The 137,651-nt window shown below is 48.0% G+C and overlaps 13 protein-coding genes and 2 pseudogenes across 24 annotated transcripts; 7 read left to right on the plus strand and 8 right to left on the minus strand.

Annotated features, from left to right (window-relative positions):
* The first annotated feature begins 1,388 nt into the window (after positions 1-1,388).
* Positions 1,389-7,334, plus strand: LOC120642465 (calmodulin-binding receptor-like cytoplasmic kinase 3). Of its 6 annotated transcripts, XM_039919004.1 has the most exons (8): positions 1,389-1,530; positions 3,628-3,888; positions 4,335-4,588; positions 4,935-4,972; positions 5,138-5,235; positions 5,316-5,405; positions 5,973-6,271; positions 6,815-7,334. In XM_039919004.1, exons 2-8 carry the CDS (start codon positions 3,768-3,770, stop codon positions 7,034-7,036), a joined length of 1,122 nt encoding a protein of 373 aa, XP_039774938.1. In that variant the 5' UTR covers positions 1,389-1,530; positions 3,628-3,767; the 3' UTR covers positions 7,037-7,334. The 6 variants fall into 6 exon arrangements, with proteins under 6 accessions (XP_039774938.1, XP_039774934.1, XP_039774937.1 ...); XM_039919000.1 differs by lacking the exon at positions 4,935-4,972 and having other exon boundaries at positions 5,070-5,235; XM_039919003.1 differs by lacking the exon at positions 4,935-4,972 and having other exon boundaries at positions 1,393-1,530; positions 3,631-3,888; positions 5,070-5,235.
* Positions 7,335-7,429: 95 nt separating this feature from the next.
* Positions 7,430-11,513, minus strand: LOC120642432 (dol-P-Glc:Glc(2)Man(9)GlcNAc(2)-PP-Dol alpha-1,2-glucosyltransferase-like). Of its 3 annotated transcripts, none has more exons than XM_039918946.1 (8): positions 11,132-11,513; positions 10,460-10,548; positions 10,053-10,386; positions 9,437-9,698; positions 9,176-9,304; positions 8,859-9,063; positions 8,376-8,518; positions 7,430-8,289 (listed from the first exon to the last, which is right to left on the minus strand). In XM_039918946.1, exons 1-8 carry the CDS (start codon positions 11,219-11,221, stop codon positions 8,030-8,032), a joined length of 1,512 nt encoding a protein of 503 aa, XP_039774880.1. In that variant the 5' UTR covers positions 11,222-11,513; the 3' UTR covers positions 7,430-8,029. The 3 variants fall into 3 exon arrangements, with proteins under 3 accessions (XP_039774880.1, XP_039774879.1, XP_039774881.1); XM_039918945.1 differs by having other exon boundaries at positions 9,176-9,313; positions 11,132-11,509; XM_039918947.1 differs by having other exon boundaries at positions 9,176-9,313; positions 10,053-10,369; positions 11,132-11,507.
* Positions 11,514-11,641: 128 nt separating this feature from the next.
* On the plus strand, positions 11,642-14,907 carry LOC120642579 (trafficking protein particle complex subunit 2-like). Of its 2 annotated transcripts, none has more exons than XM_039919168.1 (6): positions 11,642-11,841; positions 13,077-13,193; positions 13,590-13,675; positions 13,804-13,865; positions 13,994-14,079; positions 14,498-14,907. In XM_039919168.1, exons 2-6 carry the CDS (start codon positions 13,113-13,115, stop codon positions 14,588-14,590), a joined length of 408 nt encoding a protein of 135 aa, XP_039775102.1. In that variant the 5' UTR covers positions 11,642-11,841; positions 13,077-13,112; the 3' UTR covers positions 14,591-14,907. The 2 variants fall into 2 exon arrangements, with proteins under 2 accessions (XP_039775102.1, XP_039775103.1); XM_039919169.1 differs by having other exon boundaries at positions 11,650-11,798.
* Positions 14,908-24,440: 9,533 nt separating this feature from the next.
* LOC120642549 (adenine phosphoribosyltransferase 2-like) lies at positions 24,441-31,562 on the plus strand. 2 transcript variants are annotated; one of them, XM_039919127.1, is made up of 7 exons: positions 24,441-24,746; positions 24,917-25,027; positions 26,471-26,563; positions 27,258-27,407; positions 30,148-30,206; positions 30,855-30,929; positions 31,185-31,562. In XM_039919127.1, the coding sequence occupies exons 1-6, from the start codon at positions 24,578-24,580 to the stop codon at positions 30,909-30,911; spliced, it is 639 nt and encodes a 212-aa protein (XP_039775061.1). In that variant the 5' UTR covers positions 24,441-24,577; the 3' UTR covers positions 30,912-30,929; positions 31,185-31,562. The 2 variants fall into 2 exon arrangements, with proteins under 2 accessions (XP_039775061.1, XP_039775060.1); XM_039919126.1 differs by having other exon boundaries at positions 24,442-24,746; positions 30,855-30,933.
* Positions 31,563-33,190: 1,628 nt separating this feature from the next.
* LOC120642559 lies at positions 33,191-34,344 on the minus strand (annotated as a pseudogene).
* A 1,699-nt stretch (positions 34,345-36,043) lies between these two features.
* LOC120640224 lies at positions 36,044-41,650 on the minus strand. The gene is made up of 2 exons (XM_039916079.1): positions 41,532-41,650; positions 36,044-36,913 (listed from the first exon to the last, which is right to left on the minus strand). The coding sequence occupies exons 1-2, from the start codon at positions 41,648-41,650 to the stop codon at positions 36,286-36,288; spliced, it is 747 nt and encodes a 248-aa protein (XP_039772013.1). The 3' UTR covers positions 36,044-36,285.
* Positions 41,651-44,618: 2,968 nt separating this feature from the next.
* LOC120642604 lies at positions 44,619-46,310 on the minus strand. Its single transcript, XM_039919196.1, has 2 exons — positions 45,666-46,310; positions 44,619-45,530 (listed from the first exon to the last, which is right to left on the minus strand). Exons 1-2 carry the CDS (start codon positions 46,155-46,157, stop codon positions 44,673-44,675), a joined length of 1,350 nt encoding a protein of 449 aa, XP_039775130.1. The 5' UTR covers positions 46,158-46,310; the 3' UTR covers positions 44,619-44,672.
* An 11,287-nt stretch (positions 46,311-57,597) lies between these two features.
* Positions 57,598-58,801, plus strand: LOC120642516 (glutathione S-transferase T3-like). Its single transcript, XM_039919078.1, has 2 exons — positions 57,598-58,124; positions 58,207-58,801. The coding sequence occupies exons 1-2, from the start codon at positions 57,765-57,767 to the stop codon at positions 58,735-58,737; spliced, it is 891 nt and encodes a 296-aa protein (XP_039775012.1). The 5' UTR covers positions 57,598-57,764; the 3' UTR covers positions 58,738-58,801.
* A 746-nt stretch (positions 58,802-59,547) lies between these two features.
* Positions 59,548-61,761, minus strand: LOC120642554. Its single transcript, XM_039919134.1, has 2 exons — positions 61,541-61,761; positions 59,548-61,015 (listed from the first exon to the last, which is right to left on the minus strand). Exon 2 carries the CDS (start codon positions 61,013-61,015, stop codon positions 60,413-60,415), a length of 603 nt encoding a protein of 200 aa, XP_039775068.1. The 5' UTR covers positions 61,541-61,761; the 3' UTR covers positions 59,548-60,412.
* A 4,618-nt stretch (positions 61,762-66,379) lies between these two features.
* Positions 66,380-67,264, minus strand: LOC120640225 (formin-like protein 20). Its single transcript, XM_039916080.1, has 2 exons — positions 67,195-67,264; positions 66,380-66,864 (listed from the first exon to the last, which is right to left on the minus strand). Exons 1-2 carry the CDS (start codon positions 67,262-67,264, stop codon positions 66,380-66,382), a joined length of 555 nt encoding a protein of 184 aa, XP_039772014.1.
* Positions 67,265-70,543: 3,279 nt separating this feature from the next.
* On the plus strand, positions 70,544-74,102 carry LOC120642491 (2,3-dimethylmalate lyase-like). 2 transcript variants are annotated; one of them, XM_039919046.1, is made up of 8 exons: positions 70,544-70,900; positions 71,149-71,360; positions 72,018-72,299; positions 72,384-72,506; positions 72,762-72,912; positions 72,985-73,196; positions 73,454-73,490; positions 73,618-74,081. In XM_039919046.1, exons 2-8 carry the CDS (start codon positions 71,211-71,213, stop codon positions 73,746-73,748), a joined length of 1,086 nt encoding a protein of 361 aa, XP_039774980.1. In that variant the 5' UTR covers positions 70,544-70,900; positions 71,149-71,210; the 3' UTR covers positions 73,749-74,081. The 2 variants fall into 2 exon arrangements, with proteins under 2 accessions (XP_039774980.1, XP_039774981.1); XM_039919047.1 differs by having other exon boundaries at positions 70,568-70,900; positions 72,008-72,299; positions 73,618-74,102.
* Positions 74,103-74,691: 589 nt separating this feature from the next.
* LOC120642395 (polyadenylate-binding protein 2-like) lies at positions 74,692-80,077 on the minus strand. Its single transcript, XM_039918903.1, has 9 exons — positions 79,556-80,077; positions 78,485-78,603; positions 77,740-78,396; positions 77,569-77,646; positions 77,373-77,462; positions 76,495-76,626; positions 75,956-76,126; positions 75,501-75,704; positions 74,692-75,245 (listed from the first exon to the last, which is right to left on the minus strand). Exons 1-9 carry the CDS (start codon positions 79,824-79,826, stop codon positions 75,000-75,002), a joined length of 1,968 nt encoding a protein of 655 aa, XP_039774837.1. The 5' UTR covers positions 79,827-80,077; the 3' UTR covers positions 74,692-74,999.
* Positions 80,078-83,301: 3,224 nt separating this feature from the next.
* Positions 83,302-87,076, minus strand: LOC120642495 (UDP-rhamnose/UDP-galactose transporter 5-like). 2 transcript variants are annotated; one of them, XM_039919053.1, is made up of 6 exons: positions 86,865-87,076; positions 86,268-86,454; positions 85,478-85,662; positions 85,191-85,391; positions 84,507-84,668; positions 83,302-84,147 (listed from the first exon to the last, which is right to left on the minus strand). In XM_039919053.1, the coding sequence occupies exons 2-6, from the start codon at positions 86,404-86,406 to the stop codon at positions 83,899-83,901; spliced, it is 936 nt and encodes a 311-aa protein (XP_039774987.1). In that variant the 5' UTR covers positions 86,407-86,454; positions 86,865-87,076; the 3' UTR covers positions 83,302-83,898. The 2 variants fall into 2 exon arrangements, with proteins under 2 accessions (XP_039774987.1, XP_039774986.1); XM_039919052.1 differs by having other exon boundaries at positions 83,305-84,215; positions 86,865-87,072.
* Positions 87,077-88,457: 1,381 nt separating this feature from the next.
* On the plus strand, positions 88,458-91,132 carry LOC120642602 (annotated as a pseudogene).
* A 5,633-nt stretch (positions 91,133-96,765) lies between these two features.
* Positions 96,766-98,910, plus strand: LOC120642442 (uncharacterized protein At4g06744-like). Its single transcript, XM_039918963.1, has one exon. It carries the CDS (start codon positions 97,339-97,341, stop codon positions 98,695-98,697), a length of 1,359 nt encoding a protein of 452 aa, XP_039774897.1. The 5' UTR covers positions 96,766-97,338; the 3' UTR covers positions 98,698-98,910.
* The last annotated feature ends 38,741 nt before the right edge of the window (positions 98,911-137,651 follow it).

The raw sequence follows: 137,651 nt of genomic DNA on the forward strand, positions 1-137,651 counted from the left end.
GACGCTAAGTCTTTATGTTTGAGCTAGAAAGTCATTTGCAGAAAAGGTTATATAAGCTACAAAGTTATGTTCCTGTAGAGCATACAAATTGAAAAAAAAATATAAAACACTATTTTTATTCTAATACTCAATGACTCACATGGATCAAAATATTTTCTTAGCGACCGTAGCTGAGCACATTTTTCATTAAGAGGAGATACGTGGATCAAATTATAGAAGCCATATTGGGATAAACACATTGTATTTTTTATGCTCATGTCATATCCCTTATGTATTGTTATTACACATGGGTCATAACAATTTCCCTACGGCTAAAAGAGTTATTTATCGTGTTCCTTGGCACCAAGCTGCTTGTGTAAAACTAAATCAACACCATGTCTTTTATGTCCCCTTATCTGAACAACACGAGAACTTAGCAAAAAAAAAAACGAACAGCTTTTACCGCCGCGGCGATGGATGTAACGAAGCCGTTGGCAGAACATTTGTTGTGAATTGTGATGGAGCCGCCGTTGAGCTGCTGATCTGACCGAGAAATGTCTCCAGCGTTGACTCAATCGAACCCACAGCGTCCGAGCCCCGCCAGCCTTCCTCGTCACTCCTGAAATACCGCGACTGGGGGCCCCACCCGCCAGCGCCACACCAAACCGCCGCCCCGCCACCCTCGCGCGGGCCCGGGGTCCCACCTGGCAGCAAGCCGCCCACCAATACAATATCCCGCGCGTCGGCGTCGTTTTCCAGTCTCCCTTCCCGGTCGTCGGTCTCGAGCGACCCCGCCGCCTCACTTTCTCCTCCGCCTCCCGCCGCCCGGTCCTGTCACACGGTTTCCACTGCCAGCAAGGTTGTGTTTAGACCCGAAAAAATGGTAAAAAGGGTTACATAGATATTGTAGTATATTGTACCACTTTTTATTTATTTATAGTAAATATTATTTTATCATAGGCTAACTAGTCTTAAAAAATTCGTCTCGCAACGTACATCAAAACTATGCAATTAGTTTTTTTATTTACTTATATTTAATACTCCATGCATGAGACAAAAAATTTGATGTGATAGGTGAATAGTGAAATTTGGAGAAAAATATTTTGCAACTAAACACAGCCGGGTGCCCACCGTGAAGATCACATCAGAATAAGGGGTGTGTTTAGTTCGCGAAAAAGTTGTTGTAGTACGTTTCGGTTTTATTTGACAACTATTGTTCAACCATTGAGTAATTAGTCTTAAAAGATTCGTCTCGTCATTTACAACCAAAATACAATTAGTTATATTTTTTAACTATATTTAATATTCTATGCATGTATTGTAAAATTCGATGTGATGTGCGTCAGTGAAAAATTTTGGGAATTTTTCGCGGAACTAAACACAGCCCAAAAGGGAATTCCAGAGAGAGAGAGAGATTGGAACCCTTCTTCGCCATTTCCGTCCGAGCGTTCCTCCCCCCGTGGAGTCGTGCCTTCCGGTTTATTAGGTGGGGCGGCGGGACGGGAGCATCGGCCGGCCGGCTGCGGCGGGGCTCGAGTTCTCTTCTCTCCGGTGAGTGCTCGCGTAACATTCCTGCCGGACCTTCCGGAGTTCCAGGACTCGGCTTACAACTGCGTGTTCTCTTCCCGCGATTGGTTGCTGTCTGGTCTGTTTTTGGATGGATTGCAGACTAGCAGCAAAAGGTTCGTTTCTGGTCGTGTTTTGGCAGACCTTTCGTGGTATAGGAAATAGGATTGGCGGCATACTATTCTTGTTGTGGAAACGAGGATTCGAGGAAGCACAATCCGGCAGCTTGGCTCTCGCTTGATCGGATTGCGGGCTTGACCTCTTGATTATATTCCTGAAGCTACAGTCTTGCTCTAATTAGCAATGGATACCATGTTTGGTAATTTGTAGTATATGCCATTTCAGCCCTTCTGTGTTTCCTCCCTCCTTTCCTGTACCTTGTTGTTCTGGTGCATGATCAAATATTCAACTATCAATCATCTGACAGATATGGACATATTTTTTTCTCTTCTTTGGCACTTTGGTGTCCTCGGCCTATTTGACTGTCTATGCTGTCTGAGTAACTATTTGGACTGCCAATTATAGACGTTCCTGTACCAATTATAGACCTTGCACAGTATCGGCAGAAACGAGATCTTTTTCCCACTTTCCTTTTTTTTTGCGAAACCACTTTCCTTTATTAGTTGCTTTGAATATGTAGAGCACCTCTAGTGGTATTGTACTTGTACAATAAATGCATAGTTGATGTTCTGCCAAGAATATTGATAATATAGGCGGCTTTGTTAGAGGCAATGACAACTTATTCATAGTGCCCAGCAAATTAGAAGGGCAAAGGAATTCATAGGTCAGAATATTATGTGCATTTACAATCAAACTATTCCATTTCTAGACGGTAAATATTTCTTCTGCTCACTTCATTTTGCCCTCTGGTTTTACTCAGAGGAAATTAGCCTAACCAAATGCATGTTTTGTTCATACTTTGATGATATAAGCACACCAAGTGCCAGCTCATATTGTACCACAGTCCATGTTTTCCTAAACGGTAAACGCTAAACGAACGGCGACGCTCTGTTTAGCGTTTAGGCTGTTTAAACGCCGTTTAAACGGGTTTAAACGGGCTAAACGGTATGGTACTGTAGCATGATTTCCAGCAAAATAAATAACCATTTGTGGCATAAATTTAAAGTGGATAGAGATGTTTTTGCTTACCTTTTCTGAAGTAATATTGATGGCATAAATTTCAGCAAGACTAAGTACCTTTTTAGTTTTTACTAACCTTTTGTGAAGTAAACATTAACCTTTTGATGTCCTCGCATCTTGAGATATGTACCTCAAAAGTCAAGAGTTTCGATCCTGAGCCTGAAGAATCAAACGAACCTAGCGAAAATATGAATGGGCGGAGGAATTTGGACTAACAGGGCACAACGAAGTATAGAAATCCACAACACACTGAATGAATATAGAGAGAGAGACTTGGATCTGGTCGAGAACTAAGACCGTTCCAACGCTTAGCACAACGGAGGCTATCCTAGGATTACCTGAGGAGACCAATTGGTGCCCAGATGAATGAATGGGCGGATGGATCTCGGGTCCGCACGACGGAGATCACGGCGGCGGTAGCGCACTCCGGAGCGGCGGGTGGAGGGAACGCCCCGTCGTCCCCGACGGGCTCGTCCTGGAGCTTCGACCTGGAGCCGTCGGTCTTCGTGGAGGACAGGAGGAGGGCTGCACCGCTGCCTAGCGCTGCGGAGGAGGGCTGGCGGCTGGAGAGTGCTGAGTGCTGGTTGGTAAGTGGTAACCCTATCTTGCTATCGGGCCAGCCCGCGAAACCAATTTTGGCCCTTGAGCTAAACGGCCCACTAAACAGCCTGAACGGGGCAAGAAACGGTTTAGACGCCGTTCTGTTTCACCCGTTTCGTCAGTTTAAACGGGGCTTTGACCGTCTAAACGGGTCAACCGTTTATTCCACCGCCCAGGTCCTAAACAGAACGGGATGGCGTCGTCTACCGTTTAGACGGGTTTAAACGGCCGTTTAATCCCGTTTAGGAAAACACTGACCACAGTAGCTAATTTTGTATCTCATTCATAAGTTGCTAAACTGAATGCTTTAGTTTTTTTTTCTGTTTTGATTGAACCTACTAGAAGGGAAAGGAGGACAGCATTTACCGTGAGTCAATAGTCATATAAGACAGCTTCCTTCCATGATGTGCTCATGTAAAGAAGTCAAATACAAATGAAGCAAACTGCTGTCCTTTGTTGGAGGATTGAAGACAGGTAGCGCTATGGTAGTTGCCACAACTGCGGGAATGTTTCTTGTGTGTTTCGAGTCCCTCTGCACCTGTTTTGGCTCAAAAAGGAAGGATGGAAGCGAAGATCATGTTCTTGCAGGACATTCCAATTCCTGTAAGTTAAAAATGACATCTGGGGGATCATTATAAAACCTCTTGACACAGCAAAGGATGTCTAACCTGCTTGTTGGATGAAGTTAATGCTGCTCCCTTCGTTCCAAATTATAGTTCACTTCAGTTTTTTCCTAACTCAAACTTATCTAACTTTGACTAAGTTTATAGAAAAAAGAATCAACATCTGCAATATCAAATTGGTTTCATCCACAATGAAATATGACTTGATAGTGCATTTATTTTATATTGTAGATATTATATTTCTCTATAAACTTGGTCAAAGTTAAACAATTTCGACTGTTTTTTGACACCCCAAGTTTGAATTCGGACAAAGCCAAAGTGAACTATAATTTGGAACGGAGGGAGTAGCACAAGAGACTCATTTGTACTTTCTTGTGGTACAAAACACTTGCCATCGGTTGTGACATATTGCTTTTGTTTTTTCAGTGAGTTCTTCTGAAATGAGGTCAATTTCCGATAGAATTCCTGCAAGCCCGCTTCGAGTACCTGCAAGTCCATCTAGATTTTCATTGTCTTCGCCTCCAAGTAGAAACGAGCCTTTAAACCTGAGTCTTGAACACGTTGTTAAACTGACGCATAATTTCTCGCCATCCTTGATGATTGGCGAAGGTTATTTTGGAAAGGTCTACAGAGCGGAGCTGCGAGATGGACGTGTCTTAGCTATTAAAAGGGCGAAGAAGGTAACTTATTTTGTCCAGGCAACTATACTAGCAAATTTCCTTTCTACAATGATTTAACTTTAGCCCGCTTGTTTCCTAGTTATGAAGGCTCTATTTGTGTGGAGCCTTATTTAGACTGTTGAAGCTTATGTTCTACTCTTTCTTCTCTATACACACAGTTGCTCACTTGCACTCGTGTACATTCATATGCCATATATTGGGGTGGAATCAGGATTGAGCTATAGAGTGGCTAATCCAGGTTTAGATAGATGGATGGCCACTAAATGATAAATATTCATAGACCAAAAGAACAGTATATAGGTGATGATTGATGAACTATGCACTCATATTCCATTCTTTATTCCAGCAATGGAGGAAATGTTATGCGCTGGTCTTTATTTATCTGTATGCTTATTTGTAAGTTTCTTTTTGTTCTGGCAATTTTACTCAAAGCCATTGTTTGCAGCATGAACTGTGGTTTTGATATGTTTTCATTTTGCAGGAACATTTTGTTTCTTTACGTGCTGAGTTCAGCAACGAAGTAACATTGCTAAAAAATATTGAACACAGGAACTTGGTCCAGTTGCTTGGCTATATTGACAAAGCCAATGAACGGCTTATCATAACTGAATACGTATCAAATGGCACTCTTAGGGAGCATTTGGATGGTAAGCTGCAAACCAGATAGTTAGTTTCTTGTATTTATTCAAAAAATGTATGATATGATATCTTTGAAACCATCTTTCAGGTCAACATGGTCTATTTTTGGGATTTAACCAGCGACTTGAAATAGCTATAGATGTTGCCCATGGATTGACTTATTTACATCTATACGCAGGTACACTTAGCCTACAGTTTCCTTTTATTAAGCATCAAGCAATTTAGTTAAATACCACTTATTTGTTCTTCTGCCTTTCTTTGATCCGACTCTGCACTTGTACTACTTCACAGCTGCACTTGTACTACGCAGCTGCACTTGTACTACTCCACATAATGACCATCATTCCTAGGGCAATTTTTTGAAGAGAATATTTTCCTTTTGCTAATAATGCCTGTTTGGATAGGGTGATTAGGATCTGATTCCTTAGAGTTTAGTTCAAATTTGAACTAAATCTGAAATTTGTAGAGGACAACATCCAATTCAAATAGGCCATAAGATTATGTGACCAGATTTTTGTTTGATCAAACTCTTTTGGTCTTCGACATAATACAACATATTAACTAACGTCCTAAATATGTAAAATTATAACTCTATTAGATAAAAAAAAACTTTTGTACCAGATTTATTTTTGTGTTGATGTGGTATGCATCCAAATAACAGGAAGATTCTGTTTTGTTCACTCTTATTGACAACCTGCATAAGTTTATTAACTCATAGTTTCCTGCCGTTCTCTTTTGCCTTTAGAGAAGCCCATAATACACAGAGATGTGAAGTCATCAAACATTCTACTCACAGAAGGCTTCAGGGCCAAAGTGGCCGACTTTGGATTTGCGAGAACAGGTCCAACTGAGCCAGGACAGTCACAGATTGAGACTGACGTGAGAGGAACTGCTGGCTATGTAGATCCAGAGTATCTGAGGACAAACCATCTTACAATCAAGAGCGATGTGTTCTCTTATGGTATTTTGCTCCTAGAAATTCTTTCAGGCCGTCGTCCTATTGAGGTCAGGAGGGGTGCAACAGAAAGGATTACAGTGAGATGGGTATGTATTCACTACCCTACTCTTGCACTCATACCAATTTTACCTTTGATGTTTCTGCTGAGGTCTTTATCTCAGATTCCCTTGTTATCGATGAATTGGGTATGTAGGACAAGGTCATTTCAGTTCCTCTAAAGTGATATCTCCAAGAGACGTAGGTCTGAGGGCCAGTTAGAACGCAAAAGAAAATTGTACCAGTAGAATGAACATGGAATAGCAAATGTTGAAACAAGTATGTTATAGAGTTAAAGAGATAAATTCGATCTCATTCTTCTGTGGGTTAATCTTTCATGCACCTCTGCTTCATGTGTGCCTTTTTGTTGACGTGTTCAGGCGGTGTGCATGCATTGCAGCATTAGTTCATTTCTTCACTGGCAATTTGATAATTTATCACAATTTAAACCAACCACGAAGACAATGTACTCAAAAGGGATAAAAACACCAAGACAATGGCTTTGCGAGCAGTAGTTGTTAAGTGGGCCTTTTCTGTTGTCATTTGTATCTTAGTGTTTTAGATATCTGAGTCTCAGTCTATTGCTGATACAGGCTTTCAGTAAATACAACAGAGGCAATGTTAGGGACATACTGGATCCAATGCTAACTGAAGCAATAAACAAGGATATACTGAACAGAATCTTCGATTTGGCGTTCCAGTGTGTAGCTCCTACCCGTGAAGACAGACCACACATGAAAGAAGTCGTGGAGAGGCTGTGGAAGATAAGAAGGGATTATACGAAAATGCAAAGGATAGCAGAATTGACTCTCTGAATTCTTGAACCATCTGATCCTGGTTGCCCTTTTTGCTTGGGTGAACATAGATCAGGTCCTGGTGGCTGGTGAAGACTGGAGATTCCCACACAAAATAAAGCAAATTTTGTGATTGTGAACTACTGGAATTTTGTACAGGGTTGCAAAATTGTTGTATATCGGCTCTATGTAGGAGATCAATGTGCCATACAGTGAGTGGCCTATGATTGATGATTTCCCTGAGTAGTCATGAGCCCACTGATCAACTTAATTTGTTCAGCAATCTGTATCCTCAAGGAAAGCTCCTGTTTGTGGCTCTTGAACTTTTGGAACTATTAAGACATGACAAATCAGAGTAGGTAGGAAGGAACGCTAACTTCTGGATATAGCTAGATATAGGTTATAATTCCTCGCTTTGTCATTTATGCCATCTTGTTGGCAAATGGATTCTATAATGAAAATTTGGCCTAGGAGAAACCAGTCCAACATATACAACCAACGTGGTAAATAGGTCACATGTGGAAACCAAAACCCAAACCGAAACTCAAAACAAATGTTGAAACCATCACAAGCACAAATGTCCCAGATGGTATCGGTTAACAGTACAAGCATTCAATCAATTACAGCCGCTCGTTAGGACAAAATCCTCTCAACCAGCCAGCCAGTAGCTAAAACCATCTGTCCATGTGCAAAGCTTCTTCCTTCAGCCAGCTGAGATGGACCGTCAAAATTGCCAGTAACACTTCTACATGCACATGTGGTGTGACCCTGCATTTCTTGCATTGCTGTTTCCCTCTAGAGCCATGCAATTAACAATATATCTGGTCCCAATTTTGACTTGTGTAATGGCTAATTGAAACACCTAGCAGACGTGAAAAACAACTAACACTGTTGTTTCATTTTCTCCCGATAGATCCGTGCAAATAGGCCAGACAGACTTAACTGCCCTGTTAGAAGTTCACGTCAAGACTATGGTAAAATAAAGCCTGCTCTGTTCACGTGCTTCATCCGAATCTACCACATAAACCTTTGCGTCCCAGGCTCGTGTTCCCGATGGAATGGTCGGAACAGAAACATCACCAGGATAAACAAGTCAGCAGCCACATAGAGTAACCCCAGAGCAAGCAATTTGCCATTGTCAATTACTGGAAAATGAAGAACCAGTATGACAAATGGAATCGTATAGTATCTGAATTCAATCAAAGGAGCAGGTACAAGAACTAGCGCAACTGACAGAACAAATGATAGCACCCAAACCCTCGTCTGCGATTTCCCTGTAAGACAAGAAAATTAGAACATACAATTCATTATAATATGTGAAAGTAGTTAGCTTCCCTACTTATAAGTAAAACAGACTTACCTAAGATGTTTATGATTGAGAACCATGAGTACAAATATAGTGGAATCAACATGTACTTCATCATCCAGTTAACTTGGATAACCTTCCTCCAAATATAGAAGGTATAGTGTCTATTGTCAGCAAGAAGGTACGGATGAGCAATGCTGCATCAAAAGATGGGTTTGTTAAAAGTTAGAAAAACAAACAAAACATACAGAATATGAAGGACGTCATTGTCTGACTAAATGAGAAAGGTGAGATGATCAAGATTCTTGTGGCATACATTTCACCACAACTCTTGTTCCGCACTTAAAATAAAGCTTTATGACAGTGAAACTATTTGGCTACATTCCTTTTGGCTTCATTATCGTTTGCTTCATTATGGTTTTAACAAAATAATGAGCCATCACTGATAAGCATCTAAAGGTTCAGCAGGAAGAACTTGTGGCAGTTCTCATACTTGGATTAAAAAAACAACATGAAGGAAGTGCCTAGGTAACAAACCTGAAGAAATGTACAGCAATGAAGCTTAAACCAAGACCCATCAATATTGCCAGAAAACTACAGGTCTTATTCTTTCCAGACAAGTGGAACAAGTCCAATATTTGACTGGGAGTGAAATGCCATGGTAGGAGGGCAGCAGCTGAAACTAGACCGAAGTACAGAAACTGTGCAAAGTGGGGTGAAACAACATGAGCTTCCTTAGCACCTGCATCACCCAAACAAGGGAGTGGTTTTAGCAATTTTTAACCTATTACAGAACAAATAAGTAAAGTTTTTTGAATCACTTAAAAGTAGGACCAAGGAGAGATAAAATCTACCTAGTACTATGCTGCCATTCCAAATTATGAATGCGACAAATGCCACCATGACAAATGCAAATGGTGCAAAGGCAATCAAAACTTCACACTTCGAATTCCATAACTTCAAGCAGATGTCCCAAACTTCGTCTGTAAGATCTGAACATTACTCATTAGCCATAAATCATAGATATGGCATCAAACTATTGCATGTAAAATATCAAAAACAGAATCAGTAGCTCAAAATGTGAATTTCTTAATTAAAGGAGAAGGAGCACTTACTGTTGTACAGTTTACTAGATTCAGAAACAACCACATTCTTACTTATGGGACTATTAATTCGCCGCCTTCTCAAACCTTGAGCAACAGTTTTGGTATCTCTTCCAGACACTACTTTGTTTGACTGATGTGTTGCTTCAATGTTCTCATGAGAAACATTGTCCTTGGGGTACAAATCTTGAATGTATGAGATAGATTCATTGGCAGCAAAAAATATAATCCATATTACATTTGTCTGACGAAAAAGTATTGAAAAAGAACCAAACTGCAGCACAAAAAAAAATCATTTAAGTTGATGACCATCAGCAAATTTATGGCAAACGTCATAACCCATGTTCCTACTCTGCAGGTAAAATCAATAATCTAATAATCTAGGAGTACAAGCTCCCTTGAGTGAGGCAAAATACACAGGGAAAAAAGACTTCCAGATTACAAGGCATCTATAGTCTACAACAAATAGCTATGATTAAAATGGCTAGTCTATATAGGATGGTGTGAAGTCTCAAACAAAATTATGGATCCTAATAAGCTTATGCTGTGAATGCAATGATAGCGTATATTTTTAGCAGAAGGTGTCAACTTTCTCACTCAATCTATGAAACATTGTTCAAGCACTCACCATTGCACTGATCCAGAACTTTTTCTTCAAGCAGAACAGGTACATTGCAAGAACTGCAGCTAATGATGCGACATCAGTGTAATAAAGAAAGCTGAAGAACCAGTGAACAGGATACAATGCTACAAGAATAGCATAGGTAGTTGCCTTCCTCTCTCCAATTCCTGGCCGGATGCACAAAAGCAGATCATGAAAAAGAACAGCACAGACCATTGCCATTATAACATTAGTTGATCTGAGAGCTGCTGTGGAGCAAAGTACATCAAATGTATCTGCTACCCGAAACATCCAAGCAACAGGAAAGAAAGAAGCAATATATGCTAGTGAAACATAATACCTGCAAAATTGCAACAAAAATCCATCATGAGGTAAATTTGAGCTTGAGTCAGTAAGGAATTGTCAAAACTCACAGGCCAGGAGGGGTGGTGATCATGGGATCCCACGTCAAGAAATCTCCATGACAATACTGCTGTGCCTGGGGAACATGGAAGATCTCATCCTAAACAGAAGACATGGATTAACAACTTAGCATGTGACTGAATGTTTTTTCATGTTTACCTCAAAAGTTTTTGTTTCTTCTAGGCTATTGAAACCAAGGTAGAACCAGATAAGGCAAATGTACCACTACCAATCCACAAAATAGTTCCTAACAAATGTAGGTATCACAAAGCACCACCTCCTTGCTCGACTTACAAAATCTTGAGAATTCCATTTTCTAGAAAGCCATGATTTATGATGTATGGAATATTTACTTGTGTTTCTGCATGGAAACATATTTCAAACATTTGTACACATGCTCAACCTTGTATTTACATGTATAAAAAACAAGCATCAAGCACCAGTGTGTTTGCATTCTTCACGAAATGAAATCGGTTTGACCACTTCTATGAAATAGGCGTATCATCCGAGCACTCAGTGAGGTTATTTCCCATAAGCACACAATTAATAGCCAGTCATTTAGCTACTGGTTTAACTCAATTTTTTTTGCTTCCATCCTCAATAGGCCACCGAGACCAGATGAAATAGCATTCCATAAAAGCACACTCAGCACGCGTAGAATCCTTGGAAGAGAAGGAACTCACCATGTATGGTTCTGGCACGACCGAGTTCACCAAAGCCGCGATCGGAATCGCCCATCCGGCCACCGCCGCCGCGACAACCAGCCTTCCCATCCGCAGAGACGGCTGGCTCGGCCCTCCGATTTGTCAGCCACTCCTCTTCAGATCCAGCCCTGCGCCCGTGGATGCTTTCCCTCAGTCCTCACGACTCACCAGACCGTCGGAGGCTGCGGGCTGCGGCATAGGAGACCCCGGCGTCGGGAATGACTCGGGAGCAATATCCCGCGCAATACGACCCGGCGGGCGGCTTCTACGTCGCGGTGGTGCTGTGGTCTCGCCGCCGCCGGAGCCCGCAGCGATCGTCGTGTGCTCGGCTCCGGCTCGGAGATTCGGGCTTTCGGCTCGGACTTGACTAGCGATTTTGGGCCACAAAGGTAGGCCCAGCCCAACTACCTGGAGGCCTGGCCCATAACCATTCTTCCTTTTTGTTTAGGGAGAGAGCCCACAACCATTTTTTTTTTTGAAAGATCAGCCCACGCCCCACAGCCATTCCGTTAGGCTGTTTCGCGTCGCGAACAGGGAAGAGAAGAGGCGAAACAGCGGAGCTCCGGCGCGCTCTCAGCTCAGATCTACTTTCTGATCCCCGACCCCGAGTGCGAAGACGACGGCAGCGCTCCGGCGTATTGAGGCGGTGAGGCTGCGCCCCTGCGGTCTTCATCGACACTGGCTTCCATGTGTGCTATTACTGCTCCTTTTTATGCCCAGTCCCTTGTCTTGCTGGTTTTTAATGGTTAGTTTGTGGGTGGAATTTTGCCGCTTCGTTATTCCTGCGTCAGTGGAGAATTTGCGTAATTACTCAGCGTTAGTAGGAGGCCAAGGAACCTTAATTAGAAATGGCGATTTCTTTGCTAGATTTTGTTATGCTAAACGTGGGCTGGAAAGGCACTCGTAAGATCCACCGAAGCTAAATGAGTGGAGGTATTGTATTAACAGAGCATCATTGCGGAGCTTGAACTGGCTTTGTTAAGACCTTGATCCGGCGAAGCCGCCGGAGCTAGGAGACATGGCTATAGAAGTGGGGATCAATGGAAGTAGAATAATATTCAGATATCTTATCTGATGGGTTTCGGGTTCTCATAGAGAAACTCAGGACTGATGATTAGTTTCTAGGTCAGTTTCAATCCAATTGTTGAAGCAGTTTTCTTTGATATAATGATTATCAATTATCCAATTACATTTTGCACAGTCCCTGACACCTGAATCTTTCATAGATCACTTATACCTTCAGTCCAACATAAACTGGCAACCATCGTATTGCCACCAATTGATGAACGGCTTAGAAACCAAGAATTTCCTGTACTAGGCTCCAATTGCAAACTCACCCAGACTTGATGAGCGTTTGTTGGGGCTGCTAAGGTTTTATTCTATCCGATCGCTTGATTAGCAGAAATGCAAAACTATATGAGCCTTGTGAGTCTGCCTTACAATCTCTACCATCTCTGCAGAAAAATGATATTTTTTCACTAAACCATTTCTAGAAATAAAACATAAGTGTTCTGAGGTCTTGATACAAAAGTTTCTCGAGTAAGGACAGCAGAGGGTTCACTAAAAACTAAACTCCATGACCTAGCAGAACGGATAGAACATAAAGTTGCTACTAAAGTGCCTAGCTCGTGTGGTACTCAACTTTCAAGAACTTGTATTCTAAGATATGCAGCTCTTATGCGTGTTCTTGAGAAAGTAACGATTCAATCCTCTTAGATACAAAAACAGAAGACATGCGCATAGTTCCAGATGAGACTACCATGGATGTAGAACTGTAGATTCATGTTTTTTGACCATCTATAATCATTTGTTCATTCTTTGTTTGAAATGGATAATTCCATCCTTGTGGAGGTAGGGTAGCTGCATTAAAATTTTCTGATGGATCTGTTTATATATCTAATGTCCTTGTTTGCGACCTCTGAAGATTGTTGCTGGAGTGAAATTATTCTTGCTGGTGGGAATGGCAAGTACAGCATGCTTTGTGATTGTCAGTAAGAATGACATACCAATCTACGAGGCAGAAGTTGGATCTGCACCAAAAGTACATACCTTGGACTTCAGTTCCTTCCTATACATTGGGTTCACATTACGCTTAGCTATATGGCTATATCTATAACATTTCATTTTTCTTCATGACATGAACTATTTTGTTTTGTTGATATGATATATTGGTATGTAATGAAATTGAACACAATTCATGTTGGCTCAGGTTCTTCATACCATCCTGCAGAGCAAGCACTAACTGTTTTGTGGAGTAGTTTACTTTTCTAACATTTCTTTCGTGTAAACCAAAGTTGTAGTGTGTATTACTGTATATATATACAATTGTAGTTTCACTTAGATCCTTTTGGCAGGTTTTTCTTACCCTTTCTGAAGCGACATATCCATATGAATTAATAAGATCTATGTGTAATTTGCCATCTGCTTTTTGTGGCAGAAAGAAGATCTGTCTTATCACCATCAGTTTATCCTTCATGCCGCATTAGATGTTGTTCAGGACCTAGCATGGACCACAAATGCAATGTGAGTATTTTATTGGCTGTGTATTTTGATGTAGGATGTGGACGACACCCAAAGTTATCCATCTAAAATTTTATATATTGCTTACCTCACCTAGGAACTTATAGTCTTTTTACATTTTTTTTTGTCAGGTTCCTGAAGTCAGTTGATAGATTCAATGACCTTGTGGTGTCTGTTTATGTAACTGCAGGTCATATCCTTCGAAAAGTGACAGTGACAGTGCTTTGTTGTTCTACATGACATTGACTATATATCATTATCTTCATTTTTCAAAGTTTGATCATAATGGTGTTATTGTTTCTTTAACTGCTAGTATGGCACATACCAGATTCATGTTGCTTCATGACTCACGCAGTGAAGATGGAATAAAAAGCTTCTTTCAGGAGGTCCATGAACTTTACATCAAGGTAAGACAATTATTGGTCATCTATAGTAAGGAGAATTCCCCCACTGCATTCTAGATTGCGAAGTGCTGGACCAAGTATGCATTCATGTCTATCTATGGACATGGTATTCAATTCTGATGCCTCTATTTATCTTGTTCTTTGTGGCGGATATCATTTTCAACAGTTGCTGATCATCTTTCATGATTCTCTTTATCTGAATTTTCTCATGATAGTGATGCCACTGGTCTCGAAAATTGCATGGGTTCTTTTTTTTAGTTCTGTACCTTGCAAAGTTAATGGGCCGATGCATAGTTGTGTGCAGTCTCCGTGATGAATTCTGACATGTACATTGAATTTGTTCTAGTTTCCAAAATTTCCCTACTTCAACCTACCGTTCTGTTCTTGGTAGCATACTTTAAGTTTGTTTACTGGTGTGCAGATATTCCTCAACCCACTTTACCTGCCTGGCTCTCGCATCACATCCTCCCATTTTGATACCAAGGTCAGGGCCCTCGCAAGGAAGTACCTGTAGTACGCAGGCATGGAGGGTTTTATAAGCTAATAATGTAGAGGCAGGCAGCACAAGAGGCAAACTCCATTGTTCTGGCGCCATCTTCTCATGTCCTCGTTGCTCGGCTTTTTGAGAAATGCTGAAATGGAATGTTATTGGCTTATTGCGCATCACACAAGTCCGAGCTTCCTGTATTTTTTTTCGTGGCTTTGGCTTGTGTTATGAGCTATATATGGACCGTTGCTGTTCCGAACCAAATGGCTTATGAACTGTGACTTTCGAGAATTTGCTACTTGATTCGGCAATTCAAACCTGAATGGATTGTGTTGCGCATGGCAGATCTCTAAAAAGGTGCCATCTACGTGTAACATGAAATAATTCTTTGTCCTTGTACGGGGCCAGATACGGCTGTGAGCACTTCACTTCTCCTCTTTACCCTTTTTCCTTTGTTTGATCTCATGGCGTAATCGTACTTTACCTTTCGCTCGAGCTGTATCCGTTGCCTGCTCGCACCACGCAGAAAGATCGCTGGAGTGAGGCTTGATGAGCGCCAGTCCACCAGAGAGCTCAAGTTGTGTCCGTGCTACGGCCTAATTTTCAGTTTTTCTCCCTCCCGCTTTCTGCCAGCCGGGTCGGTCTCCAGTCTTCGCCACTCGAGTCTGTCAAGAACAATCTTTTCAGAAAGTCTGTCAAGAACAGGACGCGCGTCTTCGTGTGAAGTCCGCTGTACTCCTAGCTGTCGCCAAGAACGGCCGCTGTCTTGCTGCGCAGGCGAAACAGTAGCCGGTTAGCGTCAAACAGCGCGGCGCGTGGCGTGACGATCCGTGACACCGGTGGCAGTCGACACAGCAGCAGCAGCCAGCGGCAGCGGATGATCTTGGGGAAGATCCTTGCCAACAGAACCCGGACAAATTGAACGCCCCTCTCTCTGTCTCTCCGATCCTGAGCCAATCGCCTGTTCCCCTCCTGCGACAGTAGCCTGCGCCTAGCTAGGCACCCTAGCTTAGCTAGCCAATCATGTGATGTGGCGCCCCATCCCAGAACCCAGGCCCCGGGGCCTTCACGCCACCAGTCGGGATTAGGCGCCTCCTGATTCGGCTAAACTCCAGAGCCGGGCGGGAGATTAGAGGTTGCCGTCAAGCGCTTGACTGGGCAAAGCCTGGTAGCGGTGGCGAGTGGCGTCACGGCGGCGCCCGTTGCTGCCGCAGGCAGTCGGCGGGGGAGGCGAGGAGAAGACGTCGTGCTGCCCGCTGCCCGCTGCCCGCTGCCCGCTGCCCGCCTTTCGCTTTCCCTGGATGATCCGGCTACCGGGCTCCGCAGCTTTGCTTGCTTGCTTGCTTCCCAGGGGTCCCGGGATTAATTAGCACGCCGCATTTAAAAATAACCGGGAGATTTGGCCCAGTTGCTCCGTGTTCCTGGGAGCGCGTACGGCTGCCGTGACAGGAGAGAGGAGGTCCTCAGAGTCCAGTTGCTCCGGCACATGGCCGGCTGCCCTCCTGCTCCGGCACCAGCGGCTGCTCGTCGGTCGCCGTCTCCAGGCTCAGCGCTCAGCTGGTGTCCGGCCGGCGGACCCCGGTCTCTCGCTCGCGCAACACGCCACGCCGGGCGCACGGCGACGAGCGCGCGTCCTGATACCGTGCAGGAGTCGCGCGCTCCGGATTTCTCTGGGTTAAAGCCGGAGAGCGACGGCACGCGGCCTTTTGGACGGATGCGCGCGCGGCCGGGCGTGGCGCGGCGGATCTAACCGTCCCGTACCAGATCCTTGGGGAAAACGAAAGGGGCTCCCCGTTTCGCCGGGGCTGGTCGTCGGCGTCGCCCGGCGCGGCTCGTGGTGGTGGACGGTGGTGGCGGTGGGTAGGGAGTCCGGGGGACCGGCCTGCCTGCGCGTGCGAGCGAGCGCACTACGGGTGCGCGTAGGGCGGTAGAAAGGCGTGCGCGTTTTTTCAAAACCGTTGGCATGCCTCGTTGTCGTTGGTGGTGCCTGCGGACAAGAAAGTCTCCGGCTCTTTGGTCTGGGTTTGGGCATTGAACTTACGGTCTTCGGGTCTTGAGCGTTCTTTATCCTTCTCCAGACGAAATGGGGGCACTTCTTCGCACTACTGCACAAAGGTGCGCCTAGAAAGGCAGCGACTTTCCCACTGGCTGACGCCAACGTTTTCCGCTCGGTGCCTCAGCGAATCGGCAACTACGGTTCCACCGCATGCCACAACTTCACCGCTCACCAAAACAGAAAAGGTCAGCATCCACTCTCTAGTTCGAGCTCGGAACACCGTCGAGTCTCGAAGCCGGCCGAAGCCACACGAGGCGTGCCGCTCACCCGCTCACTCCGCCGACGCGTCACGGTACGCCGATACGACAAGAGAGCGGGCACAAACAAATAAAACGCCACAGAAAGACCTGTTCCTTTCCTCCCCGATCCGGATGTCGCCGCGCCTCGTGCATGTCCGATCTGGCGCGGCGCCGCCGCCGCCGCCGGCACGCGGGCCGGTCGGCGACCCGCTGCTAGCTGAACTTGACCCTCCCCTCTCTTTTGGACGCGACGTGCCGGGCCGTCCCGTCTCACGCGACGCGGAGGTGAGGTGAGATGAGCGCCAGGTCCCTTTCGGCTGCGGCGTGGGGGCGGGCGGACGGAGCCGAGCGAGCGCGACCGGTGAGTGCGCCCCAGATATACCCGGATCGCCGGCGGCGAAACTTTGCGTGCATCTCCGTCCTCTTCCGGGCCGAACCATCACACTTCACGTACACTGCAGCTGGCCCGGTTGATCACACGAACGATTTTCTTCGTGGCATCGTCCGTACCCGTACCAGTAGTAGCTATCTCGGTGGGAAAAGGGCACAAAGAGGCGTACTAGCTGTTGCCGGGTCTACGCATGCTTGAGCCTTGGGGTGCTTTTGGCCTTTTGGGAGGAGGAAAGCTGACGACGGATGCTACGGTTACGTTCCTGTTGGGCAGTTCGGGAAAGATTCCACCCGTCGTGGTGAGCCCTGCCAAGTCAATGCGTGGGCAATGCGCATGTGTCTATTCCTTCTGAATCCGAAACAGATTGCTTCCCTTCCATCCCGCTTTTCTCCACTTTCCGCCGTGCGGCGTCAGGAACTCAGGATCGTCAGTTCTCTTCTTGCCACGGAGAGAAAAGGGAAGAAGATCTTTCGTACCTGAGGGCATCACCTTCACATGAATGGACTGTAGATGTGTCGGATCACGAGAGCGCGCAGAGACTTTTCAAAATACACTAACCTATGGCCATTTTTTTTATCCCTCATGACTAGTTAAACAACCCTTTGCAAAAGAAAAAAGATTAGTTAAACATTAAGAGTCCGCTGAGGAGGACTCCCGCAGCCGCTCTGCCGTCACCTGCGGGAGCCGCGTCAAACGCCCGCATCGATGGGGCGTTTCTGCCTAGGTAATTGACAGAGTCGAAACTGTTTTGTACGGTGAACTAGCAACAACAAGGTGTCCCGCGCAAATAACGTGAGTAGCTAGATTTTTCCGGCTAACATTTTGGCTTCGTTTTATTTGAAAATAAATTATTTAAATATTTTTAATTAAATTGTTCATGACAATGGTTTTCTCCATAATTATCATTTGTCATCTCTTCCATTGTCTAATGGGGGAGTTTCATTTCAAAATTATAAAGGTATGAGTATAATAGTTTTATTTTAAATTTAGCAATTAAGATATTCTACATGGTCTATTTATTTAATTATTATGCTAGAAACTGAAATATGTTTTAAATTGTTTTCGAATTTATTTATTGATTAATTGATTTTGACATGGACTATTTATTTTGCTATTTTGGTTCTAATTTAATATCAGGTACTACTATTAATCTTCCTACTATGTTAATTGTGAATTTAGCTATTCGTCATGTATTCTTTAGGTAGACCATTAGATTATCATAAAAATCAATGGTGTAAATTATTTTTTATTATCACAGTAATTAAGTCTTAATTTGAAATTTAACTATTAACAAATTATATTATACATCGGCTCTCTATGAAATTAATTAGCTTCCCAATGACTCAATCTAATAGAAATTGAAAAACAATTTCCTTTGTCAGACCCTGTCAGAAATAGATTTCCGGGTACTCGCCCTTTATTTAGCTATTTTGCTCCTCAATTCATATATAAATGAACTACTATTTTTTATTTCAAATTTATATATTTATTAATCGTAGTCACAGTGGACTCTTTGTTCAACTAATATTTTTCTTTTTCTAATTCCAAATTTATTTATTTGATATTCAGATTCAACATTGATTCTTTGGATTTTTGTAGATCACTGAATCATCATAAAGCTCAATGTTTCCTATTTAATCATATATTTTATTGAAATTATCATGAAATATTTCTAGTCTTTGCATGTGAAATTAGTATTCTTTATCTACTATAAAATTAGAAAAAAATGCACCATTCCACATTAAGGATCGGTATTCTTCAACGTTGCCACAATGTTATCTAGCTTGTCCATGTATGACTGATTTATTTCTATGCCGGAACTTGGCCAATTAGGTATAGTAGTTTTGATCCCCATTGATTTAGCGAGAACTGTTGCTCTCCATGTGCACAACAAAAAGCTTCCTTTGAATGTTTTCACATTGAGACAATGTTGCTTACTAAAGCAAACCCTTTCATCTAGTCTCCTGTCGCTCCTCGCTGCTCAATCTACGTGACCTGCCACTCCACTTCAGCGCGCTCGCCAATCTGGAAGGGCTCATGTTCGGGTATCGCAAGCCCACCAAGTACAACCATCATATATAGTGCATGGCTTGGAGAGGACAAGACATATGAGAGCTGCAGAGGGCGCGAGCCCTAGACAATGATAGACCCACCATCAAGGACCAGGTCAGCAGAGAGGAATAATGTGGAGCACATAGTAACAATTCGTGAATTTCTGATGAATAACCAGCTGACGCGGTCTTTCGAATTCTTGGCATCTAAACAACTGCTTGCTATTGTTTTGTATATCTTTCGATCGTATTCGATTATTCGTACGGATTCTTTGAATTAGCCTACACCATTCAATCTTCATAAAATTCATCAGTATACTTCTCTTTTTCTGATTAACGTGAAATTTCTAGACTCTCTCGGCGAACGTGGTGATTTTTTTAACACTCTACATAATATCCACAAAATTAGCTGCAAAATTAATCTATTTCCACATTCTTATTATTTTCTCTTTAATGTTCCATGCTTTTCCATTTGTTTCCAGCTGCCTAAGTTTTTTTTTATGCCATGATGATGTTTTCGTCAAAATGGTGTTTTCGTCAAAATGGTATTTGTTGGTCATGTCTAAAGATTTGCGGTTGTATATATTTGTATGGACACTTACTATATGCAAAACCTGACCTAAATCGAAAACTTTTTGTAGCAGCATGTGCGATCCAGGTAATAAATATGATGTGCTAGTCAATTAGCTCACGCTTGATGTGCTGGTTGATTGATGTTGTCCAAATAATTGTGATCCTGTGGATGAATCTGTGGTCAGGTTGACGGTAAAAGATGGAGAATTTATTTCGGTTAGAAAAATTCCAGCAACACTAAGATTGTACCAATTCCATTAACATTCTATTTATATATTGATTAAACACATTTGTGTCAGAGTCGGTCATGGACCCGACGGACCTAACGTGGATTTGCTCAAAAAATAGTTATGTTTTTTTATATTTCCTCTTTACCTTTTTCTTTACCTAACCGATTATGGAAATATGGAGTACAAATTCTTTTTACGTTAGGGAATGCTAAATTAATATAGATTTTCTAGAATAATATAGACCGTTAGATCTTCATAAAATCCAACGGTGCAAATTTTCTTTTTTTTTGGATTAATGTGGGAATTTGTATTCCCTCTCGGCGAATGTGGTGACTTCTTTTAACACTATTGTATTAAGATAATAGATAGGCAGAGTTAAAAACAAAACAGCACCGCTAGCTCCAGTTCCAATTCCGCCCTCACACGGAGCCCTCACAAACAGGCTCCAACTTATGCGCTTCTCTGTATTACTGCCAAGGCAAGGGATTGCACAAACCAAGAACAATCCGAAAGATATGCTCTCATCTTTTCCTCTTTTTCCTTTTAGCAATGTCAACACTTTTCATCTAGTTGAGGAATCAAGTGTTTGGTTCATTCATCTTGGCACTAGCTTAGAAGGGTTGTCATAGGCTGTCTCTAGGTTCTTGCTTGATACGACCTGACGTGCAATCGGTGGATAGCACTCTCCCTTCCTAGACTGGACTGGTATAAACAACATCGTCCTCTGGCATCGTACCATCAATTTTCTAAGACTAGTCTTAGTATACAATTTCATGATACATTTAACAAGACTGAAAACTAAATAACTATACTGATTGAATTTTATAGGGATGAAACTCCTCTTTCGTCTCATAAAACTCTGCCCTTCTCTCTTCTTATCGTGTCAGCAAAACCGATTATGTGTCGTAGAATTTGATACCATGAAATTCCTCGTGAAACTCGCATTGAGACTGGCCTAACTTCCATAGCCAATTATAAATGAGTCGCGCCAATACTACCATGCTGCCTGCAGTTACCATATGTAGGGCGCCTTTTGAACCGCTCTGCCCGGAGGGGCTTCGGCTCCGTGCTACAGTAACCAGTACTGAGTTGCATTATAGCGCGGAGCTAAATCAAACCTCTAGATGACTCTACAGTCACGTAGCTGGAGCGGCAAGAAGCCGTCCCAAACGAGCTTGTATTGGCTTTTCAGTCCCAAGTTAGACCCTATTTAGAGGAGCTAAAGTTGAGTACTAAATTTTAAATATATATTAGCACTTCCTAAAGTTTTTGAGTTTTGGTTAAAGTTTAGTCCATCTCATTAGCACTCTGTTTGGAGGAGCTAATACTAAATTTTAGTCCACCCATCAGCACTCCGTTTGAAGGAGCTAATGCTAAATTTTAGTATTTTCACCTATATGATTTGAATCCAAACCGGTCTTACTGTAGTCGTATGTCCTTCACTGATCCCCATACTTTTTTTTATCCCACACCACTCTCTTGCTTCGATTTGTTCATGTTCGTGTTCCACACTTCCACTGCTGCCATCCAAGCATGTTTTCCTCCAATCACGCAGGAGTTCCATACTCATAGTCTCGTTTAGATGCACGGTATAATTTTTTTGAAGAGAAAATTTTCACATTTGAATTATTAAATATAGACTAATCACAAAACTAATTGCAGAACTCGTTTGTAAACTACGAGACGAACTTACTAAGATTAATAAATCTAATATTAGGACATATTTACTGTAGCAATTTAATGTCTAATCATGATCTAATTAGGCTCATTAGATTCGTATCATAATTTATAAATAAATTATGCAATTAGTTTTTTATTTCATCTATATTTAATACTCTATGCATGTAAGATTAGCTTTGGAATTTTAAATTTTGCATTTAAACAACGGGTTGAAATATTTGCACGGCCATGGACAGGCTAGTTTGACTGGACCATATCACTGCTCGGTAGCATCATACATGATGATTGATGACCCGAGCTTGGGTCCAAACCTACGGCGCAGGCGGCAGGCTCGCCGTCTCGCCAGCAGCGGGACACGGCGCAGGGGATTCTGATGCGGGAGCCGGCAGGGCGGGCCCACGGCAATATCCCGCGGATCTCAGTGATCTCACTGCCAGCGGATACGCTCGCCCGGGGCTCGCTGACCCCCCAGAAATCCTCTGTAGGTCGAAAGCTCCGGCCGCCCCTCCATCCTCTGGCCGCCTCCCCCTTGTGGCCTCCCCTGTTGCCCGCTCGCTTGCGGTTCGCCTCGCGCCGTGGCCGATGCCAATCCCACCCAGGTCGTGCTCGCGCGCAATCCATCGCCCTCCGTCATCCACCCCGCCTCGCGCAGTCGCGCTGCGGCAGGCCGGCAGCCAGGTGAGGCGGCCGCTGCTGAGGCCATAGGCAACCCGGCCGGCCGCGCATGCAGCGCGCGTACGAGCGCAGGTGCGCCCCGCGCGCACAGGGCGCGGCGCGGGGGATCACATGGCGATGATTCGGTGCGGGTGGCGAGGAAATCAGGAAAAGACGCGATGCCGGAGCTGCCAACCCGCCAGCGGTCAGTGCGGGGAACTGTTCGACGGGATCGTGCGGGGAGATTTGCCCTGTGCTAGCCTGGTGGATGGAGCAGCGCGCCAGACCACAGGTTAGCAACGAGCCACGCCTACAGCAGCAGCTAACGCAGTAGTGGGACTTGGGAGGACCGGTTTGATTCCCATTGGTTTGGCACCGTCCAAAATACCAATGCCCTGCCTGGGAGGCATGGAGCTCATAATCAAAGTCCCTGCCTTGGAGGCTTGGAGGTTGGAGCTACTAATAATCAAACTCCTAAAAAATGGGTACAATGTTCACTCATTGGTCGAGAATGTAAGGCCCAGTTTGATTTTTTTTTTCAGTTTAAGTCAAGTCTCGTTACATCACATGTTTACACATCAATTAAGAGTACTAAACATAGACTTATTATAAAATTAATTTCATAAATCGTGACTTAATCGCGAGATGAATCTATTGAGCCTAATTAGTTCATGGTTTGACCACTAATTACTACAGTAATCATCCACTAATCATGCATTAGTTATACATAATAAATTCGCCTAGAGCCCTAATGACAACTTATACAATTAGTTTTATATTAAACTAACATCTAAATATTTAAATTGACATCCAAATATCGATGTGACAACACCTTAAAAAACCAAATGAAGCGGTAACTTTGTGCTAGGCTTTTGTTTAGATGTGTAAATTTTTTAGTGTAAAATACTATAGCACTTTCGTTTGTATTTGGTAGTTATTGTCCCACTATAAGTTAACTAGACTCAAAAGATTCGTCTCGCAAATTATAAATAAACTGTGTAATTAGTTATTTTGTTTAGCTACATTTAATACTTAATGTATGCGTTAAAAAATTCGATGTGATGGATAATTTTGTAAAATTTTGAAATTTTAGAGGGAACTAAACAAGGCCCTAGCAGTTGAATTTTCCTCAAAGTTGGGTACGAACTACCCCGGGGAGTATCGGACTGTGTAAGATTTTTTTATAAGATTTTTTTTATAAGATTCTTTATAAGATTCTTTTTATAAGTTGGGTACGAACTACCCCGGGGAGTATCGGGGAGTATCCGATGTGATGGATTATTTAGTTCTCTTTAAAATTTCAAAATTTTATAAAAAAAAATTTCGCGACTGTGTAATTTTACAAGACATCATCTCAAATTTTTTGACACATGCATAAAATAATAAATGTAACTAAATAAAATAACTAATTATACAGTTTGTCTATAATTTGTGAGACGAATCTTTTAAATCTAATTAATCCATAACGAAATAATAATTATCAAATACAAATGAAAATGCTACAGTATTTTACATCTAAAATTTTATGCATCTAAACAAGCCCGAGTAGTTCTGGGAAAAGGCGCTCCGGGCGGATTGTGCAGTACAGTGTAGCTGCTGCCGCCGCCGCTGCTGCGGCACTGTTCGTATTTGGTAGCTAGCTTCAAGCAAAATCTGGCATAAGATTTCGAAGCAGCGGCAGCCACGGCCCACGGCAGGCTAGCCGAGGTAGCGACTGCTGACGCCCTGCCTCACTCGTGAACGGGGACGAGAGAAACGGAGAAAGGGGTTTGGCAACCGGGCACTGACCAACTAGAGGGAGCGGGGGTGAGTGAGGCCGCTGAACTGGGCTCGCCCGCCGTCTCGAGCGACGGTGGACCCGGCGGCCGGTTCACAAAGGATAACGAAAGATATAAAAAAAACAACTCCCCTCTCACTGTCCACTGAGCTACTGCCATCCGCGGCTGTACCTACCTGGTTCTGGCCTCCCCGCGTTTATTTATAGGCGCCCCCAGCTGCCGCTCAAAGCGACAGCTGGAGAGGGAGGAGCTGAGGATCGAGGGAGCAAGCAAGCAGCCAGGCGAAGGTGAGGCCGGGAAGGGCTGCTAGTACTAGCCGGTGGCGATCTTCTTGCACCGGGGTGTCCTGCCGTGCGAGGGGGATGGGGGAGCAGGAGAACAACAAGACCGGCGGCGGCAACAACGCCATGGCGGTGGTGGACGAGGCTCCGGCGGCGGCGGCGGCCAAGGAGAAGGGCCGCGCCGCCGCGGACCCGCGCCTCCAGGGCATTTCCGACGCCATCCGCGTCGTCCCCCACTTCCCCAAGCCAGGTCCGCCCATCCCGTCCCGAACACAATCATTTCGGTTGACTCGACAAGAGAACCGCACGCGCGCGGCGCGAGGCCGGGCCTCGATCGGCCGGTGCCACGGCGCGCGCCCGCCCGGGGACACGTCTGCTCATCGTCTCTTTCCCGGCCGGTGCCGGCGCGCATGCATGCAGGGATCATGTTCAACGACATCACGCAGCTGCTGCTCCGGCCGGCCGTGTTCAAGGACGCCGTGGACATGTTCGTCGAGCGCTACCGCGGCATGGGCATCGCGGCCGTCGCAGGTACAAAACCCAACCGGAAAATCACCCACCAAAGCCGAATCATCGTTGGTTCATGACGAGCCGCCGCCGCCGCTTGGCCGCCTGCTCGCGCTCTGTAACTATAATGCCCCTGGCGCCGCCGGCCGCTCGGTGCTGGCGTCAATCCCTGCCACTGGCCGGGGCACTGCCACTGGGAGCGGCGCGGCGGGCGCGGCGGTGTTCTGAGATTCCGTAATATCTTTGGGGCAGATCTTCCGTGCTGCTTTTGTCCCCCACGCTTTGTCGCTCGTTCGTTGTGATCAGCCGATCAGGTCATGTCATCAGCACCACCACCTAGTACGCCATTTCTTTTTCTCTCATCACTCTCGCCTCCAATCTGCTCCTACTGTTCGCAGTAAATTAAAATAAAACCCCCGGCAACTGCAGCAGCAGTTTGGGTACTAGGTGAGTTCAACGTTGATACATAATCCTTTTTTTAAAAAAAAAATGCTGGTACGCCCATCTGGCGTCCTGGCCAAGTGCAATAAAATCCAGGGGTCCAATGCCGCGCGCTGGAGGCTGGAGCGGAGCGAGGTCAGGTCGAGGACTACCTGGGCGTCTGCTCGCTACGCGCGCGGGCGTGTGCGCTGGTTTTACGGCCGCATGCCGTGGCCCATGCTGGCATGATGACCCAACCAATGAGCCAAAGCCGGCGTCCGGTCTCGCGTCAGGGTCTGGTCGTGTCCGGCCGCGCCGCGGCGCCACCGGGGGCCGGCGGGGCTTTGCAGGGCCTCGGCTCGGTGGTCCACCGGAATCCCCGCGCATTCAAAGCCGGGATCGGAGGGCATGTAGACGGCTGCTGGTTGGGGGGATCGGTCGATGGAGCTCAGCTCGGCGCGATCTCATGAGCAGAGACAGTGCGAGTGAGACGCGCACCTCGTGTGCCGGGGGGCGGGGACCGGCGCCGTGTGTGGGGGTGGTCCGGTGGTGGGGCGCCGCCGGGGATCCTGATCGGACGGCTGCGGGCGCGCACATGCGGTGCCGGCCGGCTCGGCCTTGTTCTCGGACGCGCGGGCGGCGAGTCCTGGTCCTGCGTACGGCCTGGTCCCGCGCGGGGCTGCATGCATGTTCGCATCGCAGTGATCTCCTGCTGCCCTGGCAGCAGCCAAGTAGAGCACCACTTCCCGCTGGACTGTTGCTGTTCGCCAGGAGGATTGGGTTCATGTTCATCGATCAACCGCTTGTCCGGTGCGCGTGTTCCCTGTGTCATCTTCTTCAACGGCATTTATCTAGCTAGGCCCTGTATTTAATTTTTGCATCCTATACATCACTGCTTTCATTGTGGTGTCGAGTTACTCCTTTCATCACATGGTGAATGTCAAAACTGTTTTTTTACCGTGGCTGTAATCATGCTCAAATCTAACTTCATACGTATACCCGTCGCAAACTAATAAATTGTGTGGTGGATTCTTCATGTTTTACTAGGTATCGAAGCCAGAGGCTTCATCTTTGGACCAGCCATTGCTTTAGCCATTGGAGCAAAGTTCATACCGCTGCGTAAACCTAAGAAACTTCCAGGTGATGTGATTGAGGAAGTAAATGCGAACCAAAAATTATATATTAGGTCACTGCAACAGAAGAATGTAACAATTTGGCATTTTTACTTTCGTGCAATTTTGTCTGCATTATTGTTAAGGGAAGCAAAGAGCTACGACTAATGAATGTATTTGTGTATTTGCCCACAAACATCTTAACGATCTAACTTCGAAAAAGAATGAAACACCATATACTACATACTTCGAACCATGTCATATACCATGCATATCTACCATATCAGTGAAAACAACAATTATACATGGAGTCATCACTTTTGTTTCACTGTGAAATCCAACCGATATGCCATGCAGTAAAAACCAGTGTTGCGAAATTCGGTGATTTCGCCCCCTCCGAAATTTGAAAATTTCGGAAATAATAATTTAAATATATTTAAAAGTATTTTTAAAATAGTCTAAAAATGAATTTCGGCCGAAATTTCGCGAAATTCGGTGATTTCGGCCATGCCCGAATTTTTTTGACAAACGAAATTCAAAACCCTGGTAAAAACCATATCATAAGATTGTGTCACTATGCGGAAGCATCATTATATAAAAAAATTTGTACTATCGTTCTATCATTTGTCCAAAAGGAAAGCACAACTGGCTAGATTCATTGTAGAATGCAGTTTTGTTTTGTTTCAGGATGTACTATAACTGTTGCTTTTACACCATTATAGGTGATGTATTTTCCGAAAGTTATGTACTTGAGTATGGGACGGATTGTTTGGAGATGCATGTTGGAGCTATTGAACCGGGGGAGCGCGCAGTGGTTGTTGATGATCTGGTTGCCACTGGTGGAACCCTTTCTGCTGCAATCAGACTTCTTGGTTAGTACCTTTTAATTACATGCTATTTTCATATGATATATGTATGCATGTAAGCCATCAACATTGCACGGTTGTTCATTAGTATTAGTGCTCTAAATATGTAATTGGGATCAACATAAAAAATTCGGATAGGTGTTGCACTTATCTTCCCAGTTGATGTTCGTTGTCTGGATGTGCTCAAAATACTATCGTTGAACGTTTATTTGTTGTGACATCATGCAGGAACTCTCCCCCGTTTGTTCATAAGTGTAATGTAAAGATGCTATTCTGCCATGTTGTTTATGGTTTCTTGCGTGATGTATATTAGCTGAGTATTAGAACAAACCACCAGTGATTAGAAATCAATCACTCTATTTGCTTTTTGATCAAGTGAGCTGCAAATTCAATCATGTTATAATATAGGGAAAAGTCATATTTTCAACCCTAAACTTTCCCGAGAGTCCAATTTTCAACCTCGAACTCCAAAACCAGACATAATGCATCCTTGAACTAACGAAACCGGACAAATTTCCCCCCTGAGCCGAATCCACCCCGGTTTTTGCCTCGTCACCCGTCCGACGTGGACTTCGTCGCCCAGTCAGCCACTTGAATGAGCTTTCGACCCCGCGCGGCCCACTCATAATTTCCCCACCCGCTCCAGAGCCTTAACCCTAGAGGCGGCGGCGGCGCCCCCGGCGGCGAGCACGGCGACGGCGGCCTTGATGGAGACATCCAGGAGCTCGAGGAACTCAAGCACCAACTTGAGTCTTGGGTCCATCAACAAACACATCATCTAACTGTGCATCTCTACCTGATCTAACCTTCTTCTTGAACACCTTAAAATTCATGAGAATCTCTTTGGCCTCATCATCCTCACCTGATGTGCAGCTATCTCCAGGCAAGTACTCACTGTCAGAGCTAGACTTGTCACCATTCTTAGGTCCACTATCACAAACTTTTGCCTTACCCTTGCTAGGGCTATAAAACTCCTTGACAAACTGAATCTGCTTATCAATTTTCTCTCTGCTTTCAGTAATTAATCGCTTCACAGCTGCTGAACCAGCTCCCATGTCAACATCTTCAGGCACTGCCTCTTCCTCCGTGCTGCCTTCTTCTTCTGAGCCTGTATCACAGCCTAACTCAGCTTCATAATCACTATCTTCTTCTGAGCCTGATTCAGATTTATCCTGTGTAGCTGGGGCCTCAACAAATACATCTGCAACGCAACATTCTTCTGTGCTATTTGCCATCTCAATGCAAGTATTGTCATCCACAATAGCTCGCAGACCAGACTTAAGCTCCTTCCCAGGTACAAGCCAGTGCAAAAGGGTTCCATCGAGTACTACACAATGATCTTTCAAATGACCTACAAGCTCTGGAAGTGAAACTTTATCTCGATCTATGTATGCCATTGCAACATTTCCACCACAATACCGCAGATCAGACCCAGACTTTATGAACTCCCCGTTGAAATGAAACCTAACTGGGAGAGTTCCCAACACATCCATGTCGCTGCTGTGCACAGGAGAAGCAAAAACCCATAAAAACCGGCAATCCCGACCTTGTATAACTCTAATCCCTAAGATCTAGCCCATCTCCTACACTGGAATCGGTTTGCAGCACTCACCGGTTTGGTGCAGCCCTCAGATCTCGAGCAGCATCACCAGCCAATCGCGGATTCGATGAAGATCAGGGCCGCCGTCGCCGTGCTCGCCGCCGGGGGCGCCGCCTCCGTGGTGGTCGCCGCCGCTTCTAGGGTTAAGGTTCTGGAGCGGATGGGGAAATTCTGAGTGGGGAGGGACCACAGTGGCCGCGCGGAGTCAAAAGCCCATTCAAGTGGCTGACTGGGCGACGAAGTCCACGTCGGACGGGTGACGAGGCAAAAACCGGGGTGGATTCGGCTCAGGGGGGAAATTTGTCCGGTTTCGTTAGTTCAAGGATGCATTATGTCTGGTTTTGGAGTTCGAGGTTGAAAATCGGACTCTCGGGAAAGTTTAGGGTTGAAAATAGGACTTTTCCCTATAATATATGTTCTCTAAAGATGGAAAGCAAATTTTTCCCAACATTCGAACTTAAACCTGTTATTCTAGATTTCTTGCTACAAGGAAGAAAATCTTTTCACCAATGGTTTCTGGATCTTATCTAGAATTAGAAACTTAAACAAAAAAAATAAGAAGACAAAGATGATAAATACTACACAAATTATACGGAAGATGATGGACCGAGGTAGTAATTTGTCCTAATTCAGAGATTGTTGCGTAAAAAAGTGCATTGAGTATCATGCGGTGTTGACAAGCATCCCAACAATTTAGTGATGACATGTAGAGTGGAGGGCATCATGTTCTTTTGACTATAATCGAAGTTTGTCCTTAAGCGGGACAAGCTGTTTATTCATAGGACAAATTCTTGTCTGAATGATATGTCCTATGGGGTAGCTAATTACCTATAGGCATGATTTCGATGAGACTGGATGCACAATCTCGATTTTTTATGTTACAAGCGAAAAGTTTGCAGATAAGAATTGAGCACTCATGTCTCATAAAATAAAATAAAAACAAGGGCTGCTACTGTTTCACCTATGTTTCTTTCCTCTTCTTATTCGAATTAATAAATCTTGTTTGCATAGACCATTGACCTTTACAATATTTGAACAGCGTATGTTCTGATTTTTACTTACTGTGTTCTCTGTTAGACTGTTACATACTCACGAGAGAACTCTAAAGAATCTTTTCATGCCTGCTGAAATTTTTTGCTTTTCCAGAATGCGCCGGAGCTGACGTGGTTGAGTGTGCATGCCTCATTGGGCTTCCCAAGTTTAAGGTATCTATATATATATTCTTTTTTGTCAAGGTCCACCAATATACTTTTTACAGGCACACAGTTTGTGAAAGGAAACTGAGGAAATATTCCACCCGTAACTGAGTCTGGAGGGAGGAAAATGACACTTGAAGAACATGAACACTGTAAAAAAAAATAACTAGTTTACTTGTTACTGTACCTATGAGACTGCAGGTATATTAAAAAAAGTGAAATAAGATCATCATGCTGATAATGTTTCCTCTTACCAGTAAACTCAGAACTCTAAGGTCAAATGACCCATAGCTATCGGTAGGCTGTAACTTTGAGTGATAGATAAGTAAGTGCGGTCAGGGCTTAATTTTTCTTACATGGATAGGATAGCTATTGACCATAACTAAAGTAATATGTAAGAGCTTCACTCTTTGGAACCTAGCATATCTGTATTTCTGGATGAGATGAAAGAGGGGTGTGGAACTGTGGATATACGCTTAGTCCACCCATGTTCGAATTCGCCTCCTCATTGAGGTGAAATTTGGATGACTGTTTTTTCTTAAGCAACTTAGGTTGCCTCAGTTTTTCGCTTCTTTTGTCAATTTTATGAAAGAGAAGAATAGCAAGGTATACTAGTCCCTAACATCTGATAACTGGGGTTGCATCTTTTACGTGCAGGATTTCTACAAGCTCAACGGAAAACCAGTTTACATTCTGGTGGAGTCCCGCAAATAGGACGTGGTAAAAGATCAGGCAGGTACTGCTCTCTTAAGCTCTTCGGGAACTTCTCCTGATATCCAGCCGTTCTAAGTTTTAGTGATTTTCCAAGCATATCGTGCAAGTATAAAGCTAGGCAGGTTTGCAAAATTCGCTGCCTAACTTTGGTAAAAAGATCGCCCTTTAAATCAAATTCGATTTGTTGGTGAAGAGAAGCAGCAGAAATAGCAGTAGCATGCAGCCTTATAAACTACGAATACTAACACCGGTTCTCTCTTGCGACTTTTCCAGAAAAGCTTTCCTCAGAAAAACAAGCTCAAAGCTTCATTGTTTGCAAGCGCGAGGTGGAAGAATGGACGCCGAGTACTCTCCGGTAAACTGTGTTGAGGCCAGGGGCCAGAGCCAGCTGCTATGTATCTTCATGGAGAGGGTGAGATGGATCGGGTGAAACGTTAGTCTCTGTACCACGTCCCGTCTAGTGTTCTTTTAGTAGCCGTGACTGAGGAGAGTTTGTAGCTATTCCCGCCGGGAACTTCAGTGTTGGCCAGAGAATCGAAGGGGAACGGTTTTTCTTCGAGAATTGTACGTTTTCTGTGTCTTGTTCAGCTCATTTTCGCAAAAGGCTGTTCAACAACCACCATACGTGTAATGCCAGCATAAAGCCTGAGGCCCTGAGGACATCTCTTCTGGAAAACTGGACGCCAGTGCTAGATTGAAATTGCCAAAGCGTTTGTTTAATCAGCTCCCAAAGAATATGCTTGGATCCAGTTGCGGCACTCCACCTCCACCTGGCTAGATGCCCAGGAGTTCAGAGTTTATGTTTCCTCCCGGACACTAAAAAAATACTGGGCGAAACATGCGTGCGTGCAACTGCTGAGCTGTGCAGGTGTTGTTCTTTGGATTCCCAGACAAGGGGCACACAGGGCGTTGCAAAACCTGGGAGAGGTCGGCTAGGTCCGAGGAGGGCGACACCCGGAGGAGCCGTTGCCACTTGCCAGCCTGCTCCGATCGCTGGCGCAGATCCGCGAGTTTCTTGCCGTCTGTTCCGAAGTCCGAACCCTCCAGAATACTATCATTAGCGATCGCTTCGGATCTCTCCGTTTGTCCTCTTCTGCACAGCAACGGCTCCCGTAACGAATCGGAGGCTGTCCAGATCAACTCATTACTCGTAGTACTGCATTCATATTAGTAGTATCAAACGCACGGATAGCTCGGACGCCACACGTTGCAAGACCCGATTCGTAGCTTCTTTAGCTTTTGTACCAACAAAAAGGCAAAGATCATTCAAAACGCGTTCTCCCAAGTTGCACTAAGAGGATGAACTTTGCAACAAACAATCAGATTGTCATCCTCCGTGTTAGTACTACAATGGAAGTTTCAGTAACTTAATTCAAGCCAAAAGAGCAGCCTTTTCGAATTTCGATCGAAGGCATCGCCAAAAGAGCAGCCCTCCGATTCCGGTCACCCCTTTGGAGAGAGGTCTTCCCACGACGCCGATCTTGGAACGCCCAAAGGGCGGAACACCTGCTCAGAAGACGATCTCGGCATGCCGCCGCCGACTGGGGTTGACTGCACGGCGAGCTGCTGCTGGGACGCGACCCTCCGCTTGTGGCAGGGGCAGAGCGATCTGGGGGCCGGCGCACCGGCGCCGCCGAACTGCTGGCACGAGGCCGACCTCGGCATGCCAACGCCGCGGTGGAGCCGGCACCGGAAGGAGCCCGGGTGCGTCGTGGGCGCGCATATGCATTGCCTCACGTCGGCCGATGCGTCGCCGCCGTTGGAAGCCATGCCCTGCCCTCTCGATGGATGGCAGGTTGACCCGACTCCCCCGAGCTTGAATTGCCGGAACGACACCGTTTGCTTTGGTCACGGTAGGCACGGGATATTTATGAAACGTACGCTGCTTCAGTTCCGAGGCGAATCCTGGATCGGTAAGATTTGTACAGAATCCGTAACGGATCGTTTGCCGATGGAAAAAGGAAGAACTAACAGCAAGGGCAGGGTTCCCCAGCATCGCCAATGGCCATCGAGGAGAAGGCAGCGACGTCGATGGCGACGAGCCGACGACGGTTGGGGTACCTGGCTCGGCGAGCGGCGGCGGAGGGAACTTTCCAAGTCGACCGACACGTGGGGGGCCTGGATGCCCATTAACATGCTCATCGATGGCGCGGAAGCTTAGCTCAGAAATTCGCATCCCTCCCTGAATTGTTCCATAGGCGCCAACCAAGACCCCTCCACTTGAAGGGATCGAGGTCACATTTGGCAAAAGAAGACTAACATTAAATGATCAACAAGAGTGAACTGACTTGAGACTTCAGGTGATAATTGCCGTCGTGGGGGGAAAGGAAGACTCGGAAACTGAACCAGAAAAGGTACGTACTAAATCATACTCTCCAGTATGATTGCAACAAATTTGAACTCAGTTACACGATTGCAACAAATTTGAACTCAGTTACACTTCAACGCAGGGCGTGCCCGCGCGGAACAGCATCCAAATTCAATCTAAAGAATTAGACCCAAACAAAATATAAGCAAATCGTGGGAGCGCGCGAGATCGATCGATCACAGCATGGGGAGCATCGTCATTCGTCTGGAGCAGGGGAGCCTGCCGGGACCGCCGCTGCCGAGTCTTGAACTTCCTGATGGCCGCCTTGAGCACCCGCCTCCAGCCCTCCTGAACCCGCCCGCCCAACAAGTGGAAATCCCGTGATGCTCGTGAAGATTTCAGCAAAGCTTAATGGAGGCTGGATCAAAGGCAGGTGGTTACTACCTTCGCAGGGGAAGGCGCCGGCGGCGAGAAGTCCAGACCGGCCCTGCCCGTCTCGTGGAGGTCGAGGAAGGACCCGGCGCGCCGCAGCCGCCGGCGCCGCCTCCTGGACTTCCCGCCGGCGGCGGAGTCCCTGAGCCAGCAGCCGCCAGCCCTCGCCCTGCGCTTCGGATTGGCGACGAGGAAGTCGGTCGAGGAGGTGGCGGCCTCGGCCGCGGCGGCGCGGGAGGCTGGAGCCGGCGAGCCGCGCGGGACCTTGCTGAGCGGGGACCAGATGCCGCTCTGGGAGTAGTCGAAGTCGAAGGCGGAGGAGTCCGGGAACTTGCCCAGCAGCTCCCGCGACATGGACTGCTCCAGGTACTCCACCGTCACCACGCGCTCCACCACCACCAAGGGCGCCGCGGCGCTGCCGCCGCCTCCGGCGTTCTCCTCGGCCACGCTACTCATGCTAATTGCTCGATTCTTGGTGAGGTGTCTCGCTCCCGCTCTAGAATTTTGGGAGGTGGCGTGGGAACAGTCGAACAGAGCAGTGGGCGGAGGGCGGCGTTGGACCTAGTAGAAAGCATTTCGCGGCGAAAGTAACCGTTGGCGTCGCTTGGAGGTTCGCGGGCACTTGACCGTTGGCGTCTGTGGTGTCGCTGCCCTCTGACGAGTGGGGTCCTTTGTTAAGCAGAAAAGAATCCTAGGTCCCTGTCCCTCCCACTGAGCTTGGCAAGTGGGCCATGTGATGGTGTAGATACAATGGCCTTGTGCTAATGAACAGTGATTCGTGCTAATTTTTATGTATGGCACTGAATGAAGTCTATTTGCAAAACTTCTTTATGGATAAGTGTAACTTTTTGCGACGAATCTAATGACGGTAATTAATCAATGATTTGCTACAGTAATGCTACAGTACCATCCTCTAATCACGCGTCAAATATTTCATTAGATTCTTTAGGATTCCTAGCGCAGGGATTGTGAAGTTAGTTTTGCAGACTGCTTTTATTTAATACTTTTTATTAATAATTAAAGTTGCTACAGTTTCAGCATAGCACAAACCAAACAGGGCCGATTGCAACTCAATTATTTTGCGCGGAAGTACCAAGTGTTAAAATACTGTCGTACGGAACCTGCTGCCATTTGAACAGAAAAAAAAAACCATCTGCATGTCAGTCCAACAATTAAAAATGTGCTTTTGGGTACATTATGTGGCTAAACAATTGCTTACCGTAATAAAACCAAAAAGAATACCCCCCGCCCCCAACAACTTGTGTAAAACCCAATATAATTACCTTAAATATCCTAGAGTAATCAGAATATTACGATGGACCTTTTAAGATAAATACACAAGCCATTTCTCATACAAATATTAATTGCATATTACTCTGGAGACTAGAGAGTTATTCTATATTGCCTCAAAAAATAGAGCGTTATTCTATAAGAATTGCATAAGCAACCATGGTAATTTATAAAGTGATCCTATTGCTCTTATGAGTATTTTTCTGAAAAAAATCAGTTTACACCCTTTAACTATTATAAAAGTCTAATTTTTAATTTTCAACTATAAATCGAATAACAGAGGCCATCCAACTGTCAAAACCATATAAATTTTACCCTTTGGGTGGTTTGTCATTTTACAAAAATTAAAAATATTCGAGTTTAAATTGAAAAATCAGAAATAATGTATTTTAAATTAAAAATGAATCAGATGTCATTATTTTTCTAAAAATGTTACCCATCTATTGGCATTCTACTTTTTAGTTATTCGAATCCAATAACTTCATGTCCCTAGTATTTATTTGCTTGTAGTTATGTATATTATTTGCAAATAAATAAGATTTAAATATAATAATAATTGTTACATTCCTAAAAATGTTTGGTACTATTTTATATTTTTTTTATTTAAAATAAATTAGTTTAGATTTTTTAGATATAATCAGTATTTTTTATTTTTTTAAAAAATACAAAACCACATTTATAACCCCTCAAAAGGCTAATTTTATCCAGTTTTGATAGTTGAATGGTCTCCGTTATCCAATTATATAGTCGAATGTTGAAAATCGAATTTTTATGATAGCTTAAGGGTGTAAATTAAACATTTTTCTATGGACAAGGGACGTTTTCTATGTGGGGATAGATTCGAGAATTCAAGCTTGGTCCAATCAATGATGGAGAATGTTATCCGACTGCGTTTTCTTTCTCTCTTAGTTTTTTTTTTCATTAGACGTATTTGGTCCAACAATCTCTGCCTTTTTTTCATGGGAGTTGATACCGCAGGTACTACTGCCGCTCCTCTGTTTTTCCCCTGTATTTTTCAAACGAGTCACTGTTTTTTTTTCTTGTCTTGGGTGTGAGGTATTTATACAAGTTTATAGTGATAAAAATCAGCAGATGTCCAATATACGCCCAAATTAACCATGAGGCAGTTCATTGGACTTTATTATCAAACACCGGGCATATCATGCCCTGCCACGGGCCTTTGGCTTCACGCTCGCTTCTCCCCGCTCACATCATCAGCATTCGGCAAAGGAAATCCAAAGAGCTAGTACTGAGCATCCCTCCCTCCAGTAAAACAACCCACACAAAATTGTGGGCGCAAAAAAACTGTGCAGGCGCAGGCAGGGGCGGGAGGTGACCCAGGTGTTACCCGTCGCGGCCGGAGCCATACTTGAGCCCGAACTCGCGGAAGCCGATCTCCAGGTCCGCGGCGGCGATGAGCAGCTCCGCCGCCTGCGCGGGCCGCAGGATCTCCACCGCCTGCCTCATCGTGCGCAGCCGCAGCGCGTCCGCTCCGCGCAGCACCGCACCGACCCGCGCCACCAGCGCGCCCGCGTCCAGCGCCATCCCGGCGGTGACCACGCCGCCGTGGCCCTCCTGCACCCGCGCCATCTCCCCCGACAGCGCGTCCTCCTCGGCCACCGCGCGCCGGTGCAGGGCGTCGACCCACGCCAGCAGCGCGGGGCCGAGGTCGCCGAGGTTGTTCCCCGGCCGCACGCCCAGCAGCAGGTCCGGGAGCTGCGCCTCGAGACGGCGCCCGGACTCGGTGTAGAGCAGGTGGACCAGCGTGGTGGGGCGCCACCCGGCGAGCCAGGAGGCGGCGGCGCGCTCCGCGGCGCTGGCCCACGGCGCGGACAGCGCCAGGACGGGGTCCAGCTCGGCGCGCGCGGCGCAGTAGGCCTCCATGTGGGCCCCGAAGCGGCCCACCAGGGTGACCAGCTGGGCCGGGTCGTCGGACCAGCGGGCGGACCTGAGGTCGCCGCGCAGGCGGTTTTTTTTATTTTTATATTTTTTATTTTCATTTTTTTATATAAATATATTTTTGATTTGGAAATTTACAGAAATATACCCCGGCCGCTCCGCTGCCGGGCGGCCGGGACCTGGCCGCCCAGCAGCGGGGCGGCAAAGGCATTTCTAAAAAAAATTTCGCGAAAAAAATTACGCATAGGTTCTTGGGAGCCGGCCATCCGGCAGCGGGCGGCCGGCCGCCTGGCTGCAGGACGACCTGGCGTCCGTCCGTTGGCCGGGGTCAGCGACAAGCGGCGGCGCCCGCTCCCTTTTCCGGCGGGACGAGCCGATGTGGATGGATATAGACGGCGAAAAGTCAGCCAGCCGCATGCAGCCGCGCGCGCACCGGCCCGCCCCAGTGCGATAGGCACGCAGCGAGCCACGACGGCACATCTCAACAAGCTAAGCTAAGCGTACATACATACGTGGCCTCTTGCTTCGGTTCTTCTTCCTCCGATGGCTGGACCTGGATGGGATGGTGGGCCAAGCCTGAGTAATTAATTATGAAGGGAGAGCAGCAACGAATGCATGCATGCATGAGATCGTCGTTGGTCTGTGTGTCAGATAGAGACCAACTGCGAGAAGCCAGTGTATATATATGCTATACGAGGACACACACGTGGTACCGGTACCCCTTTGGCCTACCATACGCATGCAGTTTATTTTTACGTTGCAGCCGGCCGGCTGGGGGCCGGCCGCCCCGCTGCCGGACGACCGGCCCCAGGAATTTGCGCGTAATTTTTTTCACGAATTTTTTTTAAAAAATACTCCAGGTCCAAGCCGCCCGGCAGCAAGGCGGCAGGGTATATTTTTGTAAATTTTCAAATGGAAAATATATTTTTGTAAAAAATGAAAATATAAAATATAAAAATAAAAAAACCGCGCCGCGCAGCGACCGCAGCCCGCGCAGCCAGAGGCGGAAGCGTCGGGTCGCGGCGTCCGGCTCCATTCCCGTCCCGATCCGACGGGGCGGGGCGGCGGCAAGGCAAAGGCTCGCTGGGCGCGGTCGTGGCGTGGCGGCCGGATTTATAGCGGGTGGCAGCGCCATGACCGAGCCAAGGAGAGGGGGCCGATGCCGACGGGGTGGCTGCAGCCAGGAAGCTAGCGCGCCGGCCGGGCGTATCGAGGTGGCGGACATGCAGGGCGCCCACGTGCGCCCCGAGAGTGCTGGGCTCTGGACGACGACGACGCCGTCACGCCAGGGAAGCGGAGCGGAGGCCAGCGGAGCGTGTGGCCCGGCTCGCCAGTGGGTGAACCGGTGAAGTGACGTTTGGTTGGCTTGGTGGCCTCCGTCCACCTCCGCCGCCACCACTAGTTGACTTGTAACGCTGGCGTGAGAAGCCCACGTTGAGTTTTTCTAGGGGAGCACGGAGAGGTGAGGTGAGCTCGGAGCTGCCCGATCGTTCGACGTTTTGCAATCGCAGAGAAAATATCAGGCCCCCCTCGTTTCCGGATGCGTGGTGAGCTGGTGCATTGAAGTTTGGGCCGCTTGGAGCACATTGGTTTTGCGTTGGGTCTATTCACCACTTCATCTGGCTGGCTCTGCCGACCGCAGATATTTTGGATGGAGGCATGGAGCGGCACAACGTTATCGAGCGATCCTCCTATGATCTTATCCATGCGTCGTTCCGGCCAACAGCTTTGCTGGAAACATTGAGGAGATGTTTTGATGTTCGTGAAGTGTAGATTGGTTTTGTCAAGGTTTAGGAGGTCTTTCATGAAATTACCTTCAACAGAATGCATGTCGATTTCGTTGAAGTTTAGAGGGTGTTTTGCAAAAATTGATATTCACAAAGTTCGGGGCATTTTTGCAAAATTGTTGTCCATAGACTGCGGGTTGACTTTACCAAAGTTCAAGGTTTTTTTTGCAAAATTTATATTTTTTCACATTTTTACGTCCCGCCTGTTCACGTTTTTTTCAACAACGCGATTATTTAAAAAGATTTATCCCACAAAAATTATTACCTTTGACCTAACTACCACAAAAGATAAAGTAATTTCTGGAAGATTCTCATAAAAGACAATTAACACCCCATCCAATCATCGAGAAGACAAGAGGTAGTTTTGTAATTTTACATCTAGCATTGATTTGCATGTTTAGTCTTAGGATTGTATTTATTTTGGGACGGAGGGAGTATTCAAAGTCAGATTTCTAATTTCTAGCTTGTAGCAATAATATAATATAATATAATGGTGTTTTTACCTGCCTCTTATATATGGCGCCCGACGTGGCCTTTTCGAAGCTTTTGGTTTGATCTGGCATTTTTGGTTAGTGGCAACAATATTTAATCCTCTAAAGTAAAATTCTTCCTCACTTTGCAACACTATACTATCTTTAGTCCAGTTAAAAAACAACTCTTTTTCTCATAGATACTTTTGATATTATCGCGATCACTCTTTTAAAACTCTGATAATTAACAAATTTGAAACTAGTTTGTAAAGCATAAAATTAAAGTCACACATAGGTTTTAGTTAAGACACTAATCAGATTTGACTATAGAAATAGCGCAAAATCAATGCTATCAAACACTGTCTCTGTCACAAATTGGTGATGCTTTGATATACATATTGTTTAAAACCAACTATTCTAACCACTGAGTACTTTTTGATGTGTTGAGTTTGGGCATTTTATAGGAGTATAGGTTTCTCTCGAAATCTAGTTATGATACACCCTGTCAGTATCAGAACAAGGAATTGACAATTGGAATTGGAATTGGAACCAATGAATTCTGCTGTTTGGATGTTCATAGAATTGAAAATTGGTATCAGGAACCAATACGGTGGAATCCAACCGCGATTAAAATAACGCTTCGTCACCCCTCTTGTGTTGGGATGAATTGACCAGCTCTTCCTCATCAAGGTTGCAACACTACTATCCTCCCCGAAGTGGCCAAATTGAAATAGCCTGGAGGTGGAGCTCGCTTGCATTCTCCTGACCTCTCTCCCTCTACCTTGTCCCTTGCCTCTACTCCCCTTGCTCCATCGCCGTCGCGCTGCCCCCATGCCACTCCTGCTCCACCACGCTCCCCTCTGCTGCCGCCACGCCACTTCCCTGCACCCTTCCTCTTCGCACACGCCCTCCTGCTCTGTCGCAGCGTTGCTCTAACGTGGACCACATCTGCTTCCACTGCGCAGCATTGCTCAACTACATGAGGTCAAGAGTGAGGAGTGGTGGAAAGGAGGAGATGAAGAAAAATAGATATCCAATTTTTCATCTACCAATTGAATTCCACTACACAACATTACTCCTAATTGAATTCTACCAACGTCTGCATCCAAACAAATCCAAACAACTGCTTCGGTATTGAGTCCATTTCAATGCATAGGCTGATTTGGTATTGGACGCAATTCAATGCTAATAAGATCTCCAATATCAACATAATATCGACATCCAAACGTAGCCTAAAAGTATATTTGTCAAAGTTGTATTTTGAAGTCCAAATTAAAACTTCACTCATAGAGAATTTCATGCGAGTATTTTTTTTAATCAAGTACAGATGCTAGGTTCTATATAGCAGGCCGCCCTAGAAGAACTGTCTAAACGCTCCAAAGCTTAGCAAGAAAACGAAAATATATAAAACTCAAAACAATAGGAGTATATTACTTAAGCTACACGCCGAAGTTGTAAACACACCCCTTGGCAACTAATAACGCCGGCAAATACCGGTAGTCAAGAACAATATAATGGAAAAAAATTCTGTGGAGGCGGGCTGCAAACTCCGCACGGTGCAGCCCCGTCTGGATCTTTGCCGCGTGGATAGGAGAGAGCATCGAACGGCAACTTTTCTTGGCTTGACCCCGCGTTGGAAAAAAGCAATACGGCTCGGCTCGATTTCTTCTGTAGGCGGCTCAGCTTCTGGCTCGTTGCCACAACTGGCTTCTCCATCAGATCGTGACACCCCGGACATCGCGCCTCTCTGTGGGTACGGGCACAGCGAGTCCACGGACGCCGCCAACGCCATGGTAGGAGGTGAAGGATCCAAGAAGGACGATGACCCTGTTGCCTCCTCGACCGGCCGCCTCCCCGTCGCCTGCCGGCACAGCCCCGCGGCACCGCGGTCGACTCCGCTTCGCCACGCCTCCTCCCCACCCGGCCGCCCGGCCTCACGTCGCCCCACGACCGTCTACCGCCTCCTTCCCGGCCTGCTCCACGACGCCAGTGGCCGCCTCCCCTCCCTCTGTCGCGCTCGGCCTCGCCGCCCAATGTTGAGGGGCGATGTCCACGGCCGCGATCTGACGAGGAATGCAAGCAAGCAACAAACTGGAAGCCGATGGGAAAGCCAATCGTGGCAACGAGCTGAAAGCTGAGCCGCCTACCGAAGGAACCGAGCCGTATTGCTTTTTTCCAACGCGGGGCCAAGCCAAGGGAAGTTGCCGTTCGATGCCCTCTCCCATCCACGCGGCAAAGATCCAGACGGGGTTGCACCGTGCGGGGTTTGCAGCCCGTCTCCATTCAATTTTTTGGCAATATAATATAATGGAAAGTTTCCTAAAAAAACGGTACCTTAATCTAGGAGAGAACAGCCGCACAAAACCTAAGACACCAAGCACGCTACGAGTACCACATGCAGAAGCAATCCAGCACGTATAGTTCCGATCTTCACCTTCCCAGAGTCGGGAGGCGTGTCGCGTTATCGAAGCTCGGCGGCGACGCAGGTAGCTCCACGGCAGCCTGCTCTTCCACCGGGGCGTCCACCGCCGGGCCCTGGTGCTTCTCCCTCATCGGCGCGAAGTAGCTGTAGCCTCTCTGCTGCTCCCTCTCGTCGGCGTTCCGTGGCCCCCGTTGATGTCGCCTCTCTGCTGGTTCGTCGCGCCGCCGTAGGCGCCGTTCTTGGCGACCTTCCCCGCGCCGTTCTGCTTCCCGGCGGGGCCTTTCCCGTTAGCTTGGCTGGCAGCCGCAGCGGCCGGATTCTTCTTCTTGTTCTTCTTCTTGGCCGGCGTCGACGCCTCCATGGCTTTGGACGAGGGCGCCCAGGGTCCTACCGCCGCCGGTTTCTTGGCGACCGCCGCGTCCTCCTTGGATTTGGCCTTGCCGACGACGTCGCCGGGGTCGTTAGTGTCGAGCACCGTCCAGGGGTTGAAGCTAGCGACAATTGCCGCCATGTCGCTTGACGATCGCTCGATACGATGATTCGCGGGGACTCGACGAGATATAGATGGTTTGCTTGGGGCCAGGCGATTGCTGACGCATATATATGGAGGACAAGGAGCCGGGAGCGCGAAGAACTCGTTTACGACTTGGGAATTTGGAGATCGGGAATTGCGGAATTTACGCTACAAATGCTGCGCTAAAGAGAAGTTGATTGGTTTGCGTTTTCGGTAAGAGATCCGATTTCCCATATGGGAACCCTGTGTGTTTACCGACCTAGAATTAGCACCGGTCCCGGCCCGTTTATCGAAGTCACGCTAGAATAAAAATTCTGAGCGTCGGCGTACATACTACCATCGTGCGCATACGTGTAAATTCTTGCATTGCCCTCATCTTATAAGCCTTCCTCTCAATTTGTTATAGCAACTTAACTCTTGTTTAATTACTCTATTCTTTTTTTCTACACTCATCAAGTATTTGAAACATAATGAGTGGATTTGTCTAACATGATAACATTATTATACTCCTTGACTGGAAAAAAAATACGACACTTTAACTTTGCTATATTTTATACAGGTTACGTAGAAGATGAACTAATGGTCTAATTAATAATAAATATTCTCCACGATTTACACGTGTAAGCATATTATTTAGTAATTTATGTATACAACTTACTGTAGCTGGCTAGATTACTTTTGTGTTAGAACCTACCTATCCGATCGAGTTCAAGCCCCCGAATTAGAGCTCATGCTCACATTGATGGTTAGTTATTCTTCGAATAGTAAGCAGCGTGTTTGACAACAACATGACACTTTTGATGACTTCATCAGTCTAAAAAAAAGTAAAAGACATGCGGTCATTAATATAGTCATATATTTTTCACGAAGATTGTAGTTTTCACCAGATATGTTCCTCATATATTTCATAAAAAAACTAATATACTCATATATATATATATATATCCATGTTTGGTTTCTACAGTGAACTCTTCGCGAAAAGGGAATCTTATATGCATGGAGTACTAAATGTAGTCTATTTGTAAAAATCTTTTTAGGAATGGATGCAACTTTGCGAGCCGAATCTAATGAACCTAATTAATACATGATTAGATTCAGTAATGCTACAATGACCATGCTCTAATTATCCTCTAATTATGCGGTCAAAGACTTCATTGCCTACAGTATTGCTACAGTACCCATGATTGTGGAGTGCTTTTATAATTAGACTTAATTTAATAGCTCTAATTATTAGTCAAAGTTGCAAAAAGTTTTCATCAAAACTTTTTCACCTCCAACCAAACAAGGCCTCTCTCTCTCTATATATATATATGGTGCTCATGTTAGTGATGTGTGTATCTATCATCTATGTGTTACGGTAAAACACACCACTGGAAAAATATTTATTCATTTCCTCACGGACACGGTAAAACATAGAGCGAGCAGTGCTAACAAAGATTCGCCCCACTCCCTACACCCTACTTGAGGGACGGGAACTGGGCCAGGTCGTACAGCCTCGGCGCGGGGGGCTCGTCGTCCACCGCCGCCGCTCCGTTGGCGTGACGACCTCCCTGTCGTCCCTGCTGCTTAACCGCTCCGCCCTGCTGGGCATCCTTCGCCCGAGCGTTCGCCGGGCCGGCGCCGCTCTGCTGCCTCTCCCTGCTCCGTATGACCCTCCGGGCAGAAGGGTAGGCCCTGCCGAAGAGCTCCTGGGCAAGGTTGGCAGCGGGCTGCTGCGGATTCTTGTTGTCGAGGCGCGTGTCGCCGGGGTCGTCGCTCTCCAGGAGCGCGAAGTGGTTACTGGCGCCGGCCATCTGCCCCCGCTACGTCCGCCGCGAGCGAGCCCTTTGCCGGTTTCTCTCTGAATTCTGATGACGGAAAGGAAGCCGCGCGTCAGGTAGGTCGGTGGACGAAATCAGAAGATGCTCGCTTGAAGCTGCCTCTGGCTAGCTCTGGTTTGGCGGGCTGCGGCGGCTTACGTTACGTGCGCGTGGATATATTTGTAGGCTGCTGGAGGGCGCGTCGCCGCCTACACGGCCCTTGTTCCGATTTGACTCGGACTCTGTCACATCGCAAGGCGGCACGACGACGTGTCCGACACTCGAGTTCGGTTTCCGTAGCATCTCTTGCCCTCGAGTGTCAAACTGGTTTCATGGGTTGGGCTTTGAACCCAGCCGGTGGACTGGTGGACCAATCGTATATGGGCCTGGACTGGAATTTAAGCTTTTTTTTATTTGACCATCCAGAAGCGAGCAATGCTCAAAAGAAAAAAGAAGTGACCAAAGCAAAATAATCAAGATTCAGTTATTCAGAACGTCCTCCAATTATAGTACAGCAAAATACTGCGGAGTAGAACGTCAACTCTGCTGACGATTTTAACAGGTCCACGTTTCGACTGTTAGAAGACGACGTAATGACTGTTTGAATTTTGTTTCTCTGCGCACGGTACCACTGCTCGCATAAGTGCAGAGAGCCAGAGATCGATGCGTAGACTGAACTACTGAAAGTCTGAAACTAGTAGCACGTAGCTTGACCACAAGAAAGACAAAAGCACACCGATGTGGCGATGTGATGCCCATCTGTTGATTTATATGTACGTACGAATGCAGGTTCCTGCAAAAGAAGATCGCAAGTATGGTATGACTGTCCGTCTGTCCCGATCAAGCCTGAGTAGTAACCGTCGCAACGGTGGAGCTGTCCGCACGCGACGACGAGCCGGACGGACCCGCCCCCTCCGCCGATCCCGCTCCGAGCCCGACTCGGCACATCTCCGCGGGGCTGGGCGCGTCCCACCGCCCCGCCCGCGCCCTGAGAGCCTCCATCTCCGCCGCGCATTCCACCGGCCCCATCCGCGCCACCCTCCGCCGGTACTCCGCGGCCTCCGCGCCGGCGGCCTCGTCGAACAGCGGCTCCCAGCCGTCCTCCCACGGCCCGCTCGCGTCGCAGAGCTCCAGCGTCCCGTTCCGCCACTCGGTCCAGCCCCACCGGCGGTCCAGCCGCGACGCGTGCCACGCCGCGCACCAGCCGCGGCACGCCGGGCGGCAGTGCAGGCACTTGGCGCCGCTGAGCGGGCCGGGGCTCGCGAGCGACGCCACCGGCACGCCGTACCCGGGGTCCGGCCGGGACGAGTAGGCCCGCTTGCTGAGCACGCAGAACGGGAAGCGGCGCTCGAGGGCTGGCACGCCGGCCTCCTCGAGCTGCGCCTGGAAGGCGGCCTCCGAGTTGAGCTCGCTGTAGCCCGCGGCGGCGAGGCGCGGGAGCAAGGAGAGGCGGGAGAGCGCGGCGACGGAGGCAGCGCGCCCGCCGGCGCCGAGGCGGTCGTTGAGGCCGCCGAAGCTGGAGCCCTCCGGGACGACGTAGGCGGCGGGGTGGAAGGCGTCGCCGGGGACGAGTGGGGCATTCCAGAAGCCGTCCACGCGCGTGCGGAGGATCCAAGCGTAGGTGAAGTTGCCCTGGGATTCACGATCGCGGATCAAGTCCAGGCAGCCCTCCACCAGGCGGAAGTACTGCAGGAGACCCTGCATCATCGATCGACAGGACGCCAACGAAGATTACATTCATGGCGTTGTGAATGGCAGGCAGCAAGCCAGCAGCTGATGACGAACGTCGCCGGCCGGCCGGATGGCAATTCAAGAATGAGCTAAATTGATCACCTGGATGCCATTGGGGGAGTTGGCCGCGGTGAGCACGGCCGCGCGCTCCGGCGTCTCATCGATGGCCTCCGGCCGGAACACGCGGACGGCGGCCAGCGCCACCCCGGACGGCGCGGCGCGCGCGAGGAGGGACAACTTGTAGGCGTCGGCGTCGAGCGGGCTGTGCAGGAACACGTCGGTGGCGCCGGCGGGGAGCGCGGCCAGCACGTGGCGCGCGATGGACGGGCCCGTGAGCTCGAACCGCCGGGCGCCGCCCACCAGGCACACCGCCACCCGTGGAGGAGGAGTCGGCGGAAGGGGTGACCGCGGCGGGGTAGGGGGCCGGGGGAGGTGGCGGTGCGCCGCGAGTTGGAAGAGCTGCGGGAGGCGGAGCGCGGATGGGAAGGAGAGCGCGGCGGCGAGGAAGAGGAGCAGCGGCGCGAGCACGGCGACCAGGCGGCGGCGCGAGGCAGCGTGAGGGCGGTATGACGAGTCGAGCGACGACGACACCATCGCGGTGGGCTTCACGGACGTACGTGCTCCTCACGTCGACACATTCCTTCCTGCTCGCAGCAGGGGGAGCTAAGCAGAGCTGATCCGAGGATCGAGCAGTCGCGGGTGGACGCCGTGTCGCGGTGTCAATGTGGACTCTGGAGTGGTGGTAGAAGCAATTGGGGACGCCATGAACACGAAGCGAGGCGGCGTAGAGGGGCGGGGGTGGTGACTGGTGACTCGGTGAGCCCCGGAAGGTCGTCGTGCGCGCGGGGCGTGGGAGGAGTTGACCGGCGTGAACTTTGAGGTGCGGGAAGTATACCGTGTCCATGTGGCATGTGCAGATGTGCTGCTCCCTGCAGAGGTTGTTTCTCTAGCCTTTGCGCTAGATACCCTATTCCCATCATGGAAATAATGTGACGTTCTAACCATCGGCAATCGACGATGGTCACCGAGTCACTGTCTTTGAACTGAACTCTGTCAGAACGGATAAGTACAGTAGTACACTATTTAGCAACAACTCCTAGAGTAGAACTCTAGCAGTAGTACTATGAGGACAGCCAGTGGAGTGGAGGGCTCCAAAAACTCTTACGGGCTAGAACTTAGAGCAGCACCAGCCCACTTTCTATTTCGGCCCCTACTCCATTTTTTTTTAGAGTTTAGGAGAAATTTTAACTCCAGCAAAACCCTCTAATGAACTCTCATTTGAGATGGGCTCTCAATCTATAGTATCAAGCCCCTAGGAAAAGGAGGGCCCGATCCGCCCCCCCTCCCCGTGCCGCAACCCCGACGCCCCCCTGCGCCGGCCGCCACCCCGACGGCTCCCCGGCCTGGCACGCCTCCACCCGGCCGCCGCCTCTCCCCACGACCGCCGCAGCCGCATTGCCCGGCGCCGGCGACTTGGCGGACCCGGCCGACGAGGACGACAGCGTGGCCGCGGACGGGCGCAGGCGCAGCGGCGAGACCGGCGAGCCCAGATCCGCGAAGTTCCGCCTTTCGGTCTGGCGAGCCCAGATCCGCGGCGAGACCGGCTTGTCCCTGACGCCCTCGTCGTCATCGAGCGCGAGCGCCGCGGCGCGCAGGCACATCCGATCAGCCTCGGCCATCCTCGGAGCTCGGTCATAGTGCAGCGGCCGACACGAGCAGCAGCTTGGAGCAGCCGCCGCCTCGTCCACGTAAGGTACGGCCAGCGCCGCCTCCACCACCCCACCATCTTGCCGACATGGAGCAGAGGCCTTCCGGATCTCATGGAGGCACCTCCGGCGGCGTGCGCCCTCCACTGCCAACGGCGGGTACCCTCGCGAAGACCCGTCGTTGAACCTTCTTCGCGCCGGTCCCTACTGCCAATCCTTCCAACTCCGGCCTTCCTCGTCGCCAAGAAGTGCCCAACTCCGGCTTTCCTCATCGCCAAGAAATGCCCAACTCCGTCCTGCCTCGCCGCCAAGAACTGTTCTATCCTGGTGGTGCTCCTCGATACAACCCTCTCACGGCGACCTTCACAAAACCTGCTTCACCACCACCTGGTGCCACCACCTGCTGGGACACCCGCAGCACGTCATCATCCCCAGCAGTGATGGAATACGATGCCACCGGCACCTCGGAGCCGATCTTTGATTCGACACTAGACTGCATAGCAGATGTATGTATTTTCCCCAATTTTCTTGCTCAGTTATGTCATGCTACTTCATTAACCTTGGATTTGAGTTTAGTATTAGTGGACAGTTAGGACAGACAAGCAGCACTTGCTAGGGATCAGTACTAAACTTGTATTTAGTATTGCATTTAGCTTTGGATGTAGCTGTATGGTGCCATCTCCAGGAGAATATAAGATTTGCAGTTCAATTGCTTCTCCCAAAGTGCCTGCTTGCTCTTAACCTCTTGTTTGCTATTGTTCAAATGGGCACTGAATGTTCAAATCAAAACTTTAATCTAATGGGCACTGAATGTTCAAATCAAAACTTTAATCTTTCAAAACTTTAATCTAATGGGCACTGAATGTTCAAATCAAAACTTTAATCTTTCTTTTCTTGATCTTATCACGGTTCAGTTCCCCTTCCTCCTTTTTAGTGGCCTTGTATGTAGTAGCAGTGGGAATTTTGGGCACTGAGGACCCTTTCATACCCTATCATTTCACAGGTTGCCTCTGTTACAAGATCTGAGATTATAATTCACTACTCTTCTCATTCATAATTTTTAGCCTGTTCAAGTTTTGCATATTAGAAGAAAGAGACCAGGTTGTATTAATGTTTGAACTGCTTTTCTCCATGTGTTTTCAAAATGGAGTCAGAACTGTAGTACTGGGAGAAAGAAAAGCAGGTGTTTTACTTGACAATGGTAGATTGTTATTAGACGGATATTCTGCCTAGTTTCAGCTAGGTAATATTAGTCGACATAATTATACAAGACAGCTCTTTTCATCATCAAATATGCAGTGAAAATTCTGCCAGCTGCCAGCTTGAGAATTCATGTACACTGAGAACCTTGGAACATCTTCCTGATTTGATCTTTTCTTTAGGATATAATTTTGTTGATGAGTGAGAATGGCACAGTACCATATTGTAAGACTCATATAATGCAAGTTTGGACCCAGTGTTATTTGCACATAATTTGTCGACTTTATTATGTAGCTGCAAGATCAATTTGAAACTTTGCCCTTAAATATTAATTAGCATTGTAAGTATTGACACTGTTTTTTGACACGTGTCAAGGAAGGTGATTTCGGTGAAAGAAAGGTGGCCGATTCAAAATAAACCAAAAGAATGCACAGATTTGGAATCGGCCGATGGGAGTCCGTCCGATGGACCAGGAGAATATTCTACGAAGATGCTGATTAGTCCGCTCTGGTGCTCGGCCGATGAAGAGTTGCCGATGAAGTCAATGAAGGAGAAGAGGATCCGGACTCCACGAAAATCTTGATGATTCGGTTGTAATATTTTAAGTAGTTTATCTTTTAGATAATCTTTTCTTTAGGGTCAAGTAATGTTTGCCGTAATCGGCTAGGACTTGATAGCGCTAGACTATATATACCAGTTGTAAGGGACCGAAAAAACTTGATACACATCCAATACAACAAACTTTACAATTCCTTTGCATTTTTTCGGCGACTTCGCCTTTTCTCTTCTTTTTTGGACGAGTTCTTTCGAGTTGATTAAGGACGCCTCACATTCGAGCGCATCGCTGTGACAGAGGCTCAACGTGAAAGCAAGATGATAGACATAGTTGGCCAGGCTGTGGCACAAGCCTTCATCAAGTGTGCAACAGTCATGGGCAACACGGTGCACAATGTAGTGGTCAAGACTTTTGCTGAAGGCACGTTACCAGGGTGCATGGGTCCTTGCTATATACAATCAGATCAGATGCAATATACTCCCTTGGAAGTGTCTATGACAGCAGTCCTGTCGGCTCAAAATAGCCAGGCAGGAACAAGCAACAGTCAAACTCCACCCCAGATGACTACTGCAGCATCGGCGGGTACAACAGATCCTATCTACTCAACCACGCCGCCGATTGCTACAACTGCGCAAGGTGGATCTGCGTCCGTATTTCCTAAAGGATGGGATCCTGCTGCTGGGTATGGTATGCATCCGGATTTCTTTTCTACGCCGCCCAAGATGCAGTTTTATGCATCGGCTTCTCAACCGATAGCCTCTCAGTCTGATCCATCGGCCGTTCAGCCGATGAGTGCACAGCAGGATGCATTGGCAACACAGCTGAATGCACAAGGCGCATGGAGTCCACAACAGATGGCACAAGCTAATGCATCGGCGCCACCGCCGATGACCCCACAGCAGCGCCTTGCTATCCTGCTCCAACCCCAGTCTCCTTCAGAAGTGTTATTGTCGCAATCTCCGCATCAGAAGGGAATCAACTGGGTATTCCACAATCAAGCAACTGGACAGATACGGTATGCCAATGTGCCGTACATGGATATTGCTGGTCAACGATCGGCTAAACCATCGGCTATACAGCCGACGATGACTCAACAGACACCTAATCGAATAACTCAGCAAACACAACAGATGCATTCGGCTGGACAGCTGATGAACCATGTAGCTCAGCAACTTGCGATGATGACCAATACAGCGAACACAGTTTCCCCTCAGCAAAGGTCAATGGTCGAGCCGCAAGTTGATTGGAGCACAAAGATAGCTGAAGTGATGAGAGAGCAGTTTGGTTTGAGGCCAAACCAACAATCCGTCATGTACAAAACTCCCTATCCTTCGGCTTATAATCAGATTCCTCTCCCACACAAGTACAAGATGGCTGACTTCACGAAGTTCTCAGGGCAGGGAGAAGTTTCTACGATGGAACATGTTAATAGGTTTCTTCTACAGTTGGGAGAAGCGGGCAACAATGATGCACTCAGAGTCCATTTGTTCTCCTTGTCTTTGTCTGGATCGGCCTTTGCTTGGTTCACCACTTTGCCGGCAAACTCCATATTATATTGGGCCGATCTAGAGAGACAATTTCATCAGTTCTTCTTCTCTGGGATTACTGAGTTAAAGTTGACCGATTTGACCGGCTTGAGACAAAGAAACGATGAATCAGTTGCTGCTTTTATTCAAAGATTCAGAGATGTCAAGAACCGATGTTAAAGTTTGGTTCTGTCCGATCAGCAGTTGGCCGATGCAGCATTTAATGGACTCTTGCCGCACATTAAAGATAAATATGCATCGCAAGAGTTTGAAAGTATTAGCCATATCGCAAGTCGGATGATAGGAGAGACTCGATCCTACGAGTCCAAGAAGTCTTTTCAGAAGAAGATCAACTATGTGGAGTATTCTGCTAATGATGAGTCTGAAGAGGAGCAAGAAACGGTCGCATCGGCTGAGTGGATATAGAACAGTAAAAAGCCGGTGACTTGTCCGTTTGGAAAGAAAGAGCCTGAGTCGTATGGGTTCGACATCACCAAAGCCGACAAGATCTTTGACTTGTTATTGTCGGAAGGTTTGATCAAGTTGAAGCCATATCACAAGATTCCATCGGAGGACGAGCTAAAAAATATAAAGTACTGCAAGTGGCACAACGCTACATCGCATGATACAAAGTAGTGCAAGGTCTTCCGACAGCAGATTCAGATGGCTTTCGAACAAGGGAGATTGAAATTTGAGGCTCCCAAGAAGACGATGAAGATCGACAGACATCCTTTCACGACGAACATGGTTGATGTGGCCAGAGATGAAGGTTCTCCTCAAGCTAAGATTCTAGCGTCATCATCGGCCAAGAAATCTGGAGCTGTTGATCCTAAAGCGCAGATAGCAGCCGATGAGGTCAAAGAAAAGGGTCTGATGAAGGATGTTGAGCGTTCATCGGCACCACGTAGACGTGTAATGTCTCAAATGTTGTTGAACAAGTTTCAGCGTGATCGTGAAAGGCGGCAGCGTAGAGAAGAAGAGGAATGACGCGAGCAAGATCATTGGAGGTGTCCTTTCTTTGTCTACTGCTGGGAAGAAGGGTTGACATTGCCATCGGCATATGATTGTCCCGAATACAATGGTCAAGGCAGCCGATCATATGAAAGGTCACGTCATGAGCCCTATTGGCGTGAGCGCACTCCTGTGCATGATCGGCTAGGAAAAAATGTATCGGTGCATGATCGACTGGGGGGCAGGACAATGCTGCGTGATCCTGCTGGGAGAAGAGTGCCTATACACGATCAGCTAGAACAAGTGGCCGATGACAGAGTACAAGATGATCAGCCGATGAGGAGAGATCCAGAACGTGAGCCTGATCGCACGGATCAATCTCAATAGTGCCCAAGAGGTTTGACTAGGTCTCAGAAGCGATGTGTTCAGAGGTTACGCCAGCTGGAGATCATTGAGGAAGAACAAGAACAGATTCCTAGCAAGAAAGGGATCAGGTCACAAGTTTTGCGTGCTAAGCCTAGGGCCGATAGTGATCAAGATTCTGGATCATCGGCTGTGCCAATTAATATGGTTTTCATAATGCCGAAAGAGTTTATGGCGCCAGGTGATGAAAATCATGAACCAGAATTAGAGGAAGTCATGGCACAGTTAAATTTGGAACCATTGCCAGTAACATTTGAGAAGCCAGAAGATGATAAAAGGCAGCATCTTAAGGCACTGTTCCTAAAGGGATTCGTTGATGGCAAGCCTGTTACAAAGATGTTGGTTGATGGAGGTGCAGCTGTGAATATAAGGCCCTATGTTATGCTACGCAAGCTTGGGAAGAATCAAGATGATATGACAAAGACTGATATGATGCTCAGGGATTTCGAAGGAGTCGTGTCTCCTGCTTTGGGGGCATTATGCGTCGATCTCACAATTGGCAGTAAGACTCTTCCCACTACTTTCTTCGTTATTAATGGCAAAGGTTCATACAGTTTGTTGTTGGGTCGGGATTGGATACATGCCAATTGTTGCATTCCATCTACTATGCATCAATATTTGATTCAATGGGTTGACGATACTGTTGAAATAGTATCGACCGATTCGTCATTCAGTGTGGCATCGGCTGAAGCCCATATAGTGAGTTATGATCGGATGAATTGTCTTTCTGGGCAAGCATGGGAGAAGGATTTCTTTCGGATGGCTGATTACGAAGTTACATCAGAAAAGTCAGGAGGTTCTTCGGAAGAGTCTTGATCAATGAGGGATATGGCCGATTGTAGTATCAGCCGGATTTTGTAAGTTATAGCCAATACTAGGAAGTATTGCCTTTAGTGCAAAAAATATGTAAAAGCTGATTCGCAAGTTGGATGCATCGGTTGTAATATGGCCGACACGATATGAGTCACCCTTAGAGCAATAAATCACAAAGACAGAGTTTCTGGAATTGGATCATGTGTTTGCAATTCCTAGAGATTACAATACATGGGGTGTCTTTACAGTAATCCTAGAGCTTCTCGGATTACTTTTATCGCACGCAGGTGAATTTGATCAATGTTTGCGATCACTTGATTATTATCCGCCGATGAGCTAGAAATCGGCTGCAGACTCTTATGAAGTTGATATGCTTGACGAGTGTATTTCTGCTTGTCTTGTTGGAGTTTGGTGATGGCCGGTGGAATTTGAGAAAGATCGTGATCTGCGATGTCTATTGCTTGGTTTACTCGATTAAATTCTTGCAGAAGACAATCACGTTCAGCTTCCAATTTAGCTTTGTTCCTCAAGATGCTAGCCTGGGTGTCATTCAGGGACTTGATTTCACCAACGGCCGATTCTGCTAAAACTTTGAAGTCGTCCCTTTGTTTGATGACTTTTTCCTACTGAAGACGATCGGCAAGTTGTTTCTGGGCCTTGTAGAATTGTGCACAATGACTCTCGATGAAGGCTGCAGGAGTTAATGCTTCTTCAATTGATTCTGGAAGCTTGCCCTCCAGTTCTTCTAAAATGGTACGGATCGGATGTGCATCCTTGATCAATTGGCCGATGTCTTGACTTAGGAATCGGAGGGATTCTTGGAGTTTGGCCTTGGTTTCATTCGACAGAACAATGGGATCGGCCGATATTTCTTCTTCTCCTTCTTCCTGAGAAGTAGTTCCGATTTGAAAAGAGAACAGATGTTGTCCGGAGATTCCTGTGCCTGAAAGGAAGATAAAGCTAAGATGGCCGACGGAAATAAGAGAGTGGTGGGATTGGTCAACAGAGAGAAGGGTTGTTTACCTGCTTCAGACGTATTTCTCCTAGGTTGGAGCCAGCAGAAACGAGGGGTTGCGATGAAGAGCTCAGGATTGTGGTGTTTGGCTGGCCAAGTAATTCAGATAGTGCATGGTCGGCAAGCTGAAGGATGATTGTCAGAAATATACAAAATATGTTCATGAGCAAGTTCTAAAATCGTACCTGTATCAATGGAGAGTCTGCCCTGGATTTCCTGGGAGTTGGAAGTGAATGTTGTGCCTGATGAAACCAAAAGGAAATAATACCAGATTCAAGATCATGGAAAGGTTTAAAATACTTACTGAGTAAGAAGGATCATACCTGAATGATGGGTAATGGAGGAGGAGGTGTGCGTTGAGAATCTTCTTCTTCTCCTCCAAATTGGTGTTCAGGGGCATCTTAATTATAAAGCAAGGGTGTGATAAGCATTCAAATAAAGTGAAGACATGGGGTTCAGGCTTTTACCTTCTGAAGAAGAGGAGGGAAGGTTGATCAGAGTGTCTGTTTGGAGTACTGCTGCTGCTGAAGATTGGCCTGGAGATTTCTTTTTCGTACGAGTTGTCACCTTGGTATAAGATACCTTGCGTTTTCTCCCAGTGGCCACATCTGTCAGAGTTGAAGCTCCATAGCTGATATTTGGCTTATCGGCTGGCAAGGCATAGTCGATCGGCTGACCGCTTCTGCTGGTCGTTGGAGGATCATTACCGTTATCCTGTTCAGATAGACGTTAGATACAAGTAAAGAATATTATGGTACAACATGGAGAACAAGATTGATCTTGTACCTCATTATCGGCTGTCCGGTAATTTCCATTCAAGGACATGCAATACAGATTAGCCGATTTGCAGAAGATATGCTCTTGCCATTCAGACCACCATTGGATGAAAGGGGTAGCAGCAAAAGGTGCAATCTGCCAATCGACTAAGAGTGTCATGTCTACATCAGGCTCCAAATCTTTCAGCAGACTATAAGAGAGAGCGCCATTGAGAGCTTCTCTGAATTGGACTTTGCTGATAAAGAAAAGAGAGGGTGGCACTTGGCCGAATCCCAATTGTCTGGCTGCCACTGATGGATTATAGAATTCGTAACTGTGGATATCTTTACCAGTTGTGAAATTAACTGGCAGTACCCTTGGAGAGATTATTTCCTTCATGATTTTGGTAGCTTCTTCATCAGTTTTCCATGAGTCAAGCTGGAACTTGAAGGGATTTTCATACATAACTTTTTCATCATGATATGCAAACCAGATAGTGGAGATTCCTGGGAACCCATTATAGAAGGATTTGAAAAAGTCAGTAATGCCAAAGGTCTTAGGATCATTGGCAATCATGATAGCTGCTTCACCAAATAATGTGCATCGGCAAGTGACGGTTTCTTCTTCTTCAGAGAAATTTTCTGACGGGAATTCTATCTTTGAAAATTCAACTGTCATGATTTTGTGCATGTACATATGCAGCCACAACTGAATGAACCACCAGGGGCCTCCCTAGTTGGTGATCGGTTGGCTCTTTCTAAGCCTGGATGATACTTGATGAAGCAGGTGGTAAACTAACCCCAGAAGATGTTTGCCGAGAGGGACAGGATTGCCAGTGGCCAGAGTTTCTGCCAGCTTAAGATTAGTATTTGTTGGGCCAACTGTTTTGCCACAGAAGATGAATTTCTCGAGCCACATGTTGAGAAAGGCGGTGTGCTCTCTGTCAGATACTGATCCGGTCTTCATATTCTTGACTATATATCCTTTCCATCCGCCGATGCTTTTTGTTTCAATTTTGAAAGATGCTTTTTCTAGCAAACAGAAAGGTCTATCGGGAGCATCGATATTCAGGCCAGTGAGCATCACAACATCCATCAGGGTAGGTGTCATTGGCCCATGGTTAAACATAAACGCGTTGATGGCGTCAGACCAAAAGTAAGAGGCCGATATGAGCATCGGCTCGTTTCTAATCATCTCCAATGAAGATAAGTTCAAACATTGGCTGATATCATACTGTTCCCAATTGGTTCTCTGAGAGTTGGCTATCCTACGGAACCAATTTCTCCACCCAGGAGTAGTGCTCGGCCAAGATCTGAAGGCCTGGGTCCAATCCACATTCATATTGGAGGACTTAAAGGGGATCCTGTTGGTTTCCAAGTTGATTATACTAGTTGGGTCTGGATCTCCCATGGGACCTAAGCAGACCATGCTAGGTTGATTTTCTAGCGGAATAATCATGTTACCCCTCAGATTCTGAAAATGAAGGCGAAAATGAGGAACACGACTGAAGGGATTGGAAGGGGGTGAAAAACAAATGCTAACGATGAAGAAGGGAGACGTACCTCTGGAATCTCGGAGATGGACGCCATTGCTGGAGGGGATGGTCCTTGGACTTGAATCTTCGAAACCCTAGAGAGCTGCGATGGCGGCGGCAGAACAGATGTGTTCTCGAGCAAGAGAGAAGGTGGAGGTGCTACAGGGAATGTACCAGCGGAGAGGAAGATAGAGATATTTATAACTCGTGCCCAAGGGCAGAATGGGAATTTGATACTCTGTTTGTTTGGAAGATGGAGATTCATTTAAACATTGGCAATCATGACTGGAGTTAATTTCAGAGCAAAACAAATTACTCCGAAACTGGGGGGGCATGTGTTGACACCGTTTTTTGACACGTGTCAAGGAAGGTGATTTCGGTGAAAGAAAGGTGGCCGATTCAAAATAAACCAAAAGAATGCACAGATTTGGAATCGGCCGATGGGAGTCCGTCCGATGGACCAGGAGAATATTCTATGAAGATGCTGATTAGTCCGCTCTGGTGCTCGGCCGATGAAGAGTTGCCGATGAAGTCAAGGAAGGAGAAGAGGATCCGGACTCTACAAAAATCTTGATGATTCGGTTGTAATATTTTAAGTAGTTTATCTTTTAGATAGTCTTTTCTTTAGGGTCAAGTAATGTTTGCTGTAATCAGCTAGGACTTGATAGCGCTAGGCTATATATAGTAGTTGTAAGGGAGCGGAAAAACTTGATACACATTCAATACAACAAACTTTACAATTCCTTTGCACTTTTTCGACGACTTTGCCTTTTCTCTTCTTTTTTCAATGAGTTCTTTCGAGTTTATCAAGGACGCCTCACATTCGAGCGACTTGATTTGCTGGTGAGTTTTCGTTTTACCGAGTATATTTGAGCTTTAGCTACCGGGCACATCGCTGTGGCTTCGTTCAAATCTATTCAAATGTTATCGAGTTTATCTAGGCTTTGACTTCCGAGCGCATCGTTGTCGTCTCGTCTAGATTTATTCACCAATTATCCATATCGGCTTGATTTGTAGGTTTTCCTATGTTTTTTAGCCATTATCACATCTAAAAACATACTAGATCGGCTTTAGGTTTTGGAGTGACACTTTTGTTATCTCAAGAGCCGGTTTAGATCTGTTTTTAGCTTCACATCATCTAAGTTACACATTTGTAGCTTAGATCTTGTCATACATACACGATCGGCTATTCAAAGCCGGTTTTGTCGTTTAGTGCATCGGCTGATCCTGCCGATGCGCTTCTTTACTACGCGCTTGCATTTAATATCTTTTTGTCGTCTATAGTATCGGCAAAGCTTGCCGATACGCCCATCTGAGAGATATTCGAAATCACAGCCGATACGCTCTCGAATTTGACTTTGTTTTCTCTCTTGTCAATTTCAGGTCAAATTGACTGGCACGCTTGGTTGACTTTCCGTGACTCGGCGAACACTTGCCCTCGGATTCCAGTGTGTTGATTTTTGCGTCAACAGTAAGACTCTTTATTATGTACCCTGCACACTCTCAAGTAGTGGTAGCATTGTCTCTTGTGTTTCAATGTTGCAAATAAATCTTTCCTCTTGTGTTTTGTCTCTTCTATTTTTTACTGTAAACTATATACCCATCTGACCATCTCTTAAGAAGTTATCTTTATTCAGATATATGAAGTAATATCTGAATAACATGTCTCTTGTGGTTTGCAGGATCCAAGGGGCTCAAATTCACATTTCTACACAGATCTGATGGCCCAGGATGTGGATGGCGATTTGGAACTTTCGATGCAGCCAGATGCCACTCCAAGTAGTGGTGGGAAAGGAGCATCCAAGCGGGGCAGCAACTACAGTCAAGAAGAAGATATCCATCTTTGTAAGTCTTGGATCAATATCAGCAATGACACTATCGTTGGGACTGACCAGTCAGGCAAAATGTGCTGGGAGAGGATAACCGCATATTTCCACAACTTCAGGGGCTTCCACTCCGATCGGACTGCTAATTCTCTCGAGCATCGCTGCGGGGTCATAATAAAGGAGTGCATGAGATTCCAAGCGTACTATGAGGAAGTTGAGCGGCGTCACCCAAGTGGCGTGCCTTATCAAGAACATGTAGTTACTCGTACATTTGTTCTTTCATTTAGTTCTTTGTTATTGGTACATATAACTAACCATCCCTTGATCTTTGTTGCAGATCTTGGAAGCACAAGCAAGATATGCCAAAGCTTCGCAGGGAAGAAGCTTCGCATGCTTCCATTGCTGGCTCGAGGTGAGACATACAGAAAAGTTCGCAAAAGCTGACAAGAGGCCAAGTAAGTCAAAAGAGATCAACCTCTCGGTACGAACTCAACAAGGTGACGGAACCCAATCTCCTGCGAAGAAAGCCCGACCTCCGGGGCAAAAGCAGTCCAAGGAGAAGCTGAAAAGAAATGAAGGAGGTGATGAGTACAAGGATATGATGGGGAACCTGATGGCAATCAAGGCCGAGGAAGTGAAGTTGAAGAAGGAAAGGTGGGAAAAGGATCTAATGATTGAACAACGCAAGCTAGACATCGAGGAGCGACGTCTACAATGGGAGCAAGAGCAGAAGATCATGTTCCGTGACACGAGCAACATGGACGAGCATCAAAAAGCTTACATGTTGGCCAAGAGAGCTCAGTTCGTCAAGGCAGCGAGTGCTAGTGTAGGTGACACAGCTAGTGTAGGTGATGCTACTAGTGCTTGAGTCAAGGTGCAGGTGTCATACTAGTGCTTGAGCATCAAAAAATGCTATCAGCATGCTATCTGAATTATTTGTGTTGTAATGTACTAGCCAACTCTACTATTCAAATACACTATAGTTATCTATCACACTGGAGTTATATGTATTCAGCTCGATGATGTATTCAGCTTCCCAGACTATTTAGCTGATTTTAAACAATTACTGGAAAATGAAGGTTTGCAGGTATTTCTTTTTCCCTGCTATGGTGTCGTTTCTGAATTTTCAATGGATCATTGTACCTTAGAGGTGGGCATGAGGTATATTAGGAGCCTTCTTAGGAGCACATTTTGCAGGTGTTCAAGTGATCTCTATTGATGCATACTGAAGCCATTGATGCATAACTGTAACTGTATCTGAACTGCATGCTTGGGGGTTCAGTGTGTGTGAGTTTCAGAAAAGTTTCAGAAAATGTATCTGAAACTGCATCCCAGTTCTACCAGTTGTCCATAGTTTCTGAAAATGAAGGTGCTTTTCTATTTAAGCTGACATTGATGTAATTTCAGAACTAAGACCATCTTTTTTTTGTTTGCAACAGTATGTAAGAACAAGCAGGAAACCATCTTTTTTTTTTTGCTCCCACATTTGCCAACCTACCGGCCACTCAAAAACTGAATTTGATATTATCAGCATTTTTCAGTCCAACTGAAATGATATGATATCTCTGAAACTTATAAACTTATAAACTTGACAATGTGCTAATATCTCTGAAATGATATGATAACTGTCTCTTGTCTTTTTAATTCAGGGAAACAGGAGATGTTGCAGATCAAATGATAGTATCCAAACAAGAGATGTTGCTAATATCAACTAAAATGATATAAATTACATGGGAACAACTGTATTCAAATGATGAATCAGTGTAGCTGACAACTCACACACCCAGCACCCAACACATTAAGTTATAAATTACATGGGAACTACAAGCACTATAACTTACCCATAGAAACTACCTAGCACTATATCTTGCCCATAGATGCTCTACTAGATCATCACGAAGTCGCTCATGTGATGACCTGTCCTCAATTTCTTCGTGTATCTTGAGGAAGTCATTTAGAAGAAGAGGATCATGATGCTCAAAGTCCTTGGGGTTCAACACACAGATACCGTTCGGCTCTTGATGGTAGTTAAAATCGTCGGGCTCCTCACGCTCATCTTCAACTATCATGTTGTGCAGGAGTACACAACATTGCATGATATACCAAAGATCTTCCTTACTCCATAACCTCGTAGGGCCCTGCACCATTGTGAATCGAGACTGGAGTACCCCAAAAGCCCTCTCGACATCTTTTCTCGCTGCTTGTTGTGCACTTGTGAAATAGGTTTTCTTGTTCCCCTGGGGACTATGGAAAGCTTTCACAAAAGTTGCCAAGGCTGGATATATCCCATCGGCAAGATAGTAACCAATGTTGTACTTGTTTCCATTGACAATGTATTCCAATTCTGGTGCTTTTCCGGAAGTCAAACTCTGGAAAAGTGGAGAACGGCGAAGCACATTGACATCGTTGAGAGAACCAGAAAGTCCAAAAAAGGCGTGCCAAATCCATAAATCTTGAGATGCAACAGCCTCAAGAATCATGGTCGGCCTATCCTTATGCCCTGTGTATGCGCCTCTCAAAGCAGTCGGGCACTTGTCCCTCTTTCAGTGCATACAGTCAATGGAGCCAAGCATGCCTGGCCACCCTCTTGCATGATTAATGGACGTCAATCTAGCTGTGTCCTCGACATTGGGGGCCCTCAGGTATTGTTCACTGAAAACTTCAACGACAGCTTTCACAAAATGTTTTAGGCACTCGATGATGGTGCTCTCTCCCAGCCTCACGTAGTCATCCAGGAAATCAGCCGAAACACCATAGGCAAGCATCCGAACGGCATCAATAGACTTCTGGGTTGGAGAACCCCCAAGAGCTCCAACGGCTTTGGGCTTCTGACGAAAGTAGTCATCGTGAGACTCCACTGCAGCAACGATCCGCAGGAAGAGAGACTTGGACATCCGGAACCTCCTTCTCAAATGCTTGTTATTGTATATGCACGGGTCCGCGAAGTAGTCCAGAAATATACCATCATGACCCCCCAAGATGCCCCTCTGCACGCTGTGAAGACCAGGCAAAGATCCACAAAAGTTCTTCTTCCGCTTGTTCCTCTTTGAGCCCTCAATAAGACCAGCAAGAATTAGGAGGTCATCGTCATCAGATTCATCGTCTTCATCCCACCGCTGATGAAGACTTTTTCCAAACCTTGACATCTGCCATAGAAACAAAACACATAAGTTATACACATAGCTTGTGAAGAATATGGTAATCAATTTAGTTTCTTTATAACAGATTGAGATTGACATGATTTAAATAGTACAGATCACCTGTTACAACCAGCTCACATACCCTGCTGACAGTCTCAAACAAGCATTCAGATTCGGAATTGAGCATGAAGCAGATATATGCAAAGCGTTTGCTAGTATAACTACGTTATCAGGAAAACAGCATGATGATGCAGCTAAGTTCCAGCAGAATTTCGTCCCCAACCCAATGCAAGTAATCCTCATCGATCACTGGCAACAGCTGGCTGCAGCAAACGTATTACTTGCAGGATTTTGTCCCTTGCATGAACAGACGAACTGAATTGAATTCCGAGGAGCCAACCCATCAGTCCAGCGCGTGCGAACGAATTCATCGGTGGGATGAATAAAAGGGTTCTCTCGCATCCACGACGCATGATAAGAAAATGAAAACAATTGTACCCGGAGCTCGCGAGCGGATGGCCCAGGCCGTACCTTGTTCCCCGTGGGCGCGCTCTTCTTGGGCCTGAAGGTCCTCTGGTTCCTGCGCCGTCGTCAGTCACGCAGGCAGGCGCAAGCGCAATCAGGCATCAGCCAGCAAGGGAAACCCAGAGGTGGAAAGCAGGGAGCGACCGTGGCGCGCAGCACGAAGGCCCGGGGCGGTATGTGGCGCGGCGGGCGAGGGCGCTTCGGCGCGCGCACGGCCGACGATGCGGCAGGCGCGGCGACGGCGGCGGGCACGCGGCGCGGCGGGCGAGGGCGCTACGGCACGCGCACGGCCGGCGAGAATGCGGCGGACACGACGACGACGGCGGGCACGCGGGGCGGCGGGCGCGGCGACGGCGGCGGCTCCACAGACGGACTCGACAGCGGAGGATTCGGTTGAGAAGGATTGGGTCTGTCGCTGACAGTGGGTCCTGCTGATTTGCAAGCCGGGATTTGAGAGCCCGGCTAGAGTTGAGTTCGAATTTGAGTCTCTAAATCTTGCAGGCCGAATTCTAAATTGGAAAAACAGGCTTGATTTTGAGAGCCTGGGTGGAGATGCTCTTAGAGGAATAAAAAGGCGCCGATACCCATTGATATCTGGAGTCTAAATGTGATCGTCCAACTTATTAATCTGCTGCATTGTTAATTCAACACGATTAGTTGATCCGCATACACGTGGAAAACAGCAACGTATGCGTTGGCAAGACCACCCCTGCCGTTTTACCTTGGGCTTGGAGCGTGGCTGGCTAAGTTATATTGGTCCATGTGCACAGCGAACTGCACCCTAATTAACTTCTTTTTCGGGATGTACCTAGTTAACTAATCGCCGGTAAGCTCAATTCAGTTGCCGCGTAAGCCCAATTCAGTGCATAGATAGTTTTACTCTACTGTCGAGACTATGAACTTGATAACTGAGCCGGATAAATATCACTAGGATGAAATTGCTTTCTCATAATACAAAATTCTCCCTCCTCTCTCCTCGTAACGATTTTACCATATCAGCAAATTTGCTAATGTGATATAAAATTTAATATATCTGATGTTTGAAACTCTTTATGAAATTCCACCTAGATTGAAAAGCCTATACAATCCAATGTCGAAAGCAGGATCGATCTCATAGAACAGTCGCCCCAAGGACTCAGGGTACGCAATACCAGGGGCAGATCCAGCGGGGGGGGGGGGGGGGGGCTCAAGCCCCCCTACTCCCATGGACTCCATGGAAATTAGAGGAGAGGAGGAGGGAGAAGAAGAGGAAAGAAGGGAGAAAAGAAGAAAGGGGGGCGGGAGGAAGAAGAGGAAGCAGCCCCCCTGCCGATGATTCCAGCCTCAATACACCAATAATCCATTCGAAGTTTGAGACGGGCATGGCACACGGGGATTCACTGTATTCGATAGCACATGAGGAATTTACCAATCAGCCGGGGTGGCAACGGTTGAGACTGTGATATGATAACAGTCTCAACCGTCATAATACGAGGCAACATCCTTACAAAACAAAACACGGATATTAGAGGTAAGTGCACCAGCGGATGACACACCAAGACCCTCTAGATCCGTCATTAACTTTAACTGTACCACTGCACGGCGGAGTGTGCAGTCTTTCAAGCGATGAGGTGCCGGATGGAGGCGAGAGTGGCTTCCCGCGAGCCGGCTTCCACCCTTGTCATCTGTCGGTGCATTGCCGGCGCCGCTCTTCGCGTTAGCAGCCGGGCCGTTCTGCCTTCCAATTTTATATATGAGCGCGCGGACAGAATTTGCGTAGGCGAAGAGCTAGTCGAAAAGATTGGCATGCGCGGCCGGCCGCTGCTCCTTGCCGTCGGCGTCCGCCGCGGCGGTGCTGACATGCGCCTCTGCCTTGGATGCGGCCGGCCGCTTTGGCTTCAGCATGTTGACGCTGCCGGCATTGGCTGCGGCGCCGACCTGCGCCGCCCTGGTGGATGGTACGGCCGCCGCCGGGGGCTTCATGTCCTTGCCGGCGCTGGCCGGGGCCATGACCGGGGCCCTGTGTGGTACGCCGGCCACGGCCGGCCGCTGCGGCCTCCTGTCCATGTCGGCGGTGCTGGTATTGGTGTGCGCGGCCAGAAGCTGCTGGTGCTTGATCCTGGCGGCGGCCGCCGCTTCGGCCCTGAGCTTGTTTTTCTTCCACGCGGACATTTGCGGCTCATGCTTCCTGTAAAACTTCCGGCCGGGTCGCCTCCTCGCCGCGGTGTCGGGCTTGGCCATGGCGCCGGCGACGTCGGCCAGGCACGTGTCGCCGGGGTCGTCGCTCTCGAGGACCGCGAAGACGTTGACGCTGGCCTTCAGCACCTCCATATGTCGGGTGACGGGACGAGCAGATTCCTGGCTAGCAGAACTGACGGCTGAAAAGTTCACGGGACGGCAGGTGACGGTGACGATGACGCGATGGCCGGCCGGTCGACGGGATCAGAAGACGCCTCGATCGCTTGTTGCTGCTCTGGGATGGAGGGCGGCGTGACGCCTCGATCGCTTGTTGCAGTGCTCTAGGATGGAGGGCGCCAGGGCGGCGTGGCGGGCTTGGATATATAGCTAGGCGGCGGGCGGGAGTCGCCAGCACGCACTACCGCACTAGCACTACTGCACTAGGCAGTCCGAGTCCGGTCGATCGATCGTACGAGCTGACTCCGTCCCGAGGCAAAGTCGTTTCGGATTTGCACAGTATTACCACAGGAGTGCGTGGATTAAATTTCCAGATTAAATAATGGTCCATAGACTTCTTTTAATAGTTTCGAGGGTTTTTTTTGTCTCATGGACACCGTGAAACAGCGCTTTCAGGCTTGCGGACATTGCCAAAATAAAATTTTGTACGTAGCACACCTCCTCAATTAAATTAATCTTTCCAGCTTACGGTGTGAGAGGAATCTCCATAAAAAGACAGAAATGCCCCTCATGAAATCCATCATCGGTCCTCGACTGCACACCGCACGCACATCCTGCATCCGGCGAATCGAAGCTGCTCGGCGCAGGTAATCTCCTCCGATAGCGTCGTGCCGCCGTTGTTAGCCTGCTGTTTTTCCGTTTCCTGCCGCATGCACCGCCTCATCACACGCAATTCACCAGCCGTTGTAGAAAAAATATGACTTACTCCGGAGTCATCTCAGCAGGAGCACACACGCATGGCGGCGCAGCCTCGAGGCTTGATGAAGACTGGCCTTACAGGCTTCGGTCCGGCTGAATCCACGGTGGGCGCTGTTCCTCTTGGTATGACGCCGGTGGATGCCCACCCAAATCCACGGTGGGCGTTGTTCCTCTCGGTATGACGCCGGTGGATGTCCACCAGACTGTGGACAACGATGCCTCCGCCAACCGCCGTCTCGAGCTCTTCATCAACACAGTGAGGAGTAAGATTGTCTCCTCGTTGATCCGTGAATCGCCCAAGCAAACACCTGCAAAGGTCGTGCTATCGCGGCGAAGCAAGCGCCAGGCGGCTCAAAACCTCTCCCGGGTGCCTGTGTTCTAAGCGAGGTGAGATCCTAGTCATGTATTGTCTGGGTTTGGTATCACCATTGAGGTTACGAGGACCTCTACAAGTCTGACGCTTCCAACGTCAAGGCGCTAGCAGCACTCTCTTTTAGCGTAGGTGTCTTTTCTAAGTTAACCTTAAATCGAGACGGCCCCTTTTTAATATGGCGCTTGCCACTTGGGGCCACAACTAAAAATCGATTGCACTCCCAATCACAGCGCGATTTGGAGCGTGGCGAAGGAGTCGGGATAAAAATTGCTCTTCCCGTTTTGTAATCCTTGTCTTTCCACCACTCCCATTTTTTTTTTCAACAGCCGTAGGTCACCATCCTCCTTGGCGCAGGAATGATGTTCCCTGGCATCGGATTTGAAGCACCGAAGGCTATGCTGACATTGGATCCCGGGCAGCATACACCACTGCTGATCTATTCCGAATTGGAAGGTTGCCTTGTGTTACATGGCCTTGGACACTTTAGTCTTTTACCTGTGTCATCTCTCCCTCTGGACTGGAAAAGAGTAGATTAATGGACGCAGTGTGGGTACTGGAAAAGAGTAGATTAATGGACGCAGTGTGCTACCCACAAAACAGCATTCTTGAGGTGTCCTCGGGCCTAAATGAATGAGTAGGATGTGTTGCGCACAAAACCACTCTTTGGTAGTGTCCTACGGACAAAAAAACCCTAGTTTCGATTTCAAAAAAGAATTGATAGTTTCTACCTCTATTATCATTTTAACGATCAACTTCCCCCATAATGATATCTATACTACCTAATATCGTCATGATACCAGCCAATTTTATTCTTTTAACTAGCTAAGGAATAATTTGCAAATTAATAAAACTAGGTGGACGAATTTTCCATCTCTAGAGGAAAAGACTATCATCTCCCTACCAGATAAATTTCTAATTCATCTTTTGGAGCTTCTACTCTTGCATAAAGCTCTTGCTTTCATAATTCAAAATTGGGCGAATGCATTTTACCAAGAAATTGATATTCAAAACCATTCCATTCGGAGTTATCACACCCCAAAAAAGTATGGGAATGAGAGAGCGCTCAGCTCCGTTGCCACGACAAGCATGGAGCTTCACTCTCTAGGCCTCCCCTACTACTTCCCCGGGGAAAACTTAAAGCCTGTTTGAGAGCACTCCACTTCCAAAAAACCTGCTCCACTACACAAATTCCACTTCACTTTCTAGCTCCACTCCACTAAACGTGTTTGGCTATTGCATGGCTCCACTCCACCAGCTATAGCAAGCCAATCCAGTGTATAAGCCAACGGCCCAGCTCCTCCACCCCGCAGGCCCAGCATGCAATACTAGCCCAGCTCGGCCCACCATTCATCAGGTCACTTCCATGCGGGCCCCACTTGTCAGGGGACTCTTCTACCTGTGACCGTCCCCTGCGACCGCAGCGGAGGGGGCCACGGCGGCGGCCTGCGACCTCCCCTGCGGCGGGACGGGGGATCTCCACGGCGGCGCAGATCCACGGCGGCGGGGCGGGGGATCTCCATGGCGGGCAGCGATCCTCCATGGCGGTGCTGCGGACCTCCACGCTGGCGGCGCGGGGACTCCACAGCGGCGAGGATCCACGGCGGCGCGGGGCTCCCCGGCGCAGGGCTCCACGATATCGGGGCGGGGGATCTCCATGGCGGGGCGGCGGACCTCCACGCCGGCAGCGCGGGGACTCCACAGCGGTGGGGTCCTCCACAGCGGCGGGGCTCCACGACGTCCGGGATCCACAGCGGCGATGCACCTCCATGGCTGCGGCGGCGCTTGGTCCCAGCGGCGGGGAAGCAAGGGGTGCCGCCGTGGGAATCGAGCGAGCAGGAGGAAGGAGGCGCATGAAAAAAAGAAGCTACGAACCATTATTTTCCACTAATCAGTGGCATGGTGGGTAATTTTCATCAACTCCATATTTTGGTGGAGCTGGTGGAGCACCTCCTGAGGAGCTCCATGAAAAAAAGTGGAGTGGAGCTTGTTTTTTAGGAGTGGAGTGGAGTTGGTGGATGTGTTTGGACAAAAACAAAAGATGGAGTGGAGCAAAAAAAAAAAGTGGAGTGGAGCTCTCCCAAATAGTCCCTTACTTTGGGTCAGCCTGAATGAGTTGTTCAAGCTCCATCTAGTTCCCAGAGCTTTCACCATCAGTCTTGACCGGCAGTGATGTTTTATGGTTACTGAACGTTACCTGAGCAGCACGAGTTGCGAGTTTCCCAAATTCCAATTTCGTTCCAGTCCTGTAGAGGTTCATTGGCCATTTGGCCTGTTAAAAACTAGATTCCCGCGAGGTTTGCTCATGTTGATTCATTTTAGGGCTACTCACTGGATCAGATTCTGGACCTTATGACAGAAGCAGGAAGCGCAGGACACACGAGCCTGTCGAACTGGACCGACCTTATGACAGAAGCAGGAGTAGCAGGACACACCAGGAGCTTGTCGAGCTTTGGAGACTACAACAATCGATATCTTTATGAAGGATAGATGGCGGAGTAACATACTTTGCTTATAAGCTCGTTACATTTAATTCCACTTTATTGGTCACAAGTAGTCATTTTTGTAACGAGAGAATTTTTATAATGGTTGAAACAAATAAGGATCATCTATTAAACTAAAAATTAACAGCCGACACATAAGAGGTGCCTAGGAAAAGAAAAAAATTTGGGTGCACCCCGAGTGCACAGGAGCTTCCGTGCGCCCCTGGCCCCCGATATCGTCCTGTACAATCAGACGGCGAAGGCCCATGCGCGGGAGCCGGGCTCTGAAGTCGAGCCAAACCGATCTCTGCAGGATGGGAAAACGAGCCGGAAGCGCCATCATCAGATGGTCGCGCACCGGGGCCGGGGGTGCACGGAAGCTCCTGTGCGACTAGGGTGCACCCCATTTTTTTTCCACAAAAAAGGTATACCAAAATAAATAAAATCTTTACCAAAATAAAAAAGGTACCGCAACACACGTATTGAAATAAGAGCTTTTTTATAATGATTGTAAAGTATTGAAAGGTATTTTCATGTACTTATTCCCTATTTTTCTGGCCGTTGATCTATGGAAATTAAATTAAATCAGTACTTGATCCCACTATTTTTGGTACTTGGTTCCACATTTTGAAAGTACCAGGTACTTTACCCTAAATACTTCTGGATACTTTTTATTTTTTTCAATCATTGTAAAATTTCTCATTGAGATAAAGGCTGGTTATATTGCACTGTGATGTAGAAGCCAGGATATTCAATTATTCCTTTATCGAAAAAAAAACAAATGGATTGGGAAAGGTAGGAAGGATGCAAAGTAGGAAAATTGGGGGCACAAATGCACAATTCAATATACACTTTCTTATTTTTAACCAACGAATAAACATGGTTACTCACTCAATTTCTGGACACATTGACGTCAGATAACACTAGTACCTATAAACAGATATACTCCAGGAACGGAACTAGCTCTACGCTAACTAAGAAATACTACCTTTTTCTTAAAAAATCTAAGAAATGCGAAGCAGCGGGCATCGGCTCACTACTTCAGGGACGGGAACTGGGCCGAGTCGTTCAATGTCCGCGGCGGCGACGGTGGCAGAACAGCCTTCACGTTCACGGGAGCTGGCGGTTCCTCTTGTACAGTCGCAGGCGAAGGCGCGTTGGGGATGGGGTGGCCACCCTTGCGACGCCGTCCTTGGCGTTACCCAGAGCGTTCGGCTTTCGGTTTTTGTATATGAGCGCGCGGGCGGAAGGGTAGGTGTCGCTGAAGAGGATCTGGGTGAGGTTGGCAGGCGCGGGGGGCTGCTGCGTGCTGAAACTGAAACTGAAACGGCTTGGCAACGGCGGCGCTCGCCGCGGCGTTGACCTGCGCCTTGGCTCCGGCGGGCGGCTGCGGCCTCTTCATGTTCTTGCCGGCGTTCGCGGCGGCGCCGCTGACCTGGATTGTCCTGGATGCGGCGGGCTGCGGCGGCCTCCTGTTCCTGCCGGCGTCCACTCCGGCGTTGGTCTTGGGTGCGGTCGGCTGCCGCTGCTTGTTCTTGGCGCCGGCGTTCGCCTCGGCCTTGACCTTGTCCGCCTTCCACACGGACATCTGCGGCTGCTGCTTCCTGTTAATGTTCACGGGGAGGCTCGCTGCGGCGTCGACCTTGGTGGGGGCGCCGAGGTCGGCCAGGCGCGTGTCGCCGGGATCATTGCTCTCCAGGAGCGCGAAGGCATTGGCGCGGGGCTTGAGCACCGCCGCCATGACGGGCGACGGGGCGAGCCAATCCTGGCGACCAACAACGCTGACGCCCGTTGAAAATCTCACAAAGGGATGGCTGATGATGCGAGCGACGGCCGGTCGACGAGATCAGAAGACCCGGAGGGTGATTGCTGGTGCTGGGGTTGGCAGCAGAGGCCCGGGGGGGCGCGGATATAAAGGACGACACGGTGACACCGGGTCTCGCTCGGCACGGCGCGAGTCCGAGGCGGAGTCGACAGATGCAAGCTGCCAGCTCGACTGCCCACGCCCACGCCCCTTTGACGCCGTCACGCACGCACTGCCTCGAGAGCGTCACGCGAGTCACGTGACCCGTGGTCGTCGTACTCGTACCCCTGCGTGCGCCGAGGCACACCGTCGAGTCGTCGACAGCGGACACCGAGACGGCAAAACCAACGGACCCGACTACCCGAGTGAGAAGCCAGTGTGATTACCACCGGCACCGAGCGGGGAGCAAGGAAAAAAATTTCGGACGGTAAATCCGGTTTACCAGAAAATTTACCGTTACCGGTTGTGTCCGAGAAACGAATTTCGGCGAAATTTCGAATTTTTCGGTTTCAAAATTCAAAAATTCAAAAAAATTCATAAAAAACGAAAACCGGATTTTCCGACCGGATTTCGTTGCTTTCCGGTCGGATTTCGGTGCTTTCCGGTCGGGAAACATTGTTTTAGCAATGTAAAAAATATTTTGGTATATATGGTATTGCAAAGGAACTATTACACATGTATATCCATTCAAATTCCGTAAAAACAATATATCCCTCACATGACAAACACATATAGATCCGTATATGAAATAGAAATGTAAACTCTTAATAAGTATCCCTCACATGACTAAACACACATAGATTCCGTAAAAATAATATATTCCTCACATGACTATTACACATGTTGGGTTTATTTAGCAAAACGTGTCCTATATATGATCAGCTTGTATAACTTGGACAATAGACTTGGTATTGTATTATTGCAATGAACCTATGGCTTGTATGACTAGGACAATGGACTTGGTATTGCATTATATTAGATTTAAATTGTGTGTCTTGTATGGACAATTGGACATACATATTTTAGGTGAATCCTATTAATATTTGGTGTGTGAAATATTTATTATGCTTTGTGAACTGTTATATATGCAAAATTAGACGAAGTGCTGTAAAATTTTTAATTTTTCCTCACTGATTTTACAATTTCCGATCACCAACAACATTTTCCGGTCGGAAAACACCGAAATCCGGTCGGAAAATGTCGAAAACCGAAATTTGAATTTCAAATCGTTTTCCGATCGGAAAATCCGGAAAAAAACAGAAAACCGGTAATTTTCCGTTTCCGGGAATGTCCGGAAAATCATTTTCCGTCGCCGCTCGCTTCCTCGCTCTCCCCGTGCCCGTCGTCCCCGCGGCGCGCCGGCGCCACGCGAGCCCCGCCGAGCCTCCAGCGCGCAGCAGCCCCCTCGTCGCGGGCCTCCGCCCGAGCTCTCGCCCGCGTCAGGAATAGGATCTCCCCCCGCTGCGCCGCCTCCGCCGGCGCCCCAGGAGAGACGCCCGCGGCAGCGCTCCGGCGGGTGCTGGAGACGCCGGGCGCGCACCAGGCTCCCGCCTGCTACGACGCGCTCAGCGCACGCCTCGTCGAGCGCGCCGGGTTCAGGGTCTGCTTCACGAGCGGTACGTGCTCGGTCTTTTGCCTCTGCGGCAGCAGGGGGGCTACTCTACTTCTCGGTTTAGCAACCCACGAAAAAACAGCTTGTCTCACGCTTGACTCCTCCAGTTGGGGAACGACCGACGGGCATTTCACTAAGACGGTAGCTGCCTCGTGTTGCTTGTGATCTGTTGCTAGTGCTAGCCTGCAAGCGCTGTAAAAACGAACGGTCGTTCTATGATCCCACTCATTGATCCACATTGTCCACTTGCAGGTTTCTCAATATCCGCTGCACGGCTTGGATTGCCAGATGTTGGTCTTATCTCCTACGGGGAAATGATTGATCAAGGACGTCTTATCACTGAAGCGGTATCAATCCCTGTGATTGGTGATGCTGATAATGGTTACGGAAACTCTATGAATGTCAAGAGAACAGTAAAAGGGTTTATTAATGCTGGTTTTGCTGGAATGATTCTTGAAGATCAGGTATGCTTTTGAATGACAACTGCAGATTTCTCCCCATAGATTGTGCTTGTTCTGCTTATCTAGAAATTTGTTTCCTTTGCGTTCACTTAATTTTTTGATCATGTATTCAGACTTCAGTCAACCTTGACTTTTCTTTTTGATTGGTCATCGTGGCCATGACTGAAAAATGTTACTAAATTCCATCAGCGATTGTAATATCTGCCGTGCCAGTTAGGAAATATTTTTCTATTCTTTTGTGAAAATAGTATTTCCAGGGAAACTCTAGGTTACGCTTCTAAAACATGATCGGAAAAGGCGCCATTCGTCTTGCTAGTCTTGTACAAGTTTGAGATATGTTGAAATCGAGCATTGATCTGAATATTGTGCTAGTTGAATTTTACGGCTGTTTTGCTTATGTACTCTATATGTTGAAGTTACCATTTATAATCTTCAAATGGAACATGCATTGTGAAACAGTAGTAGTCTAGGAATTGTTATAGTTTGGAATCTGGAGCATGGTTGACATCTCACACTTGCAGTACAGAACCAATATATGTTTTATCTATGTTAGCAAACTGTGCTCCCAAGCAATGTAACCTTTACTGATTATCCATGAAATTGTGATAGATATTCCTTTGAAGTTTGTCTTATAGTGATATGATATATAGTATTCTGAAGGTGTCGCCAAAAGCATGTGGCCATACAAAAGGAAGGAAGGTTGTCTCAAGGGAGGAAGCAATTATGCAGATAAAAGCTGCTGTAGGTGCCAGGAATGAGAGTGGCTCTGATATTGTTATTGTGGCAAGGACAGATTCTCGCCAAGCTTTGTCTTTTGATGAAGCATTATGGAGAGTACGAGCCTTTGCTGATGCTGGAGCAGATGTTCTATTCATTGATGCCCTTGCCTCAAGAGAAGAGATGAAGGCATTTTGTGCAATTGCACCTGGAGTTCCAAAAATGGTTAGACATGCTCTATGCACCAGTTCTTTTCAGGTTTCCCATATACTTGCAATGCCCCCATCATACTCTGTAATCCAACTGCAGGCCAACATGTTAGAAGGCGGTGGTAAAACTCCTATACTGAGCCCTGTTGAACTTGAAGAGATAGGTTATAAAATCATAGCCTACCCCTTATCTCTAATCGGTGTATCGATGCGTGCAATGGAGGTTTGCTGTTTGTTTATTTATGTTAATTGCATGTTACTGACTCTCATTTATATATGTCATTATTTCATTACACAACTAAGTACATCCAAAGGGACCCTGCAGTCCTGCACATTGATTCTCATTAGCAGTTTTAGGCAAAAGGAAGGATCAGCATTTGCGTATGAATGTCATATAATCCTGTGGTGTGAGCATGACTTGCAGATATATGCTAAACGTCCACTATGAACTGAATCGTGTAAGATGCATGTGCTGCAGGATGCTCTTATTGCTATAAAAGGTGGTCGCATACCTCCTCCGAGCAGCTTGCCATCATTTGAGGAGATCAAGGATACCCTTGGGTTTAATCACTATTATGAAGAAGAAAAAAAATATGTTGTGACACCAGCCCAATCATCGTACAGGACTGGTATAGACCTTAAGACTTTGTTCTACATTCATTATGAATGAATTTTTTTAACCTGAAGTTTCTTAATTATAGCCTATGGTGACTATACAAGTGAACGAAGCAGTTCAAGAGATTTCAGTTCCACGACTGAAAAAACACAAGAACCTGTTATTGACATATTGCCTCAGCTCTATGATATTGGTTCCAGTAGCAGCAGAGGACCTTCAACTGGAATGTGGTCTCGTACTCTTCGACTAAAGATTACAGGAAGAGATGGAGTCCAGAAAATTGATGCCAGGATACCTGTAAGTAATCACTGCTTGATTCCAGTGTTCAATATCTGGTAGTCAGAGTAAAATTCGGTACCACATTAAACTCACTTAGTTAACTGCTTGACGTTGGGAGATATATATATATATATATATATATATATATATATATATAAAATCAGCTCAGTTGCTTTATTAGTTTCCTACTCCTATTTTCTGCGAATGTCCTGCAATCTAGTTGTTCTGGCACTGATTAAATGCTTGTTCCCTTTAATTCTCCTTTTCTACTACAGGCCGGGTTCTTAGAAGGGATGACGAGAATTATTCCAGGTTTGTACTTATATTCTTAAGGGGAAGTATATTGTGTAAATCTGCATATATTTTCAGAAGGAAAAAAAAGGAAATCCTTGCATGCGTGTATCTATGTTTCATGCGAGTTCATTTCCCCTCTTTGCAGGCTTGGCTGGAGCTAATATAATGGAAAGGCTTCAGAATGCGCCTATTGATGCAGACAATCCCCAGAATGGTCAGATACTGCTTGATTTTGAGGATGCCATGGGGGATAGGATTCAGGTTTTCATTGCTTGAACGTGCGTATGCTATCTATGCTAGCACACTGCCAAACTCCGAAAGTATGGACGTTTCAAGTAGCATTGGGGTCCTGGCATCTTGTTCATTGTGTTAGACAGTGAGCTACAGCAATCCATCTAGGAGTTTAAGCAGGTGATTTAGACATTGGTTATGTTGCGATGAACTATTTATACCTGACTAGGCCTTTCCTGCCTGCATCTAATTGGTCAAGCAAAGATGTTAGCCAGCTGCATACAGCAGGATGAGTTTCTCTGCATCCTTGTTTCTGTGATAGAAAACCCTTAAGTTGATTTCGAATAAATGAGTAACTCTTGCTGAGTTATGGATTAACATGTGCTACTATTTGCACAATTTGCCTAGTAGCAAAAGCAGTGACTGTCATCGACCTATATTTGAATCTTGCAGGGCCCCATTATTCTGCACACATCTTTTTGTTACACGCTATACATCGTTCTATTGGCACAGCACACGCACAACCGCATATTCACCAATCACCGGTAACGACTGCCGACTCTAACGCCCTCAATCTATCTAGGCCAGCTTGAGCTGCCATGCTTATCTAACAGATTCAAGAGTTGGTCTCGTTCTCCTTGCCGCTGCCCTGTCCCGTCTCACTAGCACTTCTGGTTCTCGATGCCTCATCATCTACCGCTGCACCAAGAGCGCTACGGTACCGTCGCCGTGTGGAGTCAAAGTGCGGAACACATCCTGAGCCATGCTCCCGAGAGGATTTTCCAAGACATCACAAAGGGATGGTGCCACGCAACTAGAACACCCACCGGCCCCAGAGCAGAAGCAACCCCTGCTCTCATCTCCTCCGTTCTCGGTTGGTAATAATGTCGAGCAACAAACCACCAGAGACTAAATCTCGAAGTGTTGCTAAATTACTTGGGCCCCAAACATGAATCATGACATCAGATCACAAGATATTCCGCAAAAGTTACTAAAATCCCAAAGTTTCTTCTCACTCAATAATTGGAGTAGCAAAACTTTTAATAAGGCAAAAGACAGGTAATGTAACCACGGCCCCCAAATAGCACTCAAACTTGGAAACAAGTACTTTGCCTTAACGGTCAGGACACCAGACAGCACAAAATAATACCTAACATCCAGTATGGAAAAGACTCACTGCTCACACAAGTCCACCCATAGGAAGAAAAAAAAGGAGCAATACTGTCATGTGCCGGATAACCTCTGGAAAAACCACACGCAATTGCAAACTGAAGATCGTTTGTTATGACTTTCAAGTTAGGAGATAATGCCTTCGGTCAGTGATAACGCAGCAAGCTGACTGGTCGGGGTGTTTGGATTCTGCTGATGGGCTACATTGCGGAGAACGTCCATCGCCTCAGCAACCTTGGACTTGAGAGCCTCAGGGGACTCGAGCAGGTGGAGAACCTCTGTCTGATCCATCTCCAAAAGCATTCCGGTGACCTTGGCCGCTTGGTTTGGTTCCAGTTGCTCAACCAGTGGGTATAGGTTTTCACCAAGTATCTACATGAAAGCCAAAGTTGTAAATTAAATAGATAAGAAAAAAGAAGATTGCTGTAGAACAAAAGCAACAATGTAGTGGCTGTAAACACCCCACAAAACAATTAGCAGAAGCAAATACCATCATACAGATCCAAGTGAACTTATATTTGTTGCAAAAAGGTCAAAATGCATAATGAACATATCAACTGAACACAATATAGGAGGGAAAGATACAGTGGCCTGCACAGAGTACTTTAACACCAACTAGGGACATACCGTTCTTTGCTGCTCAGGAGTAGCATTTGCAAGGGCAGATGTCAGAGTACCAATTTGGGCAGCAGGTGATAAGGCTGTATCTCTCACAGGGAAGCCTCCCATATCATATGGCTGAATCATACCACCAGCAACTCCTGGAATTGCTGGAGCTTCAGGCATGTTGCGGCCGGTTGGGTAACGGTACATCCGTCCTCGAGGAAGCATCTGAGAAACATGACAAGATACATCACTTTACATTCACTTTCACAAGTCCCCCATAGAACAAATACCAAAACTACCGATTTTTCCCACCAAGCCAAACATCAAGTAGTTGAGAGAATAAGCAATGTGGAAATGAGCACAACAGACTGAACCATAATAGCTGACAATCTAAGTAAACCATTTTCACCAACAAAGTAGCATCCTAACCACACAGAAAACAGCATAATGGTGGAATATTTGATGAAAAACAATACCTGTTGCTGAAATGACTGCACAGGTTGCTGGCCCTGGGCCCCAGCTCCACGTCTAATACCTGGGCGTGGGCCCTGTTGACCCTGTTGGACAACCGGAACAAAATAATTTGGCATATGGGGACCCCCAGGTCTCATCCCTGGAACAAGCTGCTGCTGGAAACCAAATCCTGGCTGGAAGAAAGTGAATATACCATCAATGTCCATTTCGTTCAGCACATTAGCTAACGTAAATGAAATGCTTCATGCAAAAACTGAGTATATATAACAAATGATCAGAAAGTGATTGAACACAGGACAGATGTTGCTAACTAACGGAAAGTGATAAGTGCAACACAATAATAAACTATGCCTCACTTTGTATGCCAGGCTAAGCATATGGTACATGATAAAAGTTTCATAACCAAGACTGCAAATACCAGCACTAGATAATCTTGACAAAAGATGGGAACATGCTAATTCTCATATTGAAATTGGAGACAGGGATTTAACCTGTGGGTAATGTTTAAGTTCAAATGAAAAAGAAAGAGTTTCCATGGTACCTGAGGGGGTATCATAGCTGGAGGAGCTTGTCCATAGAAGAGTTGCTGAGGAGGCATAGGAGGGTACATTGGAAGGCGTGGAGCCATAGTGGGTGTCATTGGTACAGGAGGGCGCATCTGAGAAAACTGTGCCTGGATCATATAGGATGTGCACTGTCAGCAATTTAATATGTTAGATTGTACTCTCCTGTCTTTTTGTAAGGCCTAGATAGTTAAACACTTTGACTGTGAATATCTTATATATTATAATGTTTATGACCAAGAAATTGACATCATACGAAAGCATTTACAAGTATGAATCCAATAATACCACATTTGTATAGTATAATCTACAAATTCCAAGACTAAGAGTTTGTTAAACATTAAGAAGTTCGAATCTTGAGTTGCATGCGCACCTTACAAAAAGAGGGAGTAAGAAACTACACCAAATTTGTACAAATTCAAAAATATTTACGAAATAAACAAATTGTCAAGAGCGGGTACTGTTATCAATTGAGTTTAGTGCAAAATAAGACATCAGTATCACAATAGGAAGCAATGCAAAGCAGTATGCCTCTTCAGGTTCTGAACTCTAATTCTAAAGTTTAAGAAGACACATTTTGAAGGTAAAAAAAAGGCAGTAGGTGAAGGGCACCCTATATCATGAAATAGAGGTGGTATTCCTTGTATGGTCAATATTTCTTTGTTGCTTCAACATTGTTCTATACGGCAAACAGCCAATCATTTGCCAGCTCTTCTTTTACATAAAGCCTTAAATAAAAATGCTGCTATGTGCTAATCTATAGTAAACACTTGTAACAATCTATAGTAAACACTGGCACCCTAATTTCACATTTAATACTAACATAGTGCAGACTCAGCTGGTTTGAGGAATATACCTGTAACATTGCTTTTCTATCTTCTTTGCGCTGTGCAAATGCAACATACAGTGGCTTTCCAGATATCATTTTGCCATTCATTTCAGTCAACTGTATAGAAAGAAAACTTGTCAATGACATGTGACAGCAAATTGCTCAAACTTTTTTCTAAGGGGCCTAGCTGGCGGTTAATTCAATATCCTGGAAGCGAACTTACAGCCTGAGATGCTTCCTCACGAGTTGAGAACGCAACAAAGCCAGAGCCTTTGCTAAGACCATTTTGGTCACGCATCACCTATTTAACAAGTTCAGTCAGCTATTATAGACCAAAATTCAAGAGATAGGTGTATAATAAAAGGAAAAAATAGATTGGAAAACAATTAAGCACCTTGCACGAGGTAATTTTGCCAAAGTTAGAGAACAATTCACAAAGTTGGTCATCTCCGATGCTATCATCCAAGTTCTTGAGGTACAAGTTCAGTCCTTGATATTTGTCAGCAGCATCTTTCAAGCTTTGTTCAAATCTCCTTTTTAGTTCCATCTCTCTTTCTGACTTCTTCTGAGCTCTTCCAACATACCACTCTTTGTCATTAATCTTCTTTCCATTAAGTTCCTGAACAGCACAGGCAGCAGCATCTGGATTCTCAAAATTGATGAAACCAAAGCACCTTGATTTGCCATCCATACCAATCATCACAACAGCACTTGTAATATTCCCATATTCACCAAAAATTTTGACTAGATCCTCCTTTGTGGTAGACTCAGACAAATTTTTCACAAAGACATTGTTAAATTTTGTCTTGTCAAACGAATGATCTCTCTCTTGCTTGCGAAGAAAAGGTCCAACAAAAACAGGCTTGTCATTGATAAGCATTCCGTTAAGACTTTTTATAGCTGCCTGAGCTTCTTCTTCTTTTTCATACTGAACAAAACCAAAGCCTTTGGATTGGCTCACTTCATCCATGGCTACCTTACATGAGAGAATGGTACCAAATGTGGAAAAGGTCTCATGAAGAGTTTTATTGTCTATTGCCTTGTCAAGATTCTGGAGAAAAGACGAGGTAGGTCATAAACCAAGCTAATTGTTTTTGGATGACAATGCAAACTAAAGAAACCGCCAGATGATCAAGTACCTTGATGAAAATGTTAGCAGATCCACTCCTGCGGCTGCTTGGGTCACGGTTTGAATACATCACCCGGATAGGCTTGTTGTTAAGCAGAGCAAAGTTCAACACTTCCAATGCTCTTGCAGCTGTAAAATGGAATAGTTAATCAGCCATCACAAGTCCTTTGCCTTGGCACTAATAAACAAGCTACATGCGCATGATATTGTGAGGTCAGACACCACAACAAAACAGGAAATCCACAATCATGTCTAGCAAATTTACACATTGTCTTCGTTATGCCACATTTTGCACGCAACTTTTCACTATGTTGCACCTTATATCTACTCTAAGGGCTTTGGATAGAGGTTTTGGATCCAAAACCTTTTAGCATTGATGAATTCGGAATAAATCCTAAAATTTGAAGAGCATCCTTTCTTTACCAGGACACTTCTTAGATGGATATTTTGACTGTGCCCAGATAACTTTATTATTTAATTGGGCAAGTTGCATTCCTATTATGTCTATGTTATCTAACAAAACAGTTAAGCAACACATGAACGCCAGCTGCCAAGAACACTACATTACATCAAATTAGCAAACTCATGTCCAGATGTACCTTAAAACATAGCAAGTAAAACTGGGAGTAAACTGTAAGCATGGCTGTCTTAAACCCCATAGTCTTATATACTGCACCCTCAACGAGGCTCTAGGATTAAAAACTGAATTGCCCACCATCATCCTCCCCCTTTCTGAAAACAAAAGTATCCAAATCATCCTTCCTGATACCCAAAACATAATTAATCCCAGTGGCATTGCACCAAGCAACACATCCACTAAACAAAGGCATTGACTTCTGCTAGAAATGGACCATTCAACATCTACCGAAATTGTCAAACGCAATCAATCCACCACCTACCAACTGGGAAATCACTGGTGATATACAGTTTACAGATGCCATCGGAATCATCGAATCATGTGACATCGAATCGTAGCCCAATCTGATCAGACCGCAATTCAAATGCAGCCAAGCCTGACCAATCCTCCCATCCCGAATGGAGCAGATAAAACGAGAACCGCGAGAGGAGATCCCAATCATACCATCCACGGGGTTGCTGAAGTTGACGTAGGCGTATCCGAGCGAGCGGCGCGAGGTGACGTCCCTGCAGACGCGCACCGACACCACCTGCCCCGCCTGGCTGAAGAGCTCGTACAGCTGCGAGTCCGAGACGGACCCCTCCAGGTCGCCGACGTAGAGCGACGTGGTCGGGAGCGGCTGCGCCACGCCGACCGCTCCCGGCGACACCACCGCGGGGATAGCGCCCGCGCTCCCGTTCGCCGCCGCCGCCGCCGCCGCCACTTGCGCCGCCATCGCCTCCTCCTCCTCCCCTCGACCAAATTTTTTTCAGTTTTTTTTCGAAAAAAAATCGGATCTAAACCCTAGCAATCGGATTGGTAAGTCGCTCGATACTGATAGATCTCGCGGATTTGGGGATTTCTAAATTTTTTTTGGTAGTTTTTGGTTGCGGGATACAGAGGCCGCAGGCGGGAGCACGCGGGGGGGACGACTCTCTCAACGAGGAGGCCGAGGCGACGGGGGCGGGGAGGTGGTTATAGGGAGGGAGGGAGAGGAGCCGCGCGCCCGCGCCTAGGGTTTGCCCGCGCGCGCGCCACGGTGGGCTCGGTGCTCGTGCACCAGCTGGCGCCAGCAGTGGCGTGGCGCCTGGGCTGGTTGGTCAGCTGGTGGCCTGGGTCCGCCCGGTGCACGGCTGGGCTCCCGGCTCCGCAGCGGGCGTGGGTGGGGTGGGCCCGTGGGGGAGGGATCGTTTGGCTGGCTTGCGATGCTTGCTTGGCCTTTTCGCATTCCGGGAGGGTTGGTTGGATTCGAGTTGGCACTTGGCACGGAACCGGATTTGTTTCGGGGGGCGAGCCGGGCTTCGCTGGTCTCGCGTCGTGTTGAATCGAGCCTTGACCGATTCGATTTGGGCCGGGGCGAACTTTGCGTGCCGTCCCCTCGATAGTACGAAAATTATGCGCTAGTTCTACCCAGCAGCAATGCCGTATGCAACGCCAACTGATGTTTGTTCAAGATTTTTTTTTTTTGAAAATGGAGTCTGTTCAAAAGTTGAGCAAAGCCTCTGAGGGCCAGTCCCGGCAGTATGGATTGGATCCAAATAGGATATGGAAGCTCGGAAGATTCGATACGTCTTTATCTGTTTATTTTTTTTCCATTCAAAAATTGGCGAGTAAAGTTTCGTTCAAACTTTCTGTTGGTCCTATCAAAAAAGGGAAAAACGGTCGAGTAAACTGTTGATTTCAGCCCAAGCACCTGCACGGGTCACGGCTGCGAATGCTCCTGACCTCCTATTCTGCTTTGTGCTTTTCCCAGGGAGACAGCCATTGTAACAATTCGATTTTCGAATTCCAAACAAAGTTGCAAATTCACAAAGGTTTGAATAAATTCTATCCAAATTTAAAGCTTACACGTGGGACCCACCTGTCACTCCCTGCTCTCTCCTTCCTGTGCTCAACAGAGCTCGGTATGAGGGGAGGAGTCCTCCCGAAGCTCCTCCACCCTGTGTGCTGGCCGTCGGAGAACCTTGCCGCGTCGCCCGGCCGCCAGCGACGTCGCCAAGTCGTACACGCCCTCTTCCCGAGCTCGCCATCTGCCCTTCCTTCTTCCTCTCTCGCGCTCACTCTCTTCTTCCTCTGCTCACCACGATTGAGCTCAAGTAGCTCGTTGTTCCGGCCCCAAATCGCGAGTTTCCTTCTACGAGCTTCCAATCCACCGCAACCATGGGTTAATCACCTAGCTAGCTACCCCTACAACTCCTCCAATCCCAGCCTCGACACCCACTTCACCGGGAATCGGAGACTCCCCGGCTGCTAGCCATTAGAGCCGCCCGAACTCCACCTCAACGTCGAACTCCCACCTCCGGTCCCCGTTTTTTGCAGTAGCTCACTTTAAGCATGAGTGATCCACCGTAAAATTTTCATATTCATAGGACCTAGTTTAATATATGAATATAAAATGTATCCAAACTAAAATATGTGAATAGGAATAATAATACTTTTACATGTAAAATTTTATACAAATTATGAGAGACAAGTAATAATATCTTTGCTAGTCATGTTTTGTTTTATAGTAAATCATGCTCTAATTGATAATTTGGCCCTCTAATTGTTCCTAGCACCTAGGGTTTAAGTTAAATATCACCGTATCAGCGTCATTTTATGTAAATTTTTAATTCTTTTAATGTTTCTTTTATGATTATTAAGTCGTGCTTGCATTTACTCATTATTTCATGTACATACATATAGAAACCGTGACGGAGGAAATAGTGTACGAGGTGATCGCGGAACCACAGGAGCAGCCGGAGCAAGCCCAGCAGGAGAATCAGGAGAACGCGGCCCAAGGCCCGGTTGATCCTAGTGTAGAACAGCAGCTCGAAGGCAGCCCCGGAGCATAACCTATTATTTTAACTTATAAAATATTATATATTTACTTGATTATGCATTAAGTTTTCAGGCGTTGAATAAAACCCTAGTTGCATGATCCCTAGGTTCCATTGGTCGAAATACTAGTATGTGTAGGTCGGTAGCCATGCCATGCTAAAAATAGGAATCGGTAGAAGTCGAGTAATTTCCTGTTACTCGCGAGATATAGGATGTGCTCTATGATTTGATTATATGGAATATTGGAGTATGAAGGAAAGGAAAGGAATTGGAGACCGGGCGGGAACTGTCTAGCCCCGTCTGTGTCGGTTAAGGACCATCTGTTGTCTGGCCCTGTTGGTCGAGTTTGAATTGTACTAACCGCATACTAGGAGTAGGAGGTAGTCGAAACCGGTAAGCCTAGTACTGCCTTGTTTCGAAAGTACAGAACTGCTACCCACCCCTTAGGGCAGTCGAGTGGCCGCGGAGAATTGGGATGCATATGTTTACTTTTGGTGGACTCTCGTAGGGCTCGGTTGACTATATGCAGGTGGGGTGGTTCTGTAGTTCGAGGCGGGAAGGGGAATGGTTGGTTCGTATTGTCCGACGGGGCAAATACGTGCCGTGTTGGTTAGGTCCACCTTACAAGGTTAAATCGGATCGATTCGCCGTCAGTCGCTCTCGGATATGAGCACCTTGATCGCAGCACCGCATCGTAGTAATGAGATGGAATATTAATGTATGTGTTGAAGGAAATGTTGAGATTACTAATTGATCTTCTATTATGTTTGTTTTAGAAAGGGCTCTGCAAATGACTAGAGGATATTAATTTATATAGAATGTGAGCTAAAATATTGAAAGTAAGGATCCACCCTTAGACGCTTTTCTGCAAATAATCTATAGCCAGAAAGCCTTGCATGTCTAGATAATGGGCTATGTATACCCATAGTCGGGTAAGTCTTGCTAAGTATTAGAATACTCAGGGTTGTTGCAATATTCGTTTCAGGTCCTACAGATGTAGATTTCTGTCCTTACTGCGCCAAGTTCATCCGTCGTGACGCGGATGGCTGGGAAATTGCCGGACCAGATGCTTAGTCCTTGCTAGTTACCGAATCACACACCCGTGGGCTGAGTGTGTGATTCGACACTGCGCTTCATGTATTATAGACGTCAGGTTTCCTATAACGGACTTTGTTTTAAACTGCAGTTGCACTTGTATATTATTTATGTAATTAAACCAGGTTTGTAAAACTTAATGTACTCTACTCTGTATTGTAGTTGTATTTATATGTACTCGGCATGTTTGTACTACCTGTGCTCGCCTTCGTGTGAGACTACTGATGTTTGTTTCGATCGGAACGTCGGTTGAGAAAGGACTGTCAAATTAAACCATTAAGCTAATGCGCCTGATGTGTTCAGATGATGGTCATTATGCTTAATTTGAGTTTTAATTTGACGGTTCTGTCACAGCCATACTTGCTAGGCCACGAGCCCACGACTCTGATACTGATACGGGCAAGCGGCAAACAATTACTGATACACAGTGGAAATAAAAACTACTGAAATCTTGCAACAGCAAAATCGCAAATTCTCAGATCAGAAAAGAAAGAAGTCACATTTTCACAATGGCAGGCTCCAAACTAGTTGATTCCAGGACTCGACGTGTTCTCTCTTTCTGGTAGTTGTGGCTGAGCGATCCAAATCTCTTTGGCACGTTTTCTCCTACCCCTACCTGCCTACTGGCTAGTGTAGTACCAGTATACACCACCACACAATTTGCCGATCATGTTTGTTGGGCATCACATCACGGGGGATCTGCCTCCAGGCGTATCTCAGTGATCTTCCTGCCGCGAGGTGTCGTTGCATCACCGTCTCACTTGCTCATCAATGAAAATGGGAGAAATCTACAGTACTCCCGGCATCTCTACCAAGTATAAGCGGCTACACCCAGAAGGGGCAAATGGATGTCGAGTGTGGAATCTCTAAGGCTTTCGTCTCAATTCTTCCCGTCAGGTTTCACCTGTGGCGGTTGATCGACCTGTTCGATGTCTACCTGGACCGGCTCCCTGTAATCTTGGCACTCTTTGCCTCCAGGCCTCGACGACGCATGATTGTACCAAATCATACCCACAATGGCCAGGATCATACCAAATGCGACATGAACGTTCAGGCTTTCTCTTCCGAAGAGGATGAACCCCAGGGTGAGCACAAGGATCGTCTTCATGTGGCCCAGAACTTGAAATGAGACGGCTGTGAACCTTCCAATGCATATGAACTGGCTCAGGTTGGTTCCAATTGCAATCACGCACGACAGTGCTATGAAGAACTGGAAGGGGTGTGGATGAGAAGGAAATATCAGCCATCAGTTCACCCACCTATTGCTAAGTTGCTAATAGATGGTGCTAAGGCAAAATTATGTAATGTAAACTTGTTCTGTGTGTTCATATCCCTGTGTTTTTTCATGATTGAGATATATTGAAATGGCACTGGCCTACCAGTAACACAATGTTTTGAGTTTTGTGTTTACCATCCTTCCATCCCTAGATTGTATTCCAATTGAAGTGCAAGAGAAATTAAGGCAAGTTGTTAGCCAGGCGAAGTACAGAACAGCACTTACCATCACCACGTTGTTATAACGGTAAGTATCAACTCTATTATTAGTCAGCCAAAGGTCCACAAAAGGCCCAAGTAGTAACAATGATGCTGCTTGGGCTGGAGCAGTATGACCCAAGAGGTTGAATGCGCTAAGGGAATACTTGTTCTGAAGGTGATGGATGTACTGCCAAAAAGAAGGCCAAAGTACTAAAATTAGAAAGATAGGACAAAGGAATGAAAACATGTCAAAGCTGGCAAAGTGAATAATGCATGATAAAAATATGGTTTTGTCTAACATGAAATCTGTTCAGGCTTCTACGTACTGCTATTGTATCGGAGCAATTTGCTACAACTTTAAGGGTTCAAAAGGCGCGCAGACAATAAAAAGGAACCAGAGACTACATGTAATTATTGACCTTGAGCTATTAATATCTTGGTCAGCTTTTAAGTTTTATGGAGTAACTGAGTACAGTTACCTCTAAAAGCTCTGAATTCTCAACTCCAATGCTATTCATAGGCACTGCAAGAGCCACCAGATTGTGAATACTTACAAATGGTCAGCATGTATACAGTGATGAGACCCGACCAATGCTAGTTTCAATATAGACATGGTTCATGCTGAAGGGTATGGTTTCACATAAAGCGGAAAGAACTGTACAAGTACCCACAAAATGAATGTAAAAATTATAGTTTTGTCAATACTTACATGTTGCTGAAATGCAGTACTGCTAACCGCTACTGTAGCAGATATCAACCCTTTGGTATTTAAACTAACATCAGTGACGGTACATATTGCAACTCCTACTAGGACAACTATTATGCTGAGCTTTGTGCCCCTTGAGTAACGGATATTGTCAAATAAGACTTCCAGCATGCATAAAACTGGAACCATAGACAACTTGGATATCTGGAGAAAAGGGTGATGCCAAAATTTAGTATATGTATGCATAAAACACTCTAAATGCATCAAAGAAATAACAATTATTTATTCACCTGATAGAATCCAACAGAGTTCCACATCAAGCTAGCATTCATCCCAACAACTGATATATTTGCAAAAATGACATACTTCATAAGCTCTGGAAGAGGTAAATAGGATGGCTCAAGATATCCCAACGATTTCAGTATTAATGCCACCAAAGCTGTAGTTGCAAAGTGAATCCCAGGCAATGTCGTAACTGCAAGGGAGTTTAGTTAGAGCAAAGGATCAAATGTAGTGCAACAGTGTAAGTTAAAGTATTCCATCATAAGCCGGTAGAAGTTCTGACAGAAAGAATGTATGCTCGCATCATTCAGTATGTATTTTGACGCATCAATATTAAATATTAATTCATCTCCACAAGACATTGTTTCAGTACAATTTTTCGTATTTAATATGAGCGATAAGCAATAAGCATTGGCAGAGCAGTGAATCCAACAACACAGTGTGCATCTCAAATTCCATTTGTCAGATATCTCTCCATCAACTGTATAACTTACACTTTCAGAACATGCATGCACAGGAATTTGAGGATACCAGTCCATGAATGCAAAAATATGATAACAAATTTTCAACAAATTTATTTATTTCTGGATGCATGGCACTTTTCAGGTCAGTCCTATTTGGATTTGAGATAACGGGATGAGTGTTCAGTGCTAACAATAGCATGTCACTTTCCATGACAACATCCATGTTGAAAAAGATGTCGCCCAAAAGATTAACATGAGCATACCAAAGGTGACATAAGCATAGTTTAGTTTATTTGTGTTTAGATTCAAAGGTGAAGGTTGAGACTTGTCATACCAAAGCCAAACCCGTGAGTACCCATCAGGGCCTTGTTAACCATGATGATACCGACGGAGGTGACGACGTTGAACACCCACGCCGCAGCATCCGGCACAACCTTGCTCTCCGCCGGCTTGCCTCCCGGCGCCGCACCCATGCTCCTATTTCCACGCGGGAGCCTTCACCGATACAGGTTTCAGAGCACCTAAGCACGGAATCACCAGCGAGGGAGTCCATCAGAGCATGGCAGTGGCACCAACAACAGAACACACAGAAACCCCAGCATTTTTTGTCAGGCCCCCGAATCGAGTCAATCTGCGCTACCGCCGCTCGCGAAATCCGGAGACCGCGATTGATCAAAGGGGAGGGGGGAGGGGGCGCTTCCACGGCTGAAGAAAGCACTAGTGGTTGAGCAGGGTTCATCGATCCTCGAGTCACGTGGGTAAAACGCCGCGCGGAGCAGGAGAAAACTGACGAAGCCCCAGCAACTGTGTGCATCGGGGAAGGGCGGAGAAAGCAATCCAAATCCATAATCCATCCGAGCGAAAATGAAATACTAATAGAGAGAAAGGGGGGCGGAGCTGGGGGGTGATCCGTGATCACCGGTGGTTTTACCGGCGGCGCGATGGAGGAAGCCGCCGGCGACACCGTCGGAGGCAGCATGCGAGACGGACGGGACGGGAGGTCCTCCACCTGGGAGGCTGGGAGCAGAAGAAAAAGCAGCAGGTGCCCTGCGTCCAGCGAGCGACGACGCCGAGGGGAGGGGGAGTTTGAATGGCGATCGGTCGTGTAGGAGTAGGATGCGAGCTGCGGGGGGGTGCGCGGAGCGATTAGCCGAGCACGGGTCTTCACTCTTCACACCGCCGCAATCGGGGGACTTGACGCTCGGGTCGCGTTCGTTCGCACGGGGCGAGGTCGTTTACCGCACGCGCATCGCGGGCACGAGATGAGACGGGGCGGGGGCCACGGGGGGTGGCGAGGGAAACGTGTTGTGTGCACGGCGCGGCCGGCCGGATAATTGCTGGTGCGTCCCACGGCCATTTCTGCAGTGAAATTCGCTGACCTCGTTGCCGGGCCGAGATCCGTGAACAATATCATATCATTGTAAGCAAATTTGGGTGTCAAGCTGGAAAGGAGGCCCGAGAAAACCAATCGGTCACGAGCCAAATCTGTCGTCACAGCACAAAAAAGAGGTTCACCGGGGGCTGGGGCCGGCCCAAATGGCATGATCGTCGAGAAGGTCAAGATAAACCCGATTAGCTCGGCTGGCGTACGAAATATACTTCCCAAACAAAGATTCGACAGTGCAATCACGCGCAGGATAAGCTGCAGCAGCGACGGCACGTAAACCAGCAGCGCACGCTGCCGACGGCGCAGCTGCCGGCGAAAAGCGACAGGTCTGATCTGATCCTCATCTGTCTTCTCCGGGCTCGCGCCAACCACCGATCGAACCAAGTAGCTATAGGTGCCAAGTTGATCGCCCGGGGGTAAACGGATGTATGCACTTTGTCATTAGACTCGTTGATGTATCCCGATCCTTTTAGCCTTTTGTTTCACGGATGTATGCATTTTGTCATTAGACTCGTTGATGTATGCCGATCCTTTTAGCCTTTTCTTTCTTCTTGTTCGCACGTACAGTATCATCATAAAAATGATGCGAAAAATCCTCAAATTAAAGGGATATGTGCTCTGCATAATATATTGTTCCAACTCAAACTATTAGTCATTTTGGCTTTTTTTAATACATTATTTTTGTTATGCACGTGGGTATATATCATGTTTAGATACATAGCAAAATTTATATATTTAAAATAGCAGAAACAACTAATAATTTAGGATAGAGGCAATAAATTACTAAACTTATCGTACTTTAGGAAGATATGAAGTCACATGCACTCCTCGAGCCCTCATATAACTTTAGCAAAATCTATGTATTTAAAAAAGCTGAAATAACTAATAATTTGGAAAAGAAGCAATAAATTACTAAACTTATCTTACTTTAAGAATTTAAGAAGTCACATGCACTCCTCGAGCTCTCATTTAACTTTTTGGTCAGGTCCACCCTTTAACCTAGTCATATTTTACAAAAGAGAAATTTTACAATGCTTGGAGAGGCGTCGGGAGGCATTTTATGTGTCTTTGATTTGTTATTTCAGAAGATGCTTGATAACTACGCTTCGTAGAGGAAGAATCAAGTATCCAGGAAGGATGAATGAGACCAGCGAAGCCCTTAGGTGCTGTATGGAGCAGCTGCTGCTTGTTAGAGACGAGAAAGAGCGCCTTGTAATTGAAGCAGCTAATAAGATATCTTCGGAGCAGAAGAAAACACAAGATTTGCAGCAGAAGTTTGAGGATGCAAATAAGCAGTTTGAGAAGGTCATCACTGAAAACTACAATCTTCGTAACACTGTTGACTCAAAGGAGAAGTTGATCAAAGAGCTGAAACAAAGCACATTCAGACCAAAAGTTAACTGATGCGACGGCAAGGCTTGAATTCTCACAGAAACAATGCACATCCCTTAAGTATGAGGTGCGCATGCTTCGGGAGGAACTTGAGATTCGGAACAAAGAGCGGGAGTATGACCTCAGATCAATCCATGCTGCTCAGAAGCAGCAGCAGGAGAGCGTGAAGAAGATAGCTGCACTAGAAGCAGTGTCAGAGGCTGCGGACCATGGTTCAGAAGCGTCTGCCAGGTCCTGTAGCGTTGGCGAAAATGAAAGATGAGGTCAAGCGACAAGGTGCTAGTTCTGCTGACAAGTACGCAGACGAAGCATGCAAGTTGTCAATACTACAGAGACAGCACGAAGAGTTGTCTGGTACCCATGGTTTGACAGAAAATAACCATCCAGAACGAATGGTCAGTGCATTAGCCAAGCTGGATCACTCAAGATCTGGGAAGCTCCAGGTGTCTCAGATTAGAAGTAGGGGCAGAAGAATCACAGGATCCGACATTCATTTGCTTGTTGATCCTCTGGAGATCAAGAAACTAGAGAGGACTTCAAGTGCCTCACATCAGTTTGAGGATACACCTGATACAGACTAAAAAATGGTTGTTTCAGAAACAGTTCACAGGGGTCTCATCCCTGATGATTCTTTCTCTGACAAGTATCCCGAGTGGATTCAGGACGTTCTGAAGGTGGTCATACATAAGCATCAAGTCAGCAAGATAAGTGTTGCTAGCATTATTGATGAAGTAACACATGCACTGAGGAGTGAGATTTCTGCCAAAGGAAATGATGTTGCACACTTATCCTGTAACAGGGCAGAAATAGATAAAATGGTGGCCACTCTGATAGAAAAACTCAGTAGCATGGTTGAAAGATCTGCTAAAGACAATGTTACGAGGTTCCGATCATTTCTTGAGAAGTCTGAACTCACTTTGCGACTTGAGCACCTGCTTCATGTCTGTCGTGCCGTATTAGATGGAACGGCTAATCTTGAAAAGCTTAGTGATGAAGTTTGCTTGATCCTAGATTGGATAGTGAGCCAATGTTTTTCGTATCTTGATGGACTAGACGTTGTGGACTACATTATTAATAATTCTGATGGAAATGAATCCCTGGGGACATTAAACATTCATGAAAAAGGTGCCTTGCAGAGTACAAAATCAGAAATGGCTTTTGGAACACAACAAGAATTGATTGAAACAACCGAAAGTCAGATACTACCTGATGTAAGCTTAGCAAATAATTCTCAGATTGAGTTCACCTCTAATCTTGATGAAGAATTATTGGCTGTTAATCAAGGGGAAGGTGATAGTTGTCAGGAACAGCACCCGGTATACCGTGAAACAGAAAGGTATCTTCGTTTCCTGGTCTTTTGAGAATCATCTATGATGCTATTATTTTCAGCACTTCTGTGCCGTTGCTGATAATTGTATAGCGTGCATAAGTAATTCCTATAATTGGTGATGCAGTGCTTCTTCTGACGGGAGCAATAAAGAAAAAATAGCAGGAGAGGGTGAAAAACAAAAAAACGGTAATTTTCGATGTCATTCTTAGAAACTTTCGTCTACCTACAAATCGTAGTCGTACCCGTACACAAACATACCTTGTCAATGATAGCACAGTAACTATAAAACCTGACACATTTTCCCGGGCATTTACTACTCTTTACTATTTTTAGCTGGCATTCTGAAGATGGCAAAGCAAGACAGAAAATCAGCTTATGATTAGAAAACATAATTATTATTACTTTAGCAGACTTCAGCAATATCTGCAGCAGCCAAGAAGCTTGCAGAATGCCAGGAAACAATAGCTAACCTAAGCAAGCAGTTGCACGCTTTAGAAAGCTCGGCAAGTGCAGATGCATCAGACAAAGAAAAGTGCAGTACCTTACTCTTGCCAGCTGCAAACCTTCTTGCCGAAGCGGATCCCAAACCTGATGATCTCAGTCCTCCCACGTCTGAAGAAGCCGCACGCATCAAAGAACACAGTGAGAAGAGCCCTGAACATGAAGATCCTGGCACAGGCGCAAAGGCTCGTAAAAGTGGCTCTTCGACCCCGATCGTTGCTCGTGCGATGGTTCCGCGGTCACCCAGAGCATCTGCTTCAGCTGACGCGAGAAAGAAGAAGCGGCGTGCGGGCCTGCGGAGCAGGCTTGTCTTCAGAAAAAAGAAGCAGCATGAAACAGATCCCTGACCGCTGGTCTGCAATGCTCGGCTGCTTCGCATTGGACCTTGAAATTAAGTAATCGTATTGTCGTCAGTACTTGGAAGCTCGTTCTTGTGTTATAAGTTATACTCGACCTGTTCTAAGTTATTTCCAATTCCAATAAGAGCCATGCTACCCTAACATATGATGTGTGGTGTAATTTATTGGGCATGCATTTGGGTGTGAGCAATACTACTGTACTTTAGAAATTTGTTGGAACCTGTTCGCTCCAGAAGTTTGTGTAAAACTGCAAAATGGTACCCGTTGGATTTTTATATATCTGTATTTTTTTTAGTCTTCACCGGTGCAAAAGAGAGCAATCCAGCCCATCCATGGCGCCTAGCCACCCACACGCTACAGCTAGCTACAGGCTACACCTGCGCAGTTCGCCAGTTCCTTTCCTCGTACAGATCAACCAGCTGCCGCTGGTGGTCGCGGTACGGATACCGACGGCGAGCTGTGGCGTCGGGTGGCTTACGGAGAGCCGCGGGCAGCGTGGATACGGGAGTACGGGACACCGGCGGGAGACGCTCAACGAAGCACAGTAGTAGCCGTGCAGGTGCAGCCTCCTGCCCTGGTGTGCGCAGGACAAGGCAACCGCCCTAGTCTGAGCCGCAGCGCGTCGCGAGCTGCCTGCCCCTCGCAGTCGCAGCGACACTGCCCTGCCGCGCACGGCGCGTGTGCAGGGGACACGAACAGCAAGCGCAGCCCTCTGTCCACGGATCCACCGCAGCCGGCACCCAGCAGGCCGGCCGCAGCTTTTTTTTTTTTTTGAAAGAGAAGGCCGGCCGCAGCTCGCTCTCCCTCTCCTAGTCCGCGCGCCGCGGGAAGGGGACAACGGCGCATTATTGTGGCAGCCCGTGACCTCGAGCCCTTTTCTTTTTACGCCCGTGCACCGTGCTCCGCGTCAGTTTGGCTTTGGCCGGACTCGCCCGTTGCCGATCGGGAGAGGCCGAGAGGGGACGGCGAGCCGGGGCGGACGAAACGGGCGCGGAAAGGCCGAAAGCGCCCGCGCAACCACCGCAACCACCGCCGGCGCAGTCGGGTCGGGGCGCCCCGCGGCTGGCAGATAGGCAGGCGCCGGTGAGAGTTGCGGTCGGCCGCTCGCCGTCGCCGCCACCGGCTGGAGCTGCTAGCTTTGCATCGCCTGGAAGCTGGTAGCCGACTTCACTGGTGGAAGTTTAGCAGTGGCCTCGTGCAGGCTCTATTTTCCTCTCGGGAACACGTTCGAGATGTGCGTGACGGTGGAATGGTAGAAAGGAACAAGCAAAACGGATTGTTCTTTCACTGTTTCTGAAGAACTTTCCCTGTCAGATCGATCGTAATTGGGGTGAGAGGCAGTGGCAGAACAACGCGTTTTGATAATGCACTTCCGGACCACAATTCTTTTTTTTTAAATTCTATACGTACTATTTGTCTTCTACTCCATTAGGTAGGGTTATGTTATGCATAGGGCACGAACTTATCTATCTTTGGTGTTGACATGATGTGCTCCAAGTTGCCTAATCACGACGGGATGACACTGTTTGGGTTGTCTATTTTCTTTCGAACACTACCGGTAAGATAAACACACACGTGGTTTGTATTTCTCTGGGAGAAGACTGCGTGAAGCTAAGGAACAAATCATCTCGCCATCAGGGGGTCGGTGATAGTCAGGTCCATATTCTTGGACAACGATTATTGGTGCTCAAAGGACATGACTTCTATAAATTCACCTAAACTAGCAAGGGGCCCGCGCTAATAGCGCGGGTAGGTAGTTTTTTTATTTTATGTTAAAAGAGCTTTAATGAAGTTATACCTAATAAGCAAGAAAAATATAGTTATATATGCTCTTTATGTAAGTAATTTCCTTCAAACTATCAATTGAAACTGAATATTATCTATTTTGTAGTTATTTTTATTTTTATTTTCCTTTTTTTTATTTCTTTCATAATTCATGTATTATATTTTATATTTTTTTGTTGAATTGAAGTTAAAATATATATGTATCATATTCCATTTTATTTGATTAATTATAATTATAATGTTTCATATTAAAATCAATTTTATAAACCTTTTTTAGTATAAGCATGGTGTTTGAAGTCATATTTGTAAACAGAGTTAAATTAAATTGACATGAGCTATCAGTAAATTTTTGTACTAAGGCCAGTCTCGACAGGGGTTTCATGGAGGATTTTTTAAATATCATCAATTTTGCTGACATGGCAAGGAGAGAGAGAAGAATGGAGTTTTATGGGATGTGAGGAGAGTTTCATCACTATGAAACTCATCTGGCACGGTTACCTAATTCTCAATTTAGGTATCTTTGCCCATGAAACTTCTATTGAGACTGGCCTAAAATTTGCATTATTTTGGGACGAAGGGAGCATCGTTTTGTCGTGAGATTTTTTTTACCGTTTTAATTTTCTACAGAATGTTGTAGTTTTTATTTTTAAGAATATTTGAAAATGAATGGAAAATGACTAATTACTCCTGTCTCCTAAAACCATCCCAATTACAATCGCATCGAATCCCCCCAACTATCCAAACCGCTAGCTTCCGTCCTGCACTATCGTGTGGTGGTCCTCCGTCTTGCCCCTGCTCCGGTGAGTGGTGGATCTTGTCGGCGGCGGGCGGCGGATCCTGCCGGCCGTGCGCGGGGTCCTGCTACCGACCGCCCGGGCCGTCATGCCTGTTGCTTTTTCGGTTTGTGCGGCATCGAGGCCTCAGCCATATCCATCCAGCTGGCGGCGCGCTTGGCGCCTTCTGCCGGCCGGCCATACAGCCACGCCTGTTGCTGCTTTTGGGTCCTGCCGCCGCCTGTCCGTGCCGCCGCGCCGGTCGCCACTTCGGTCCTTGGGTTGCTGATTCTTCAGCCGGGGCCTTGCTTGCGCCTGATGGAGTTGTTGTTCCGGTTTGGTCGGAGTTCGCCCGCGAGGCGGCGGCTGCATCACAGAGGCTTCCGCCCGGTTATGCAAAAGATAAATTGAAGAATTTCACTTTATTTAATCGCAGCTCAGTTTCATATTCGGAGGCTCATGCGAGGTCATTTGGTGTACGCCCTTTGGCTTCATCTGTTGGATCTTTTATGACCAGTGCTGCAATCTCATCTGCTCCCGGCAAACCATGTGTTCCATTTCTATTTCGATCTGCTATTAGCTTCAGAGTGTAATCATGGTAGTCTAAGTTTTTGAATCTTTCTCGAGCCATTCGGAATGATTGAGCCAGGATATTGTTCTCATCTAGCATGCTCTGAAGGCCAGCCACATTAGTACGGTTAACCGGTGTTTTTCCATTGGAACTTCTCGATGCGTTTATCCTATTTTGTACATCATTCTCTGTATCGTAGATGTATAGTTGTGCCCAACATGGCTTGCTACCTTCTTCTGGCAGTAGAGTTCCAATGTGATGATAGTTTTGACCATGCGTACGGAATACGTATGGCCCATGGCCTTTGTTTATCTCTTTGTCTACAACCCCTCCTGTGGATGTGAATGAGAACATTGAGTTGTAAGATCGGATGTTTTCTCTAAAGTTTTTCGAATCTTCTCCTTCTCCATTCAAAAGATTGTTGAGGTAATTCAGTGGATTTTGACGTGGAAGCAGTCTGATTTTTTTCCTTCCTTGCAGCACATTCCGAAAGCTGGCTTTTTAGTTTTGACTTTGGGCCTTAGTCTTTCCTCATACCATAGGAGAGCATTGCAGTGTTCACATCTGTATTTTGGTTTTCCGAAGTTTCATCTATTACTTTCAACATCACCCCTCTTCTCTGTTTCGCCATATGCTTTGCTACTGTTCTCTTGATTTGCATCTTTGTTGCCTGTTCTTGTACGCTTTGGTTTCCTCTTTTCTTTAAGTATTCCTTTTCTTTTCAGTCTTGCCAGTCTATATTTCATCTTGGTCGTTTCCTCTAAAGTGCATACTCTTTTTTTTTGCCCCTTTTAAGATTTAGTTGTTCCTTCCTCCTCTTTTTGTTTTGCAATGCTTCTTCTTTTCTATGGTTTTCCATTAGTTTTTGCTTGTTTGAGATGTAAAATTAAGGCAACAGGAAAGACACCATGTAAATACTTGCTTGTTATAGACTTGTAGCAGTTGCCGCTAAAGTATTGTTATTATATTTTTTAATAGAATTTTAAAATAGATTGTATGCCATGCGTAGTAGCAGCCATGATAGATAAGTTAATTTTGAGGTATTTTTAAATTTATATCTAGTAATTTTATTATTTCGACTAACATAATTATGCATGATATGTATATGTACTACATGCATGAAAGAGAAGAGGTTGGCATGAACTTGCCGAAAGTATACTCCAGTTTAGTTTTTTGTCTTCCACGAACTGTTGTAGTCCCCGATGCTTTGTTTAATGAACTGTAATGCTACAAATCAATATACTTGCATAAGCAGCCGGTAGATAATATAGTTCTTGATTTTTGGAGCAGAAAAGGAACAATGGAAAATACATGTCTTTCGTCTGTTGTTGATGGTTGAATCTATTCTTTGAGATGGGCTACAGAATTAGATTAGTATATGTAAATATTTGGAGAAAGCATACGATGAGGTTTGAGTTATATAGTTTCTATTGTAATAATACTCTGTATCCGTTTCGTTTACAACTTTGCATATAGTTGTTCGTTTCGAATATGTATTGACTTTAAATTTGATTTTTTGTTTAAGAAAGATTCTTGGTGGCCCAACGTGTATATCTTTTGTCAAACTAATGATACCTAATCCATTATTGACCTGAGCATAAACACCTAGGTCGTCCGAGCCATACACTTATGCTTGTGCGAGCTGCGGGAGGACCAACTTAATAATGGCGTGTGATTGGAGCAGCGGATCTGGCTAGGTCGCGCGTCGGCTCCGGCCGGCCGGCCAGGACGCACGGAGTCTACGTACATGGCTGCGGTACCTGCGTGTCAATTCCGGCCGGCAAAAATACATGTATGTAACTGCTATGAAATATCAAATATTTTATTATTTGTGTTAGGCAAAGCTAAGGTTCTATTATCTTTGCTGGACTGCTTTTCCTATCTAAGTCGGCCAAGTCAGGTTCTTTTCTCCTGGACTCTTTTTTCGTCCGAGTCGACGTCTTTCCAAAAGATTTTTTTTTATCACGGTCAATACACTAATATAGACTCTTCTAATTACTTTAGACCATTAGATCTTTATAAAATCCGACGGTCCAATTTTTTTTTTTGGATTAACGTGGGAATTTCTTGATCCTCTCTGCGAACGTGGTGACTTCTTTTAATTTTTTTAACACTCCTTTATTAATATAATAGACTAGTGAACCAAAGCAAGACTAATTACAGAAAGAACCGATCCAAATTAACAAACTCTTCTTCAGACATTCAGTTGGTTAGCTAGGTTTACAACAAAGAGGGGTTGCCTTTCAGTCATCCCCCGTTCCCCGTAGACGGTTGTCTTTATCAGGTAGCTTGCTTTAGTGACAACTGAATGTCTGAATGTACTGACTAGTTTTCTTAGGAAATGTACTGACTAGTGAGCAGACAAAAAAGGCCCCCAATGATTTCTTCAAAAAAAAAAGGGCTCCCAATGCTAAATACCTAGAAAGGTAAGTATGGTCGTGTAGATGCTGAACTTGCACGGTATACAGAAAGTGGTACCTTACTGCACGTCATGCTTTTGTTGGTCTCACTTGAAACAAAAGAGCCGGTGAGCTTCAGTACTCAAAAGGTAGCAGACTGCATAACAGGTAAAAACAAGTCATAGGCAATGGTTGAACTGATCTAGCTCAATACTCTCAAATCAAGAGCACCTTTACTACGGTAACGTATAGTAGAATAATTAAGTTGCCACTGAATGAAACGTTTCCAGTTATTTTTGAATAATTACTAGACTAGAGAGCCTCAGACTATTCAAGCAATCAAGCCCTCCAATTATTTGGATCCGTAAGTACGGTCCAACAGGCAACAGGGCATGCTCCATCGCTCCAAAGGACAGTACATACAGAAAAAGAATTACATTACAGATCCTTCCTTTGAGAGCACTGCAGTTACTGGAGAGCAACATACCACAGCACTGGTGCTTCACATGCGAATTGCCATCGCAGGAAAGGTCGATCACTACTCCTGCCTCTCCCAACTACCGAACCACCCTGGCTTTTTTTTTTGAGCACACCATCCTGGCTTTTAATGCAAGCACGCACGGACGCACCAACTCCCCCGCGCCGCCGCGCCGTGCGGGGGCTTATATACCAGCACGCCCTGACGGCCATGCCGTCGCCCGTCGCCCACTCGATCGCGCCGGTCGCGGTCGCGCTCCTCGTGCTCCGTCCCGCACCATCCCGGTCGCGGGGAGATTGCCAGGAGAACGCCGGCGCGCCGCGCCGAACCGGCTGGTTCTCTCGGCTCGCGTGAAAAGCGCGGGAGCAGCCTCGTCGTTTCCCTCGTCTTCCGCCACCGACGCTTTCCCGTGATCCTCAGGATCCGGGAGATGGCAGCGGCAGGTCCGCCACGCGCCGCGCGGGGCCTCGCGTTCCTCTGCTTCCTGGTCTCGTGCGCCGCGCTCGCGGGAGCGAGCCGGCCGAGCCGGGAGGACCTCGACGTCAGCCTCGGCGGCGGCGGCGGCGGCGGCGTCGGCATCGGCATCGGCATTGGCGGCGGCGGCGGCCAGGGAGGCAGCAGCCCGGCGCCGTCGCAGTCGGGTCCCCGGGCGTGCGACTTCGAGAACGAGCGGCTGTACCGGGCGTACCTGGTGATCCAGCAGTTCAGGCAGACGGTGTCGTGCGACCCGATGGACATCACCCGCAGCTGGAGCGGCACCGACCTGTGCTCCAGCTACAAGGGCTTCTTCTGCGAGCGGCCGCCCAACGTGACGGACCGGACCATCGCGTCCGTCGACTTCAACGGGTACATGCTGCGCTCCGACTCCCTGCGGGGCTTCGTCGACGGCCTCCCGGACCTGGCGCTCTTCCACGCCAACTCCAACGACTTCGGCGGCGCCGTCCCGGCGCTGGGCGGCCTGCAGTACTTCTACGAGCTGGACCTCAGCAACAACAGGCTCGCGCCGGCGCCGTTCCCCGCCGACGTGCTGGGGCTCACCAACGCCACCTTCATCGACCTCCGGTTCAACAGCTTCTACGGCGAGCTCCCCGCCGGCGTCTTTTGCAGGTTCCCGCGGATCCAGGCCATCTTCGTCAACAACAACCAGTTCTCCGGCAGCCTGCCGGACAACATCGGGCAGTCGCCGGTGAACTACCTCTCCCTCGCCAACAACAGGTTCACGGGGGAGATACCCAGGTCCATCGCCCGCAACGCCGGCACGCTCCTCGAGGTGCTCTTCCTCAACAACAGCCTCAGCGGGTGCCTCCCCTACGAGCTCGGCCTGCTCGAGAAGGCCACGGTCATCGACGCCGGCACCAACCGGCTCACGGGCGCCATCCCGGCGTCGTTCGCGTGCCTGCGCAAGGTGGAGCAGCTCAACCTGGCGGACAACCTCCTGTACGGCGAGGTGCCCGACGCGCTCTGCCGGCTCGCGTTCGGCCACCTCAAGAACCTCACGCTCTCCGGCAACTACTTCACGGCGCTCGGGTCCTGCTGCTGGGACCTGATCAAGGAAGGGAGGCTCAACGTCGACCGCAACTGCATCCAGTGGGCGCCCAACCAACGCTCGCACGAGGAGTGCGCCAGGTTCCTCCGCCAGCCCAAGTCGTGCCCCGTCAGCGACTACGTGCCGTGCCGCCCCAAATACCGCGGCTCCGGCGAGCCGGACGCCGGCGAGGCCGCAGAGGAGGAGGACGCGCGCGCGGCAGTGGAGTACAAATACCGGACGTACTCGGCGCTGCATCCTTGAGGTCCCGACCTGGGCCGGTCGTCGACGGCGAGGCCACTGCACAGGCTGAAAAAGCGCAGAGCGCCGCTGTGCGTCTCGTGACCGTGAAACAGCAACTGATCAGTAGTCGGTCGCTTGGCCCGTTGTTTTGGTGTGTTGTGTCCCTGTCCAGCAATGTTCCCCTTGTGTCTGATGATGATCAATCCACTGTATTATGGCCTTCTTGAGTTCAGAGCACCATGTCACCATTTACTAGTGAAATAAAACGACAACCAGTATGAAATCGTGAGATTATAATGACGCGATGCGCATCAGCAAAGGCAATCATGCATGGTGGGAAAAGAAAACACAATAATCTGAAGAAATCATAGTAAGATATAATAATAATAATAATAATAATAATAATAATAATAATAATAATAATAATAATAATAATAATAATAATAAGAAGAAGAAGAAGAAGAAGAAGAAGAAGAAGAAGAAGAAGAAGAAGAAGAAGAAGAAGAAGAAGCAAACATACCAATGCATACTATGATTATGGCGTTAAAACCAGAAGGAGCTTATTACCCTCCATGTAGCAGCATTTGAAGTATATCTAATAATTGATGGAGTACAAATAATAGGACCTGTATGTACGCCTTCCACCAGAAACTATAGGACGATCTCTGGTTATATATAGCATCTCATGCAAAGATATATATATATATATATATATATATATATATATATATATATATATATATATATATATATATATATATATATATATATATGGTAAAATTGTCACCAAATATTATTAATTTTGAAGCACACATCATCAATCTCCAGTTTAACAAACGGTTAGGAAATCAAACCTCACAAGCTGATCCACACACAGACAATTCATGAAAACGCAGCGTCATCAGACGGTTTGGCGCGCACAATTATTCTTGTGCATTTATTCTTAAATGACAGCGCATGATATTTTATAAACTAGTTGCTGTCGTGCAGGCTCCTCCTCTTGATAATCATATCCCCAATCTAAATGAAACCAGCGGGCAGCTTATCCATCTCACGGAGCATCGGACGATAAGCAACCGGTGGAAACACCCTTGCTCTTCCCCGTCCCCTTCCCCTTGCTCCTCCCCTCCCCCTCCCCATTCCTCTTCCCCTGGTACTCCTGGTAGCGCTCCCTGTAAAATATTGGGTTAATAATAAAAGATATCAAATATACCGCTCAATGTTCAACAGATAATGGAAAGCCACTTTTTTGCGTAAGTTGAAAAGGAAACACTTCACATATATCTCCATTTTAAATGTACTAGACAATGCTCTTCTAACTACATTATTATTGAAAACTGACATAAATGGAATGCAGGTTTGTCTTTTGGCAACATGACGTAGTATTGAAAATGCATTGTTCAAATCCATACCACTGCTTTCAGCATCATCAAAGCCCACTGTTCTCTGCAACAGCAAAGAATGCATCAAAATAATATTCATCAAATAAATATAAAACAACAAGTATGTGTATATTGAAAAGGAAAAATTCGACCAGCACATTGTATTGCTGTTTAAAGTTCAAAATTAAATTTTCTAAATACCCATTATATACACATGTAAAAGGTGTCGGTTTACAATTTTTATTTTCAATTTATGCAAGTGCTAATGCAAAACTGCTGGTGGGAATCTAAACTTTTAACTTTCTACTTGAGAAAACCAGATTTCCAACTCTAGAAAAAAGAAAAAGGAAGCTACTAGCTAGCCGGTAAAAAAAATTCGAGTACCTTCAATATAATTTTCTAGAAAAAATTGTACCTTCTTATGCAATTTTCTTCCTTCGAACATGTTTGCACCTTCTGACAATGCCTGTAGAAATGCTTCAACTCGAGGTTTTGAGCGGAACATCCTTGTGTATTCCCGATGGGAGTAGAACTATAGGAAACAAATGTTATTACTAGGTGCTAGGTTTGGGATTTTGCACCAACCATTTGTAATTAAAATAGCATATCAAGCTAACATAATTAGTTAAATGTGCTAGATTATAATCATATACAACACTGTGACTCGAGCTAGTAAATTATCACACATAATCAACCATGTGCAAGTTGTTGACTTGGTGGCTAAATTGTGCGAATCGCATTGTAATGCTGGTAGCTTTTTGATACAATGAAATATCTATCATAGTTTCCTAGCTTTTCACATTTTCTTCTAATAATAAAGGCTTTTAGGGTTATGGACACCTCCTAGTTATCTGTTTGATCTACATATGAACAGTGTAATTCAATTTGGTTGTTCATGAGTTATTCCACTTGATCACCATGTATCAAAAAGGGTTATTATACTCTCCCATACACTTTCATTTTATGGATCTTTACTTTTTTTGTTATTGTCACGCTTCATCAATGCTAATTGGTGTTTCATTGACTGTTGTACGAGTTTCATTGACCCATTTGAGGTTGTCCTCTCCCACCCACATAACTTCTTCAGTTACTTGTCAACAAATTCAAGGATCTCCTTTGTAGTGCTCAAGGCTGTCAGGAGGTAGATCGGTTAGGAAGAGAGGGTTGGTTTCATGAATCCATCCACATTGTCCTCCCCTGCAGCTTGCATCTTATTGCAACCCCCATCACCTCGACAAGCTAGCAGTAGCCTTATTGGCGAGTGGGTAGAAGTCAACTTTCTATATTCGCTTGATGCTAAGCGAAAGTCTGAGGTACTTGATTGAGAAGTTTTCTCAAGAATCCTCCAGGACATCTTCCAGATCAAATCGCTCATGATATATTGGCACCATCGAGGTTTTTTACATATTCATTTTTACTCCTGTTACATCACCGAAGAGCTAGGGAAAATGATTCATAGTGCCCACTTCATCCTTGGTTGTCTTTTGAAAAATGATCGCATCATCAGCATACCTGGAGACAAGTAGCCTTGCATGGTTTCTAGTGACCTAGTTTAAGATGCCTGCCTCGGTGCCCTGGCTGAGGAAGCGTTGTAGCGGGTCAATGCAAGTATGACGAGGAGTAGTGAGAGCGGGTCTCCTTGTCATAGTCCTCGACTATTGGAAATTGGTGATCCTGAAATGCTTTTAAGCAACACCTGTTAACAAGGCAATGGAGAAAGTTGCAGCAATCTACTCCCACCATTTCTATGTGTGTAAGCGACAGTAAATAATCCAATTAAAACAAGTTGAACACTTTTGAAATTTCTAGCTTTATCATCATATCATCATTTTGTGTTGGTGGAAGTACCATATTGATCTGTGAACATAGAAGAAGTTATCATGGATGTCACAATCGCGAATGAACTTTGGCTTTTGAAAATGATGTCGTGCATCGTTGACGCTAGGCATAGGCCCAGAGTCTTAGATCCTGTGGCATGGCTCAAGCTCCACATTTTTCTGCTCCACTCTAAAACTCCAGCTGAAGCATGCTCTAGGTAGAGTTGGAGCTATGTGGGTAGGGTGTTTGGCTACCTAGCTCAAAAAAAGGATTTTGGAGGTGGTTTTCCATTCTTACCCTTTCTTAAGGAGGGATGGGGTCAAGGACAAAGTTTCATGGGATGATGGGGCAGTGGTTGGACGGGCAGCGAAAACAATGAGCCATGGGACAAGGGCGCAGTAGCAAGATGGGGGCGTGGTGGCAACATAAGAGGCGGCAAGAGGAAGCTATGGGAGAGGTAGCCGAATGGTGGAATAGTCGGCTATGGGGGTCGGCAAGGGCAAGAAGTCACAGGGTTGCGGCGAGGGTAAGGAGTCATAGGACGGGCGCCGGTGAGGCATGAGGATCCGCAGGATGGAGCGTGACTGCGAGAGTGAGGAGCCATGGTATAGGACACGGCGGCGGGATGGGCGGTGAGAAGGACGAGGGGGCGTGGATGGTGTGCGGTGGTGGGATAGGCGGTGAGGAGGGTGATGTGACACAGACGGGGCATAGTGACCGATGCCGACACGCTAGTGCGATAGGGGCACTGTGGGGGGCTTACGGAGGGAGGTTGGGATCAGAGGTGAAGGTGGGAAGGAAGAAAAAACGAATTTTTTTCTTGTGTAACAGGTAGCAATGATGGGTTATTTCCTCCAAACTTCACGTCTAGGTTGATTTGAGAGTATATTGGAGCAGCTGGAGAGGTGCTCGATGAAAATGAACTAGGGCTCCACCAACTCCATGGAGTTAGGTTGCTCCATCAATTTTTGGAGTAGTTGAGGTGCTTGGCTAGCTCCACTCAACTCTGGAGTGGAGTTTGGAGTTGGAGCCATACCAAATAGGGCCTTAGTGAACAGCTTCACCGTGCTATGAATGAGAGTGACCAACCTAGTGGCTTCTTTCTTGGGTATTAGGATGTTAGACGAGTTCAGAAGGTCGAGATTTAGACATCGGGGGTCATACATGGATTTAATGGTTGCCACTAGGTATCCTTTGGTGATCTCCCCATAGGTCTTGAAGAAATTCCAGTGAAGCCATCCGCCCCAAGCCTTGTCCGACGGTGTTAGAGAGATAGGCTTCAAGATTTCTTCATTTGTACAAGGTGCATCTAGGTGGGAGCGATCACATCTGTCGGGTACCACGATTAGGGACACCCTAATCGGGGTACTAAGATCACCCTAAAAAAATGCAAACACATGTTAGGTGACCGAGCCCACGAATTAAGGCCCACGGCCTCTTTCCAATCTGGAAGAAAGGAAAGAACTCAAAGAAACCCAGCATGCGGCCCATCTGCGACTCCCTCGGACCCGCGGGGCGATCTCCGCCTCGCTCGAGGGCTCCCATCGGGACCCTCGACTATGCCCCGCATCTCCACCTCGCTCGAGGGTAGCGAATCTACCCTCGAGCGGGCAAAACATCTCCGCCTCGCTCGAGGGTAGCAAACCTGCCCTCGAGCAGGGTGAATCATTTCAGCCTCGCTCGAGGCCACCCCTCGACGAAGAAGACAAACGTCCCTGCCGCTCACCCGCCCGTCGTACGGAGGCATTGAATGGCAACCACTCCTCCACAGCGCCCAGGACAGACGGCGTCAGGCCGCCATTCCCCATAGTGGCTGTGACCGAAGTCCCGTCCGCCAACTCCGGCCACTGCTCCGCCATCCCGGACGCTGTGGCGGCACTGTGGGAACCTGTGACGCGGGACGAGACGTGCTCGGCACAGTTTTCGTTACTATTCTGCCAACTCCGGCTGACCGAACTCCACCTCACCACACGTATGGCCCCGGACCCGCTCCCTGCCAGGGAAGGGGTCCGGCGTCGCCACGTGCCCCTCAAGAAGGGACGCTCAGCACTCGCAGCTGGAGTCCCGGACCTCCCCCTCGAGGGGTCCGGGATCTCCGTGTGTCTCCCGGATCTCCTAGTGCGCGCGCCAGTACTCCGTTCAGGGGGGTCCGGGACCGCCGCATGCCCCGCTACCACTGATGTACGCAAGACCCTGACCTGCAGGGCCCACGGAGCGGCACCACGCCACATCTGGAGGACTGTACACCCCACAGCGACGAACACGCCGCCTGCCGGGGCTGGCAGGACGCCGGCGCGATCTCCGCAAGACCAAGGACGATATCCAGGATGACTGCCACGCCCTACGCCATTCCCCACAATGTACTTCCTACAGTATTCGACCACTGCACCCCCGCGATTCGGGGGAAAATGACGACTTCCACGATCTCCTGCTCATGTACACCGCCCCTCCTTGTGACTATAAAAGGAGGAGACGGGCTTCCTTTAAGCGGGATCGTCACCTTGGGCATCGCGATCATCGCACACTCGGCACCACCGAGCACTAGATATTGGCACTCGCCTCAATCGACTCCTCCTCTAGCAGAGACCTGGGAATTTCCCTCCCTCTCTCGCCACGCCTGTAACCCCCTACTACAGGCACCACCGGTGCAAGATAATATAGTGCCCTCGCACACCCCCTTGCTAGACGTACGGCCCTGTGGCCGGAACCAGGATAAACCCGTGCGTTACTGTGTTGCCTCTTGCATCAACATCTGGGACGAGGAAACACGCAGCATTTACTAGTTGGGATCCGGACCGCCGGGTCAGGACACCGACAGTTGGCACGCCAGGTAGGGGATCGCGCTGCGTGACATTTTCTCTTTTGTTCCCATTTGATCTCCAGGGATGGCGAGCAGATCCAACCCATTCCCCATGGGTGTCTCGGATCTGCTCCCAGCAGGATACGTGATCTGGTTCGGGAGTCTCGAGTTCAGAGCAATCGTCAATGGTTACCTCATGGAGCTCCTCTCGCCCAGACGCAACCGGACATTCTGGCTTCACCAGTCCGGCGCAACAGGCGCTCAGGCTAGCACTCACGACAAGTGCGCACAGAGCGGCGCCGAACGGCACGCCTCACCTCCCCTACGTGGGTTGAGGTGGCCATGTCACGGCTTAGCATCGCGACCGACGGGGCCGTCGCTTCGTCATCATGTGCTTCAGCGTCGGCGGCGCCGGTACCATCACCGACTGCAGCTCTAGTGCCTCCCAGGGGGCGTGACTGTGACGTCGCCCTTCCCCATCGGGATGCGCAACGCTGCATCCTACGCTTCTTCGTCCAGCACCAACTTCGCCGAGTATGAGGACCTGCCGAGTCATCACCTCCTGTCGATCCGCAGCCTCATTGCATCATCTACAAACGACTCCTACCCCGAGACGGCGAGCTCGATCGCCGACGACATCAACTTCTTCATGGACAACTTCACGGCTGAGGAGGCCGAGGACTACTCCGGGGTCCGCGACCCCGGCACTTTCCGCTCGTTCCAGCTGGTGACGGCTTACTGCCTCACCTGCTCCGAGGACTCCAGCGAGGGGGATTACGATCCCGCCCGGGAGTGCTTCATAATCCAGCTCGCGGACGGGCAATACGACAACGCTCCGGGTGATGACAGGAACGGTGGGGCAGACGCACAGGCGAAGCAACCAGTGGTGCCGCCTGCGACCCCTTCTTCTTCATCAAGCTCGGCGGCGCGGCAGGCACAGCTGGCGCAGCTCAAGGAGCTTCAAGCCAAGCTCGACGAGCAGCGTCGGCAGACTCAAGAGCTGCGCACCGCACTCGAGCAACAGCGGGCTGCACGTGGCGTGGATGGCCAGGCGGCGGCTCGCGTTGCTCGGGAGCGGATCCTAGCAGATGACAACATCGACAAACCTCCAGAATTGAAAACAGCCGGCGAGAAACTCGTCGCTGCGGCCTACTGTAAGGATCACCGGGGTGTCCGACCCTAGAGGGGGAAGGGGTGAATAGGGTCGCTAATCGCTTTTTAACCTAGGGCTCAATCTAATCACATAAGATAAACCTAACACGTCCTACACATGCTAGTTATGACTAAGGTTTATCTATGCTACCCTCTACTTACCCCAAAAGACTTGCAACCTATAGCCAATCCTAATCAAACTAACTAGGAAAGTAAAGGTAAGCAAGAAAGAGTAAATGCGGAAACGTAATGCGGTAAGTAAAGCGGTAAGGGAGAGAATATGCAAACTCCCGTGAAGACACCAAGACACACGATTTAACGTGGTTCGGTTAGGACACCAAAGTCCCTCCCTATGTCCACGGCCACTTGTCCAACACGAACAAGTGTGATGCCGAGTCTCTTCACTTGATCACCGTCTTGCCACGCCTCCAAGGCTCCCGACAAGCAAAGGCTAAGTGACACCAAGTCACAAAGACGAGGTCACCGCCACCGTCTATCTCAAAGCGTCACCACGGCACCGTCTTCACTATCTTGGAGCTTTAACACCAAGTAGGGGCCTCCTTCCCCGCACAAAGTGTCGTTGCCACTCCACACCAAGTCGGAGGGTCACACGACGAGTACACAAGGTGCTTGCCGCAGCAAGGCTTTCTATCAAGCTAGTTCTCTCAAGAACTAAGCCTAAACAAACACTAAGCACTCTCACAAGTGTGCTTAAGCCTATATGATGTACAATGAAGCTCTATGGTGGTTGGAGATGATCTTTAGCTCTTGTATGCTTTCTTGAACTCCAGCACTCTCAAATGACCCGGCCTTGGGGGTATATATAGGCAGCACAAGCAAATATAGCCGTTGGAGAAAAGCTGCCAGAAATGTGCTTAACGCCGGTTAATCCGACGTACCCCAAAAGCCATCATCGGTTCAACCGGTGTATGTAAACTGCTACTTGAAAAACTAGCCGTTAGCAATTAACCGGTGTATTGCCGGTTTAACCGATGTAATCAACCGGTGTATGTAATATTAGCGTCGGTTTAACCGGTGAGTGTAACTTCTTCACGTTCCTCCAAAAACCACCTCTCTGGACAACTAAACCGATGCAATTGACTGATGCATCGTCGGTTCAACCGGTGTAGGTATTTTCCTCGGTCTTCATCTGCCAAAGCACCGACGTATACAATTTCCGTAGCGTTGGTTCATCCGGTGTAAAACCCTAGCCCGCAGACCTTCTCTGTGATTGCACCGGTGAGTTCATTTTGCCCTACGTCGGTTTAACCGATGATAGCAAAATGCCTCAATTCTTGTCCCTTGCTACGCCTATCTTCTCTTTGTCATCACTTGAACCTAAAAGCCTGGGAATGTTTATCTTAACAATGATATTAGTCCAAGTGTTGTGTGTGTCATCAATCGCCAAAATATTATATTGAAATATGGCATGAGAGGCCATTTTCGCTACACCTACCTACTCCAAGTGATGGCCGAGCCATCGACGACTTCGGGTCGTAACCTACGCCGCGAGGCACAGGCGCTCATCGAGCAAGCCGCTGTACAGCAAGCCGTGAGCTCCGCGTCTCGCATGTGCTCGATTGCCCCGAAGCAGCCCAGTGGGACTGCACGTCAGGACCACGAGACCTCGGTGCACACTCCGCCAGGGGGGAAAGGAAAGGCAGCTGTAGAGCATGACGCGAAGGCACCCTCGGTGCACGACCGCATCGGAAAGGCTCCCGCAAGGGAGCGACTCCACGACACGCGCGGGCATGCCGGCGACGGCGACGCCCGCTACATCATTAACGGCAGGAAGTACACCCCTCGACGGGGTGGACGCTTCGACCCCGAGCACGACATGGGTGAGTCACAGGAGCCTCCGGGCACCCGGGTGTTCAGCCGGGAGATTCGAACTACTTCTTTTCCCCCGCGCTTTCGACAACCCACCACCCTCGTCAAGTACTCGGGCGAGACTGATCCCACAGTCTGGCTCAACGACTACCGCCTAGCGTGCCAGTTGGGCGGTGCAACGGAGGATGCGGTTATCATCCGCAACCTCCCCCTTCACCTTGCTAACGCCACACGAACGTGGCTCGAGCACTTGCCCACGGACCAGATCCACAACTGGGCCGACTTGGTCCAGATCTTTGTGGGCAACTTCCAGGGCACATACGTGCGCCCTGGGAACTCCTGGGACCTCAAAGGGTGTCGCCAGAAGCCCAATGAGTCCCTGCGCGACTACGTGCGACGCTTCTCCAAGCAATGCACTGAGCTCCCCAGCGTCACCCACGTCGAGGTCATCAACGCCTTCCTCGAGGGCACGACGTGCCGGAACCTGGTGCACGAGCTTGTGTGAAGCCGTCCCATCAACACCAATGAATTGTTCGACGCTGCCACCAACTACGCTGCCGGCGAGGAGGCAGTTGGTGCAATTTTCGACGACAAACTGAACAAGCGCAAGGAAGATGCGCCCGCGGAGGGCAGCAATGCCAAGATCAACGCCCCCGCTAAGAAACAAAAGCGGGGGAGAAAAGGGAAGAAGCAGGCCCCTCCGATCCAGCGTGGAACGGGGCAGGCAGAAGACTCCGACGAGGTCTTCGTCGCCGCCCCGGACCGCAAAGGACCTCGAGGCCCCCCTCGAGGTGGAGGCGGCTTATTCGACGACATGCTGAAGAAACCGTGCCCTTACCACAAGGGCTCGGTCAATCACACCCTCGAGCAGTGCGAAATGCTCAAGAAGTACTACAACTGTGTTGCGCATCGCGACGAGGACAAGAAGAAGGATGCTGGCAACAAAGGTGGAGATGACGAGTTCCCCCGGTGGGGAACGCCTTCTTCATCTTCGGAGGACCAACGATGAACATGACCTCTCGGTAGCGCAAGCGTGAGCACCGGGAAGTCTTCTCCGTCACCAAGGCCACGCCGTCCTACCTTGACTGGTCGAAGGACACCATTTCCTTTGGCCTCGAGGACCACCCCGACTACGTCCCGCATCCGGGACGGTACCTGCTTGTTGTCGACCCCATCATCGGCAACACCCGCTTCTCCAAGGTGCTCATGGATGGAGGGAGCAGCCTCAATATCATGTACGCCCACACCTTGGAGCTCATGGGGATTGGATTGAACATGCTTCGCCCCAGCAAGTCGCCATTTCATGGCGTTGCGCCGGGGAAGTGAGTCCAACCCCTCGGCCAGATCGATCTGCCTGTCTGCTTCGGCACGGCAGCGAACTTCCGCAAGGAAGTACTCACCTTTGAGGTGGTGGGGTTTCGGGGATCCTATCATGCCATCCTTGGTCGTCCCTGCTACGCCAAGTTCATGGCCATCCCCAATTACACCTACTTCAAGCTGAAGATGCCGGGTCCGAAGGGTGTCATCACTGTCGGCTCTTCATTCGAGCATGCCTACGAGTGCGACATCGAGTGCGTTGAGCACGCGGAGGCTCAAGTGGAGGACGAGGCCCTCGCAGCCACCCTCGACAAAATGGCAAGCGAGGCCTTGGACTCCATGCACCGACACACGGGAAGCTTCGAACCCGCCGAGGGTATCAAGAAGGTGCCCCTCGACCCAAACCGCTCCGACGACAAGGCGTTGCAGGTCAGCACCACACTCGACAGCAAATAGGAAGTGGTGCTCGTCAACTTTCTCCGCGCCAACGTGGACATCTTCGCGTGGAGACCCTCGGACATGCCTGGCATACCGAGGGAGGTCGCCGAGCACTCCCTTGATATCCGACCCAGCTCCAAGCCGGTGAAGCAGCGCCTACGACGCTTCGACGAGCTCAAGCGCCGGGCGATTGCCGAGGAGCTGCAGAAACTTCTGGCAGCCGGATTCATCAAGGAAGTATTCCATCCCGAGTGGCTAGCTAATCCTGTATTAGTGAAGAAAAAGAATGTGAGTTGGCGGATGTGCGTAGACTATACTAGTTTAAATAAAGTATGTCCGAAGGTTCCCTTTCCTTTGCCACGCATTAATCAAATCGTAGATTCAACTGCGAGATGTGAACTTTTATCCTTTCTTGATGCTTACTCCGGTTACCACCAAATTAAGATGAGAGAGTCCGACCAGCTCGCGACTTCTTTTATCACACCTTTCGGCATGTACTGCTACGTTACGATGCCCTTTGGCCTCAGAAACACCGGAACTACATATCAGCGGTGTATGCTCCACGTTTTTAGGGACCATCTCGGGCGAAACGTAGATGCATATGTCGACGACATCGTTGTAAAATCCATTAAGGCAGACGACCTGGTTGCCGATCTCAGGATCGCATTCGATTGCCTAAGGGCTAAAGGGGTAAAACTCAACCCCGAGAAGTGCGTGTTCGGAGTCCCTCGAGGCATGCTCTTGGACTTCATTGTCTCCTAGCGGGGCATTGAACCTAACCTTGACAAAGTCTCGGCCATCACTCGGATGGGACCGATCCGAGACCTAAAGGGGGTACAGAGGGTCATGGGATGCTTAGCGTCCCTCAGCCGATTCATCTCGCTTCTCTGCGAGAAAGGCTTACCCCTGTATCGACTCCTGAGGAAAACCGAGCGCTTCACGTGGACCCCCGAAGCCCAAGAAGCCCTCGACAGGCTGAAGGCATCGCTCACTCACGCCCCCATTCTCACGCCACCCGCGGATGGCGAGCCCCTCTATCTGTACGTAGCCGCGACGACCCAAGTGGTCAGCGCGGTGGTCGTTTTCGAAAGACAAGAGGAGGGCCATGCTCTGCCCGTCCAACGGCCGGTGTACTACATCAGCGAGGTGTTGTCTGAAACTAAGACACGCTATCCACAGATTCAAAAGCTGCTGTACGCGGTGGTTTTGGCACGGCGCAAGCTGCGCCACTACTTCGAGGCCCATCCTGTCACCGTGGTCTCGTCTTTCCCTTTGGGAGAGATAGTCCACAACAGGGAAGCCGAGGGTAGAATTGCCAAATGATCTGTGGAGCTGATGGGAAAAACTCTCACCTACGCCCCCCGCAAGGCAATCAAGTCCCAAATCTTGGCTGACTTCGTGGCTGAGTGGACGGACACTCAGCTACCCCCCCCACAAATCCAGGCCGAATGCTGGACCATGTACTTCGACGGGTCGGTGATGAAAACCGGCGCCGGTGCCGTCCTCCTTTTCATCTCACCCCTTGGAGACCACATGCGATACGTGATACGCCTGCACTTCCCTGCGTCGAACAACATGGTGGAGTACGAGGCCCTCCTCAGTGGCCTCTGCATCGCCATCGAGCTCGGCGTCAAACGCCTCGACGTGCGCGGTGACTCTCAACTCGTCATCAACCAAGTGATGAAGGAGTCTTGCTGCCACGACCCGAAGATGGAGGTATACTGCAAAGCAGTGCGCCGCCTCGAGGACAAATTCAACGGCCTAGAACTCAATCATGTCCCGCGCAAGTACAACGAGGATGCCGACGAACTAGCCAAGATCGCGTCGGGGCGGACCACCGTCCCCCCGAACATCTTCGCTCGCGACATCATCAAGCCCTCCGTCGAATTTAAGGATCCAGTGGAGCCAGGCCCCTCGACCGCCGGGCCCTCCGGCGGGAACCCCCCGGTGGACGAGGCTGAGCCCATGGACATTGTCTTGGGGACCTTCTCCTCAGACGAGGCCGAAGCAATGGAGATCGACGAGGCCCCCACTTTGCAGGATTGGTGCGTCCAGTACCTCGACTGGATGATTCGGGGGGTCCTACCCTCGGACCGCGCTCAGGCACAGCGCCTCGCTAGGCGGGCCAAGTCCTTCGTGACATCCACGCTGGCAGTTGCGGTCATCACGCCGCACCATGAACCCTCGTGGGTAATGCATTTCGACAAGGGTTTTACTGGCCCACCGCGGTCGCCGACGCCACCGACGTCGTGCGGACCTGCGAGGGTTGCCAGTTCTACGCTCGAAGAACACACCTCCCGGCCCATGCTCTGCAGACCATCCCCATCACGTGGGCATGTGCTGTGTGGGGACTGGACCTCGTCGGTCCGCTGCAGAAGGTGCCCGGGGGCTTCACCGACTTGCTGGTGGCGGTCGACAAATTCTCCAAGTGGATCGAGGCTCGACCCATCGGCAAGATTAAATCTGAGCAAGCCGTTCTGTTCTTCACCGACATCGTCTTCAGGTTCAGGGTCCCGAACTCGATCATCATCGACAATGGCACCCAGTTCACAGGCAAGAAGTTCTTGGCGTTCTGTGACAGCTTCCACATACGTGTGGACTGGTCGGCTGTGGCGCATCCATAGACGAACGGGCAAGTGGAGTGTGCCAATGGCATGATCATCCAAGGACTGAAACCAAGGATCTTCAACAAGCTGAACAAGTTTGGCCGGAGGTGGCTCACAGAGTTACCCTCGGTTATCTGGAGCCTGAGGACGACCCCAAGCAGAGCCACGGGCTTTACCCCGTTCTTCCTCGTCTATGGCGCCGAGGCCATACTCCCCACGGACCTGGAGTATGGCTCACCAAGGCTCAAAGCCTATCAGGAGCAGTAGAACCAGCGAGCTCGCGAAGACTCGCTGGATCAAATGGACGAGGCTCGAGACGTGGCACTCCTACACTCTGCACGCTACCAGCAGTCTTTACGAAGATATCAAGCGCAGAGGGTCCGGCGCCGAGACCTCAAAAAAGGGGGACTTGGTGCTGAGGCTTCGACGGGACAGCAGGGGCCGCCACAAGCTCTCACCACCATGGGAAGGCCCATACATCATCGCCGAGGTGCTCAAGCCCGGCACGTACAAGCTGGCGAACAAAAACGGCGAAGTCTTCACCAACGCTTGGAACATACAGTAGCTACGTCGCTTCTATTCTTAGAGTTCCGAGCTATTTGTACATCATTTGTACTCGCATTTTCGATTTCCCGAAATAATAAAGAAGTACGCTTTACTTTTTTATTTTTGGGAACCTTCCGGACCCTCGAGGGCTCGGATGCGCACGAACACTGAGGTATACTTGGCTTTACCCTCGGCAAAGCCAAACCTCCCTCGGGGGCTACTACGGGGGGAACCCCCGAACGTCCCCGAAAATCGCCAACGTTTTTTCGAAAAGTTTCCGTCCCGTCTCTAAGCTTCTCGTACACTTGGAAAAAACGGACGCGAGGCGTAAACAACTATGGTACGGGGCCGACCGAGTTGTGGGGCCGCCTACGCCTCCGGGATACGGCACCCCCCTCACCACCCCACGCCTATGTCGCTTATGAACGCGAAATTCCTCGCAAAAGTTTATCTAAGTCGCATACGAGAACACGGAAGTAGAGTAAAGAAAACGAAGGCTCGAATACACAAGGCCTCGATGGGCCACATTGTCGATTTTAACAATAACGAATTTCTTTTATTCACAAATACAAAGTGCGATTACAACAAATACTAATTCATTACATGGGCTTCAAGGCCCAGTCTATCTATAGGTTATCATCCCCCTTTGTGGATCTGCAACAGCATCGAACTCGGCTATCGGGGGGATGTCAGCTTCGAGCTTCTCGGCTAAGGCAGTGGCAAACTCCTCGGCGGCTGTGTCGGCGTCGTCCATGATAGCCAACACGGCGTCCGCATCGGCGTCGTTGGGAACGACGTACCCCGACGACACCCTCTGGAGATCCATGATGCAGTGCGTAGAGGCCACGGCGAGGGCTCGCAGGACACCGAGGCGGAAGGTGCTCTTGGCATGCTCAGTGATCCGGCCACCTAACGCTCGCAGGCGGCTGATCACCGAGCTACCAGAGACGGCGCCCTCCCCCTCGAGCTCCTGGCACACGCTCACGGCGGTTCGCTCCAGGTCAGCGTACTCCGCCTACGCCGCCATGAGCGCGGTGTTGACCGCCTCCTTCACCGCAGTCTCATCCGCCACTTGCTGCCTCAGCTCTGATCAAAGAAACGAAGATAAGCTACGAAAAACTAGAATCCAACAACATCGAAATTTCGAGCACTCACCTGCGATGTTCTTCCGTGCCTCCTCTTGCTGGACCCGGGCGACCTCCTCAAGGGAAGACAAGGAGTTCTCCTTCTCCTTGAGGGCGGCCTCCGCATTCCGAAGTGCCACCTCCTTCTCCTCGAGGGCCTTGCCCTTCTCCTCGAGGGTCCCGGTGAGCATGCCGACGGTTGCCTTCTCGCGCTAGAGCTCGGCCTCCTTGCCTTGGAGCTCGGTCTCCTTACGCTGGAGCTCAGCTTCCCTCTGCTCGAGAGCCGTCCTAGTGAGCTGCAGTTCGGTGGTTTGCGCCTCGGCTTCCTGAGCCTTCTGCTCTGCTGCAGCTCTCTGGACGTCACGCTCACCGGCGGTCCGCGCCAACTCCTCCTCCAGCGCCTGCCGACGCGCCTCCAGATCCGTCATCTTCGTGTTGGCGTCGACACTCTGGAGCACCAGGCCAGCGTTGTGCTGCCCAAGCTAGCGTACCTGGGAGTACAGCCGGGTCATCTCGGTGCTTTTCTTGCGCGAGATGTCCCTCAGCCACTGCAAGAGGAAAGGTGTGGGTAAAGCAAATACAATCAGGGCCAAAATACGAACGATTCTCGGGGAGGAGTCGCTTACCTGGCTGATCTGGTAATCTGTCGTCCGATGGAGCTCCATGGCGCGATCGAGGTGGTTCTGAATCTGGGAACCTACCTCGATCTGCGCTTGCCAGACGGCCTCCTCCTCTCGCTCATCGCGGAGAAACTCCGGGGAGACCACGGACTGGATGATTGCCCCATGCTGGGGCCCCTCGGATGTCTCCTCGTCGAGCACCTCCGCGCAGGCTGACATAAACTCAGCGATCTTGTTGGCGGCGCTCGCCGCAGCAGCGGGGTCGGTGTCTCTCGAATCCCCGTATTCCTCGCTGCTGTCCAGCAGCTGCACCACCGGGATCACGCTGTCCGTCGCCGCCTGCGCCATCACCGTCTGTGCCGTCATCGCCGCAACGACGCCCTCGTCCTGGGCCTCTGCGGGCACCGGGACGTGGGCTCCCTCCGCCACCGGCGCTCTCGGCGCCGACTCCTCCTCTGCGACTCCCTCGACCCCAGCCCTCGGGGGCTCGGGGATGAGAGTCTCCACCTCTGTCTGGCTGGGGGGGCGCTCCTGTGCACTCCCACCAGCTCCCTCCTCCGCGACCGGCCAGGCGGCGCTATCCGCGCCGCTCCGACCGACCTCGGCTTCGACGTCCGGCCAGGCGGCGTCATCTGCGCCGCCCCGGCCGGCCTCCCCCACGTCGTCAGCCGGAGTGGCTGCTCCCATGCCACTCTGGCCGGCATCGCCTCCCGCAGCTTTGCGGCCTCCGCCACGATATCCACAACGGGCGGGGGGCTACGGCGCCGAGTGCGGCGTGGCGCCCGCCTCGGTCTTGAGGGCTTTGGTCGGCGCGAGCGGAGCTGCGTCCTTGGAAACGGCCCCGGAGCTAGAAATCGGGGAAGGAAAGCTAAGGTTAGCAGGACTGGGGGATCGATCAAATGAACACAACGAACAAAACCAAAAGTACTTACCCGGACTGGGCACTCATGCTGCGTTTAACCGTGCCGCTCCTTCGGGCCCGCGGCACACCGACGCCCCTCGACGACTGATCAGAGGGTGTCTCCCTCGGAGCAGGCTGAGGTCTCGAGGCCGTCTGCATGGATGTCTCTGCGCTCGCCGCGGACCCGTCGCCGCCCGTCGATATCGCAGACGCAGGGATCCCCTCACCCGTCACTAGCAGGGGCGACCCCCGCTCTGCCGCGGGCGCGGATGATCCTCCACCCACTGCCGGCATGGGCGACCCTCGACCCGCCGCCGGCGTGGGCGACCTTCGCTCCGTCCCCGCGAGGGGCGGGTCCGCCAACGACCCTGGTGCGGGCCTCGCCTCACGCGGTGTCGCTGGCGCATCCTCATCGCCAGTCTCTTGATATACCGGCGGGGAATCCACGCCTGTTGCCACCTCGACATCACCGGGGAGGTTGGCCTCGGCATCCGAGGCGTCCTCCTCCTCGTCCGTGGACTCGGGCGTGACGGGCTGCGGTTTCCCCTCCGCGCGAGTGATTTTGCACGCCCTATCGTGCTTCGCTTTCCTCTTCCTCTTCCTCTCAGCGGCAGCTTCCGCCGCTTCCTTCCGCTTCTTCACCACCTCCGCGTGAAGGCGGTTGACCTCATGTTCCTCCGGGATCGGAGGCCTCGAGGGGTGGCACCTGCGGCTAACCCCCTGCAAGACGCAATCAAATCGGAGTCAGGAAGAAGGAAGGGGAAAGGAATAACACGAATCTACAACGGATCGAAATCAAGACTTACCAATGAAAGGAACCCCGGCTCGGGCGCATCTTGATCTCCTAGAGATCGGTTGCGTCGTTGGGGAACTCCGCCACTGCATTCCTTGCCCTCCGGGCAGCGATGCCTCGAGGGAGCAGTACCATCGACGTCCTCGACCCCGAGGCCGGGACCCCGGGGGTGAGGCCGAAGATCAGCAGGCTTCTCTGCGTCAGAGGAATCACCCTCTGCCGGTGGAAGTTTGTGATGACGGCAGCCGCCGTCAACCCCTTCCTCGCTAGGTGCACCAGCACCTCGGTGAGGACCTCGAGCCTGGCTTGGTGCGCTGGGGGCGACACCCCCCAATCCCACTTCGCGGGCCTCTCCCGAAGCACCTTGTTGGTGAAGCCCGGGAGCTTGTTGCCGAAGTTGCGCAGGTAGAACCACCCACGAGTCCACCTGGCGTTGTTGGTGGTCATCTTGTTCGGGATGTAGAGATTCTTCCGGCTCGGACGCAGATGGAGCATCAGGCCGCTGGCGCGCGCGAACCGCTTCGGCTGCCCTCGCACGTTCTCGACGAAGAGCTCGCCGCGAAAGAGGTGGATCCACAGATCCTAGTGGGCCTTGATCCCCAAGTATCCCTCGCAGACGGCGACGAAGACCGCCGCCTGCGAGATGGAATTAGGGCCAAAGTTGTGCAGCTCTGCTCCGTAGTGCTCGCACAACACCTGCATGAACCTGCTGACAGGGACGCCGAATCCCCGCTCATGCAGACGCACGAGGCTCACGACGTAGCCCTCGGGTGGTTTTGGATCGGTCTCCTCCGGCCGCGGGGCAATCCACGCCGGCCGCTCCGGGCTGATGTTCATTGGTAGCAGCCGGTCGGCCGCCAGCTGCTCCAGAACCGCCTCCGTGGCGGTGGACTTCCCTCATGGCACCGGCTCCCGGATATCCGACATGGCTTTGAACTACGGGGAGGTGTGGGAAGACGAGCTTCGTGGCGCCAAAGGCATGCTCTCGCTCTCTCCTTCTTCTTCCTCTCACTCTTGGCTGTGGGCTCAGGATGCAGGGGAGGTGAAGAAGGCAAGGGAGATGAAGGCAAATGGCCAGGTGAGCCCAAACAGCCCCCCTCTCTCACTTTTATTTCACTACGGCACGCGGATACGCCGCCACGACCCGAATCCGCCGCATTCAATGCGGTAGATTTTATTTCACTACGGCGCGTGGGTACGCGCGAATACGTCGCTGACGGATGGGTCCCACGACCGCGGAGTCTAACACGCGCGCACTCGGCAATAATTACGGCGTGGTAATCGACGGGCCCGGCGCGACTGTTGCGCTGTTCCATCCGTCAGCCGCCGCCAATGCCGCTTCGTCTACCCGAGGTAGCCGCCTGAAAAGGCGCGCCCGCACTGCACCACACGAATTGGGCCACGTCGCCCACGACTAGCGGAAGACCCGCACACACGACCGGCTACTCCGCGCCGTTTGCGAACCGTGACGGAATATTCCCTTCGGGGGCAGTTCACCCTCGAGGGAACCTTATTCCGAGGCCTTACTGATCAGGGGTTCGAAGCCTGGCCCGTCGAGGGTTCGACAGGCGCCCTAGATCGCCAGAGTCAGGGACTGCATGGACATGCCGTACAAGCTACCCTCGAATGCGGAGTTCGAGACATCCTATGCAGTGTTCAAGGCCAGTCGAGGGTGCCTAGCAGGGGAATCCCATCGAGGGAGAGCATCGAGCCCTCGGACCCTATCGAACGGGTCCGAGCCCCGCCTAGAGAACCTTCGCGAGCGCTTTATGTGACATGTCCACGGACCACGAGCCGACCCTTATTGAATGGGGCACGGACGTCCACTTGAACTACCCGATAACAGCTCACCGAAGCAGTCATAGCTCGCGGCCCGGGCATGGGTAGCATGGTGCGCTTCACCCCTCCTCCCCGCGGAAAGGCAACGAGGGCCGTAACCAAAGTCGAGGGTTCCCTGAACGCCTTTACGTAGGCCGGGGCTCGGGGGCTCCTCGCACACTGCGGCTCAGGCCGCACCCTCGAATGGGTTGACGATCGTAAATTGAGAAGTTCCGTGTGTCTAATCAAAACTCCCACTCTTAACGCACGCCTGCTAGATGGTTAAGCTGGATACTGGGTCGCTGTGCTAGCACTGAGAATGCCTAGGGCGGCTGAAAGAGTGCCAATGCCGGCTGAAAAAGATGCTAGACGGCCACTCCAGTGAAGCAACCAAGCGGGGCGACGTTTACAGCCCTTGGACGAGTACAAACACTCCTCCAAGGCCTCGGGGGCTACACCCGTAGGTGCGCTGACGCGCCCCCACGGAGGAAACTTCACACATTCGAGGACCGAAATCTCCTGCAGGGGTGGCACTCACCCATACACTTTCGGTCGTCCTCTCCGCGAAGGAGAAGGAGACTTCATTGCTCTTTACATACAAAGATTACAAAGGGCTACCGGCTTAAAGCCATCGAAAAGTACAAACGCATTGCCACCTGCGTGGCAATTTTCCCTGTCTTGGGGAGGAGCGAGCGACGAAGAAAAGCACCGAGCCCTTGGCTAGCGCAACGGCCAGGCTGCTAGGGATTGCGACGAACAGCCCCTAGACCGCACGGGTCCAGCGGGATGCCCTCCTCGCAAGTTTTCTTCTAGCATCCCCTCCACCGAAGACCCTGCGGGGGGGTCAACCTTGTCGCCAGGGGGGACGATGCGAAGAACAGCCACCAAACCTGGCACCAATGCCATGGTCAGGCATCTCCATCCCCCTTCAGGCTAGGGGACATCGCAGAAGCAGGACCCCACGGGCCCAATGCTCTTCTACTGATCCCACTGAAGCTATGGGATGGTGTGCACGCCCTCTCCAGCTTTCCCCCGCCGCTCGCAAGCATTCTTCTAGCACCGAAGATTAAAAAAGCCAAGCCACCCCATCAGGGGGCCGGACGTGAAAGGCAAAGAAAAACATTACAAGACTTAGGCGATGCTAGAAATAAGAGCAGGGAAGTTGGAGAGGAAAGGGAGTTCCACGACCCTTATTTATAGCTACGGTGGGCGCCAAGCTTCAAGCCTGTCGAAGGGCGAAGGCTTGCACCGCCCGTGACGGCGCGGCACTCCACGAACGAGAGATACCCTCGGTTACCGTGCTGAGATACGACGCGACAAAGCAAAGCTGAGCCCTTGGACGCTGAGCGGCGCAGCATCAGCGCTGACCGACTGCCCTCGAACGACGCGCCGCAAGGCGACCAGGGGGAGCAGGGCCGAGACCCTGAGCGCGGGACTGCGTCGCAAACGCACCGGCTGCAGAGCAGCAGGCGCCATCGTGGCCCTGGCCCGCTCGGTGCGCTGATGCGTCTTGTCCCCGGAACAAAACAAGAAGCGGCGCGCGCCTCGAAGTACTTTCTCCGCAGGCGCACTACCCCGACCGACGAGTTGTCACTTCCGCTGGGCCGGCACCCAGGTGCGCCTGGCGGAAGCATAGCACCGATCGATCACGTCAAGGGGTAAAATCGCCAAAATACCCTTTGGCCAAATCCCTTGACTCGACCAAAGCCTCGGGGGCTACTGTCGGGTACCACGATTAGGGACACCCTAATCGAGGTACTAAGATCACCCTAAAAAACACAAACACATGTTAGGCGACCGAGCCCACGAAGGTCCACGGCCTCTTTCCAATTTGGAAGAAAGGAAAGAACTCAAAGAAGCCCAGCATGCAGCCCATCTGTGACCCCCTCGGACCCACGGGGCGATCTCCGCCTCGCTCGAGGGCTCCCATCGGGACCCTCGACTGCGCCCCGCATCTCCGCCTCGCTCGAGGGTAGCGAATCTACCCTCGAGTGGGCAAAACATCTCCGCCTCGCTTGAGGGTAGCGAACCTGCCCTCGAGTAGGGCGAATCATTTCCGCCTCGCTCGAGGCCACCCCTCGACGAAGAAGACAAACGTCCCTACCGCTCACCCACCCATCGTACGGAGGCATTGAATGCCAACCACTCCTCCACAGCGCCCAGGACAGACGGCGTCAGGCCGCCATTCCCCACAGTGGCTGTGACCGAAGTCCCGTCCGCCAACTCTGGCCACTGCTCCGCCATCCCGGACGCTGTGGCGGCACTGTGGGAACCTGCGACGCGGGACGAGACGTGTTCGACACAGTTTCCATTACTATTCTACCAACTCCGGCTGACCAAACTCCACCTCACCACACGTATGACCCCGGACCCGCTCCCTGCCCGGGAAGGGGTATGGCGTCGCCACGTGCCCCTCAAGGAGGGACGCTCAGCACTCGCAGCCAGAGTCCCGGACCTCCCCCTCGAGGGGTCCGGGATCTCCGTGTGTCTCCCGGACCTCCTAGTGCGCGCGCCAGCACTCCGCTCAGGGGGGTCCGGGACCGCCTCGTGCCCCACTACCGCTGATGTACGCAAGACCCTGACCTGCAGGGCCCACGGAGCACCACCACGCCACATCTGGAGGACTGTACACCCCACAACGACGACCACGCCGCCTGCCGGGGCTGGCAGGACGCCGACACGATCTCCGCAAGACCAAGAACGATATCCAGGATGACTGCCACGCCCGACGCCATGCCCCACAGTGTATTTCCTACAGTATTCGACCACTGCACCCCCGTGATTCAGGGGAAAACGACGACTTCCACGATCTCCTGCTCATGTACACCGCCCCTCCTTGTGACTATAAAAGGAGGAGACGGGCTTCCTTTAAGCGGGATCGTCACCTTGGGCGTCGCGATCATCGCACACTCGGCACCACCGAGCACTCGATATTGGCACTCGCCTCAATCGACTCCTCCTCTAGTAGAGACCTGGGAGCTTCCCTCCCTCTCTCGCCACGCCTATAACCCCCTACTACAGGCATAACCGGTGCAAGATAATACAGTGCCCTCGCACACCCCCTTGCTGGACGTACGGCCCCGTGGCCGGAACTAGGATAAACCCGTGCGTTACTGTGTTGCCTCTTGCATCAACATCTGGGATGAGGAAACACGCAGCATTTACTAGTTGGGATCCGGACCGCCGGGTCAGGACACCGACAACATCATTGTATATTTAGGGTCTCCCGAATGATATCTCTCATTTGTGCCTGCAGGGATCCTATGATGGAGACTTATTCGTTGACCATAGAGGCTTTATCATCTAGCAATTCGGCCCATTCTCACTCATTTTGTAAGCGCTAGATATGTTTTTTTGCATGCATGTGTTTGTTTTAGATGGAAAAACCTTGTGTTTGTATCACCCTCCTTTAGGTTAGTGACCCTAAAAGCCCATCTTTTCCTAGCCCTCTCAATGACAACAAGCCACATAACTAGACGCTTGAGACATTTTCTCACTTCGATCACATCATCACAGAGTTCCCTACTTTCCGTACCTCAATTGTTTCCAAGGCCAAGTTTAGTTTTTATGTGTTCTCTTATAGGATGGACTGGCTCAATTTGTGCAAATATTATGCTATTTCAGCAAGCCTATAGTGTAGTGTGTGAAGCCGTGAACCGATTGAGTGTGTGTTGTTGGCTCATTCGAAATTCTTCAATTTTCATCCATAAATCCGGTTATTTTGGTTAGTGGAAGGACACGTTGACAGGCCAGTCGAATTGGAGAACAGAAGCACACATTGATCTGACATGTGGTGGCAAGTGCTTCCATATGCCATGTTGTTCAAACTCAAGGTCCTAGCTTTTATCCAGAAGGATGGCATATCAAAATTGTCTCATTCTTCTTCCCAAGTATAGGTTTCAGTTATTTTAATTGCACGCTCGGTAAATCAAGTTGAAATAATCGAGGACTAACCATTTCTGGCCATCTGGGGGCTTAATGCTTCTCAATTATTTTAGGAAGATAGGTTTGCACTTATGACTATATTGGCCATAAGAACCGTGATGATGAATAAGGTAACACATTCCTTCATTAACACTAAGGCTTGGATGTCCTATAATTCAATGTAGTTGTCATTCCAAATTAATTAACATGATGCCTCCTATGGTGCTAGCTACACGTTCGTAGCTGAAATTGTTACATTTGTAGCCTCTCAAAAAGCTTGAAGCCAACATTTTGTGCATACTTATCCAACAATATCAAGATTTGGCATTGTCATGGCACTAACAATGAACTCTGTGGTGCCAAACTAGTGAAGAACCACTGCTAGACTATAGGATTGCACAAAACAAGCATACATGACGAGGAGCAAATGAGCCACCAATCAACAAATTTACACTTGCGACTACGATGAGCTCAGAACTGAACTAAAATTTTAGCACTGAGCTGTTGCAGAAAGAAGTTACATATCAGCCTCGACAATCTTGTTTGCAGCTCTTCAATTCCGCCACCAACTTGCCCATTCATTGCCTCATCTAGTTGAGTAGAAAATTTCTTGGGGGGTGTCAAAGAGGAGTGTAGTGAGGGCCATGATGATGTGAGGTGGAAGGGGACCGCAGAACATGGTGATGTAGTTGTTCATGACCTCCTGGAGCGGCACATGCTCTTCTTCAAGTAGATAGAAGAACCAGCATAGGTTGATTTGTGCCTTCTTCACCACCAATGTAGTTGGGGTCTTCGCCAGCCTAGGACTTCTGCACACCTTGGCATATTGTAGACTCAGAGGCAACGAGTTTGCATTTGGCGTGACACCATAGGCTACTCTTGCAGGATCGACCTTGGGGGCATGGCGAAGAATACATCCAGCCCTAAAGCCGAGGAGGGGCCTAGAGTGCCTTCATGTCATGTTCGGAGCCGCAGGTATGCACGGGTAGCATCTCAATTGGCGAGTGTGGCGAGAGCACCCGCACAGGTAAGGCGATGTGTGGCATCAGCCTCTCAGGCAGCGATGTGTCCACAAGTTGTAACTTGGTTGAGCCTTGTTGCACATGGCTTAAAGATTTCTCTTTCAAGTGATCATATTTCCTGCTACTTTACCGAGTCTTTGTGTTGGGCAAATCCCCATGATAAATATGCCCAACTTTATTGAATTGTGATCATCATTGTGATAATTCCAGTTAAACCACTTTATATACTAAGAGGTAATTTCACAAGGTATATTTACATGCATTATACCTAATTTAATCCATGTATTAACAATATCATTATTTTTTCTTAGAGCTTGAGTCTAGTGATATGCTTGTTCATGCTTTTGCTCTTAGATTTTGGGGGAAAAGCTATAAACCCAAAGCAACACAATGCATTTGGGTCTTCCCTTTCCTGAAGCTAACGTATCAACAATCGGACTTCCCAGAAGCAAGACAAATTGTGGTTCCCTAACTGTTGTGGGTTGCAAACTTGCAGTCATCTTGGACATCATAGAGATCACAACAAATTAGCCACTACTGTGGGTTGCAAGTCATCCTAGACTCTAGGATGGTGCCTTGTCCAGACCAAGTTATTATTAACATGTTTCCTCTCAACCTGTCACTAATGTCATGTTAGAGACGCCTTCTATTTGACATCACTAGATTGGGTGTGTTCTTTCTTGATTTCTGCCATAGTGTTGCAGTCATCCTTGATACTAGAGTTCATCACAAATTAGCCACTACTACCAATAAATAAGTTCCCCTAATACTTTTCTTTCCCCTCCCACCTATCATTCAACAATTCATCCTTTGAAACCTTTTATCAATGTGCAACTTCCTCCACAATGTTGTGCACTGTTGTTCTTTCTTGATGGCGTGCCATGTTCTCAACATAGAGCTCTTCCTCGAGGATTTAACCAGCTACTGCACATCAATGGCCCTACATGAGCTCCTCCATGTGCTCATCCCTTTCATGATTGAAGTAACCAACGGGCATGGTATTATCCAATGATGGCACCACCCTAGCTTTTCCCTAACGTGGTGTCTTAGGCGTCACATGTCATCAACTTAATAGTGGTCCCCAACATTCTTATAACTCATGCCTATCTTGTGTAATGCATGCCTAGCGAGTTGCCTAGTAGCTTTAACAAAGTTAGTTTCTCAAGTGCATAAGACAAAAGATGCTTTTGAAAAAGTGACTTCGGAAAAGTAGCTTCTCACAGTCACAATGCACAAGCAGTTGCAAAAGTGCCTTTACATAAAAGTTTAAACTTTATGTATAAGACAAAAGATGCTTTTGTAAAAGTGACTTTAAAAAAGTAGCTTCTCATAGTCACAATGCACAAGCAATTGTGTAAAAGTGCCTTTACATAAAAGTTTAAACTTTAAGTAAAAGTTTCAAGTGAGTGCTCATCCCTTTAATGATTGAAGCAACCCACGGGCACGGTATCAACCAATGATGGCAACACCCTAGCTTTTCCCTAATGTGGTGTCCTAAACGTCACATGTCATCAACTTAATAGCGGTCCCCAACATTCTTCTAACTCATGCCTATTGTGTGTAATACGTGCCTATTGTCAATTTCCTATAATGACATATATACAAGCTGGAGCAGCTTTAATAGAATTAGTTTCTCAAGTGCATAAGACAAAATATGCTTTTGTGAAAGTAACTTTGGAAAAGTAGCTTCTCACGATCACAATGCACAAGCAACTTTTTTTTTGCAAAAGTACCTTTACATGAAAGCTTAAACTTTAAGTAAATGTTCTAAGTATTTGCATACATCATAAATATAATTATATGGCACTTAGCAAGCAAAACCAGTAGGCTATTTATAGATATAAAAAATTGATATGTTGCATCTTTGCATCTAAATCCCTATAGGACTTTACTCACCTTAACTCATACTCTGCAATATTTTTACCACAAACTTTATATGCTGATTATTGTATGAATAATCATAATTAACTAATCTTTTTAACAAGGTGTATTACTCTATTCATTTTGTATCACACACATATCTTGGGACATAGATTCAAGTGCTCTTAACTCCACCTCCATTAATGTTTGTTATTGGAAACTACACCAACCAATACTTCTCCAAAGACAAATAGCTAGAATGAAAAAGAGATTTCCATATGCGGTTGAAAACTTCAAGATACAACAGAATTTTAATCACTTACCCAGTCATGCCGCCCATCTGGCCTTTCCCTTTTGTATGCCGTCCAATCTTCAACATTGCATAAAGGATGTTGCACTATCCATATAGGTGTTGGAACTTCCTTCAGCCCTAGGAACACATCATCGGTACTTGAATCTTCCATTGAACTTAGCTTGGTTGGGGGCTTGGCTAGTTGTAGGTACTAGAAGTGAGTAAGGGGATATAAATAAGGCGAAGCCTAGTGTTCTACTGAAGGGAAGGGCTGAATATATAGAGGAAAAAGGAGAACCAGATTTTGTCCTATTCTATTTTTAATTAATTTAATACAAAACTTTAGAAAATAAAATATTCCATTTAGCACTCGTCTCTACTAGGCGATTTTATAGTATTTATTACATAGATGTTATTTTGGCTGTAACCTGCTTTGTTTGGATCTCCACCTTCATTACTAGGTTTGTAGTCACAAAATGTAATATAGCCTATGGATTAAAGGTTGATTTTTAGATATCCCACTATTTGTTTTTGTTGCTACAATCAATGCGCTTTATGGTCAAGCCAAATCTACCTATATATATCATATCTATACAATTAATCCCCATTAATGTTATTTAGATCCTCAAAATATCTCTTCATATTCATCAAGATCATTGAAATATGATTTATCTATAAGCAATATACAAAATTATCTTAATGGAGCCATGCAATCAATGTTGAAAGACACAATTGATAATCTGATCGATGGACGCATGTAACGAAAGTTAGTAGTAGCTCACCATTAACTTTTGGCTCCTAATACGGTAAGGTGTCGGTGAAGCTAGATCTATGGTATCTATTCAATCCATCCCTACTAACATTATTTAATTTCTTAAAAGATATCTCCATGTTCACTTAGGGATGGTAAAGGGCCCAAGATTTTGAACTAGAAAATCTAAGGGCCGAGCCCTAAAAGGGCCAGTCTCTAATCTTATATAATTTTGAACTAAATAATTTAAGGATCTTGTTGGACTGTGAAGAGACCACTAGGGCCATGGCTCATTACCACCCCTATGTTCACTCAGTCTAGCAAACAAGCAATCATTTATTTATTTCTATAATCAATACTATATATACTCTTTAAAGCCAAATCTAAAAATCTATAATATCTTTATAAATTATTCTTGCTAACTTATTTCTTCAAAGATCTCTCAACATTCATCCACATAATTAAAATAAGATAACTAGGGATGAAGACATATTTTGTTTTTCTACATGTATCTCATATTTGCATGAAAAGGAAATACGATATGAAAAAATATGGGAATAGGATGGGAATGAGACGAGAAACAGGGAAGGGTATATACCGCTCATATTAGCAAGATCTTGTTTTTCATCCATAATGGACTCGTATTCATCCCGTTTTTAATCTATCCAAGATAGGTCCATCCTAATTAGAGCCATAATGGCTTTGTGAAGTGCCATGCGTTTATGTACGTTGTGTCTGTGTGTTGCATTGTGAGTCATGGTCATGGACTTCGTACTGAAACCTTTCATCCTGATCTGGTGATCTAAGTTCCTAATTTCTATCCATTTTTTTTATATTTCTGTCGGCATCTGTTTGTTTCTAGATACTGTGTATACTGATTGAAGTCCGCAACTGGTCATCCCGGTCCTACTTTCGTATTCAATGGAAAAGTACAACAACAAAAATAGGCAGGGGCTTTCTTGCCCATTTCGTCCGTCATCCCTAATGATAGTTGTGTTATTTTCATCATGCATTTAGATCACATCCTTCATACCATCTTCCATACAACCCATCTTTATTAGATTGTATATTCTTTCTATAATTCCTCCCTTATAAGTATGGTCTCATTGAGAAAATGAAGTACCATGTGCTCTTCATAGTCCCATCCCATTGAGATCATTCCTTACCTCTAGTGCATGAAGCGTTGTCATAACCCAAATCTAGACCATCTGGTCCCTATCTAGTCATTGCCTTCCATTTTTTACCTTGAGAATTGGTTAATGGGTATAACTAAAAAAAAGATAGAAGGTTGATATTATCAGGTTGCACCTCTTGTGTGGTGATTTGGTGTATGTATAACGATATTATTTTTGAGAAAAGATTTTTACCTTGTTTATGCATGTTAGATTCAGATGAGCATACTTACTACGGTTTTGGTCCTTGTTGCAATATGAGGACATAAGGGAGCACTCCATTTGGCAAGTAAAGTATTAAAGGTCATTGCTTTGGATAATTTTTTGCCAAGAATGGATGGTGAAACAATGATAGACTATGCTTTTGTTTTATTCCTTTCAGTTGCGTATTTATTATTATTATTATTTTTCTCAGCTTGGATCTTGAAAATATCGTAAAACTTAGCTATGTGTGTTGCTGAGATCTGAATTTATTTAGTCTTTTGAAAAATGTTGGGTTCTCAGAACACAATTAATTAGTTGTCCGCGCTCCTGCAGCCATCACCCGATCCCCATCAACCTTGGCATGTTTGTGTAGTATTGCGATAGAAGAGCTTTCCATCCCGGGCATATCATGTAGTATTGAGCATTGCTGATAACTTTCTTACCACTCTTCTTGCGCTTCCTCATGTTTACTATAATTTTTCTTGAATATACAGAAGAATTACACATCATTGTATTAAGATAGAAGAACGAACGAAGTTGACACGACAGGTCGCAATCAATGTGCACTGGCCAATCTCAAATTGATTAAAAAGGTAAGAACTGCTAGCCAAAAAAGAAAAAAAACACAAAACCTTCACAGCTTATTAATCAGAAACTAAACAACCCAGGTTCTTTGCTTAGGCATTGATCGAGAGTTCGGCTTCTCATTGAATGCTCGCCAATAGATGAGGGACTCGTGCTTACTCTATTATTACTAGCTTATCAACTCGTGCTCCTGCACAGGTCAATTAGAATTAATATAAAAATAAGACTTATAGATATAATTATCTATTCACACCCTCTTTCATCTATTAAATATTTTAACACATGCTCTAAAATATATATTTATCCATGTATGTTTAATATATATTTAATTGAACTATTTGTTTGTGAATCAGTATTCTTATGTCTTCCATCATTCATGAATATATTGTGACACATATTGTATCGTGGGTAGTATTTTATATGAATAATATTAATAATAATAGAAATAGTACTTTAGAATTTTATACTATTACACTTTAATACTTTATTATAACTATATAATTTAGATTCATATTTATGGATTAATTTAATTAAATTTTAATAATTACATAGTAGGATAATTTATATGCGAATTTAGGGGGTTATTTGCATTATTTGTATAATGGCATAGGTGGTAATTTACGTGAAGATTAGGGGGATACTTTAGATTTTCTTATAATGGTAGAGGTGGGTAATTTAAGTACATGTTTTTAGTGGATATTTATTAGGAAAGATAACAAATATAATGGCTATTATAATTACAATTGTCAGATTAATTGATGGCAGGATGTTTCTGATTTTTGTGAGAGTTTTTAGGATTTTTCTATTTTTGTATAGTGTCCAGCTAGGATCTTAGGTGGATTAATGTGGATGTTTAAAAGGAGCCTCCAATTAGTAATAGCAAAATTTTGTAGAGTGTTCATCTATGATCCTAGGTGGCTTAATGTGGAGGTTTGAAAAGGAGCCTCCATAATACGATAGCAATAGTAAGATAGCAGACCACCACCAACATATCCGAAGAATATTTCTTGTTGTCTTTCCTTAGTGAAGCTTCATATTTTTTCCCCGAAAATCATGTATGTGCTGATCGTTCAGCTGCCAGCATTAATCTTTCCTTCACCAAGTTCAGAAGTCTGCAATTGAGCTTAACTTCTTGGCATTTGAAAAAAGATGGCTTGCTTCTTCATCCAACCGGTGGCACATGGGGCAAATTATATCAAGGTTGTCTCTTCTTGCAAAGCTACGCCTAACCTTTAACGAATTATGAGCCAATTGTCTAACAAAAACCTTCTAATTTATTTGCCAGTTTGACGCATCCAACTTCCATATTTTCTTCCAATTACATACCCCGTTCGGCTGCTCTGAAAAGAGCTGGCTGGACTGGGAATGGAACGGTTGGACAGTCCAGCCGTTCGGCAGCCCATGTGCAGCCGTTGGCTTTGCCGCTAGGAAAGGGCATCTGGGCATTTCTGCCGGTTGAATGCTGCCACCAGCCTATCCTGTGGGACCGAAACCGGCGACCAGAGGGGGGGTGAATGGGAGCCGATCAAAAAATTCTTCGAAATTCGAATCGTCGGCCTATGTCCCAAAATCGCTCAAACCCTCAAGCGTTCTGACCAAAGTTTGGAGTAGCTATTGAAAAGCTAAACCAACACAACAGGCCTCGAACGAGCGAGCGAAACCACGAAGCAAATCAGAAGCAAAACCGAAAAACTGCAGAACTGATCTGCCTGGACCGGTCTGACCGGTGCGCTGGACCGGTCTGACCGGTAGCACCCAGAAAACCCCCGAGAAGTTGGATTCAAACGGTGAATCTCGAGCAAACGACCATGAAAATCGGTGAAACTTGGGGGATTGCTTCGCCCCTATCCCGTGAACATATCCCCAAGAGATCTCGGCCTAAAGATCAACGAATCTTGAGAATTATGGGGGAGATCAAAAGGGATTGGGGTTTTCTCAAAAACTCAAGAACTCGAATTCGAACCAGCCAGTGATTCCAGAGGGTTTAAGACAGAGTTAGAAGCACGGGAATCACAGCAAAGAACTCATAACCTCCTCGCAATCAAGTGCACCAAAAACGAAATCGAAATTTCATCAAACAAGGCACAAAACGAGGAGATGGATTGATTCCAACCGCCCAGAGGGCACGAGGAGGTTAGGGCCTCCTTTCCCAATCAAATCCACAAGAGTTCTCACACAAACAACATTCAAATCTACCCTAATGAGATGAACAGGGAGAGAGAGACGCAGGGGCGGCGGCCTGGAGAACAGAACAATTCACGGACGCAATACAAAAGCCGCCCTTGACCTAACACAAGTGAAGGGGTATTTATAACCGCGGGACCGGTCAGACCGGTTGGTTAGACCGGTCAGATCGGTGCCAGGGACCGGTCAGAACGGTTGGCCTGCAGCACCCCCTATACACGATCTCATCCGACGGCCGAGGTTCTTTCTTCGAAATGAAGTCTTCTCCGCGATGCCGCCGTCTTGATGAAGATCCAGTCCGCGGTTTTGGAGGGTCCGCGAAACCCGGGTAGGTGGCCGGTTTTGAGAAAACCGCCAAAACCTCACGCGTGGGGAGATTCCCGCCTCCACGCCATGGCCCTAGACGCCGTTCCTGCCTCGGCCTTCTGACGGCCCTAGACGCCGCCCGCCGCCCATCACCTCCGTCAGTCCCGAGGCCGACGCCCGTGCCTCCACGACTCGGCGTCTTCAACCGTCGTCCGCCTCCTTGGTTTTGTGGCGCAAACCAAGAAACCCGCCTTCCTTCGCCGCTTGCGCCCTCGATCCAGGAGTGGACGCCACAGCTGCCGCCCGGTCCGAGCTCCGGTCCCGGCTGCCCTTCACCGTCGTCCACCGCACGGTCCATCGGCCACAACACCTCCACGACAGCTCCCCGTCGACACTTGACGCCCGTGTACCTGCAATCCAAAGACCAAGCGCACGATCACACCGCACGGTTGACAATTCACTCATCACAAGCAGAATAGAGTACTCTCGTTCCTCAATCTCCCCCTTGATGAGTGCATTGTCAACACACCACAAACGAACCAAGAGAAGTGAAACCAAAGAAGAACAAAGAAGCACGAAAGAGAAGAACACAAGCAAGTGACGAAAAGCTCAGAAAGGCAAGAACAGTCACTTACTCAAGCAAAGATCGATCCCCTAAGACAAGGGCAAAGGCTCGACGCAATCGATCAAAAGCCAAAACATGACTCCTCAAAGACAGAGGTAACGCTCGACGCAGTCATGCAAGAAGCAGAGGGAAAACGAGGAAAACCCGGAGCCAAGAACAAAGCAGAAACTCCTCAAGCAAAGCTTTTCCCTCTCACAAGTGCAACTCTCCCAAAATGATGCACTCTCAAAGCCCTGTGCACAACAAGTTTTTCAAAAATCAAACAAGTCTCCCCCTTGTTCGATCACTTCTCTCAAAATTCTCCCCCTTGTTGGCACATGCACACATCAAGTCTAAAAAGACCTAAAGCTCCCCCTGAAGCAAAAACTCCCCCTGAACAGATGCTATGCCATGAATGCAATGTAGGAGGTGCAAGTGAAAGCATTCAGGGATACAAAGATATGAGCAACATCTAGTCTCAAGCACGTGTGCATCCATAAACAAGACCTGCATCTAGCTCAACAGGGTATATCAAATCAGTCTAGAGCTAGGCAAGTTCAGTTTAGGAGAAATAAAAGCATCACCCATGATCTAGCACTAACAAGTAGGGAATGGAAAGCAGTGCTACTCAAACTCATACAGGTGAGCCAAACCAGCCAAAGCATGTTGCACACATTCATTTTTCAACCAAATTTAGAGCAATCAATTCTTAATGCCAGGGGTTGAAAGCTTGTCATGCTTTACTTAGCAACGAGGCCAAGCCTATGCCAAAAGACAATCAAAAGCTTAAAGCACTCGTTTCAGTCATGCACAGCCTTGCCTGGGTTCTCACAAGTGCAGTGTGAGCCGTCCCGAAAGCTCGATCAGTGCGACAAGCAATCCCACCTGGATATTTTCAATTCATTTCAAGAAAACAGTTCAAGCAATTTTATCAGATTTAGATCATTTCAAGTATGAATTGCTGAACGAAAAGCCACACTAGCATGAAAAAGATAGCAAAGCATAGCAACACGTCCTAACATGCTAGTAGCCAAGACAGGGTGATCATGTTTTCAGATTTTCAAATCAAAATAGCTTAACTCAGATGATGTCATATACACAGTGGAGCAAGCTATACATGATCAAGTTTATCAACTCACACTAGCAGGCATTAGAAGATCATAGCAATGTATACAAGAATGCTAGTGCAAGTGAGACAATGCAAAATGCAAACATGTACAATGCATATGCACAATGCAACTACCAAACCTAGAAAACAAAAAGAAGAGCAAACAAGACCTACAAAGCTTACCAAAGAAAAGTCAGCGATCAAAAGGGGTAACACACCCAAGCTCCCCTCGCAAGCGAGCAAAAGTGTCCTGCACTAGCGGTTTGGTGAGGATATCTGCAGTTTGCCTCTCAGATGGGACATGGATCAAGTCTATGTGTCCTCTCTCATGGTTGTCTCGCAGGAAATGGAATCGGATGTCTATGTGCTTGGTTCTGGAGTGTAGGACAGGGTTCTTTGCAATGCTAATGGCTGACATATTGTCTACAAAGATGGGAACCCTACCGAAACTCAAGCCATAATCCTGCAAGGTTTGTTTCATCCAAAGTATCTGGGAGCAGCAGCTAGCAGCGGCAACATACTCAGCTTCTGTGGAAGAAAGCGCTACACTAGCCTGCTTGTGAGAGGAACAAGACACCAAAGATGTATCGAGAAATTGACAAGTGCCGGATGTCGACTTGCGATCCAACCGACACCCACCGAAATCGGCATCAGAAAAGCCCACCAAAACCAGAGAAGAATCCGTAGAATACCAAAGACCAAATTCAGGGGTGAATTTCAGATACCTGAAGATGCGTTTCACCACCTGCCTGTGGGAGGTGCGCGGTGAAGCCTGATACCGCGCGCAGAGGCAGACGCCGAACTGGATGTCCGGTCGCGTCGCCGTCAGGTACAGGAGGGAGCCGATCATGCTCCTGTACTCCTTCTGGTCCACCGCCTCGCCGTCCAAGTCCTCATCAAGCGCCGTAGATGTACTGATCGGAGTCGGCTGAGGAGACAAGTCGCTCATGTCGAACTTCCGCAGCAAGTCTCTAGTGTACTTGGCTTGATGGACAAAAGTGCCCTGAGGAGTCTGCTTGATCTGCAGCCCGAGGAAGAACTGCAGCTCACCCATCATGCTCATCTCGAACTCCCTGGACATCTGCTCAAAAAACTTGGACACAAGAGCGTGAGAAGAGACACCAAAGATAATATCATCCACGTATATCTGAACTAAAAGAAAATCAGTGCCAGATCGCATGAGGAACAAAGTTTTATCCACACATCCCATTTTAAAGCCCTGAGCCAACAAAAAAGTTTTCAATCTATCATACCAAGCTCTAGGCGCCTGTTTCAAACCGTAAAGAGCTTTCTGAAGTTTATAAACACGGTTTGGAAACTTGGGATTTTCGAAACCAGGGGGTTGCTTCACATAAACCTCTTCTTCGATAAAACCATTCAAGAAGGCAGATTTAACATACATTTAGAAAACCTTAAAACCCTTGGAAGCAGCAAATGCAAGAAAGATTCGAATAGCTTCTAAACGAGCAACAGGGGCAAAAGTTTCCTCAAAATCAATACCCTCTTTTTGGCAAAACCCCTGGGCAACAAGACGAGCCTTGTTTCGAACAACCAAACCATCCTCACCCTGCTTGTTTTTGAAAACCCACTTCGTTCCGATGGGATTACAAGCAGGTGGAGGCTCGACTAAGACGCAAACTTGGTTTCTTTCAAAATTTTCAAGTTCCTCATGCATGGCATTGACCCAATTAGAATCAGAAAGAGCGTGTCCAATATCTTTGGGCTCAAAAGAGGCAACAAATGCTGAATGAGCAAAGCCAGCGACACTTGTTAACTTGGACCTGGTGACTCGCTCGTTGAGATCACCTAGCATCTGTTGAGGTGGATGGCGACGCTGAATGTGTCGCGGTGCTTCCCGTGTCGAAGTCGCCTCCTTCTCAACCAAAGCTGGTGTCTCCTCAGGTGCAGCTGGTGAAGCCTGAGTCACCTCCTCGATCAGCCCCCGGGAAGTAGACATAGTCGGGTCGGGGCCGTCGTCATCGTCCGAGCTCATGGCAGAGATAGCTGGGTCCACAGCACGCGTGGTAGCCTCAGCCTCGCCATCTGCACCTTCGTCCTCCTCATCTTCAAAGATGGAGGTGCTGAGCTCATCATCTCCTGCAACTTCAAAGACAGAAGAATTGCACGGTGCAGTCTCGTCGAAAGTGACTTCACAAGTCTCTCTGACGATGTTAGTATCAATAATCAGCACACGGTACGCTCTAGAGTGAGAAGCATAACCGAGAAAAATACCGTCAGACGAGCAAGACTCAAACTTATCAAGATTTCCATCTTTCACCACAAAGCACCGGCAACCAAAAACTCTGAGATGGTCAACACGGGGCTGGCATCCAAACCGCAACTCATAAGAAGTCCTGTGCATGAAGGCACGCAAGAAAATGCGGTTGGACACGTAACAAGCGGTGTTAACCGCCTCAGCCCAGTATTTGCGAGGAGTCCTATGCTCATCGAGCATCGTCCTCGCCATCTCAACCAGCGTCCGATTCTTCCGCTCTACAACTCCATTCTGCTGTGGAGTGTAGGGAGAAGAATACTGGTGTTCAAGCCCTTGATCACTGCAAAAGGCGTCAAAATGAGCATTTTTGAATTCTGTGCCATTATCACTGCGAATTGCTCTCATGGCCTGGGGTAGCTCGTTTTTCAACCTCAAGATCAAGTCTCGAACAAACTCGAAAGCCTCATCCTTGGTTGTCATGAAAAACACCCAAGAATAGCGAGAAAAGTTGTCCACAATCACAAGAAAGTACCACTTCCCACCAACAGACATCACCCGAGAAGGACCTACTGTGTCCATGTGTAACAATTCTCCAGGGTGAGCGGTCATCACCTGATTAACAGGCGGATGAGAAGCGGCAATCATCTTCCCGTGGCGACACGGATGGCAAACAAGGTTCTTCTCAAACTTCAATTTGGGCAATCCTCGGATCAGGCCAAGTGAGCTCAGTCTCGACAACAAATCGAAGCTCAAATGTCCTAGTCTCCTATGCCACTTCCACAAATCAGAAGAAGGACCAGCCATCAAGCAATGAGAAGGGCCTAAAGGAGTTCCAGAGAAGTCAACCAAGAAAACTCGATCGCGAGGTGTAATCCGGCAAACCAAATCTCCCCTGAAATCCAAAACACGCGAACAGCCCTCCTTAAAGCGAACCTCAAACCCCCTCATCAAGAAGTTGCGAGACAGAGAGCAAATTAAAACCAAGATTCGAAACCAAAGCAACTTCTCTCAGGGTAAAGCGATCAGAAACTCGAACAGCGCCAAGTCCAGGTACCTTTCCTCTTCCATTATCCCCGAACACAATGTACTCCTTTGAGCGCATCGGGGTGAGGCTGGAGAACTATTTGTCATTTCCGGTCATGTGACGCGAACAACCGGAATCCATGATCCACCTGTTCTCCGAGCCTCCGACCTGCACATCAGTAGTGAGACAAAGGGTGAGCAAATGTCTCAACACTGGGGTTAGCAAAGTGAGAAGCAAACCAGTGTCGAGCCATTTGCTCTACAGAAGGGTTAGCAAAACCAGACAAAGCGTATCCCCCGTCCCGTCTACCGCGTGACTGACGAACACCACCGCGAGGAAAGTGTGGAGCCTCAAAACCTCCTCCAAAGCATCGGTCTCGTGGTCCATAGCCGTACTGAAAACGACCAGGAGCACGACCGGCAAAGCGACCACCCGCTGGAGCACGGTAACCACCACCGTCTCCCTGACCTCCACCTACACGGCGCGCCCTAGCATCTCGCCTATCACCACGCCGAGAAGGACCATGCACCCGAGCAGAGTACATGTCCGCGTTCCGTCTCTCCTGCTCTCTCCTCACAGCCCGCTTCCTCCTGAAGCAAAACTCCTCCATGTGACCTTCCCTGTCACAAAACTCGCAGTGGTACCTCACCTCATGCTTGGGAGGTGGAGGCCTAGCCTGCGGACGGGGAGGAGCAGCCCTCTTCTTCTGGGCAACCTGGGCTGTGGCAGCAGGGAGCGTGTCGAGGGAATTCCTCAGCTCATTGGGCTTTGGAACCCAAACCTGCTTCTGCGGAGGTGCTTTCGGTGGTTCTTTAAGCACACCATCCGCGGGGTCAACAAGCGAAGGCTGCGTGCTCGTGCTAGTAGTGTTTCCAGCAGCCTTGCCAATCTTACCGTACAACCTGTCAAAGTCTGACTTCGTGTACGTGTAACCGACCCCAAACCCATCACCATACTTGAACTGCTTGATCATCATGCCCAACTGCGGCTCACTAGCAGAAACCCAACTAAGAATCGCCCTAAGATAGGTATTCTCATTCTCCAGGTTGGCTTTCTCTACCGCAAGATTATCCAAATCAGAAATCAAACCAGGGCAAACAGAGCAGTCAATAGGTGGGCTAGACTCTACGACCTTAGTCTTTCCAAAAGACTTGATCAAAGCGTTCTTCTCCTCTAGCTCCAACCTAAGCGTGGGACAAAGCTTACAAGCACCAAGCAAAACTGGCCTAGACTTCATCTCCTCTAGCTCGCACACAACAGTAGCAAACTTGGACTGCAAAGAAGCTAGATCAGACTTAACCAGTTCTAGTTCATGCTTGGCCTTAGTGAGCTCATGAGACACGTCAGCAAGCGAAGTCTTAGCAACATCTAAGTTCGCGACGTTCTCATCATGCTTGGCACGGAGAGCAACAAGATCGTTCATGTGAGATATGCAGCCAGCGCACTCATCCTCACTAGACTTCTCCCTAGCACAAGCCAGCTCAGCCCTAAGCTTTCTACGCTCTCTAGCTGCTTCCTTAAGCAGCCTCTTCTGGTTGTCGAGAGCGGCGTACAACTCCCTAACCTCTGTATCAAGCAGGTCAATCGTGGAGTTTACCTCTGAATCGCTCTCGGATCCAGGAGAAGAGCCGGAGTGCGTCGGTGTAGCATGTCCACCCGAAGACGCACGAGTACCATCGGCTTCGCCCGCCATGGTGCAGAAGCTCTTGCGTCGACCGGCCGCCAAGCAAAGGCCGATGAAGCCGGTGGCTTCCTTGTCCCGCTTATTCTTCTTCTTGTCGTCGTCGTCGGAGGTCGGTGAAGAAGAGCGGACGGTGTCGGAGCTCTTGTCAAGGTCGCTGAGCTGCGCCAGGAAGGCCTTCTCCCGCTTCTTGGCCTTGTACTGGAAGCGCTTCTTGAGCGACTCCTTGTCGAAGCGTCCTCCCCGGTCACGACTGCGGTGCTTGTGGCGCTGACGCTCCTTGTTGGAGCCTCCCTCGTCGCGGTCGCGGTGGCGGTAGTAGTCGAAGGAGTTGTTCTGGCCACCGCCGGACTTCTTGGAGCAATCGGCGATGAAGTGGTTCAGATCGCCGCAGTTGTAGCACCCGGGGTTCTTCTTCCTCTGCCTGTTGTGGTAGACGCGCTGGAACTTGCTGATGAGGAGGCACAAGTCGTCGTCGCCCAGCGTCTCCAGCTGCTCATCTGAAACAGAAGGCAAAGAGGCAAGAGAAAAGCCAAGAGCAGAGTTAGCGTTAGAGCTCGATCCACCTGGGCCAGTCACAAGAGCGACGCTCTTGGAAGGAGGGGCACCATTGAGCTTGGCTCGTGTCTGGTTATCCACCTCCGTGGCCTTGAGCTTGCTAAAAAGCTCGTTCACCGTCAGAGTCTCATAGCCAGCGGACTCAATGATGGTGTTCACCTTGAGATCCCACACAGAGCGATCAAGTGCGTAAAGCAACTTGAGGGCCTTCTCGTGCTCTGTGTACTCAAGGGCACCAGCAGATCTGTTCGCATTGACCTTGTTCACAATCGACTGAAAATGACTGAACATCAGGTCAATACTCTCACCCGGCTCCTATGTGAAGTTCTCGTACTCACGC

This window comes from Panicum virgatum, chromosome 7K, assembly GCF_016808335.1.
Source record: "Panicum virgatum strain AP13 chromosome 7K, P.virgatum_v5, whole genome shotgun sequence".
Taxonomy (NCBI): domain Eukaryota; kingdom Viridiplantae; phylum Streptophyta; class Magnoliopsida; order Poales; family Poaceae; genus Panicum; species Panicum virgatum.

What these genes read in the sequence shown, in the direction of transcription:
- LOC120642465 (XM_039919000.1), top strand. Translation starts at nt 3,768, where the DNA reads ATGGTAGTTGCCACAACTGCGGGAATGTTTCTTGTGTGTTTCGAGTCC. An exon ending in TGCAGGACATTCCAATTCCT is followed by an intron (nt 3,889 to 4,334) that starts GTAAGTTAAAAA and finishes TTGTTTTTTCAG; the next exon opens with TGAGTTCTTCTGAAATGAGG. An exon ending in TTATTTACATCTATACGCAG is followed by an intron (nt 5,406 to 5,972) that starts GTACACTTAGCC and finishes TTTTGCCTTTAG; the next exon opens with AGAAGCCCATAATACACAGA.
- LOC120642432 (XM_039918945.1), bottom strand. Translation starts at nt 11,221, where the DNA reads ATGGGAAGGCTGGTTGTCGCGGCGGCGGTGGCCGGATGGGCGATTCCG. An exon ending in AGTTCTGGATCAGTGCAATG is followed by an intron (nt 9,699 to 10,052) that starts GTGAGTGCTTGA and finishes TTTGTGCTGCAG; the next exon opens with TTTGGTTCTTTTTCAATACT. An exon ending in CTCAATCATAAACATCTTAG is followed by an intron (nt 8,290 to 8,375) that starts GTAAGTCTGTTT and finishes CTTGTCTTACAG; the next exon opens with GGAAATCGCAGACGAGGGTT.
- LOC120642579 (XM_039919168.1), top strand. Translation starts at nt 13,113, where the DNA reads ATGGCAAGTACAGCATGCTTTGTGATTGTCAGTAAGAATGACATACCA. An exon ending in AAGTTGGATCTGCACCAAAA is followed by an intron (nt 13,194 to 13,589) that starts GTACATACCTTG and finishes TTTTTGTGGCAG; the next exon opens with AAAGAAGATCTGTCTTATCA. An exon ending in TGTTTATGTAACTGCAGGTC is followed by an intron (nt 13,866 to 13,993) that starts ATATCCTTCGAA and finishes CTAGTATGGCAC; the next exon opens with ATACCAGATTCATGTTGCTT.
- LOC120642549 (XM_039919127.1), top strand. Translation starts at nt 24,578, where the DNA reads ATGGGGGAGCAGGAGAACAACAAGACCGGCGGCGGCAACAACGCCATG. An exon ending in GGGCATCGCGGCCGTCGCAG is followed by an intron (nt 25,028 to 26,470) that starts GTACAAAACCCA and finishes ATGTTTTACTAG; the next exon opens with GTATCGAAGCCAGAGGCTTC. An exon ending in TTGGGCTTCCCAAGTTTAAG is followed by an intron (nt 30,207 to 30,854) that starts GTATCTATATAT and finishes TTTTACGTGCAG; the next exon opens with GATTTCTACAAGCTCAACGG.
- LOC120640224 (XM_039916079.1), bottom strand. Translation starts at nt 41,650, where the DNA reads ATGAGGGAGAAGCACCAGGGCCCGGCGGTGGACGCCCCGGTGGAAGAG. An exon ending in CGCCTCCCGACTCTGGGAAG is followed by an intron (nt 36,914 to 41,531) that starts GTGAAGATCGGA and finishes TAAAAATAAAAA; the next exon opens with AAACCGCCTGCGCGGCGACC.
- LOC120642604 (XM_039919196.1), bottom strand. Translation starts at nt 46,157, where the DNA reads ATGGTGTCGTCGTCGCTCGACTCGTCATACCGCCCTCACGCTGCCTCG. An exon ending in ACTCCCCCAATGGCATCCAG is followed by an intron (nt 45,531 to 45,665) that starts GTGATCAATTTA and finishes TCGATGATGCAG; the next exon opens with GGTCTCCTGCAGTACTTCCG.
- LOC120642516 (XM_039919078.1), top strand. Translation starts at nt 57,765, where the DNA reads ATGGCCCAGGATGTGGATGGCGATTTGGAACTTTCGATGCAGCCAGAT. An exon ending in GCGTGCCTTATCAAGAACAT is followed by an intron (nt 58,125 to 58,206) that starts GTAGTTACTCGT and finishes TCTTTGTTGCAG; the next exon opens with ATCTTGGAAGCACAAGCAAG.
- LOC120642554 (XM_039919134.1), bottom strand. Translation starts at nt 61,015, where the DNA reads ATGTCAAGGTTTGGAAAAAGTCTTCATCAGCGGTGGGATGAAGACGAT.
- LOC120640225 (XM_039916080.1), bottom strand. Translation starts at nt 67,264, where the DNA reads ATGGCCAATGAACCTCTACAGGACTGGAACGAAATTGGAATTTGGGAA. An exon ending in TCGCAACTCGTGCTGCTCAG is followed by an intron (nt 66,865 to 67,194) that starts GTAACGTTCAGT and finishes AATGGTTCGTAG; the next exon opens with CTTCTTTTTTTCATGCGCCT.
- LOC120642491 (XM_039919046.1), top strand. Translation starts at nt 71,211, where the DNA reads ATGATTGATCAAGGACGTCTTATCACTGAAGCGGTATCAATCCCTGTG. An exon ending in GAATGATTCTTGAAGATCAG is followed by an intron (nt 71,361 to 72,017) that starts GTATGCTTTTGA and finishes AGTATTCTGAAG; the next exon opens with GTGTCGCCAAAAGCATGTGG. An exon ending in CCAATCATCGTACAGGACTG is followed by an intron (nt 72,913 to 72,984) that starts GTATAGACCTTA and finishes TCTTAATTATAG; the next exon opens with CCTATGGTGACTATACAAGT.
- LOC120642395 (XM_039918903.1), bottom strand. Translation starts at nt 79,826, where the DNA reads ATGGCGGCGCAAGTGGCGGCGGCGGCGGCGGCGGCGAACGGGAGCGCG. An exon ending in CTGCTAACATTTTCATCAAG is followed by an intron (nt 78,397 to 78,484) that starts GTACTTGATCAT and finishes TCTTTTCTCCAG; the next exon opens with AATCTTGACAAGGCAATAGA. An exon ending in CTCCTGAGCAGCAAAGAACG is followed by an intron (nt 75,246 to 75,500) that starts GTATGTCCCTAG and finishes GCTTTCATGTAG; the next exon opens with ATACTTGGTGAAAACCTATA.
- LOC120642495 (XM_039919052.1), bottom strand. Translation starts at nt 86,406, where the DNA reads ATGGGTGCGGCGCCGGGAGGCAAGCCGGCGGAGAGCAAGGTTGTGCCG. An exon ending in TACTCACGGGTTTGGCTTTG is followed by an intron (nt 85,663 to 86,267) that starts GTATGACAAGTC and finishes ACTCCCTTGCAG; the next exon opens with TTACGACATTGCCTGGGATT. An exon ending in GTTATAACAACGTGGTGATG is followed by an intron (nt 84,216 to 84,506) that starts GTAAGTGCTGTT and finishes CACCCCTTCCAG; the next exon opens with TTCTTCATAGCACTGTCGTG.
- LOC120642442 (XM_039918963.1), top strand. Translation starts at nt 97,339, where the DNA reads ATGGCAGCGGCAGGTCCGCCACGCGCCGCGCGGGGCCTCGCGTTCCTC.